At 32.9% G+C, this 114,854-nt stretch overlaps 7 protein-coding genes across 9 annotated transcripts; 4 read left to right on the top strand and 3 right to left on the bottom strand.

Annotated features, from left to right (window-relative positions):
* Positions 1-3,453: 3,453 nt before the first annotated feature.
* On the bottom strand, positions 3,454-21,527 carry LOC137919752 (putative helicase mov-10-B.1). 3 transcript variants are annotated; one of them, XM_068762929.1, is made up of 19 exons: positions 21,371-21,527; positions 19,022-19,142; positions 18,518-18,680; positions 17,867-17,994; positions 17,663-17,769; positions 16,358-16,495; positions 15,430-15,526; positions 12,692-12,791; positions 12,022-12,127; positions 10,828-10,998; positions 10,582-10,729; positions 10,193-10,341; positions 8,478-8,612; positions 7,197-7,390; positions 6,944-7,092; positions 5,535-5,653; positions 5,136-5,247; positions 4,754-4,930; positions 3,454-3,953 (listed from the first exon to the last, which is right to left on the bottom strand). In XM_068762929.1, the coding sequence occupies exons 1-19, from the start codon at positions 21,487-21,489 to the stop codon at positions 3,705-3,707; spliced, it is 2,682 nt and encodes an 893-aa protein (XP_068619030.1). In that variant the 5' UTR covers positions 21,490-21,527; the 3' UTR covers positions 3,454-3,704. The 3 variants fall into 3 exon arrangements, with proteins under 3 accessions (XP_068619030.1, XP_068619032.1, XP_068619033.1); XM_068762931.1 differs by lacking the exons at positions 17,867-17,994; positions 18,518-18,680; XM_068762932.1 differs by lacking the exons at positions 18,518-18,680; positions 19,022-19,142; positions 21,371-21,527 and adding an exon at positions 18,275-18,368.
* Positions 21,528-23,664: 2,137 nt separating this feature from the next.
* Positions 23,665-24,580, bottom strand: LOC137920050 (uncharacterized). The gene is made up of 3 exons (XM_068763281.1): positions 24,462-24,580; positions 24,174-24,324; positions 23,665-23,880 (listed from the first exon to the last, which is right to left on the bottom strand). The coding sequence occupies exons 1-3, from the start codon at positions 24,578-24,580 to the stop codon at positions 23,665-23,667; spliced, it is 486 nt and encodes a 161-aa protein (XP_068619382.1).
* A 3,895-nt stretch (positions 24,581-28,475) lies between these two features.
* On the top strand, positions 28,476-37,847 carry LOC137919899 (uncharacterized). The gene is made up of 4 exons (XM_068763119.1): positions 28,476-28,711; positions 28,991-29,167; positions 34,439-34,566; positions 36,719-37,847. The coding sequence occupies exons 1-4, from the start codon at positions 28,618-28,620 to the stop codon at positions 37,505-37,507; spliced, it is 1,188 nt and encodes a 395-aa protein (XP_068619220.1). The 5' UTR covers positions 28,476-28,617; the 3' UTR covers positions 37,508-37,847.
* A 644-nt stretch (positions 37,848-38,491) lies between these two features.
* Positions 38,492-55,633, top strand: LOC137919783 (uncharacterized). Its single transcript, XM_068762973.1, has 7 exons — positions 38,492-38,694; positions 45,918-46,010; positions 50,263-50,634; positions 50,722-50,884; positions 52,209-52,352; positions 53,304-53,508; positions 54,235-55,633. Exons 2-7 carry the CDS (start codon positions 45,941-45,943, stop codon positions 54,466-54,468), a joined length of 1,188 nt encoding a protein of 395 aa, XP_068619074.1. The 5' UTR covers positions 38,492-38,694; positions 45,918-45,940; the 3' UTR covers positions 54,469-55,633.
* Positions 55,634-56,238: 605 nt separating this feature from the next.
* Positions 56,239-58,159, top strand: LOC137919879 (putative transferase CAF17 homolog, mitochondrial). The gene is made up of 2 exons (XM_068763097.1): positions 56,239-57,380; positions 57,822-58,159. The coding sequence occupies exon 1, from the start codon at positions 56,330-56,332 to the stop codon at positions 57,341-57,343; it is 1,014 nt and encodes a 337-aa protein (XP_068619198.1). The 5' UTR covers positions 56,239-56,329; the 3' UTR covers positions 57,344-57,380; positions 57,822-58,159.
* A 3,609-nt stretch (positions 58,160-61,768) lies between these two features.
* On the bottom strand, positions 61,769-106,713 carry puf (ubiquitinyl hydrolase 1 puf). The gene is made up of 57 exons (XM_068763213.1): positions 106,595-106,713; positions 106,345-106,441; positions 105,423-106,168; positions 104,773-105,044; positions 104,474-104,692; positions 103,914-104,093; positions 103,678-103,756; positions 102,998-103,070; positions 102,552-102,670; positions 101,320-101,434; positions 99,788-99,950; positions 98,818-98,946; positions 98,363-98,490; positions 98,171-98,249; positions 97,026-97,210; positions 95,736-95,916; positions 95,103-95,253; positions 93,574-93,874; positions 92,666-92,852; positions 91,724-91,852; positions 91,173-91,352; positions 90,137-90,467; positions 89,339-89,463; positions 88,914-89,033; positions 87,961-88,083; positions 86,968-87,120; positions 86,419-86,530; positions 86,137-86,351; positions 85,877-86,045; positions 85,182-85,408; positions 84,286-84,489; positions 83,496-83,668; positions 82,572-82,738; positions 81,856-81,949; positions 81,099-81,276; positions 79,930-80,070; positions 79,385-79,551; positions 77,762-77,888; positions 77,110-77,220; positions 76,373-76,449; positions 76,156-76,264; positions 75,091-75,249; positions 74,120-74,314; positions 73,077-73,223; positions 72,368-72,532; positions 71,292-71,525; positions 70,921-71,055; positions 69,731-69,921; positions 68,930-69,127; positions 68,412-68,533; positions 67,476-67,591; positions 66,499-66,769; positions 65,741-65,944; positions 65,496-65,635; positions 64,342-64,476; positions 63,781-64,054; positions 61,769-63,364 (listed from the first exon to the last, which is right to left on the bottom strand). Exons 1-57 carry the CDS (start codon positions 106,635-106,637, stop codon positions 63,120-63,122), a joined length of 9,810 nt encoding a protein of 3,269 aa, XP_068619314.1. The 5' UTR covers positions 106,638-106,713; the 3' UTR covers positions 61,769-63,119.
* A 495-nt stretch (positions 106,714-107,208) lies between these two features.
* Positions 107,209-113,685, top strand: Alg12 (Alg12 alpha-1,6-mannosyltransferase). The gene is made up of 8 exons (XM_068762868.1): positions 107,209-107,387; positions 107,460-107,592; positions 108,038-108,211; positions 109,121-109,274; positions 110,203-110,347; positions 111,554-111,780; positions 111,955-112,095; positions 112,188-113,685. Exons 1-8 carry the CDS (start codon positions 107,262-107,264, stop codon positions 113,344-113,346), a joined length of 2,259 nt encoding a protein of 752 aa, XP_068618969.1. The 5' UTR covers positions 107,209-107,261; the 3' UTR covers positions 113,347-113,685.
* The last annotated feature ends 1,169 nt before the right edge of the window (positions 113,686-114,854 follow it).

Here is a 114,854-nt window from a genome sequence, read left to right as displayed (position 1 = left end):
TATAATACAAAAACACGAGAAAAAAATTAAAAAACGATAAGGTTTCTTTGTTTGTTCGAAATGACCGATTTTTCTGAAAGAAGTCTTAATATCAAGTTTTCATTCAGTGTTTATTAACATCTCTCAAATCTCTGACAATAATAGAAAAAATGGGCATTTCAAATGAATTTTCCAAACACCAACACTTCACAAACAATTGTTTATATGTAATAAAAACATGTATGACAGACTTTTTAGTGTTTTTTAAAATTAAAACTGACGAAAAGTAATGCGACTTCTGACCATTTCATTTTTTTACGAAAATCAGTCTTCGCAAATCTTTTAATAGTTAATTGCACAGGATATTTTGACTTCACGAATATGGCAATCTCTATCCGAGACTTTTCCTGTTCATTGAAGATCTTAATTTTAGTTTACAATGCTCTCGTTGTTTTGTCATTTTGCATACCTGTCTCTATTTCACAAATAACATATCTTATTATTTCCACGAGGAGTCAAAACACGACAGACAAACAAGCAGTATTAATTTTCCAAATTTTTGTGCCAGATATTTTATTTTATGGATTCCTAAAAATCTTTCGTCTAAAAATTATTTTATTATTTCCGCCGATTGTATTTTTAAAAAAATCAGTAATTTTCCTATTGCTTCTTGGGAGCACATGTTTTGGTCAGGGCTGTATTTAGGAGGCATCACAAAAAAAGTTTTTTATTTTATTTAGGCATGTATATATTTATGACACGAAACACAAGGACAATTACGTCTTAAAAATAAGTTGGTATTAAATGCTCATGTTACAGTACATTAAAGACTACATCTGAATAAAGGTCAAGTTATATACTTAACAGTCAAGCAAGAAACTACTATAATTTACAAAGTAAAACATGACAAAACTTATATTACCCAAAATAATCACAATTAAATTTTCAACGATGAAATTAATTGGGGAATTCTTTCTTGCTAACTTTACCGGAGTAAAGAACCCTGTGGAGTAATAAATGTTTTTACGAGTACATACAATCTGCAGCATCGCCAAATCAAATAAAAAAAGTTTATTCATTATAAACATTCAATATTATTTTGAATTACGATTGTGAAAACGCGTACGAAATAGTTCACAATAACGCAAATTGTCAGTTTTGTCGGTTCTTAATTGATATTGCATTCTTTTCATGTCGGTACTTGTAAATACTTACACAAACTACTATATACAGACGCACCAAAGTATTGAAAGTAAAAAGACAGCAATACTTTTGGAGCGAATATAGCAATAGTTCATACAAGCATCCTGTCTTTAGGGTTGTTGTTTAGTGGCAAATTTCATACAGGAACTTCACATTTTGCGTTATTATTCACTATCAAACTTATTGAAATTGTAAACACTTGCACCCGACAACGCACCTGATGTGCTTTAAGCACAGAAATATTCTACAAAATATATATTAATAATTTTATGGATATCTAATTAGATATCGTCAATTTTATGCAATTGCATTGCAATGGATTCTTTATCCCGATCACTTAATTTATTCCAAAGAAACTATTAACTAATATGTACTATATATTTAGGATAACTAAAAATAAATTCGTTTTATATAACCACATGGTTGTACTGGTGTGACTTTTGAGATTTTGTGTCGAAGATAAAAAAAAAACGTACGGTGAACGTAATCTTTTTCATAAAATATATTGAGAATGTTACAAGATATATTGATAGTCGTTAAACTTGTATCGCTATTTTGAAATGTGCGTGACCCTAAAAAGAATACCTGTACGTTGAACGCAATCTTTTTACCATATATATTGTAACATTTTACCTTTTTTATTATTTTCGCGAGTATGTTGTGCCGTATAATATGTTGCAATGTATAACTTTTAATATGCGAAATAGTTTTTAACAACGCAAAATTGTCAGTGTTGTAGGTTCTAATTAGTATTGCATTCTGTCGGTTCTTGGTAACGCATGTGTAAACTACTAAGTACATACGCAACAAAGTATGGAAGCAGAAAGACAGCAGATGATAGAAGTATTTGAAGCGTATATAGCAGTAGTTCATACAAGCATCCGGTGGTTACGGTTGTTGTCAAATGGCAAATTTTACAGGAACTTTACAAATTTGCGTTATCATTCACTATTTATATTGTGTGATTAAAATTGAAAACACTTATATAAGACACTACACACAATATGCCTCAAGCAACAAAATTAACGTATGTATTGTGTACGTAATTTTTGTGCTTACTTTATGATAATTTTAACGAAATCTAATTACATTACAACGGATTTTTTTATCCTGATCACTTAATTCAATCCCAGGTCAATTAAAAATATTTTTTTTCTTAAACTATCGACTTTTTCGAAACAGATGTCAAAAGTGAAAAAAATATATGTGTGCGGTGAACGCAATATTTTCTTTAAAATGTATTAATAATGTTACAAAACATATTGAAAGTAGTTAAACTCTTGTCACATTTCCGATATTTATATTCAACCTAAAAGAAAAACATATGCTATACAAAACAATCCATAAAATACGATATATCTTAAAATGCCTGGTTACTTTACAAGAAGCTCCTTATTCCAATTAAACTATTCTAGAATTCTATGTTTTACTTATCAGCTAATGTAATAACAAACTAGTTATTACATTAGCTGATATGTATAGTACAAGTTTTTGTTTCAATGTAGTAACGCTAAAATTATGGTAAAAAGTAATTCAATTCTTAATTTTAATCATGAGGACGAAATGTATCTGTAAAATTATTAGCTCGCAATAAATGATCGTTTATTACTTTTACATTATTGTAAAAATTAACCAAAGGTAATTGTTTAAAGGAATGTTTAAATAGTGGAAATATAACACTGCGTGTTTACAATATCTATTTATATGTATATATACATATATTTACACATACACACATATAAATGCAGATAACGCTGGGCTTGTGAGCACGTAGCATATTAAATAAGAGTCTTCGATAACATAACTTCCATATAATATAAAGTATTTTTAAATTACCTATTTATTTCTTAATCTCCAACAAATAGAAGAATACTGAGATATTATTGTGTGAACATTTGTTACGATCTATTTATTATTTCTGAATTATATGTCAAAATTTAAAAAAGAATCATGCCTGGATCCGGCACATCTATTAATATTTATATGCATTTTACGATCTGCACACACTCATACAGCATGGCTAAAACTTGTGTTAACAAAACCTATAAAATCCACCTATTCTTAAGAATATCAATATATATCTCAAAAACTAATAACAAAATAATAGAATTGGACTTTAACATAGATAAACTTATGACAAAAACAATAATATTAATAGATTATTTTTTAAATAAATGCAATAGCAATATTTTAAGTATTTATATTATAATACTCATTTCTATAATTTTACATACTACACACTAGATATAATAAATCTATTGAATAACTGACTTAGCCTGTAAATATTCAGTTATTAATTAATAAATATAGAGAGAGTATAGAAAAGATAGAGTACAAAGATAAAAAAGTATGAATATTAGAAAAGTGAGAAAATTAAATTAGGTTTCTAACAATAGGTATAGATAAAAAGATTTTATCAAAAATATTTTTAAACCATAAAGGGGGATTATAAATAAAAATTGTAGAAACACTTCTGGCTACAAATTGGTAAAAAAATCAGTTATTTATGTACCTAGTACCATTTAATTTAAAGTAGTATTATGTTTCCTTTTTAATTCGTCAGTGAGACGGCACTTGTCGAATCTTGTACGGGCAATATCAGTAAGCAGCTCGGACGTACGCTTCAGTTGCTCTGTGTCCTGTCCGTAGTAGGTGTTAAATTCGGTGCAAAGGCTCATGTACTTGCGCCATTTATAATCTCTTGAGAGACAGGCCGAATTTCCAATGATAATAAGCTTTGCCTTGGCTCGTGTCAGAGTAACGTTGTACCTCTGCAATGAAAATGATTTTTAACTGACAAATTATCTAGATCTCTACTCATGTGTGATGATATATGTTTTTTAACTTAAAATAAGGATGTCTTATTTTTAATATGGTCCTTTACAATTGGCCTAGAAGGCGCAGTTAGCCAGATAGTAATGGAGAGGGCTACACTTGCAACTTCGCTGAAAGATCGGATCAGAACTTAGGAGGTCCGAAGAACCAAGGTCAGCGACTGCTCCAAGAATTGCACGTCTTAAGTGGCAGTGAGCGGGGCACACTGTTCATACAACAAACTGCAGTTGAGGCGAAAAGCGTTCCGATTAGCGCTACGTGTAAATGCGATAAATACATAGTCAAGGCTGCGGGGCAGCAGAATACAAGTAATCTTGGCGATCTTTGAAGAAAATGTTATATTATTCATATTTAATTTATTTTCGTGTCTTTTTTTGACCACTTTACGCTTTAAATGTCCAGTTGTTGAAATTTAAAGTCGCTCAGACTACAACTTAGTATTTCATTTCTAGAAATCATTTGGTTTGCTTATTTTAAACTGAAATTTAGGTCAGTTTATGATGAGAATTCAGAATAATTACCACATTACATTGATTATAAGAAATGGCCGTAAAATTTCAAAGCCAAAAATAAAAAAATAACTAGCTTAGGAAACGTTTTCTCACACCCAGACCCCTCTGTCTTGGTTGTGAAAGGTTTTTTTTTGCTCCCAAAGGAAAGTGTCCACTTATTGTCTAGCAATATAAAACTTGCTTGTTGTATAACGTAGAAGATACATCACCAAGGACTACATTACCTTATCATCTACTAGGAAACCCAAGCCATATCTAGCATCAAAGTCTAATAACTGACAATTAGCTCTGACAGTAGACACAAGAATAACTCTCTTCTCTTTTCCTTGAAATGATTCCACAGTTCCGACTTCAATTTCTCCATATTGCGAACTGATGAGCCATGCTTTCATCTTATACACCTGTTTAGTTATAAAATTGATTATTGTTTCTATCTAATTAAAAAAGATGCAATTCAAGTTTGTTTGTAATTTATATAACAATTTGTAAGTGATGAATGATTTATTTTCATCATAACATAAAGTTTTGACAGTTAAACCAAAGTTTATTATCACAATATCTAGTCTTATATAAAGTAATAAATAATATAAATATTGTGAAACTTACCTGTCTTATATATGGCGCAATTACTCCTATATCCTTAGGAGACACCTTATGTTCGTTTACCAAAGCTTTGACATATTTTTTAAGCATATCCAACTCTTTTTCGTTGAAGAAGCTAAAAGCATAAATCATTGCCCTATATTTTATGGGAATTGTACAAACAGTACATAATGTTTTGCAATCTAAAATAACGAAGAAATTTTTTTTTTAAACATATTGATGAGGTAGGATATAGGAAATGTAATGCGCGTCAAACCCCGAGTATTTGTGATACTATCACAGTGTTTTTGTTAATGGCTTTCTGTTCGGCAATATATCTATATATCTCAAATACAACTGCTGTATTTCAAAAGATATTGTATTTTAAACAGCACATAAAACTAAATAAAAACTTCTACTCACCTAGGCGCATTGCCCATTCTCTGCTCTTTTGAATTAATAGCATGGAACACAATAGCACGCTCGCCGCCGGTCATATTTAAAATGCTTATTTTGCTCAATGGATCCGGTACTGCCAATGCCTATAATGATATTATAATTAGTTTTATGTCCAACTTTCTTCTTACTGCACCTGATGTTGGCTTTAATAATGGAAATAATTTATTCACCCTATAGACATGATTCATATTATACATACAGTGTTATGAATAAAGATAAAATATAATTATGTACATAGATAAAAAAATTAAAAGTCGTTTTAAAACTTTTATCAGAACTCTTATTGATTGTCAACTTTGTATCTATTTATTCTTTTTAACAATTTTATTTTTGACGCTGTTTCGAAAAATGTTATAGTTATGGAGAAGCAGTAAGAAACTACACAACAACACATCTTTTAATGAAGTTTAACACGGATTTATACATATACACTTTAACAGACATAGCCTAAATGAAATGAAAATAATCAGGCGACATCGCTGCCAAGGGTTCTTATTATTTAAATATTCGTTAATTGAATAATAAGCTTTTCCAGTCAATTTATGTTTAAAATGCGTTTTGAATTTTGTTAATGGTAGTCTGTCTGTCTGTTAATGTTTTGCGGCGTTTTATTAAAAAAAAAAACCTGATTCTGTTTATTACAAATGAATTAGAGACGTTTTGAGAATATATAAAAATTAAAATGGAAAATTAAAATAATCAAGATAAGAACGGAAAAACGTATATACTTGAAAATTCTAATGAGAAATTTGGCATCGTTTTACGTACGCAGCTTTCAAATCGTGCATCACTTTTTTTTCGTTTTGATCGGTGTTTACTAATATTTGCTTCGGTTTAGCATATACCACCATTTCATTATAATTAATTTTATAGTAAATACATTGATGAGAGATAGTCAACAAATTAAATAGAATTTTAGAAATGCTTGGCAGGCAGTAAAAACGTGTTTAGCGGGCCGCATGTTGCTCACCCCTGGTTTAGAGCATGGTGCGCCTCGCAATATTCATTACCCTGTATCGAAATTAGTAGTGGGGAACACCACTAAAATCGCTTATATTCTATTAATCGTTAACACTACTGAACTGCGAACTGTTATATTTACATTGGTCCTTAATAAGTCTGATTCGGGCTAAAATCAGCACTTTATTATAACTCAATTTTTTTTAAATTATGACAGTAGATATAAAATGACAATGCACTGGCTGAAAAAATAAACAAATTTTGAGCCAATAATACTTTCTATAAAGCATCAAAATGCAGAGATATTTACAATGGGAAATATGTACTTTAACCACAGAACACATCTGTTCATAGTCTGTCGACTGATCGCGTGATACAAAAACAAATTACAATTTTATTTTCTGATAACATACCTGTAAACAATTTTTATAAAATAATTCATTAGGTATTGCCAATATATCAGGATCTGAGCGAAAATTCTTTACAAGCATAGTAATGTAAGAAGGATCGCTACTGTAAAAGTTTTCATATGTGACCTTCAAACGCTCCATAAGTGATGTGCCTGTAAAGTAAATTATCGATTGATATTATTTAAGTTAGTTAAGTTAATAGTCAAGAAAAGTTAATGTGTTAGTTTCTAAATATCAGTGATTATGAAAGTAGTACCTAAGCCTCGCTCTTTCGCCTCTCTGGACACACAGACGGGACCTAATTGTTTTGGATCTCCAGCCAGTACGAGGTGACCGGTTGGGGAAAGAAGACCGGTTATTGGCACGAGGGTAGCTGGCTCAGAAGCTTGTGCCGCTTCGTCGATAAACAGGTGAGTCATTTGCAACTTATGTGATAACTGGCATTTTGTCCTGTAAAACAAGAATAGGTAGTTTCAATTGTCACCTTATTAATTTAATCATTATTATCATTTCAGCTAAAATACTTTCACAGTTATACATAGGTCTTCCGCAAAGATTTCCAATAAGACTGGTTAGAAACGGCCTGTGTTCATCGTCTTCCGACAACTTTATTAAGGTGGTTTTGTCCACCTAGTGGGCAGATCACAAAGCGTGCAGAACAGATGGTCACCACGGACCGGCAAGCGCAGCGCAGGTCGTCCAAGTATAAAATGGACAGACGACCTTGTTAAAGTTATCGGAAAATAAATTGGCGTTGAGAAATTTATGGCTCGGTCTTCGTTTACCAGTGGACAATACAACTGTAATAATGATGACGATGAAGCCATTTGTAAGATCTACAGTTTTGTGCGTGCGCCCGAGATTAGTGTGCAATTTCATCATCAAAGCCTTTATCAGTATTGTTGTCTTGACAGTGCATGGGTATCCACTTTTTTCTGTCTTCTAAAATGAAATTTCATTACATCGTTTCTTGGAGCGATTAACAAATTTTTGGGTTATGTTTAAATTTATAAGTAGTACGAAAATGTGATTTTATCATAAGCACCCCATATTTAAAAATACAAGAATTTTAAAACAGTGCGTATTTTTATTGTCTTAGAATATAATTAGAATTCAATAAGTAATTTTCTAGCCAGCATCATTATATGTGACCAAACTTATAACACGACTCGTCCAGACAATCTATTATAATTATGCTCAGTTTTAAAACGGTTTTGATGCTTTTTGTGTACGAAAATATTTAATGATGAATTCTTGACAGTGTTGCCATAAAATATAATGATTAAATATGCAACAATTATCATACATTAAATTACTATTATTAAATGTTTAATATTATTGATGGAACACATATGTTCGTCGCCCGCATTATTCGTGCGCATGAGAAAGGACAGATCTAAGAATAGAAAATTGAGCCTTCCATTTTAGTATCCTTAAAGTATACTTTTAATAAAGTGATTTGTAAAAATAGTCGGTTTAATGTTTACCCACTAATTTAACGTCACAATCTTTAAGATATATTAATATTGGTACTTACGCTCCGTACTTCGCAGCATGAAGTAACGTGGTGACAAACACTCTGTACTGGGAGACATAAGTGTTGCTCAACGAATAAAAAGTGTCATAACTTGTACCGTTGGACACGGGCGCAAGCTCAGGCGGCATTACAGTCCTGTAGAAGTAAAATTCAAAATCCATGATCTCAATACACTCTTGACTCAAACATAGTGCTACCAAAAGCGCCGTACGTCGCCTAAGTAAGCGCGCGGCGGGACGGGAGGGTGGAGGTTCCGTCTCTCCATGATCTCGACGGTATATACTGCCGATCGGACAGTATGTACAGCAATTTCGGTAGAACTTTAGCGTTAATATTTACAACTTAGCTGGGCGCAAGCAAATAATCGCCAACATATGTTATTTCACCGTAACCAATATTGGTTACAGTCTATGTGCTCTATAATCTGATTCCATTTAAAACCAAAAAAAATCTTAACAATTTATATTTGAAAAAAACTGTGTGTCCTTTTTTAATAGTATATTGGCAAAGAGAGCAAACATGAGAACAAAATGATTTAACTAGGTTAAAGGTTTGGAAGGAAACATTTAAGGTCTTTATTTATTACAAACAACGTGATTATAAATTAGGTATCAATTATAGATTCATCTGCATCGGTGCAGTGCAATCTATAACAACATTTTTAATCTGTTCCCTCGAGTGTCGTTATATTCTATTTTCTTTTATCTATATTTAGATGTGTCCATTGTAAGTTAAACTAAGTTCATATCTAGTTAAATACATTACATAACTTTGACTGAATGCTGGTATAAATATTTACAGGTTTTCGAAATAACTTTTTGCTGTATTAGATCGATGTCGTTGACATTCCGCTTTCACAAGTCCACCGAACATAAAGCTTTTGGCCAGAGAGAGTAGAGCTTTAGCATGTTTTATGTACACCCGTCCACCATTCTATGAAAGCTCAGCATACTAAGCTAAAACTAGCATATATGTTTTTGAAAAGTTAAGACAAACACCACGGCGACACACAACTGTATTTGTTAAAATATTATATAAATGATTTAATTTTATCATATTCTGTTTTAGTATAGGTTTTTGTCTTAAGTTAATTTGTTTTGTATGTGCAATTGTGTGTGTTTGTAGTGTGATAATTTTTTTTATCTAATCTTATAATTTATTCACTTTATTTTCATATTGAATCAATATATATATAACATATATCAACCAAATTTGATAGAAACTTGCATCATATTGATTCCTCTATCCTCTAATGAAATGTCATTTTCTTTTATCTCGTGGGGTAATCCTACATGGAATAACCTTACGTCCCGAGAGGAACGAAGGAGTTATGTCGGACTCATTCCGGCTAAGATCCCACGGTTTTAGGCACCCGTTAACCAAGTGCCTCAACGTCTTAATATAAAGCTTGCAGACCCGTTATCATAAAGATGTGAACAGAATTAATTCGCAGGCCATTGCGTGGCCGGGACATATGTGAGACAGATCATCCCGAATCCTTCCGACTTGTGAGCTGGAGGAGGATGTCGTATCACCTCCCTCGACGTCCAACTCTATTTTACGGTAGAGGAGCTCTGGTGTTTAAATAATGGCCCTGACTTAACAGAAGTTTTTTTATTACTCTAATAAACATCATTTATATTGCAAGTGGCAATTTTTCCCACGTTTTATCATCTAAGAGAGACATGCCTTAATAATAAATAATACATACGTACCATTCACGAGATTGTGAGTTGCCCCGCAAAAGGAAATTTTTAATGTTTAATGTCTTGCTATATTTAAGAAGCATGACAGCAATGTGATCTGCAGCCATGTTTGAGTCGGTGCAGACCATTATTCGGTTTCTTGGGTTAAGAACTACAAGCTGCCAAACAATTTATAATAGTTAATGAAAGCGACCATTGTTATGAAGAACAGCGATTATGAAAGAAAAAGGTTAAATATAACGTCATGTTATGACGCTTTAAGAAAATTAAAAACAAACATTTTACGTTATTAATGAAATTTAAAACTTGTTAGATAGTACTGTTAAAATTAACTAAAGTTATAGAAGACTAGTTAGATTAGTTTCCGTAACTTAAATAGGAATATTGCATAATTTTACCTGAACGATCGCTTCCACAATGGTCATGGTTTTGCCCGTACCTGGTGGCCCAAACACTAAGTAAGGAGCCTTTCCCGATGAACCTGAAATTATATGTTCAACGGCCGATTTTTGCTCTTCGTTGTGCTTTATAATAGCATTGTAAAACCTAAAAACACAAGAAATAAAAGTATTAATAACGAAATAATAATAAATAAATTAAAAGGTGTTAACTACATGTTTACGTTTTTTTTTAATTGGACGTACCGAGTGATGGGTTTGACAGCTATACGACGTTTAACTCTCTCGGGAAACACTCGGCATTGCTGATTGGAGATAAATAAAGAATTCACCGCTTCGTGCATACGTTCTCTTGGCACGCGGGACATTAAAAAGCGTATGTCAAAAAGCGCATCTTTCTTATAATACCTTTTAAACCTGTGAAGAAAAAATATTAACAGCAAACAGTTTATTACAATACAAGCCATTAATTTACTATATATCATATATTTTAGTATTCAAATTCACTAACAAAAAATTCAGTTCAATTTTTTTTTCAACAATGGTACTTTTTCGGACGCAAATGTTATTAGTCTTAAAACATATTATTATCGTTTATTGGGAAAAACTGTCTTTACTATTCATCTATAAGCAAATCTAATGATTCTGGTCAAATAACTGCATAGTTTTCAGTTCTTGGTATGCCATCGTCATTTCAGCCTTAGTGCAAGGCCCCTCTGATAGTTATACCCTAATCGCCATGTTTGGCAGGTGAGTTGGCGATCGCAATGTGGTAATATTACACAAAGGACTTGCTGCTATTCCTCAGGAAACTTGTTTGTAAGTTGTGACCATCCTATATAATTAATTCACAAAGTGTGAATTAAATAACCTTGTATCCCGAGGATCGAATCCGCGACCTATGATCGCACGTTCCAGTCCTTATAGCTGGACTATCACTGCTTGCTTTCTTTTATTATTGTAAGAAATTTGGAGGAGTTACATGTTATTTGGTGATCTTTTGCTAGCGCTCAGCTTTTATTTTGTTTACCTTAAAGCGGGAGAGTCATGCTATATTTTTTAGTCTTTTTCTTTTTTTTTAATTTTCTAGTTACTACATGAAATTACCTTATCTATAGCTCTATTTACCATTATATATTAGGGGGGCCGGAAATTAATGTCGCTTTCTTAAGTTAAATTCACACAACTAAATTTTTAACAAGTTTTTTTTATTTCTTAACAACAATATATTCACCTTCGTTATCAACAACCTTTTGCAATCTAGTATACAAATTTTCAATGCCGGAGCGGTTAAAACCAGTCGGTTTTTCTGTAGCATATGTCGACAGAAACGACATTACTTTCCGGTCCCCCTAATATAAATCATAATTTTTTTGTCTTAAATATTCACGCCTGCCATCTATTAGTTTAATAATAGTAATGAATGACTTTCATGCTTACGAGTCATCTAGATGTGATAATTGTACGTAACTGTCTTCCATGTCTCTGATACTACCCTCAAACACTAATTTAGGCTGATCGCGCGGTCTTACGTACACTTTGTCACCTATAAACATTTTCACATCAGCACAAAAGCAAATTATTCATATAAAAGATAAATACTATGCTCGGGATTTATTTACGAGGTCCAACGAAAGTAATTAACATAGCCCAGCGGTTTGGTTGGTTCAAGTGGCAGTGCATCCTGCCACGACCACATAGCACGCAGAACAAATAACTGGAGCTTTAAGGTTCTGAAGGGAAGACCGGCAAGCGCAGCCTAGGACGTACAACCACAAGACACAGATGATCTTGTCGTGGTCCAAGGTCCTTGGAAGACGTTGTGCAAGTCTTATCGGTTCCGTAGACCTATATCCAGCAGTGGATAATCAAACATTTATAATTTTCAAGATAAACTATTTGTTTCGTTATTTTTATCCATTAGTAGTGAACATGTATGTACATCTTGAGAAGAATGTCACAAGAGCCAAATTTGATGGGCAAACCACACGGTGTCTACCGGTTACATGAATCCAGAGACATAACATAGGAGTTTGTTATAATAACCGTACAAAGTCGCTTATAAGAGTTTAAGTTTAAAGCCTACGGAAAGGTACTACAGAAAAAGTACCTCTTAGTAAAGATGGTCTTTTTTCGGCCAAACCAGGTACCTCTAAATAATAAGTGTCATTATCCCTCAGTTCGATCGTTACTTCCGCCATGTTGTATTTCTGTAAATAATTAAGTTCAACATAAACACTCCAAAATCGGCTTTATTCGATTAAACATTATGGTAATTCTTTATTGTAGTCGAAATGTGAGTGGTCACCATCAGTGGAAATGAAAAAATAATAGAGACTATAACGTTTAGATTGGTGTTTAACACGTTCCGCGTCACGGCCATTTTCGAAGATTTTACATTCAGGCCGCGTGGAACGTATACGACCCACAATTTAGAAATTAAAAAAAAATCATTTAAGGCGAATGCTTTACACTTATTCAATACTGCAAAGCTATAATTAGCGGAAAAAACTTATAGATTTTAATATGCATTACGTACGCGCATACGTGATGTGAAGTTATCTACATTCGACCCTACAATTCATTTAAGAATCCTTTTTTTTTCAATGAGAACTGCAAATGGCCTGAACGGAAAGTTCAGCGGGGGTCGTATACGCCCCACATGGCACGGAATGTGTTGTGTGTCGGTCACATTGAGCTTCAGAAATATCTTTTGGAAGAAAAACAGACGCTTTGCTGCCATTTCGGAGACTGTAATTAGACCTACGATCGCTTTATCATTGACCTCAAACAGTTATCTTCACTTTTAACATGTTATTCCATGTGTTTGGGTTCTCCGGACGTGTACGGACACAGAAACATTTATGTTGGTGGTACGGATTTGGTCAGACCAACGCAAAGGACTACGCCTCTTTGGTCTCTTAACGTCGACTTTGTCGGTGTCAATAATTTTTTGGATGTCATCGCGTGGTTTTTGGGCAATATGTTCTTTACATACTAACATAGATTAGCAACGAGAAAGTGGACCCTAAATTATTTAATTTACTTATTTATTGAACAGTTTAAACAACTGCCGTCGTAAGATCTCTTGATCTTACGACGGCAGATGTTTTTAACCGTTCAACTCTTTAACGATTGTTTTTTTTTACGTAAACATCTACTTTTCGACGTAAAACTATAATCAGATGGGTCATATGTTCGTTTGTCTTAACACGTTCTTTGTTAACGCGGTCAGTGCTCACTGACAATGAAGTTTTCCTTTAAGCCTATAAAATATCATAAATCTGTTTAAAATTTACTAAAATAATTTTTACTTATACGCTTTTATATTTTACTCAATTATTACTTGGTTATAACATAAGTCAATTTGAGCCGTTATTTATGGATGGTTTTTTCATTAAATTTTTCAAAAACCAACTTGATATGGAAAAGCTAGTATCACGAGTATCAATTAATATGAGATTTAGTGTGACAGCACTTCCCAAAGAACGAAAACCCTCGTAAAATGCGGTCATCACTGACTGATGCGGCTTAAACTGAAAGTCTATATGTCAACCATCTCTGACCAACACGGCTTGGACAAGAAACTGCAGTTTTTTCCTCGGCATAGACGTGTTAATAAAGCGTGATTACTCGCAATTTTATAATTAGATTGGAGTTAATAAGCAGACCAGAAATGAGCCAGGGAAATGATGAGTGGGACATTTGATATCATTTACAGCGCCACTATTTATATGTGAGGATACTCATATATTCCGTTGTTCCTCGTAAACTCAAATAACAAGGATATATAGCAAGGAATTCATATTTTATTTTTTAAATATTTATGAATACTTTTTTTTTGAATACAATAGTTATAACAGATATAATACAGTACAATACAATAGAATGTTCGCTAATATTTACATCAGTTAAAACTGTATCACATATATCAACCCTTAACGGACGAGAGGCGATTCTTAGTCGAAACAATATTCCGCGCGGCATGACTAGTGGCAAGTGAGAGGCGACACTCGGTGTTTATGTTAGATTTTGTTATCTCCAAACAACAGGGTCGCAACTATTGGTTCTGGGAAAGCTTTCTTAGCTATCGATGGTGTCTTGTAGAATGTATGAAATTACATACCATAACAGAGATAATATACCTCCTCCAACTATAACTCCAAATATACCTCCGTTCAACTTATCAGACTTTCTCAAGAAAAAATCTACAGCAGAATCTTTTCATGAGTGGGCCCGGCACATTGTCCTAAATCTCAAGGCATTTAACGGTCTGTAGCGCTTGGTCAGCGACTTGAAGTACAATAATGTACCAACTAATATATAATTGAGTAAAACTTCGAAATTGTATTGTTAATATGTATAAATTTTAGCTGTATTTACCCATAGGAGAAAATTGTGCAAGAGAAATTGTAAAAAATTATAAAACGCTGTCGTGCCTTGCAACTGGGAGAAGAAAGATCCGTACCAAATAGCGGCAACCCTCTCCCAACTGTCTGCGTTTAGTAAAAGCGAAAAAAAATATTGTAAAAAAAACACTAGCGATACAAATTAAAAAAAAAAACAGCTAATGATTTTTGTAAAAATAAAATTTCAAAGAAGTAAGTATAGATAAACAATAGAAATATAACGATTTTATGAGATAATTTATTTGTAAGATCATTTTATTATATTATGCGAGTCACTCAAGGCATTTGCAAAAATCGCTTCGTCTTGCTACCTCACCCGGTCGAGACAGTTGTCGTCCGTTAAGAGTTAACACATACCCGTAATAGAGGAGACAGCGTTTATTCATATAGCGTAATTAGAATACAACACAATAAAAACGGCAATAAATTTGACACTTACCCGCAAATTAATCCTTGCTATAATTTCTTCCCACCACAATAAATGGTGAAAGAAAGCTATGTAATTGCTTGCTATATGACCATTATCGAATATATTCCTGTTAAAACATACATGAGAATTATTTTATCAAAATTTTTGTGTACAATTTTATGTATATACTCTTCGGGAAAATATATGGCATCACTTTTAGAAATACATTAAAATTGCCATCTATGAAAGGGTATCTGAGGATGGCTAGTAGGTGATTGTGCTTCTCATCACCCCTCACACCCTTGAAAAACAGAAAGAGGCACCCTAACGATGTGCTACAACCCAAGCCCCACACGACATCCAGCAAAGTCACCCATAACACTGCAAGCGCAGACCTCATTACAACACCAACCACTCCACGCATGACAAATCGCACGCACATGCGATACAGCAAGATCATATACAACACTTCTCATAAACCGCTTTGTTTCCAGGGACGGCCGCCCGCCGCCGCGACCGAGTACAGCCTATGCGATCCGAGGTAGGATCTGGATTCTACCTCCGATCGCCGATTAGTTCTCGTTGCCATCCAACTTACACATATTCAATATACTTTACACTCACACGTGTAGTCTTTTACCTTCGTACAATCGTCAGCTTGCATGTGGAATAATGAACCATTTAATTTCGTTAAGCTCCCGGACGTTTTAGTGCCGTGAACTCATTTCCTTTAAGCTGTAAAAGCTTACCGCGCTAACAGCAACTACATCTACAGAAGCAATGCTTTGCGCTTCTAGAGCTCTGCATAGAAGGTTACAAACAACAATTATCCTTGGTTAAATTGCAATTATTAAGCAAATTAAAATAATAATTATTTATTTGTGCGCATGGGACGGGGGACAGAGCTAAAATTAAACCGAGCCGAAGAATCTGCCTACATACACTAGAATTGAATTACCTTGTTGATATTACCAACAGCCGTAATTTATCTTTAACTTCCTTCGAGCAATTTATATTTTCCAGCGCTCTCTCTTCAATACCATGAGGCAAGAGTAGCTTTAATAACTTTGGTATTTTATACTTCACTGGGTAAGACCTACAAAAAATATAATATGATTTATATATAGAAACAATAGTAAATAAGGATTTTAGAAATTTCAAATAAAAATAAATATGTAAAACCAAAAGACAATATACTTTTATGAACTTTAAGTCATCATTATTAAAAAATTTCACATTAAGCAGAACCAGTTTAAATGTCCTTCAAAGTACATTACTTACCTTGAAGGATTGACTAGTAAAAAGTTTCCTTTATAGTAATGTACTTTGAGTGGAATAGCCAGCACTACCACAACTCCAATTTTTTTAGTTCTACAATAATTTTATTAGGTTTTTTTGTAAACTTGGATTACACTGCTGTGACATTTGCAGAGTTTGAGAGGGCAGGTCGCAAAAGGTGCTTTGCCTCTGTTAAAATAGCAAAGCTAGAGTAACCTTTATGCATTAGACGATATAAAGTTTATCAATAAAATTCTACTTTAGAAATACAAACTAAATAATATAAATTATTTATTTAATAAACCTCGATAACTATACAGATCTTTTAAAATTTATTAAATCTTACTCTACTACTAAGTAATTAATATTAATAAAAGATACACTCCTGGTCTTCGAAAATAGGATCCAACTTAATGTTCACAAGTCAGCACTGGCTGCGACTGGCCTTTTGTATAAAGTTTTAATTAAATAAGTAAAATAAAAATGTAAATATTAGTTTAATTATCCGAGTAGTTGATAATAGAATACACAAATGCCATCCTTTACAGCACACCAGCAAACGAGGTTTTAAAAGAAATGTAAATAGACGAAATAGACAATAAACAGCAATATAATAAGCAAGTTAGAAACAGATGAAGTGTAATCAAAGGCATTTGATAATAGACTTCTTGCACATTCAAATTACCATAAAAACAATAAGGAATTTGAAATATAATGTAATAGTAAATAGAAGGAAATAAAATTATAATAAAACAAACCAGAAATGTATGATTAAACTAGCTAAAATTAAAATGACAGTGAATAAAAGACTGGTCTAATTAGAAGTAATAAATAGAACAATAAGTATTACTATAAGAATAATAGATTTTTTTAATATAGGATGCTGAAAAACCTGTTTTCCTATATTATTAACCTATATAAAGGTGTCTGCCATTGGGGGCAGAAAATAAGAGAAGAATAAAAATAATAAGGTAAATATACTAACGAATTATGTGTGGACGAGATAATGCGATCCCCACGTTCCCATTCAACTTTTGTGTATGGATTTTTGGTCATTAAATGAATGTCATGTTCTTCATACACCGAGATAACCTGCAAAAACATAAAATTAGTATAAATTTCCTTAAATACAATTAAAAGACTTGTAGTTTAAAAATATAATACTAATAATAAAAGAAATAATTATCACCATTTCACGAATTATTATGATGTTTTTCTCATCACTTCTTCTATGAAATGTAAATATAATGGGCATTTCATATGTTCCAATCTCTGTACATGAAAACTTAACAAATATACGGTCCTTTATAGTGGTCTCTGTAATATAACATTTAAATTATAGAACAGTTAAACATTTACATTTTTTTCATTACCTTAGCCAATTATATTGACTAAATGACTAATTAAAAAAGCAATATAGTATTCATTTTAATATGCTATGACAACTAGCAATACTATATATGCTATAAAATATATTTCTATTAGCAATAACATCACCATACTGTAGCAGATTATATAAAATTTTTGGACTAAATAAGAACGAACTAATCTAAGGTTAAAAGCAAAATGGTATTTCACTCAAATTTATAACATGTACCAATGGGCTAGAAGAAATTAAACCAAACATCCATTTGACCCCAGCAAATACTACCACAGCACTTAACGTCAATGTTTTCTCATTTTTTATTTCAACTCAAATCCATGTAGTATCCCTTTCTTGCTGTTAAAAAAACACTACTAGTTAATCGAGTATTTATAAAATTAAATCAAGATGAATAACAATTTTTTATGTAGGAAACTTGTTATCTTTTCATATAAAAGCTGTATAAGTTTTACTCACTTTTTTCTAAGATATTTGGAGTTTCACCAAATATATATGGATGGTCACTCATGGTAAACTGTGGCTGTGGGTGTGCCAAGTGAACGCCAACAATAAGTAAATCTTCATTTCGCATATCATTAGTGATACTAAATGAAAATTTAACATTTTGACATGGCTTTGCCTGAAATTTATAATTTTGTATGTTATGTTGATTACAGAACATACAAGAGGTGTAATAAAATGTAGTGACAAAGTGCCAAAATAACTACTTATTACTTTATAGTTATAAGTTAAAATTAAAGATTTCTTGGAAAATTTTCAATTAACTTTTGCCATGTTGGTGCAAATTATACCACATTATAGAAATAGGTCCGGGTATGGTGTTCCGGACTGACAACCTGTTCAGAAAGGCCTCAATGCATTACAGCATTGATATTCACCATTAACTAGACTTATGTCCCTATTTAATCAAAATTTAGATTTTATATAAAATTAATTTAAACAAGAAATATGGCATATTACCATTATTCTAATTTTTTGATGATCTGTATTTTCAATTTTGTTTTCTTTCACACCAGTCATAGTTTCAGCTTCACCACAACCAAGTACAATAACTCCATCTCGATTTTTGCTAAACTTTGGCCTGAAGAATGACAAAAATATTTAAAAATATTTAACTGAATGTTTGTATATTTTACATACATGGATAAAATTATCAGTAATATAGTCATTGTATAAATCATAAAAACAAAAAATGTGCTTTTATTGCAGTGGCGTAGCTATGGTATTTGGGGCCTGGAGCAGATTGGGGGCTTGGTGCCCCCCCCCCCCCCAGAGTCTAAATATTTTCAAAATTCAGAACAGAATGTAGTTAATATATCACATTTTCAAAATCAATAGTGTTGACTAGTTCATGTTCTATTGACATTATTGCAAGATTATTTAATCTATTTATCATTAAATAATCTTGCAATAATGTAATAATTTATTATTTTGTCATTTAGGGCCCTTTTAAAAACACTATGTGTTTTACGAATGAAAGGCTTATTAAACACTGTGTATATTATATTTTTGTAACCGTTTACTTTTTTTTTATGTTCATATTATTTAACAACTTTTTTGCACAAAAATAGTAAAATTCGATATTCTTTTAACGTTATTTACTTTAAATTATGGTTTTCATTTTTCTTTTAACATTTCATTATTCATCATTCAAAAAAAAAAAATTAAAAAAATTATTTTCAACTTTGGTGCCCCCCTGCTTGTGGTGCCTGGTGCGGCTGCCCCGCTCGCCACCCCCTAGCTACGCCACTGTTTTATTGTAATTAGACCAATTATAATTTAATAATAAATATTCCTTAACAGCAACAAGACACATTTGAGAAGTTGGTAGTTATTCAAGAATACAGAAACAAAAAAAGGTTAAGGACTATTTATTGACTTAAAGGAAAGGTTCCCAGATTTTTATTCTCATAGACCTCTTAATAATTTAGCTTCTATTAGTGGACCCCTTGTAGTTACAGTTTTACCATATTCCTGAAACTTGACAAAAATGTGAAGATTAGAAGTCAAGTCATATTTCTTAATATCACATATGCAAGTAACAGCATGTAAGTAACAGTTGCAGAGTTTCTTAAAGTATTATCTGCCTACATTGATAGATGAAGTCAACATTTTAGTTCATCACTATCAAAAGCAAATAAATTTGTATTGGTACACCTATGTCACATCTCTCTTGGACCCTTGAGTCCATCTGGATTATAATGGTAGGCATTGACTTAAAAGAATAAATCATTTACATGTCTTCTATTACATATGCTTTAAACATTACATTAGAATTAATGGCCATTTTAATGTTCTAACAATTAATATTTAGAATAGTTATTAGATTTTAATATTTGTAAATAATTTAATATTAGGCTTTGAAACATATTTTTTACTTCATTAATTGCCTATAATGGTTATGTTTTCCTATAAAGCAATGAAAAAATATGTTTAATGCTACACTTAAAAGGGTATAAGTGATCCTCAAATTCGACTGTTTTGTTTGAAATTGTGATGATATTCTCTGAGAACTATTTCCTTATGTATCAATTAATTAATATATTCCTGAAATTAAGGGGCAAGTAGAAAGAGAAAATAGTAAATTTGGCATAAAAACACAACCTATTGTGTTATTCATCAAAACATTCTTAATAGAATAATAATATTCTGATCTCAGCCAGAACCTAAGATTTAAATTAATGCTTTATCAATGTCATGACTTTTAATGATGCTTATCTATGCCTATTGGAAAGATATTTTTTCTATTTTTTTACATCACTAATAAAAACTGTGTTACAAAAATGTACATAAAAATTTTTACTCATGTCTAAAAATAATATTTAAATACCCACTTCTTTCTCAAATTAAAAAACTAGTGTGTGGACAAAGAATAGCCAAGTTTCAAAATTCTTTGCCATATCAACACAAGTATATACTGTGCAAGTCTTAGTCGAACTTATAATATTTACACAAATTACACTCTGGGGTATGTGCACCTGTCAACTGCCACTTCCAATGTGCAGACCGTAGGGCAAAGAATAGCCACACAACGGTGGCCGCTAGGAACTTATTCCGGAGTGAAAACAATGAACCAGCAGAGGGTGTACAGACGACATTTATAAGGAAAGACACTGGATGCAAATCGCTACCAAATAGTTTTAATGGAAATATATAGAGTAGGTATATGTTTAGTTGCAGACATCCTGCGATTGAAATCATAATGATGGATACCTATAATATTTTTAGTGAGCCTACATTGATACTGCAGTTTGACTGAACAAATTCCTACTATTTATCATCTCATAAAAGATTACAAAAATTACTTACCTGTTTTGTTTAAACTTTTCCAAGATTTTATTACATACGTGTTTTGGGGTATCATAATGATTTAGTAAAGAATTTTCGTCGTAATTTTCGTCGACCATACCGCAGACGTTGCAATACATATTTTCTGTATAATTTTAAGTTATTGATCCAATCGTCATGAAAGCAAATTTCAGCAGATTAGACAAGAACGTTATCAGTACCTATAAGATAAGATTCATTGTCTTTGAACGGGATTTTTTTAAATGTATTGTTTTTAACTTTAATTGTTTATAACAGATTATATCTTTACTTATCTTTAATTTGAAAAAAAATATTATTATTAGTTATGCAATCTTATTTATTTAGAACATTGTTTTATTAAAAAAAAATAACCCACTTTTTACATTAAAAAATAGAACATTAAAATAGTACTTCGGTTCTATAAATGGCGAAAATAGTTTTTTCTTTAAGAAGCTATAGCCACTAAATATATGTATATATATATGCGTAAAGTATAATTATTTATAATTTTTAAAAAATATTTTACTTTATGGATTATCATTGATGACATAGTAATACCTTCAGGTTTTTCAATTTATAAGCTACAGATAATTAAAGCTCGAATGCGGAGCGAAATACTTTCAACCACGAGAGGTCGCAATAGCTAACTGTACGAATTAGTTTTAATTGATACACACATAAATCTAAATATTTTCAATTAATTTATAACAATCATTAAATATTATTGCGACTGTTCATAACAAAAGCACTGAATATTCTTTTCATGGATTTAGAAATATCACACGACTTTTTAGAATAATTTAGAAAAGAAAAATTAAAATACCATTTTGAATATATTAATTATGGGACCTAACATATAGACCTATAAAATAGATTTTTCAACGTTAATAACGCTTAAGAAAATATTTTCGATTACAACAAACAAAGTTGCAGAAAACATCAAAGTAAATAATAATAATTTTAACATTCAAAATTTTCTGTTTGAAAAAAATGGTGAAGTTACTACAATTTTTTCATTCCTTTTTTTTCTCTTCTTTGTTTTTCTGTTATGACATTATATAATAATATTTATTATAAAAGTGAAATTACCATTATGTACTTTATAATTAATAGCATACCCGTAGCATACCCTAGTGGTAAAATATTGTTTTGGACACCATTTTGGAACATCTGTTAATAATTATGTACCTAAATTGTGCTCATAATACACTGAAAATAATAATGTTCAAATGTTCACTACGATTAATTAAATAATCTGTGTTCTTTAAATTTGTTGAACTAACTGACAAATCGGGTTAACATTTAAAATCTTTTGTTAACGTATATTATAAAATATTTTTTATATGTAAATGCAATCTGTTTAGTAGAAAACTAGTAAAAACGAATGTAAATTGTTAAATCCTGTTAAAAATTTGTTTAGTTGGGCTCTCTTGATATTTCTAATTTAATATTATAATTATTAATCTTTAAAATTAATATTATTATATTACTAAGGTGATTTTCAAAATTACAAACTGCTGTTACCGGCCTTCAGAGGGTTAGATTTTCCTAGTTTTTTTTGGTTAGAAAATAATTATTATTAAGGAAAGGAACTATCACTGCCAGCGAACCAGCAGGCAGGGTTATCTCACACGCATATTCGCAAATACACTTTTATAAACACTAATTATATGAGAAATGCATTTGATCTGGCCGCTGTAACACATATAATGTATTATGTACATCCTATTAGCCCGGCAATAAGTTAGATCAATGTTTGCCTACCGGAGTTTACAGTTTTAACGGATAATGGTTTTGCGCTTAAATCTCTTTTTTACTAACTATCATAGAGGACTTCCTCGGCAATCTCCGTTTTAACAGGTAAATATAATATATAAACGGTTTAATCAGCCGTTGAGTTCTTAGATCGCTAATTGAACTAACACTGTAACATAAGTATTCACCGAAATGTTTAGCGCTAAGGATAGACGCCGCTGCTTCACCCACAGGTTCAAGCAAGAGAGGCCTATCAGGAAGGAAAACTTATTATAAATTAAAAAACATTAAACATAAAAAACAAATTATTAAAGTTGATAGTAACCTTTGCTATAATATTATTTCTAATAATCAGCCAGTGCTATGTGATTAGGTCTTTGATACTATCTATAAACTATGTCCAAAGGGATGTAGGTAAATAAAATAAAAGTTTGTGGCCAGTGAGAAAGCCGTTTATTAAAATTTTACATTTTCGTAATCTATTATTTCAGTCAGTTTATCGGTGGTACCAGTTACGTCGTCGTTGAAAATATCTATCTTTATACAATTATCATCAATGGTTTATGTTTATCCAAAGACTTTTCTTCGCGCAGCGGGTACAGGTAAGCGTGGTTCCACAACAATTGGACGTGGCTGTCGATGCTGTAGTCCAGTCCTGTGCAGACGTTAAATGTGTTGTCACAGTAGTATCCGTAGGCGCATTTCTGTCCGTATACATCGAACTTCATTTTCTCAGTGCATTGCTCTCCTGGGCCCTGGAATAATAATACTATTTACACCTCTTTACCGAATAATTTTTGCATTATTTATTCTACGTAAAAATATTACCTTTATATATTGTTCTAAAGGTGTAATAGTAAATCAATTAAGAAATGTATAAAAGTAAATATATTTCTAGCGTTTAACGATCATTATCGTCATTTATAGTATTGAAAGAATAGTGATGAAAAAGTTAAAGATATGCTTTATTAAATAAAAATCTTAAAAGGTCATTGTTTTCAGAAAATTCTAGGGTTTCCTCTGAAATAATTCAAAATTTAAAATATACCCTGTAGCAGTCACGTCGATTGCCGCAAACCTCATTGATGTAGGTTCCAAATTCACATTTTTTGTATTTCTTATTTTCTCTCACGATGCTGCAATTTTCTCGGCTTGGCAAAAGGCTAATATTTTCGCAAACAGGACACTCCACTAAGTCCCTATGGCATGAAATAAATTCAAATTATTTTTTTTAAATAACGTTTGAGCCATTTTTATAGCAATTTATGTGTAATACATAAAAAATAGGTACACTTAATATACATCATTTTTTTAATAGTTTTCTAAATGTGTTTACCCGTCCATGGTGGCAAGAGGCTCTTCGCGTTCAATCATATTGTGAGTCTCGTACCCTCCTCGGTAATGAGCCAGGCAAGTAGTGCCGGCGATAAGCAGGATGCAGGCTAGGATATGCATATTCCTAGGAGTTCTAAAAAGTAAAATTACTTTTATTAATAATCTTGAACTATATTATATACTTCTTAGCATAATTTTGGCATACTCTTTTTTGTCTATACTTATAATCATCATCGTTATATCAGCTAATATACAAGGCCTCTCCCGAAGATTGCTATGATGATTGCTCTTGACTCACGACTGTGTCGTTGATCCACTTAGTGGCGGGCCTACCCACCTGGCGCTGCCGACATGGGGTAGCGAGAACCTTTCAGTACCAAAAGCCGTGGATTGCATAAAAGATGTGCCCCACTCTGTCACTTCAAACAGAATTATAGTTTTCCGACAGCGCTACATAATTTTTCACAAAATATCCTGCATGTAAATATTTATTTATTAATATTCAATAGGGGGCAGGGCAGGGCAGGGCATCGCAGATTATTGTAGTACTATTTTGATATTTAAGTACATTAAAGTTCACGGACCGTGAATATATATTGATGAAGCCGTAAAAGCCCACGGGCTAACACACAAACAAAGCAAAGCAAATTCAATTTCATTTTTGTACAATGATGCATATTGTTTACACTGGAGAAATTTTAAGACTCAGAAAACGAACTTTAAAGAAGGCGACAAAGTCCAGTATTTAATATAGATACTGACGACTTGGCCGCAACCGCCAACACGACCAATTTCAAAAGATATTTACTCTCATCATCAAGATCAAGGTAAGACCTAAGAGTGGTTCATGAAGCGTTTGAACATTCTATTTTTGAAAAATGGTTTAATTTACTTTTTCTTTTATCGCTCTATTTAAAGTATAAAATTTTTGCTACAAATATATTAAATAATATAGATTATACACGTCCTATTTTATTTTTATTAATAAAGTCGTTTAATATTGTTTTTACGTTTTATCCATTATTTACATTTAGATATATGTTAGTATAATTATGGTGAGGGCCTGTGTACATATGCAATAGGCAAGTATAATTAATTTTAGTATTATTATACGAAACTAATGTTAGTTTTTGTTGTGCTTTTAGCGTGCCTAAAATGAAATATAAATAAGACGCATGCCCGTTTATAAGACGTGACCAGCAAATCAGGTCGGCTATCTAGATTTAGATTACGTTAGGTTTTACAGTGATAACCGTCAAAGGCGTGCTGCGTAGAATTTTTTAGTTCATAATTTACGGCTTCATTTTGATTTTGATAGCTTACATTCTACGAAGTAATTGTTAGAAGGTTTATTTTTCATTATGTAGACTTCAATGAGCGTAAAGATATTTTAAAATCATGAACACCAATTTAATAAATATCAATATCAGAATAAGCCGATAAAAATAGACACTGATTATATTTATCTCATCTAATCTGATAAGAGCATTAAGAAAATTGTTTAATATATAAGATTTTTACATAAAATTTTATATGGTACTCTTTATAAGTTTGCATGATTGCATATGTATTCGAGTACACAGTGATTATTATGGGTGTAAATATATAATGTAAATAAATAAAATAAAAAATATATAATGTTAAAAAGTGTCTTTGTCCATCTATGGTTTCAGAAATAATAAATAACGTTATGATAAAAGTGTAAGAGTTTTCAAAATTGATCACTACGTGTTAGAATTAATTCTTGTTTACAATCTGTTCCTGCCGATTTTGTACTGCCAGAAGTTATTCTATAGTTCTTATATATTATTGACCTGTCGCATTCTAACAGGAAAAAATAATATAACTTATTTCCGAGTGATCACTTTATTGATGATTGGATTATACATTCACATCCTTAAATCTTTTATTCCCATTAGCAATCTCCCATGCAGTGCGCAGGATATTGTACTGTATGCAATTGCCAGGAAAAGTTACCGAGTGAAAATGATCAATAATAAACGAAGGTAAAAAAATTATTTATACAGCGGTCATCGATCTGAATGCAGATTCGTCAATTGCTAAATTTAGAAAAGCACGGAGTTGGATGCATGCAACATGTACGTCAAAACGGACAAGTAAAGATATTAGACGCCACCGTCTGCGAAATTTCAGTTTGATTTTGCCTCCTATCAATTCATATCTAAATAAAGGATGAATGGTTATAGGTGTAAACGATTGAAAGTAGTATATTAGTTTGGTGTGTGTATTGCTCATTTATCAACAAAAAGCTTTTAATTTATTACACCACTTTACAATCACCTTGTACGTATTTATCACTCTGAAATATGTTACATTATTTTTTTTTCTGGAATGCGTCAGACCTGCAATTATATTAATTTTTTTTAAATTACTTCAAAAACCATTGATTTCTAGACGAGTGTACGATACATTAATTGACAGCCAATGTGCTATACATTCCCCCCTTTCAAGCACACACCTATAACCGATCTCCATGTGTATACTGTATAATCGTTTTTTAATATGTTTGTACATTCTGGAATATCATGTCATAAATACATTTCGACAGCAGTCTAATTCTCTTATAAATATAGTCGAGTTCAACAAAATTTTAAACATATAATAAAAATAAATTATAACATATGCGTATCATTTTGTGTAAAAATATTTCCGAAGTACTAAATCAAATGCTTGGTAATATACTTGTCTGTCTGTCGTTTTTTTTTTTTTGCATAAGCCTTTAGTAATAGTAATTTATTCCAAAACTTTGTTCAAAATATATATAGAATTACATATATATTTAATATATTAACTTTTACTGAGTACAAAAAGTAAGATTTACTGATTTTGATTTAATTATTTTTAATTAACATAAGTTTTGTTTAATGTTACACGCCAAGATTTACGTTTAAAAATTTTAACTTCCCTCTAAAAGACTTTTAACCTTTAGTGGAAGCATAATTTGATATTAAATCATATTTTATTTTTTAACACAAAATATGCTGGATATATATAGATATAATTGCTTGGTGTAAATAAATCAAAGTGCGATAGTACATTAGAAAAGACTGAGAAAACACACCTAAGTGTGCATAGATTCATATTCTAATAAATGACAAAAGTAATTTATCAAATAATGAGCAAATGGTTTCAGAGAATTTTTTTTTATTTTTAGAAAGTCTGATCAACTATAACCTTGTCTTAAGACCTTAGTGAGCAGACGTGCATATTCAAACGTTTACTATGAAGTTATTTACGAACAGCATGATTAATCTGATCCGATTTACAATAATTCATAGAATGCATTGAAATAGTTTCATCGTTACTCGTAACTTTAAAAACAAATCGAAATCGGAATAATCGAAACAAAGAGGTACCCTGTCATAGAAGAACAAACGCATCCAGTATTTATGATTGTTGGATTGAATGACGGTTATAAAATTATTAAGTACAGCTGTACTTAATATTGTTCTGACAAGGTGATTTCTTTAGCTAACGACATTATAAAAATGTTTATTAATACAACTACATTAATTAGGCTACTGTTAACTTCATTGTGGAATAATATATGTATATTACAATATTTGAGTGGGATTGCTTTTCGTTGTTTTGCGTTGGTGAGTCAAGTACAAGATTAATATAAATTGAAGAAATTTAAGCCGACGACGTTCGTTTGCGTAAACAGAATTAGGCCCACACGTTTATTTGGAAATAACATGGATATTAAAACTCAAGAGGCTGTTGTACCAGAAGTCACTGACACTATATTAATTTTAAAATATGACGTTGCAGGCTACAAGTTTTTCTTTATTTTATTTGTTACATGTGTAAATATTAGTATACATTGTTTTTACGGTCATTCAATATATTTTTAAAATATGGATTTGATGTTGACTATTGGAACGAAAATAAATTAGTTCAATTGGCACGTACAAAGAAAACATAAAATGCGTTCGCTTGCGCATGCGCCGTCCGTCCAAACGGAGATCGCATATTCGCATTCAAGTATCGGACTTCATATAATAAGGTGTATTCAAACACAATTTTGCGTTAAAAAGTTATAAGAATTATAAAGAATATTTCATATAAAATTTTAATATTACTTTTAAGTGTGTAGTGAAAACGAAAAGTTTACCATTTAAAATAAAATCTTAAAAATGGGCATGATTTCTCGTGTGCGCAGCCGAATTAGGAGTGATTCTTTCTCGAAGATTCACACCATGAAATCAGAAGACAAAATCGCCAATATAGGTATTTTATTAAAATTTATATTGCAATAATATATTTTAATATATTAATAAATATTATTTATGCTATAAACATAAATACGTCACAATGTTTGTTATTTCAATCATGCTACAATTTTTAATTTGGCGACTGCATTCATGTCAAAGGTTTAAAAATTTATATTTTAAAATATTAACAGATTTACTATACAGTTGTTAAAGGTTTGTTTTCTTCTTTTTCTGACTTAGATAAAACATGCATGTAAAAAGTTTAGTAGTTTGTTCATAGTATTTTCTTTTTCAGTGTGGTTATTGACCGTGGTGCTCCTGTTGCCATACTGGGCTCCTAGAGGTCTTTTGGTTGCTTTGGGAGGAGCATGGCTGATGGCAGCATACACCTGCCTGGTGGTCCCTATTCTTATATCAGCTAACTATCGCTACCCAGCGAGGTGGTATCCTGCTGTGGCAAGAATTTTACAAGGTACGTATATATTTATAAGATTGAGACCCTGACAGGTATTGTCATTGATTAAATAACTTTAAGTAATTAATAAGAAACCTAAACAAAGCATAGCTATTTCTAAAAAGTATTTCGTAATACATATTGGTACTAAAATACTGTTGTACTGGTGTGTAAATAATTATTTTTTATGCGGGAACGGGAACAGCTATGTGAAAAACATGAATTTTCAAGATCGATGCCACAAACACTCAGCGACTGTCCTTGTAATTCATTTATCGAGGGAAACGGTTGAAAATATTATTATTGTTCCACAAGAACCTTCTACAAAGTATTCAAAAAGTTATGACGTGACCAAGGGAAAAAGGGATAATTTTATATGTATACATATATCCATACAATTTTTTTGTTATTGATCTAGATGCATCAATAACAAAAAAATTGTTTATTTGGTTTGAAAAAAAAAACATAAATGTTGAAGCTATATCCGTAATACAAATCGAGTAGTTGATACATAATGCTTAATTGATGTTATATATACAATGCAAAATAAACAAATTTTAATATACAAAAGCAGTAAACAATAATCTGTGCCAAAATAATTTCTCTAGAGAGTTTATATCCAAACATCAAATTTTCAAAGTTTTTAAATATATGATTAAAAAATTATTATATGAACTAAATATCAAGTACACTTTCATGAAAATATTATTTGGCTTTATGTATTATTTATATAACAATTTATAAATACAATAATGATTGCATCATGATTTTTTACAAATAAATAGATAGAGGCGCAATTCATGATGATGCCAAGCATTTATTTCGTATGCGTTTAACTTTCTTTTGGATTCTTTTTAATATTTATTGTGACAATGGCGAATGGGCTACCAGATACAAATTAAAAATTTCAGTAAGACAACTATGTCATTTTAGGTGTAAAATCAAAAAGCAACAAGTTTTTATTATTATTTTTTTACTTCATCTAGTTTAATAATAAAATTACGGAGAGCTGCTCTACAATTTTCTTTATTCATGTGTACTGCCTGAATATCCATATCTAGATTAAAACTTTGTATCTATCTATTTCCCATAGTCACACACTGTATACCGTTTATTTCATTCAGCAGAAAAAAAAATTAAGACGAGACTTTTCTTATTCATTTTATATCACATCAATCAGAACAAAGTGTAAAAGTCGAACATAAATCGAATCGTCATAATGGAATTTGCACTAGTAATAAGCTTAGTCACGAGTTGTTGAAACATATTTTGAATAACAGTAGGCGTGTCTAGACTTTCTCATGTTTTTTCCTTTAATTTTTTTCTGAATTCTAAAATGGACTATAATTCCGCTGTATGATGGCAAAATAAATTTGCGTCAATAAACGTACAGAAATCTATGGATGGTAAAACGCACCCAATGTCGGTCTGTGTGATGTTTACATTGCTTCGTTAGTTATGTTTACCTACTAGCATTTTCGCAGTTTTCGGGTCATTGTCGGGTGGGAGTTGAATGAGGCAACGGAAGCTGGCCCGTGGCCAATGGGAGTGCGTCATTAAATCCGACTTATGCTTTTTGTATCTAAACAAAAACATGTGGCCGTAAAGATGATTTTTGGATATTTTCTTTAAGACCGATTAACTGCAGATATTCATGTCTGTTTTTCCATTTTAACGTAGTTATTCTATAATTTACTCGGGGTCCTTGTGTCTCGCATTAAATACAGTCGGGCTAAGCTGATTTATAATTTACTCCTTAGTACGACATTTTCCTTGGATAATCTGTTGAAACATATATTTGGATCAACAAAATTCCGTGACACAAGACATTGCGCATTAATATTGAAGAGTAAAAAATTAGAAATATTTTATTTTACACTATGAAAACCTTTATTGTCTTTTAAACACAATAAAACCTGCGTAATATGGTTACTGACAGAAATAAACACAGTGTTTACTCGACTAGGTCGCGTCTTTTATCGCGTTTTTTTAACTTTGCATGTCTCTGTAAAAATAACCGCAATGATTCTAGACTTCTACCCTTTAGAAATAAACATTTACACCAGCTACTACCTCCTTTGACTAACGTGTATTGATATTTACAGAAATATACACGTATGTACACAATGATTTTTGTATGTATTATATTTATTTGTAAATACATTCACTACCAGTTACACGTCAAAGGCGATTTTCGTAAAATTCGTCCTTAACCAAAGTTCAGTCTACTATGTAAAAGGAATATTTCTATCAATTTTTTTAGTCTCTAAGACTTATGGTTTCTGAGATATCATGTTGAGTCAGTAAATTGATGGAAAAACCTTGTACAGGTGATTCGTTATAGATTCAAAACTTTAAAGCAGTGAATGTATAATTCATTTGCTAAAAAAAACTTTTACATCTATTTCCAATAACCTTGTATGAAGTAGAGGTAATAATCACTTTAAAATAGGTTACATTAATTTTCTTTTATTGGAATGCGACAGGCCAATAGTTTCTGGGAGCACAATCTTCTGGGACAATAACTTTATATGATATAATCCGAATTTTAAAAACACATGTATTTTTGTTATAACTTGTATTTTCTGAAATTATTGATTTTTGGATGGGGTGTTTAATACATTATTTGAGAGTTATATCCACTCTTTTGAAGCATATATATCAATAACCATTCTTTCTATTTATGTACTTATTCTCCGATAATGTTAATGCTGTTAGCTCGAAGGCTTTTACACCTTCATCGGAGTTGAATTCACGGAGCGGAAGGGTCCGTGAACTTAAAGCTATTTATGTATATAGATAGTTAGATATATCAACACTTTGCGTTAAAGTTATAAAAATATATTCATAATTCTAGGTCTGAATTAAAAATGTACGGTAACTTTAAAATAAGTATAAACTTTTAATTAAATTTTAAACTTTTACTTATTTGGATTAAGAAAAATATTAAAGCATATGAAAAAAAAAACTAAAAATACTTACCAGAAATAAATGAAGAATTACTTGTTGTAGCTTGTAAGGAAGACTTGCTCTGAACTGATTTTTCTAAGACAAGGGTGGTTCTTTTATACTTAAAATTTCTCCTAAGAAAATCATCCACCGGACGCGAACAGTTGACCAGGACAGTTTTATGCAATATCTTTTTGTTATAATTTAAATAACAATTAATACAACGTTTTACCTATACTTTTATTTGAAATATTCTTCCTATTAAACGAATTTTTAATATTTGCAACTAAAACGATTTAGTCGATTTATTTTTGTTTCTGAGATATTTTTTTTTATTATCATCATTTCCATTGTGAGATGTCCACTATTGAACATGGGATATCCTTATATATTTCCAATAAGATTTGTAGCAGGCGGCCTGCATATTGCATTTTCTGACTACCTTGGCAATGTAACCTATTTCCAATCTCCTTTTATAAATAATGCGATCGCTCTGAACTACGTTACATTAATTTATATTTCTATTGAAATAAGGCAGGCCAATAACTTCTGGTAGTACAAAGTTTGCAGGGAAGAATAGTAAATAATAGTTAATTATAATATGTAGTAATCACAATTTTAAAAACCGTTGTTTTTGGATGCTTATACAATATATTAATTGACGGAAAATAGACTTTACATACATACATTCGCTTTTACACCTATAACCAATCATCCTATATATATTTTTCTCCAGAGAATAGTTTCTGAAATTAAAATGTAAAAATAATTTGTAAATACAAGTAATATCTTTACTGCTGTATTATTGTAAACTCTCGGCACAGTCCTTCAAAAGTATTAGAAAAATATCTTTCATGCAAAACAGTGAACAGTTCCATGAAACGGAAAAATAAGTAAACGAGTTATGACAGGTCTAGTCTGGCCACGGACACTGCCTTCAGGACTTGTTGCTAGGCGTCAATAATTTTATATCAATAAACAGTTTTACTTTTTTCGAAATTATTGTACCTTCTGCTGATCACGGTAGACGAGACCCTCAAGGTAGACAAAAGACCTTGTCAAGGTCTCAGTCAAGTTCACAGTTGCTTAAAAAGCCGTGGAGAGTGCTAAGCTCGGGATTTTTATACAAGACCGAATAAGCAGGAGATACGTACGAACGAAAAACACCGACAGTCTAATGAATTAAAATTCTAAAGTGACAATGGAAAAGCCACATGGAAAAGAACAAATGGCCTCCAGAGTCTTAAGGTTTTGGGGTGGAAGCCCAGTGCAAGAAGTCCTACCACAAGGTTGACAGACTACCTTATTAATTCCATCTTCCGCTGGATACAAGCCACTTACAACTAGTTTTAAATGAAATCTTTGGAGGAGCCTTGTGCCTAACCGCGGACTTCTTATGACTAAAATGTTGATGATCACTTTTGTAGGTTATTTAAATTGCGTATTTATGTGTAACTCTCTTGGCCATGGTATTAAAGTTTTTGATCATAATAAGGTAAACTTCTTTGACCCTAATAACTTCAAAAGCGATAGCCATTTGAAATTAGGGACCTAATGAAACGAACTACCCAATCCAGTGAAATAAATAATGTAACGACCCCATACGAAACTCCCGGGGGAAACTCCGTGCTTATTTACTGCCAAAAAATCTAGGCTAAGCGTATACGATGCACTGCAAATTCCGTAAAGTGGCACATGTATTCGGTAAAACGATGATTTGGTTCACGAGGTGATATCATGTCGAAAAGATTAAAGTGCGAGTAATAGATGGTCAATATTAATTGATACAGAGCTACCGAAATCGCTGTATTGCGTTTTAGGCATGTGCGCGGCATAAGGGGGAGGAATATTGATCGCTCCGTTACATCAGTACCCTGTCAACCATCGCGGCAGCAGCGGATGAAAGCCGGGAAAGAAAGAGCATGATCTTTCTTTCCCGGCTTCCATCTCCGCGTTTTTCTTGCGTTAAAGCAGTAGGGGTAGCACCATTATCGCTTTGTAGCTATAAATATAATCCTTATTATAAAGTTAACATAAAAATCCCTGAATGACGTGCCTTGATGGTATTGCAATTAGATATTAACTCTTAACTGTAATTCAATCAGAACCAGTTCTAGGTTTTTAAGCGGATCCTAGCCGCTACTATGTAATAAAAGTATTTTTTACAAAAATTATTGAATATTCATTTACAAATAATACAAATTAACAATGTATGAATATATTTTATTTATATATCGCCACCTCACAAAATTAGATGACCCGGGCAGTCACCCGCCTTTTTCGTCTCTATATTCGATGCTGTGATCAGTTGAGTGTTAACTTGGTTGTGCTCGGTTTCAGGAGTGGCACGAAGACTTCGAGCTCCTGGTGCATGTCTCTTGGGTGTGATGAAAACCGCATACGCGCCCCTCGCGCGAGCCGAGCGAATGTTTCTGCAGATGAACAATCTTTCCACTATGATCTGTCAAGTAAGTAATAAAATTATTTATTATAAATAGACAAGCCAAAAGCAATACATGCTTGCCTGTTACAGGCGTACTACTAGCCATAATCACACCTAGTTTGCATCTAAACATTAATAGCTGATTTAAACAAAACCAATACATAAAGTCTCTCTAAATAGTAATAAAACAAGACACGAATTGTCTATATAATATTTAAAATTAATTATAGCCAGGATTTTATACTTTCATTGCATATATTATAGTAAAAGTGAAAAATAAAGTAGATGATTTACGAAAACTGTTTAAGAATTCTTTTCCTAAAAGGATTTCTACAGTCAGATATTTAATCAAAATATATCTTTAATCAATTTGTAATAACCAGAAATCGATCTATAGTTAGAGATCGAAACGACGAGGTTTCAAGGCGGTAGAAATTAATTAATTTCTTTGTAGTAACTAAGCCAGAATGCTTCTCCATGTTCAAACCGCCGTTTATTTTTGATCTTCAAATTTAGAAGTCATCGATGTCTTAGGCTACTGGGACGAATATTCCGTTGACTGACAAGTCCAAGGGCAACTAAGATGGTCAAACCTGTATTTCTCCGTTTGCTAATACAGAATTAAAGAGTAAAAACGTATTAAGAGTTACATTGTTTGAGAGTACATAGCAGTTCATCACCATCATCAATGTCATCATTTCAGTCATAGAACGTCCACTGCTAAACAAAGTATCTTCTATATATGTTATAAGATCATCGGAAGATGCTGAATGCAAGTCGCCTACAACTAGTCCTATTGGAAATCAATAGCGCAAACCGTAGCTTGTTATCAATAACCAGATGATGAGATAAGTTGTGTATTCTCTGAGACTATTAAATGAATACAATAAAATTATTCGTTGGATATAGTGTAGGCGAAAGATTTTGAGCAAATCGTAATAAATGTGCAAAAATCTATTTTGTTTAAAATTATATGTTATTCAAATTTTTTGTCATTCTAGATCATTCTAAGAAAACGTGAGTAATCAAGTAACACAACGTTACTTGAAAGATAAGTGTTAAAGAGTCAGTAGCTAAGCTAGGGTTCAAGATGAAGACATTGCTTATTTTTTTCTAGTTTTACTTTTCTATGTTTTGAAATTTCCTATTGTCTGAGATTTTTAATAAATGCAGCACTGCTATGCAAAATTTTATATTATAAAGTTCAGGATAGCACCATATTGCAATAATTAAAATATAATAACACATGTAACGAAGTAAACTTACTACTCCCATTAAGTCATCGTTTTTATAATTGGTAATTTTTAGTGAATATTTTGTTTCAAAAATCCACGTGTTTATTTTTGCGTTTCGAAAATCAGCAGAGATAATATTAAAAAAAAAACATATTTTAACTCTGATGAGAATGGCGACGATCATTATACATTTCAAACTCCGGTATGCTAGCCACTACGGCCACTATACTTCTACATGAAATCATTCTTCGGACGCCATCAGTGATGTGGTCGCTGTCGTTGCGTCAGGGCTGTGTAAATTGTTAATAATCTATGTACATATGTGAATACAGTGTCTCGACCTATCTTGGTTATATTTTCACACGCTGAACGCGTATATGCGCATAAGATTTATCGATAAAAGTAAATTATTAGGAGGACCGGAACGTAGTGTCTCTTTCTTAACTTAAATGCATACGACTACATTTTTAACAAGTTTTTATTTCCAATCAACAATATATTCATTATGGTCATCAATAACCTTTGGCCATCTAGCATACAAATATTCAATGCCGGAGCGGTAAACATCAATCGGTTTTTCTATATAAAATGTCGACATAAATGACATTACTTTCCGGTCCCCCTAATATATTTGAATAAAGGTAAGAATGAAAAGACATGTTTTGTTTTTTATGTCTAACATTTTTTCAAATTAAATTTTTATGGCTACAACAAAGAGGACATTAGGTCATGAAGGAGGACGTTTATGTTAAAATTATATATTATTTTCACTGGATTATTTTTTGTTTTGTATTGTATTGTATTATTTACCTTTGTTGTAGAAAATAAATTTTGTATGTTGACGATACAAGATTTTAAAGTGCATTTCAAATTTTAAATTGCATAAATTTTATACATTATGTTTAGTTGTTAAATAGTTAAAAAAAATGTTGTCCTTTTCAGTTACTGGTGTTCACAGCGTGCGACTTGCTATTCGTATCTCAAGGCAGGCTGACCTGTCTCTACTCACTGATGTTCTATAACGTGATCACGTACTCCGTTAGTTACGTAAAAGAAATTTACAACAAGGAAGATTGGTCTCCCTATGTGAACGTGACTCGTCACTCCCGTGTAAAGCACCTCGCTATGTCGGCTACGAAAATCGTCCTGGAGTGGACTAAAGCCGTCACCTTCATCGTGACCATCACATTTATCCTTCTTACTTTAGGTCTTGAGCAAGGCTTAGAGCATTTCCGACCTACAGCCTTGTTCACAACAATAACTGGCACTTATTATTTATTAACGGAAAGAACCTTCTTAGAGCTCTGGCCTGTAGCTTTGTCGGCCCTAAAAATGGAGAGGTTTGAAGGTATGGAGGCGCTATATTGTGGTGTTTGGGCCAGAGGTGTGACGACGGCACTGGCCGTGCCTTTGGTGCCGGCGCTTGCGTGGTACGAGCGTTGGCGATTGTCTGTTCTTATTTTGTACGTATGCGTCTTTATGCATGGGAGGCATCGATTAGGAGAAGCGCTCGTCAAAATGAACGAAGCGTGTGATTCTTTAGCGAAATTTCGACGAGCGACGCCTGAAGAACTTTCTACTCTAGAGGACGTATGTGCTGTTTGCCTGGGCAGCATGAAGTCAGCTCGGGTGACACCCTGCGCGCATTTCTTCCACGCTGATTGTTTGAGACGCTGCTTAGCAACATCAGACAGATGTCCCATTTGCGTAAGACCGTACGTCTTCTGTTGATCAGCCTTGATGCCGTCTGAAAAAGACGGATTCATAATAAAGTTCCAGTGTGTACTGAATTATCTAATCGATCGAGTTTTTACGTGTTGTATTTAATGTGATTTAGATTAAGAGTAATGCACTTTATGTTTGTACTGTAACAATTATTTGTAAATGCTATAAAGAAAAGTTACTAATATTGGAAATGGGAATTTACAACATAGCTCGTAGAAAAATATGTACAGACGTGTTTGTTAAAATTATAACATTAAATATTTCGGTATTAATTCTAATGCTATTTACCTAAATGTAATATAAACCCTCCATGGGTCCAAGTATGTGTTAATTTTGTACGAATTTCATTAAGGGAATAAAAATTTTTGCTATATTGCCTTTTGTTTAACAATATATTTTACGTATTTACATTTCTATAATAACTGCACCTAAAAATTTTACTCGCAAGACAAATGATAACAATGTAATGAATAATAACAAAACAAACTACCCTCATCAAAAATAAATTTACCAATGTTTTGTTGACAAACACTGAATAAGACAAAAAATTTAATAAATGTGCTTATATAGCGTGCGAGTATATATATATATATATATATACTCGACCACAAATAATTTAATTCCAGCGATGTCATTTTCTTCACATTTACTACAATTTTTTATGCATTTTTTTTAGATGACGCTTGTCCTTGTTTTAGTAACTGTTCTTATTTCATCGTCTGCGTAAGTGCTATTTACAAAATCTAACACTATTTAGTAAGAGTTAGAGCAAAAAGAATATCTTTGTTAGTTACCAACGAAAACAGCGGTTAACCAGGTCCGTATCATAAATACGCAGCAACGGGATGACATCATGCGGTTACGTCATAAAAATTTAAGCTGAAGACTCCTACCCTTATCTATCCTTGTCCGATATATGCGTTAGTTATCATGCTGTCTCTATCTTATGCTGAATCCTCATGCCGACACCACAGTCAATTTAGAACTAAAAGGTCCAAAGAATGTTTCTGTTCGAATCAGTAAGCCGCGTGGTATGGTGTGAATGTATGTTTTCCGTGCCATCTATGTGACTTATTTTCAAATATCTTATTGTTGTACTTAAAAACCTTTGGAGATATAAGAAAATGTGAACATTTAGTTCATTGTGTTTTTTATTATGACCCTTCCTTCTAATTATAAACGAAATTCTTAAGGTAAGAATAAATTATGTTATGATAAACAATCGGGATGAGTTTAAACATTGATTTGTTATTATTTTTACTCAATTTAAACTAGCTATTCTAAAAATAACAACGGTTAACGCTCAATATATAATAACCTTAGTTATTTAATGTCTTCATTAATAATTTATTTATTTACAACAAGCTTACTATTTATTTATCACGTAACTATTCAATGAGCTATTGCCGAAAACTGCATGAATTCCGAAATCAACTCTATGTTTAGTTGTACATTTGATAAGAACTCTTCAGTATTAGTAATCATTAGTAGTAAATATGTGCAAAAAAATTAGTACTTCATATATTTTAAAGAAACCGTAATTACATCCAAAAAGGTATTTAAATCAATATGCGTATATATGAGACAAAAAGTAATCCTTAAAATGTATTTATCCTGTTCATACTTTTAGGTTTGAAGGATCTGTATTTGATAAATTAATTACATAACGTCTTTTTTATAAAGCCACCAATTATTTTGAGTGTAGACAGAAAAAAATCACCAAATAATTCTTTCTTAATCGAAATTATTTTTGGTACTATTTTGTTAGTAGTAGAATGCGTATTGTCAAAAATTTTTTTGGTACGGTTTTGTGCACGTTCTCACAGTTGAAGCGAAACCAAGTGCCATTCGTTATTATTCATTGTTTTTCATATTATTTTATTTTCGCTTATCGCAATTGTGTACTTCCATTGTGATGCACTAAATAGTCCGGTAATCAACGCTAAGAATATTGTTGTTATTATTTCGTCATTCATTCAACTGATATTAACAAGTTTAAAGAAGAGAAATACCCCTAAAAAAAGAAATACCTTTAGTCACCAATACTTTTTAGATAATTAATTAATTAATAACGACTAATTTAATTGAATGGAATACAGCATGAGTCCCAGTAACTATTTTATATTATTAAATATTACTTTACAGGTATTGCGTTCATAGCAATTTATTTAAAATTTCATATAAGGAATTAAAATTAGATAAACATAGATATATTTGATATGTGTCAAGGAGGTCGATTCTAATCGTTTTTTTTTTGGAAATCTACAGTTCCCCTGTAGATTTCAAAAAAAAAAACGATAAAAAAAACCTACATTCGCTAGTGGACATCTTACTATTCTAAATTAATTTTTATTCAAAAACTTTTTATACATTTTTGTATAACGGCAAACATAATGCCATAAAATTTAACATTGTACATCCAAATAGTTCCTTTCGGAGGAAACAGATAAAAAATAAACAAATACCTACAAAAAAATTTGCAGCTTTAGGCCAATGCTTGTCTGCGACCACATGTAAAGTGTGATGGAGTAGTGATGCAGTCTTCGTTAGTTAAACGCAACTGTAATAAAACTGTGAGGAATTTATCATCGTCATTTGAGCTGTAGGATGTCCACTGTTGGGCATAGGTCTCTCCCTACGTTTTTCTATAGAACTGGTCAAAAGTTACCAACATCCGGTGTCTTTCGAAAACTTTTACAAGCCTGCCTATAGTGCTTGCAGGTGGACGAAAGAACGAACCAGAACTATAGAACCCCAATGGTCATCTGTAAGGAAGTCTTCATCTTATTTTCAGACGGTAACTCGCTGCAAGACATATGCCTCTCCCAAAATTGGCCACGATGACCAAATAAAGCGACATAGAGTGGAGGAGGGTCGCTGGATATAGATATAGATACATTTTACAAACACTTTGTAATTATACTCGACAAATTATCAAACATATGTCGCTAATGCTAGCATAAACACTAGCTACTCCGATAAACTTAGAACTTATAAAAGTTATTGGCTTGTCTCAAACTTAAAAAAATAAAATATTTCACGTGTTTCAAAACGATATGTTTATTTATTGATTCGATGTCCTGATAATGAACAAAGATTCACACACGACTAACAAAAATGTGATGTCATTGCAATGTTTTAAATTTACACAATTTATTTTTGATTATTACATCATTTAATAATGGCTATGGTTTTAGATTAACGACAAAGAAGATACATTTGTCGTAAATTGTTCTATGAAAATCATGTATGGTAAAGATTTGTGTTGTTTTTCCATTTTTCCTCGCAGTTTTCCTATTTTTACCATAACTTTTTCCGTAAGATTCTTACTCGTGCCGAAAAATTATCCAAATTTATCGAGTCTTTCTCCAGTTTTGGTGTTATTAGCTCATTGGCAATTATTTTATGTATATATATCAGTTAAACCGAAAAGTAATGTCGTTTCTATCGACATATTTACAGGAAAATTCGTATACAAGATGGCAAAAAGTTGTTTATAACGAAGGTAAATATGTTGTTGATTAGAAATAAAAATGTGTTAAAAAGGTAGTCGTGTGAATTTAACTTAAGAAAGCGACGTTGCTTTCCGATCTCCCTAATATATATATATATATATATATATATATATATATATATATATATATATATATATATATATATATATATATATATATATATATTAACACATGCATATGTTTGCGTGTGTGTGTGTGTGTACAATAGTTACGAAATGTTATTAAATCAAAGATTAAGATTACATTCTTTATATATTTTGACTCATGTCTTTGTCCCCCGGTCCCCTTCGACGGACATGAAGATTGGCAGGCATATCCAAAGCGGTCCTATTGGAAATCTAAAGCGAACGCCTATATCCAGCAGTGAACGTCCTATGGCTGAATTGATGATGATGATATAAATTAAAATATAAATTGGTAACTATAATATTTATTGATATATAAGGACTTTTAGGGCAAAATCTTACCGCCGAACCGATATTTTTATATAGAATTTTTATGTAACTTTATTTCACATTTATTTTAGTTTGAAAAACATATCAAACCGTTATTGAACCCTTTCGAGCACCGACAAATCGAAATGTTTAATTTATTGAGTGCATATGTACTTTAAGCCGAGGTTCCAAGGGGCGCTTACACCTACACCATAGACATCGTTAACTTCCCTATCAGACGAAAATTTTCTTCATAAGCGTTATTTCACGTAGTTGTTCACGGTTGGTTCGTCGCATCAACATCTAGAAGTACAGTTTTTAATAAAATAAAAATAAACTTGACTAAAATTCACATTCTAAATTTAGCCCACGATAATAGAAGCCAATTATTAAATATCGAGTTACGTCACCCTCTGACAAGATAATGGGATGTTGCATGTAATTACACGCGCAGTCACCGACAAACAAAATAACAATGAACCTATAATCATGGCAACAACATAACACGTACATTTTTGTAAAGGAAACATTACTATAGTTAATGTAAATACATTATTTTCTCTCGGACATAAATAATGCTTATGATTTAACATACAACACGTATTGTTAACGATCTAGATAAATTTTTAAAATTTATCGGAGTTTGCGGACTTCGGATCAGCGGGCCCTGAGTCCGATGTAGCTGTAAAAGCCAAAATGGCTAACAGCGTTCAGCAACAATCGAATATAGCCTGGACGGATCCTGTGGCACTGGCATTAGATTTCCACTGTTGGAATAGTACGTATAAACTGTCGAACACTTTTATTTAATGAATGCCTTGTTCATCTCGACACTTTTATACTATAAAAAGATAAAACGATAAAAATTCTCTTTACTGATAAACTAATCGACTGTATATAACTGATTTTTAAAAAGCATATAATCATGTTTAACCCCTCGAGGGGAGCAACGAATTTTTCGATCCGGACGACGACTATTTTAACCGGGCTAGGTGACAAATATTTTTTTATATAAATATGTGTATAATGTAAATGATCAACAAAAATTATTATATTTCGATACTTTTATTACAGCCTGTAGGCGCCCACTGCAAGCTATTGGCTATTTTTCGATTGTTTATTTATATTTAGATCTTAAAAACATCATTACTTTAAATCTTTAAAAAAATTTCTAAATATTTAAGGTATGTAATGAAGATGTGTAAAGTATGTAGTTTTCCTGATTTTACGAGATTTTAGATTACCTTCTATTACATCTTCATCGCTCGTGCCACTTTTCCACAGTAATTTCATTACAAATAAATATATAAATATGGCTTTCGCCATAAACCATATGAAATTGACTTTACTAGAACCGAGTTCCTTTGTGAAGACCATTTTTGTAGGAATTACACAAAATCACGTTAGTTATTTCTTTTGATGCTTTTACCATTCTTGCCAAGATTATAATTGCTATGTCGAATACAGCTTTATCTGTGTTATAATATATTATTGTTTAAGAGATTTGACTCATTGTATACTACTAATGGCTATGGAAGTTTTTTAAGAAACAATAACGCGATCCTATAGTTTAGGGATAACGAGATCTAACATAAACGACGCGTGTCACCTCATTCAGAATACACACTGGCGACTGAGATTCCCTTTTGTCGGTTATGAGCTAAAACATAATTTATCTGATATCTGATTATTTTAAACTAAAACAGAGTTGTAAGAAACGATTCGTTACTATAAAGAATTAATTAACATTTATCAGCGGGCTGGCGGGCGATGCACTTTATTGCACGATTACCACTGCGTGTGCGGAAGTGGCTATATATTGGTCCTTGTCTTACTTGTAAAGAATATCAACACTTTTTCAAGATAACAATTACCTCTTTTAGAATGACTTTCAAAGAGGAAAAAACGTTTAAGGAACAAAAAAGGTTTAAGGAACGTTTTTTAAAAACCTCAATGCTCCTTGTATAAAAAATATTTTATATATTCCAAACCCAATGTTATTTTAGCTGAAAATTAATACACCAGTGAGTTTGGCTGACAGCCAGGCTAATGCATGAATAATATTTATAATGTTCGTTTTTATGTGTAATAAATGTTTAAAACAAAAATGCTTGTTCTCACTTTACTTCAAATTATGATTTAAAATGACATTCGTGTAACTATAAAAAAACAATCATCATTATATTTCAGCTGTAGGTAGTTTGGTGCTAAACACGAGTCTCCCCATAGAAATCCACTAGGATCGTTTGAAATCGGGCCGCATCCAGCGTCTTTCGATGTCCTTAAGGAGGTAGACATACGACCACAAAACATTACGCAAAAGCTAATTTCTTTCGTTAATTTTTTTTTATTTCAATCATGATTTGTTCTTCATTATGATTTTTATTACCCTGTTTGAAATAATAACAATTATAGGTTATGGTAGCGATGTTTGGGAAGACTTATGCCTTGCAATGGGCATTTACCAGATGACGACTGGTGGTTTGCAAGACAAAAAATTATGTATTATTTTTCCTTTGGTATTTTAAACGTATTGTAGATGTACCTAAAGCAATAATTACTATGGCATAAAGATTAAACAGTATTAACCCCAACCAATATTTAAATATCATTGTTTAGCAAAATAATTTATTACTATTTGTAAGTAATATAACTCTTCTCAGGTTAATTATATAACCTTACGGGCGATGGCGTAAGCAGTACCTTCTTTTCGTATTAAATAAGAATAAATCACGTGTGTATAGTTATTTTTTATATAATTTATTGCTTAAATCCGTTTAACATATTAATTGCTTTTCTGATACATGATTTTAATATCTGTAAGTAAATATACACACAAAAATGTATTTATATTAAATCTATTAGATTTCCTAAAACTAATTGTTGTAACTGAACTTTTTGATCTCTCTCTCATTATTTTTATTAATTTACCTATAATGAATTTAGTTTTGACCCTTTCTAAAAAAAAGATACAAAACACTTAATTATTAAAAAGAAATGTTTTAAAGTTTTAAATACTCGTATTTATTAACGTTTTTCATTTGTTTCTTATATTTTTCAATCGGTAAAAATTGAACTTAGAAATATATTTATTAGCTCTCATGTGTATTACTATTCCCAGATCGCATAATTATTATATACAACTTAATTTGTTACGAAAACATTACACATCGCTAACAAACAGGGACTCGCCCACAGCCAAGGGATATAGACATGTGTCAATTGACATTAGTTAATTAGAAGTCATAAAAATTCTTATCTTCACTTCTAAACGATGGTTTAAATGTTGTTTCTGTACACATATAATTTTGTTAATATATTAAACTTTTAAATTTTCTTTTACAATATTTATAAATTTACCCTTGGATATTGGTCAAATTTATTCATAGTTTTATTACTATCATTATGTTTGTAATATGATTTCAATATTTATTTTTCTTAGCAAAGTTAAGCATAGTCTAGATTTGATTAATAATTTCTTTTAATAACACAACATTTCAGCCATAGGACATCCGTTGCTGAACACAAGCTTCTAACACTAAAACAGTTGGAAGCGGCCTGCATCCATCGGCTTCCGACGAGCTAAATGTCGCATGTCCACCGTGTACTCTATTCCGGAACCTAAAATCCCTAACGGTTAATAGTTCTACACATTATGTAACCTGACACTGGCATTTCAACTTGTGAATCCGCTGGAATATATTAGTTACTTTAGTTCGTCTACGGATTTCCTCATTCCTAATTCGAGCTCATAGATACACCCCGAGCATAGCCCGCTCCATGGCTCGTGGAGTGACTGTAAGCTTAACGATGAAGCCCGTGGTGAGACACCACGTTATAATGCCGTCAGCCCTACCTGATACACTGGTCTATTACCTGATACACTGGTCATAGACCTTAGTCTTTAGGCACTTTCCGGCCGAGCTGCTTTCTACGATTCACCTTTGTCTCAGTTTGACTGTTTGCAACAGATACGTGTACAAGTCAACAGTTTCTAGAATCGAACCTACAACTGATAAAGGGTGGACACGACATGGGTGTTTGACATAATTTATGTTCTTATCTCCGTTCATTTTAAAGCTCGCTTGTTGCGAAATAATACACACTTTATATGTATATTGTTTTATTTATAATCATATGAATTTTAAAGATTTTTTTGGTATATAATTTTTGATATAGTTCCATCGTTACCGTTGTACCGCGTATTCTGACGATTATAAATGATTGTAATGAAATCATATCTTAAAATTATTTCGATTTAGATCTAGACAAAGTTACGGTTACTACCAGAAAACAATACATTCTTTAATGTTCAAGTACTTAAGAAACGCATAATTTTTTTACACTATTAACAATTTCCCTTTTAATAACTTACCCGGAGACATTTGTAACACATTATATATTTTTTAAAAAACAACGAAATGTATAGTTATCCATACATATTGTAGACGTATCACTTTGTTTCAGGACTGAGTGACTTGGCACCAAAGATGACTATATTAATCTTCGACCACTGCGATTTGGAAGAACGTGCCTCTCGACATCTCAACGCGTGGAAAGGTTTAATATATTTACTTTACTTAATTAAACTTATTATTTTTATAAATATATGTACTTAAAAACGTAATATTTTTCACTCGCTTGTCGTTCCAAATTGAAAACCGTACTAAGATATATGTATATACAAATTGTTTTATGTTTTTATTATCAATCCACGCGACCTTGGACATACGTTCTAAATGATCCTTTGAAGGCCATCGCTTAAATTCAAATGTAAGTTGTACGTACATACGTAAATCGCTAAAAAAACCTTACATTGTGCCACTATTTTAACAATAAATTAAATAAACATATAAATAACCTTTTAAATTATATATGAGATTTATTATACATGTTCTGATTCTATAATCTTTTCACATATTATTAATACGGTGTAAAATATTTCAGAGTGTAATGTTAAGGAAGGTTATAGATAAACACATAAAATTTACTAAAAACAGGTACGGACGGGACATATTTGGCTATAAAAATGCAGGGATTATTACTATAACAAGCATTAAGAAAGAGCCCCTTCTACAATTTTTTTTTTTTGGAACATTACACACAGTGAAACAACAAATATAAATTATAAAATAAGTACGGGATTCTCTAAAAGTCCGTGTTTTAGTTTTGACTAGTATAAGAATATCGAATAATGTTTTCAGTATATAAAGAATCATTGGTTATAGGTGTGAAAGTTTTAAAGACACGAAAGCTGCCAATTTATGTATGGTACACCCATTTCGGTAGACCAGCGCTATAGAACTGGGACTTACGTAGGAAGGTCCCGGGTTCGCTTTCCGGAATAAAATCTTATATAATTCACAATTTGCATTAATTATAAAGTATTGCCAATGCTCATAAACAAGTTTCCAAAGGATGAACAGTAGCGTCGTCTGCGTACTATAACACCACACTGCGATCTGCATTGTAGAGGGCGTCTATGGGCTGTAAAGACAATGATGAACGACGACGTCCTATTCAAAAAACAATAAGTAACGTAATGATAATAAAAGAAATTCGGATTACTACATATTACAATTAATTGTTGTTAACTATCTGACCCCGCAGATTTTGTACTGTCAAAACATATTAAAATGTCGCATTCCAATAGAACAATTATTAATGAATGTAGCATATTTCAAAGAGATCACTTTAAGGGTAATGTGGAATAGGTGTAAAAGCTTTTTGATGACAAATCAGCTATACGTTTTTCATCTTAAATCTTTTACTGCTAATATGCATGGATTTATTACCAACGTAAATACGGTAGTTAAGATAGTGTGCGTCATACTTTTCCGAGATAGTTTGCAATTTAAAGTGTGCAACCAAATGAAGGTTGCATACGAAATTAAGAGAAACCGTTGTCCTATAACAATATGTTCAAACGGATATCTTGTGACCTTAGTATTTAAAACTTTTGATTTGTTTATTATACTACATCCTTTATGTATTAACAATTGTCAGAATGGAAACTAGATTAAAATATATATGGTAAAAAAATCCTACGGAAAAAAAAGACATTTGTGTACTTTTTAAATTTAGACTTTTATTTAGTATATCATGACCCGATTCCTATAGATTAATACGTAAAAACATTCAAGATAAGATTAGTATCAACTTTACTATATAAGCACTGTTTAAACCTACTGAGTATTTGCAATCAATATTCGATGACAGAAATAGCACTGCTGATTTTTGCAATTATATATCAAGAGTAATCAATTATACAAATTTTTTAAAATATCTATACAAAACACTTATAAACCTTGATTGTTGTTTGGTTATTAGGTGTGACAATAAATGAAAAAAAAATTTACAGAGTTGAATTAATGGTGTGATTGCTCATTTGCTAATTTATAGCTTTAAACATATTACCTTGTATATTATTTCGTACAAGCATTTCTATGTGAAATATAATAACGTAGGTGAATTTGTAAATATATATTTCTATTATACACCATATCTTTACGCGTTTGCCCATGAACAGTCCGTAAGCGCTTCATATATTAGTCGTGACACAGATGACCTACTGAGATAAGAAACTGCACTAAATATCGGTGTAAAGGTTTCTCCGAAAGTGAATTCTGCTATCCTTGACTGTATAAAATATGTAATGTCATTTTCCACTGAACGACAATTAAAGATATAATCAATATTTTACGTGGTAGTTGAAGATTTATAACATAAATTTCTATTATATACTATTTAAAACTTACTAATATACAAACGTAAATCCTCATTTACACACTCAAAATACTACAATGTCTTAACACGAAGGTCTTTGACAAACGTTTGTTGCCAGTGATAAGTTACGGATCCGAGACGCGGTTACGTTGAACGTTATAAGAGAGCTCAAGGCAATTCAAAAAGCAATAGAGAGAACTATGTTCAAAGTTCCACTGAGAGACTGAATCAGTAATGAGGATATCCGCAGAAGAATCAAGGTCACTCAAGCAGGACACATGGTTTGTGTTATCGAAGGCCGTTGGGGCTGGAAGGTTCCCGAGTGGCGACCAAGAGCTGGTGGGACGTGGGTAGGCCCCCACTAGTTGAACCGACGAAATAGTTAAAGTGACGTGTAGTCGATGGATGCGGGCAGCGCAAGATCTGCCATAGTGGCGATCTTTGCGTGAGGCCTGTCTTGCTGTGGGAAAGAAGAAACCCACTTTTAGGTAGTTATAACCTAGGTATGCATACTTTTAGACAAGATACTACTCTCTTCGGAACCTATGAACCTATCTGCCAGTTGAAGACAGTAGGCAAAGTTCAAAAACTCTCCAATGTAAACACAATCACAGAGTTGAAAAAATCAAATGAAGGTTTGATTTTCGAAAGATCAAACATATAAAACCTTCATTGTAATTATCTATACATTTTACCTTTTTTCTTTAACTACCTTATATATGTAATATAACTTTAACGAAGATTAATTTACCCCAGCGTAATACATAGAAACATATAATTTAAATTGAGCCATCAACAAAATACAAAAGTTGGTGTAACCACAACAATCACGAACAGAAATTTATAAATACGGCTGACTGTACCAGCGGTGTATTACTTATCGAATGAGGTCGGCACAATGTGTACTCGAAAATAGTCCGCGCAGAAACAATAAAACTATAAACGTAATCATTCCTAGTTTTTAAACAACACACTTCTATACAGAGGTTTATGTATTGCAGAGTGAACATGCTTATTACTGGAACAAACTTCCAAGGAAGTAATGGTCCCACGATTTAAATTTTGGTTTGATAAGACAGGGAGGCTAATCGGTGAATGAATTGCCAATGCATTACAAGTAGGCATCAGAATATTTGCTCAAGCCGTCTCCCGCGATGGACCCGGCGCACGTGCGGTGAAGCGATGGAAAGCTATTATGTTTTTTTATTCTGGTTTCTTGATTTATTTTGAAACAAACCTTAACTTAGTGATAAAAAGTAAAAATAAGCAGCTTCTTAATCATTTGATTCGGTAATCCTTCATATTCCTAATAACTATATTATGATGATGTAATTATTTCTGATTTTGTCAGGACGTGCAAACCTAAGTCGAACAGACGGTTTTTATTAGGTCGTAAAACTAACTAAATACGATCTACGGCTAAAATGATGATGGTGATCTTTTTTAAGATTAAGGTAAGGGCACTAGTAGTTGACCATGTACTAGTAGTTGACCGTTTTGTATGAAATTTTAAATAATAAGCGTTGTGTTTATCGTATCTAATTAAAAAATTAATTTATAAGTAGCTGCTCTCATCTATTTACTACTGCGGAAAGCTCAGAACTAAAGCGCATTGTGTGTAGCAGGAGCCGATAGTTGTTTTTGACAGGGTTCAACTATGAGGCACGTTTCTTGATTTCGTGACTGAATATTATATTTTTTCTATGTGAAAATTAAAATTTTAAGTTTTGACATATGTGTGGTCTGATTTACCATAAAAGTAGGTTTTTATTCATATGGTCAACTACTGGTGCTAAATACGGTCAATTACTAATTTTTTTCAGATTTTGATTGGTCAACTACTGAAGCAAAAACTTAATATGAATCAAATAAAAATTTAAGTGTTTACGATTTGTTAAATTGAAAGACTTCTTAGCAAAACTTAAGAATTTCCTTTAAGCACCCACTGATATTCTAAAATTTGAATGTATGTGGTCAATAAAAAAAACATTTTAGCAGCGCTCTTAAGTGGTCAACTACTGGTGCTGTTACCTTAATTCGTTGTATATATTTTTTTAAAACGAATGTTTTTTGTTCTTCTTTACAGCATGGCACTTAATATTGTATTCAGTTGCTGGAATATTTGGTATCCTAAATTATGTATTCCTTCAGAAAACCATGCAATTGGTTGACGACAACTGTGTATTGACTCCAAGGGAACTGGCCTTCCGTACTTTCGAACTGCCGAATAACACGGTAGAAATCGACTACCACAAAATCAACGCTACGTATTACAACTCCAGGGAACCGCCGATAAGTCACAAACCTATCGCAAATGGAATTGAAATTGGAAACAAAATGAACGACTCCGTCCAGGCTGACAATAGAGCAAACGAAATTATTGAAAGTAAAAGACAAGTGGCTGATAATGACAATCGTCCTTATGTTATGGATGAGGAGAATGTTACAGTTTTATCAGGTAAACTTACAATACTATTTTTCAATATTCAGTATTAAACTGACTGACTTCATTAGGAGAAAATATACTAAAATTATTGTTTTTCAGGAAACGAAACCCACCGCTTAGTTTTAGACACGTCTCGAACGCTGTTCGCACGTGACACGACCTGCCAGTTCGTAGAATACACCTCAATTATGTCGACGGTGTTTGCCATTGTTTGGATAACATTTTTCACTATGTGCCCTGGAGGCGGGCACTCGAGATCCGGGTATGAAAAATATATTTTCGCTCTTTTTCGGACTAAAACAGTTCCAAAGCAAATATCTAATAATAAAGTAAGTCTTCGATAGTAAAATGGCAATAATTTTATATTTCGTTAACATCCGAAATTACAATAAAACTCACCGACTGCCGGTTAACAAAACACGTGAGTGAATTTCATTTGAATTTACATTTTGGCCAGTCCAAAGTGTAAATTCAAATGTATTGCACTGCACTTGCAGCGTTAGACAGTGCTGAAAGTTTCGGGAAAAGAATTGCACCTAACTCATCACTATGTATATGTTTTCTGGTAACAGTGAACTGACAAGTCACCATAAGAATAATAGATTTCAAAAAAAGTTTTCAAAATATAAGATTAATTCATGAACGGTGCTGAAATCTTTGTTCAATATTTTGGTACGGCATTTGTTAATGTCATATTTTGTTAAGATAAATAACTATCACGTAATAAGAATGAAGCTGTTGATATTATAGAAGCATAAATAATATACACATAGCATCATTATCCACTATACATCTATACATTAAATAAATAGCTAACCGCTGGTGACATCTGAATTTCGCCTTCAAAAATTTAATGAATTTTTCATGGGTCCCAGTGAACATATATACTAAAGTCTCACAAGATATCTTAACCCTTCCTTTTATTAGTTTTATATCTGATATTAAAATTATGTTATTAAATAAATCTTATCAAGTAGCATTCAAGGGCTAATGATCGATATGCATGGAACTTGGTTTAATGATTCCTTTACACGGTGATATTATAAAGTTACAACTGAAAATTGTTAAATATCATTTAAAAAGAGTAACTGTTAAGTTTCTGGTCGGATCTTTTCAGCAGGTCAGAAATCTGAGCTTGCTACTTATAATGTTAAAATAATCGATTATTGAAAAGTGCATGCCTGTTTAAAGGGATCCGAAAAGTCGCTTACGGTAAGTCTTATAAGATTCAAAACACTACATAGCTCTGTAGCTTTGCTAGGAGTACCAAGGTTACAGATGTGGTACTGTGGTAGGGGGCGGAACACATTGCTCGTGCAATCAATGGCTGTTGGGTCCGAAAGGTTCTCTAGTTGCCACTACGAGTCGGTAGACGCGGGATTGGTGGACCGACCAATGGGTTAATGTCGTGAGAAATCGCTAGATGCGGCGCAAGACCGCTCATAGTGGAGATCTTTGAGGGAGACCTATGCCTTGCAGGGGGCGTCCATCAGCAGAAAAGAAGTATCAGATAGACAGACTAAATCTTGTAGTTTATCACAAACATAATTTTATTTCTCGGTAACATTACCTTCATTTGTTCCCAGTTTACAACGGCCTTGGCGCATCGTCGCTCCTGCACTTGTCTTCTCATTGATATTAGTGGGAATAACAGGACATAGCTTCGTTAAAACCAACGGTGGCATCCAAGACTTTTGTGCAGCTTTCTACAACGTCACAAATACTACAACGTAATAACAGCATAGCTTATATTATTTTTCTTAGATTTACAAGATTATTACTTATGAATTAGAATATTTTTTTTTTAAATTATTCAGTTTAATTTAAATTCATTTACTTCATTTTATATTACCATCAGCAATTATTAACAAGTTTAAAGATACCTAGGAAGAACGAACATAAAAACAGAAGACATTTAAGCATTTATTTACACCTCAGTTCTACTCATCGATCATAACTAGCGACCAAAACGTCAGGAATTTAAAATAAAACCACAAATTGTAAATAAATATTTAATTTTTTATATAATGTTTAATTACCAATGATCACGAAAGCTATGTGGGCTGTGTCCCTACGGATTGGCAGTTTGAAATGGCACGGAGTTGACCACATGGCGCGCAAGGCTGATAGCCGCTGAGTCTTTAAGTTTTTATAGTGAAGGCAACGGACCGTAGGACGTCCAAAGTGGACAGTACATGTAGGTTCATGTCCAGCAGTGGACGTGTTAACGCCTATAACGATGAAGACGATAATCTCTCATCTATGAATGCTCGATTATCAGGTCAGGCTTGTACTTTAGTACTATAAAAAAACTTTATTAATAATTGAAATAAACCGTTCTGTACTATAATATACTAATTCATATATAGAAAAGTTTTAATGGCGACTACGTGTCGTTAGACGCTGCGTGGAAATGCCACCCACCTGGTGAGCCGGCGACGTAGCCAAAGTCGCGGGAAGTTGATGGATGTGAGTAAGGCAAGACTTCTCAAAGTAGCGGTATATGGAGGCCTATATGCCTTGCAGTGGACGTCTAAAAGCTGACATGACGGTGATGATGATAAAAGATATATCATTTATATTTAATTTTGTGCCTTCTTTATGATTTATTTCATGTAAAGCATGTTAATAGCTTTGTTAAAATTAATTGCTTTATTTATTAATTTACGGCTTTGTTACAGTTGTTCTGGTGCGAACGCGTATCTGGAGCACGGTGTATCTGCGCTGTGGGGGTTCGGAGGCAGAGTTGCTGCGGCTCGGGCCGCGAGCGCCGGCCTGTGGGCGAGCTGGGCGTGCGGCGCCACGCTGCTACTGGCGCGCTGCCTCACCGCGCAGGACTTCGTCGTTCGACGCACCAAAGTGTGCATCGCACGAGACCCTCAAATGGTACATACATAAACACATCATTATCAAATCAGTCAATACGCCCGCTGTAAAACATTAGCCTCGCTAGAGATCGTCACGATGACCGGTTTTGCACTACCCTCATCTAAAGGCTTCCCGCGTCTTTAACGTCGCCGTAGGTCCACCAGCCACTGCTGCTGCCACTACAGACGAGCAACTCTTAGAGCTACGTTGGTGACCTACATTCTGCTGCGGATCTCCTAATGAGGAGTTTAGCTGCCAGGCCGAATCAGAAATGTCTGATTGCTCTTTGAGTGTCCCTGTGTCTGCCTCTATGTTCATCCTTTTTACATATCGTCGCTGTCGAAACAATATGTATTATGTTATTTTTTCATATATTTGGAAATTGGGAAATTTTCACTGTCATCACCAATTTGAAAACCAAATGTTTCACATAAATTTTTTTTGTGATTAATCATAGTCTTCTAATGTGGTAACAATATCATTTTTTCAAATTGCACAGCAGAATTTATTCATTCAATATCTCAGTTTTAGTTTTCTCAAACTTTTTGCACGTGTCCTCGATGATATGTCGGTAAAAGGCTAGATGTTCATATCTCTTAGAAGAGACTAAATCACTAGCTAACTGTTATTTAACATATACCATTATTTTATTAAAATAAGAAACCGTTAAATTAATTAATATTTGTTAAGAATAATAGTGTAAATATTTATAAATGGGGTCAGTGATATTATATGTATTTACAGATAGTTACTCCTTACTTAAAGAAGACGGGGAAGCGGCGAAAATCTTCCCCACACTCCCCGATTGTTCGAGACAACGTATCGATCAGATCGGAACCGACGGCCACGACGGAATTAGTGACAGCATCAATTGAACCAGGCCAAGAGACTGCACTCAACACCCCGGAGATTACACCTGTCAAGAAAGCTCTGAAAGAAGTGATAGAGATGACAAACGCGCCACAACTGACGAAATAAAAATGAAAATATTTAATCCATAAAAAATTTTCAATTTAGTTTTCGTTAAGAATTCGTTAAGAATTAATAAGAATATTTGTCTCTAATAATTTTAATCTTGTGTATATTTTTAACAGCTGCTCCAAAAAAAACTTTAAATTGCTTCATCTATCCCTATTAGTGTTATAAATCTTTTTATGACATAATTTTGATATGCAGAAAAATTTAAATATATTAATATATTTAACTTTTACAGAAGTCGTGTATATATTATGACGAATAAACAACATTGAAACGATTTGCTACAATAATTTGCTCAAGATTAATAAAAAGTATTCATTTTTAAAATAAGAACAGAAAGTCTTAAAACCTCTCTAGTGATATATTTAAGCAGACGGCTAAAACGATGTTTTTAAACAAAATTTTTTACGCTTACAATTTGAAAATATAAATAAATGTATAGTTCAAGGCCAAATTGTATGTATTTATAAACTTAATATTTGCTATATTTCCATGCTTACTTGGATCAATTTTTTTCTACTTAAGTATTTCTGTTAATAATTCTAATTACATTATATTTTAATGTCGTTAAATAAGAATAATGTAACATATTTTTTTTGTAATAAATTAATATTTTAAAATAGATAACATAGAACAGTTAGTAATTGTTCCATACTATTTGTTTATATAACTGAAAAGTTTCTTTGTGTATTGGCATGGAAAATTTTATAATTTCCTTTTAATGTGGGCTTTACATACACACATATATAAAACTAAACACACACACACACACATATATATATGCGTGTGTGTGTGGGTGTCAGTGAAATTTTTGCATGGAAATTCTTTTTACAAGAGCCCAGTGTTAGTACGAATAGTCTATTTAAAAATATTATAGTACATAATTGCTTAGAAATACGAAGTATATATATTGGAAGTTGATGATTCTGGTTGATAACCATAATTTTATGCATGTGTCTTGTATAGGACTTATGCAATATATATATATATATATATATATATATATATATTTATGATGTGTTGTTATAAAGACTTTATAAATGATGGTGATCTTATGCAAAAATTACCAGGCCATTCAAATAATATAACTATTATATATATCAGCTAAAGATATCACATTTAAATATTTCAATTTTCTTTTCAAAAATGTTTACTAATTTTTCAATGAGTCGATTAAATTTTTGTATTTGATTTGTTATTAAATTATTACATGACATCTTGATTATATTGATGACGTTTCCTTTAATACCTCGTCCCTTTACTATTTCTAACTTGATATTTTTTATTTATATTTCTTGATGATTTAAACAAAAGTTGTCTATTGATAATTATGTTTTCAGAATTATCTAATATTCAGAAATTTCTATACGTAAAGTAGAAGTTTCGTGTCTTTTTTTATTATAGAAAACTTAGTAAGGTTTCGAAAACCAATAAATTTTCGGGAGCTCTGCTTTGGAAGTGTAAACTATTAATTTTTGTCACGCCAATGTAGACCTTCTTTTGAGCGTCCCATGCATCACTAAAAGTTCACCTGGTATACTTCAGACACCACTGCTCTCATAGAAATAAAAGTACAAAATATACTACCAATAAATTCTAAATTTTTATTATATAAAAAGCTCAATGGTAATATAGCCTCTAAATAAAGAATTTAAATTTTATGTATGGTATTTAAATTCGTGATTTGTGTGATCTGGCAAAAGGTCAATATCTATTGTTGCAACCACTATTTTCATTTGACATTGACATTTGACAGAAACAAAGAACGGTATTAATAACAAATTTATAGTGGTCGGATCAAGTCAAACGTAATCGAAAGATTATGAATTAGAGAAATTTAAAAATATTATAGATTTATATAATGAAATTACAACAGGTAAAAACTCTATTATGCCAGAAAAATATTATAACCCAGATTCAACGCTATACACACCAAGAGCAAATAGCGAAATCGGTCTTATATCCTCTAAAAAATCGAAAGTTATTAAATATAAAAGGCAGTGATGCTTCAACGTTTCTACAAGGGTTGATTACAAACGACATGCGTCATTTTGAGGAAGGCGCCAAGTCTATGTATGCTATGTTCCTTAACAATAAAGGTCGAGTTCTATACGATACTTTAATACATAAGTGGCAAGAGGATGATTCTTTTCTTATTGAATGCGATTCTTCAACAATTATTCCTATACAGAAACATTTAAAAATGTTTAAATTGAAAAGGCAGTTAGAAATTAAAGATGTTAATAATGAATTTATGCTGTGGGTGCTAATATCACCAAAGATACCTGATACTGTAGTAAATAATGTGCATATATACAAAGATCCTCGTCTTGTTGATTTAGGTTTTAGGATTATTTCACCTGTCCCACATAAAGAAGCTCAACTAATAGATATTTTAGGTGAAAATGTTACAATGGAAAATAATGAAAATGGCTATAAATATTTAAGATACCAGTTAGGTGTTAGTGAAGGGGCAGAAGATCTGCCCCCGGCATCCAGCTTTCCCTTAGAAGCTAACTGTGATTATCTTCACGGTGTTAGTTTTCATAAAGGTTGTTATATTGGCCAGGAAGTGACAGCACGAGTCCATCACACTGGTGTTGTTAGAAAAAGATTGATGCCTTTAAAGTTTTCAGAAGATATAAAAGAATCCTTGAAAAGAGATATTGTTATAACAGCCATAGACAACCCTAAATCAAATTTAGGAAAGCTAAAAGGAATAGAACAGGATTATGGATTAGGTTTATTGAGAATTAAAGAGACTCTTGAAGCCAAAAAGTTGAAAATTGGTGATTATGAGGCTGAAGCAGTGAAACCATCTTGGTGGCCTGTTGAAGCCCCTAAAGAAATAGCTGCTAAAAAAGAACAAAACTAAAAATTTGATACACTTCTCTATCTAAAAATATATATATGTATGTATAATTTTCTTATATCTTCCATTTATATCCATTATGTTGTTTGATTAAAATAATTACTCATGAACATTAGCTGTTTTTGGCATAGCATGTGAAAAAGAATTACTATGATTAAAGCGACAAATACTGTAACAGAACAGGTTAACTATGCAGGATGATCAAACGGAAATATGTTACATTAATTTATTATTTATGTTGGAAGATGTCAGGCCAAAAACTTGGCAGTACCAAGTTTGCAGGGGCAGACAGTAAGCAATAATTAATTTTAATTCACAGCAATTTGAATTTGAAAAATGATTTTGGTTGGTATCTTATTATTACATTACCTATTATTTCATAGGTTTACTATGTACTATGCATTAATTGACTGTAAACAAGTCTTTTTTTTAAGCTTTTACACCAGTAACCAATACGTGATGTTAAACTGTTTTGTTACAGAAAATGGAGGACCCAAAATCTAATGCAGATTGTAAAGAAGTAGTTGACTATGAATTTTTATGTGTATCATGTAATCTAAGTGAAAAAACAGACTACAAAGGAACAAAGCCTCCTTTCTCTCGTAATATTGTCCTGAAATACCCGAGTTATGTTATGAAAGATCCATTTAGCCCACCAGGAAAAGGAGAAATCCTTATGATAGGAGGAGATTGTGCAATATGTGATAAATCAGTTTGCATAAGCAAAGAATGTAGTATATTTTATAAAAAGTTATTCTGTTTAAACTGTGCAAGTAAATCATTAGAAAAGTTTCCTGTAGAAATTCAAACTAAAATAAACCAGAATAAGAAATAAAACAAACTTTTTTTTATCATAAAACTAAAATTTCAACAAAAATCTATTGTTATTTATATACATGTATATATAATATTTATATACTTTCACTCCACAGGCCTGAGCTTAGGTCTTCGCACTTTTGGACCTTAGTGTCAATTTTTCTTTAATTTTTAAACATTGAATATGAAGAAAATAAACCGATGGGGTTTATTTTCTTCATTATATAGTTTTTTGCCTACTTCTTTTGATGTAATTTGCATTTATTCCTTTAGTAAAAATGAAAAAAACCTAACGATACGAACTTTAACATTTAGGAAATTATTGTTTTTAAACCATAAATGCAATTGGTATTTTATTTATACAGTTTCAAATTTTACCGAAACAGTAGAATTCATTTACATTTCAGTAAAAAACAGTATTGCAAATTAATACGAAATGAATTAATTGTTCTTAAACACAAAACTGGTTATATCAAATCAAAAGGCGCAGCTGCTTCAAATCATTAAACAACATGGCGGCTCGCTGTGCTGCCAAATGTCAAATGGGCGTGCCAAAACTGGCTACGAGCAAAACTTCAAATTACTAACGAATGAATAAACGCTGACTAACGGGCAAATTTAATTGCCGAGTCACAGTACGCGTACTTTCTCGAACTTCTGTCACTGGGGTTCTCGGTGTTTTGTTTTAAATAAATCGATATAATGTTACACACACATATATATATATGTGTATGTATGTATATAATATGTTACTAATCTTGGTGTGCCTTTTGGTAGAGGTCTGCATTAACGACCGCTTCACAAGGTTTAAACTGTCACTTGAATATTATTTGTCCATCTGTTCTGCTGCCTCCCTAGACTTCTATGAACGTCTCTTGTACACCACAAGAGATGGTCGTAGTGGTTTAGGTCTAGTTCAGTCACTACGGAGGAAGTGGCCTCTCTCCATTTTCCCTGGGTAACGCATCATATGGCCCGATCACCTCAATATCTACTTGTCTAACTGCTTAGGATATTATCATCATTTAATATTTCAAAGCAAGCTGCATCTCCTCGATAACCACTGCGGTGTGAATAATCAGTCCAATCAAATGGATATTATTAAGGCTGCCATACCAGTAATTTATTGAATGGTGAATGGTGAATAAAAAAAAACATATTTATAAAATACCGTTTACTTTGGCTTCTCATCCGATTTACAGTATTTATCAATTTTCACAAATCAATTTCAATAACACAGTTATATCCAACTGAAACTCAAGTTTCAGCAATATAAATGTAATTATTATAAATCGTAAATTGAAATGGTTTAAGTTTACAAGCGAACTGACGCAGGCCCCCCGATTGTGATAGTGTCAGATGGCTTGGTCACATTGTGGTGCGCGGCGACGATAAACATAAGATAAAACCTTAAAATTAATAAAAGGATAATTACAGCGTAGCTAAATTTAAAGTATATATATTAATAAGCTCTAAAATCAGGACAAATTAAATACACATTCTCTCGTTTGCCAGTCGATCCATACAGCTCGATAGCACCACATTAAATACAAACCCCCGCGATTGATCAACCACCGTCTACAGCCGTAAATACTACAACACATCGCACCGCATCCTCCGTAATAATAACTATTCATATTAGTACAAATTATTATGAAAAACATTATTGCTCTGTGAATTCTATAACATATCTATGGACCTCTACCGAAGTGTACAAATTTATGATTCGAGAAATATTCACATCAACCTTCATTAGATACAAGTTATCTACCGCTATGAGTAGTTGTGATGGTGAAACGCCAAGTGAAACAAATGCAATTACGTGTGTATAATTACTTTATATATGTACATCTAAAAGTAGTGTGATTGAGTACGTACATACGTCGTGATGAATATACTGAAGAAGATGTTAATTAGGCAGTGTATAATGCTTACGTACAAACTATTTTGCAAAATAATCATTTCAATCATGTTATATTGCTTAGTAAATAGAGAAAAATCTCGTTTTTAATTCCACCTTATTTCCATTACGAAAATGTTTAAGATTTATTTCTCTATAGATTACTTTATGGTTGTAATTTTGATTACACATGACTACAGATTAAATATAGAACAAGACGATTTCATACATTTAAATAGTAACACCAACAACATCTAAAAATTACGAAAACCGTTATGAAAAAAGTTATTTTATTCATAATGAGATTTTTTTTCTATACAATAATATTATATACTGGCCTAGCAGACAAGAGGCCCTAAAACACGGTTGATTATTCGGTTTTGTGATGATCAGAAAACGCAAAATAATGTTTGGAATGAAGTTAAAATTGTCAAGTTATGTTTGTTAACTGTTTAAACAAAATAGATTATGTTTACTCATTTATCCTAAGATAATGTTATTTAAAAATACAACAGAGATATCTATAATAATTATAAACCCTGCCATGTCACGTCAGCCGTGTACTAGGGCTTTAAAATTTCGAAAAGGAAATAATGACGTTGGACGGGTGATTCATTAAAGTAGGTACAAAATTGTGATACAGTTATGGCGAATACTGGGATCGTTGAGGGTTCTTTCATTACTTAAGATACACATCACATATCTTACACTAAAGAAACTTTCACAGCCGAAAAGTAATAACAATTTTGAATACATCTCAATGTCGGTGAAATTCCCGACATATTCACGAAAAAAATAAGATATCTGGCATCAGCTACAAACGCCAACGAACACAATACACTCGCTTTGTAATTAAAGAAATACATCGAAAATACCCACGAGACTCCTGAATGCATTATACGAATACGTGTTATACTCTATAAACACAAATTTTTTCACAAGAACCTTAAACAAATAGTAAAAAAATCACTTTTAATATTAAGCCAAACAGTCTCAAATATAACAATTTAAATATAAAATACAAACGTATAATTTAGATGCCTAATGAACATTTGCAAAGCGTATTTAAAAGCTATAATAACTTTAATAAGTACACTACAATTAATTTATTAATAAAACAAAGCGAAGATCTGCCCAATTCTACTTTTGTACGTGGCAAGCCTCGCTTACGAATATCCTAGACGACAAAAAAAAACTTGGTTGAGATAATCATGCAACTAATATATTATGGTTGTGATTATTATGTCCTTACGCTGCCCTGGAATATTACAAGGATAATAAAAAGAAAATAGATAAAACTACACTACGATTTGAGCCAGCCGTGTAGAACTTGTGTAACGAAAATCTGTTTCGTTTGTCTTCTCGGCGCTTTACTTACAAAATAGAAATGTTACGTAGTAACAAAATTCTCCAAGACATCACACCGAATCCCAAATGTATATATCGGCTTACTAAAATTAATACAATTTTTATTGCAACCCTTATATAATACACTTACATATCAGGCAATTTTAAAACTTGTTTACGATGAATCCCATTTTATCGAGAGTATTCATTTTTTCGAAGTTCCTCTTTCGTGATATGAAAAATAAACAAATCATTTTCGGAGTAAGTCATTTTCTCATAGTTAAAATATTTAAGCAGGAAATAATAAAATATAGAAATAATTTGTAAAAAATAAATAAAAAAAAACACAATATTACATAATATACTACATGCAATTTGTAATGCTTTGTATTTAGGGTTTTGGAGCTGTATAGAAAATATGAAAGAAATATATAATAGTAAATATTAATTTCAATCTAATTTTAATTGTATTGGAATAATACCTTTAATGTCAAACAATAAATATAAAAAATAAAGAGTTTTTATATTTTATTACATCATGTCAATATTTTCGAAATTTTGTTAGTTTGTATTCGTTATTGTTCATATCTAAAAAAATTATTGATATACATAATTGTACATAATTAGTTAAAGATTATGTCAAAGGGATGGATTGAAAGAGAAAGGGCCAGTTTAACTTTTCATTTGATAATAAACGCAAATTATTGACGTGGCAGCTATATCTGGAATAAAACTGAGACTTCCTCTACATCCATACATGCACATATCATTGCGCAGGAGGTTTTTCAACAGTCGGAAGAATCTCTAACGCAATAATATAAAATAACTTCACATAGTGCAGATTTTTGTCGGTCTATTATACCAAAGTTTATTGAGCCGGGATAACAAACTCGAGTTTTTTCATCGATTTTTTTCAAATCACACAAAATATTGAGCCGTTTATTAAAAACAATTCGTTTAATATTACATCTAAATGTGTCCCTTTTTAATGTCCTATAAAGTCAAGTTAACTATCCCGGTTAGAGGTGCTATGACGAGTATACATATTCGGTTCATATCGCACCATACACCACAACTAAATGTATAATTAAGAAATTCCCAAAAAAATGCAGGGTAAGAAAATATTGCAAACGTGTCTAATTTTTCACTACCCCTCTTACGCAATCATGAAGTATTGAAGTAGTCTATAATTATTATGGCACAAAATATTTGTGATGGTGCAAACGAGTGTAAAATAATTTTCAATATTTGCATTCAAGATAAAATTAACGCCTAAAGAAAAAAGTCCATGTCAAATTGTTCAAATTGTCCAGGAATTATATCATAAACTTTTTCTTAAACCGAGAAACATATATCTCGCTTTATATTTTATAAAAAGTTATTTAAAATAAGATCTAATTTGTTGTTAAAACATGCTGAAGAGAATCCTGAAACAAATGGGAGTGTCAAAGTGCGATAGGAATCAATAAGTGTGACTCGCTCTAAATTTAGCAAACACATGTATACAACAGTGCACAGACATCCGTTACCGTGTGAATCAATCCTGTAACTTATCGATTCAACAACATATGGTTAACGGTGGAGCGGCTCTAATGGAGCATGGATATTAATTAGTCTATCGCTGATGCGCCTAACGCTGGGCCGACACAAAGAACAATTGGTCCATTGCCGAGGTGCCTAGCGGCGGGAGTTGCGCAGGCGCAAGTCAAGGGGGCACTAGGGCTCGGCGTCGCAGTCCGGGGGGCGGTTGGCTGCGGCCAGCGCCCGCACGGCCAGGGTCAGGCGCGCCAGTCGGTCGCGCTCGCGCTGCGGCGGCGGCTCCTCGTCGGGTGACTCGTCCGCGTCGGCCGCGATTTCTTCTCCCGCCTCGTCCGCTTCCTCCGCCTCGCTGCCTTCCCGCGACGGACAGCGCGCGGGCTCAGTCGCCTCGGCGCTCGTCTCCGGCTCTGACGTTTCTTCGTCTAAACATTGAGACAAAATTATCAATTCTCGCAACATATTACATATATCACAATGTTGTTACGCTATCGTTTGACACCGGGTAAAAACCTAAAGAGAAAATATATGATAGTGACGCAAGCCGCGTGTACGTTGAACAAGTTCTTCACGTGTTGCAACAATTTTAAAAACACAAAATGTTATGTTTATTGTAACTTAATTGTCACATTAACAGATTAAGCTCACAAGAAAGTTGTGTGTGTTACCTTGTTAATAAAACTTTGTTGAGAGCTTATGGGATTTTCATTTTTAGGACAACACTATTTTGTCGAACCAGTTTTGTGGGGTGCACAGAGAACGCATATATAATCGCAAAACTGATTTGGATACACCAATTGATTGAACAATTTGATGCAAATATTTGTAAAGGATTACTGACCGGGCGCGCGGAGGAGACGCTGCTGCAGCGCGGCGGTGGCCCGCTGAAGCGCACGCGACACGGCGGCGGTGCGGTGCGCTTGCGGTGCCAGCAGAGCGAGCGCGCGCGTGGGCCCCAGCAGGCCGGGCAGCGGCGCGCGCACCGCCGCCGCCGCCAGCTCCTCGGCCAGCGCCTCGGCCGCGCACGCCGCGCCCGTGCCGCTCGTCGCGCCGCCCGCCGCGCCTGACGCGCCCGACACACCCGGAACACCTGATGGACTCGACAGCGCGCACAGCTACGGAAAATTAACAACACCTTTCATTGCTACCCACATGGCATTTGCAGACGTCGCGAGCTCCTAAAACTAAGATTCTCTTTTAAATAATATGATGCTATTAGGATGATATTATGCTATTATGATGCTATTAGGATAGTTAAGGTTGTCACTGATTGCAGTGCAAGACCAGCCATTGTGCCGATCTTTGTGTCTATAGAATCATATGATGATTATTTGAAACAAGTGTGTGAATATATATAGATAAATATGTGAAAAATGTTTTATTATAATTTTTGTTCGTGTACCTTAGGATAATAATGCTGCATAAATTCATAAATGGCTGGATCCTCAAGCGAATCCCTTTCGTCCAGTAGCACCGCGTCCACGTACTCCGTCACCACGCTGCATTCTAATAACATTTCTTCTAACTTCGCGTCCGCCTGTAAGGATTATTTATATCAAGTACAATATATCATAATTTGTAAAAAAAATTATATATCAATTTTTAAGACAAATTAAAAACAATCCTATTAAATTATGATCAGTTTTTATCCGCGTGCTCGTATAGAGTTGTATTGTTGTCAAATCAATCGTTCGAATCATGCACAGTCACAGCTTTTTTGACTAACAAAATCTGTAATCACTATATAATAAAGAATTGTAGACGGATCTTAATAACTAGAAGAAAATTCGAAATTGCATCAAGTGGATGCTTTTAAATTTTTGGGTAAATATTTTTACCTTTTCTTATTTTAATTCACTCTGATTTGACTAGAATCCGCTTCACGGTCTTACAATAAGTGTATGCTCAAAGAACTTCACAATAATTATATTACGATAAATAAAAATTGGAGATGTACAAAATTTCGGCTGAAAAAATCTCTATTTCGATCCTAATGAACGGATTTGGATCTTAAAATTCCGCAAAACGTAAATAAATTCAAAACACATTTTACAAATAAATTAACAAAAAAGGCATATTATTCAATAAACGAATATTTGAATGACTAGACTATGAGAGACAGACTATGAGAAACCTTGACAATAATGTCGCTTAATTCTTTTCATTTAGGCTATCTCTGACCGAAAATGTATGTACATAAATAGGTGTTTTGATTTTTTTTTAAAAATATGCTGTTATAGAATTTCTTTAATACCTTGCAGATCAGAGCAGAATCAAATGGAAAATAGATAAAAAAATTGACAATCAACAAGAGTCCTGTTAAATGTTTCAAGATTGAAACAAATGATTTATTTATGTTTAAAAAAAACTTAACTACTCCAAATCATCCAGTCAGCCTTCCCGAAAGTCAGTCTGCGCGATATATGGAGATCCGTCCATAAGCGTTCTGTGGGTCTGTAGTTAGTTTTGACGTTCAGATGGCTCACATAACGATGACAAGTTATTACTCATATGAGATGAGAGGAGGTTGTTCTTGCTGGCTTATAAGTGGCTTACCGGTGTATTTGCAACGTCCCGCCAGAACGCCGCGAAGTAGTTGAATTTAAGCGACACAGCCTCTAGCGCACACAACGCCGATAACAGTACCAGCTGTTCAGACATGCAGCGCTGGCTCCTTGCCACTCGACAGCACGTGTCTGTAGGAAATTTAATATTAATTTATATTAATTTCATATAAATCTAATTTAAAGTATATTTATACATTTATAGTACAAGTTTAAAAATAATAATGTTCACCTTACCTATAAATTTGTGATAGGGACGGTAGGCGGGCGCTAGGGGAGCATGCTGTGGAGGGGCCTGGCGCTGCGTGCAATGCGCGGCGTGCGGAGTACGCGTGCGCGGACGTGCGGCACCGCGAGCGGCCGCGTGTGCTCCAGCCGCCAGCGGCACCAGTGCTCCCAGCGCTGCTCCACCACCAATTAGCACCAGCTCACGAAGTACACCTTCACATAGAGCATTCAGTATTACTACACATCATTTAAGCTATACGTACATAAACAATATCTAAAACTTTCAAAATTTAGCTGGTTCTGGTGGACCACTGCAGCTATATATAATATGAAGATTGAATCTTACTATGGAAATTTGCATTACGACTGAGTTCAAAAAAAAATTATAGGTTTGGATGAAAAGTGAGAATAGATTGTGCTTTGAATATCAAAAAAGTATAGCTGGCCAATCTAAATAGTGAGTTCATCGTTAGAAAGGTAATTAGCTTTTTCATCAGCTGTAAGCACAAGGAGCCAACCACCCGATTCTCATCCCTTTTCATATCTGAACAAGCGTTATAGTCGGCGATGACGTTTTTGCAGATAACTTTAGAAGTCAAGCCAACATTTTAGTTCTTAACAATCGAAAATAGACAAATTTTCATTTAATCATATGTATTGTGTACCTACATTTTTTGTCAAGACCCAGACGTCTTCTGTGGATCCCTAGGGGTCCACCTGAAATACTTTAGGAAATAAGGATCTAAAAGAACTAGGACGAAAAATACCAAGCGCAGCGAGACGTAGATGACTCAGTCGCTGGTGCAGGTTGAGCATGGTGAGCAGCCTGCGAGCGCATTCGGGCCAGTCTTTGCAGGCGAGGAGTAGTGCCCGTGCCTCCTTCGCGTCACGACGCGTGCGTAACGTCCTGCAGAGCGCACGCGCCCATCGCAGCGCCGCTGTCAGCTCCGCACGCACGGCCCCGCCACCTCCACTGCTGCCCACGCCCACTCCTACACCGCCCCCTTCCACGTACACTGCATGTAGACTGTGTAGCGCCTGAAATTATCACATTAATAATAGGCGAACTTACATATTGATTCTTGCAAAACTAGATTTTTTAAGGGAACATTCAGTGATAAAAATAAAGTACAAAAACTGTATATTACATAACAAAATAAAGTACAAAAACTGTATATTACATGTTCCTGTTTGTATAAAATCGTAGTTAAATATATGACCATACGTCTACAATATGTTTTATTTATATTGTTTCGCATAAGTTATGTATTATACATACATATGTTACTATATATGTTATTTAGTCTTTTACCATTTTTACAATTATTGCCATCTACCCTATGCAAATACTTAAACTAACTTATTTGTCCTATTTATTTTATTTTTTCTTGTACATCATACAATTATTTTTTACTTCAAATTGCTTAAGTATAATTAACAATGAACCTCTACATTCACTTTATTCAAATTTTTTTTATTTAGTCTAGAGAACCATGACACAAGTCAAGATATAATATATATAATAATATAATGTAACGAATAAGCAAAATTGAGCATCCTGTATATAGGCGAGTTAAAATTGTTCGGCGAATTAATGATTAGATATTTTGCGCTTTTAGGTGCGATACGAGTTAATATCTAAAATAAGAACTAGAATAATAACTAAAGTTAAATATTAAAAGATGAAGGAATGGAATAAAGAACTTAAATTCAAATAAAAATTAACCGTGAAATATGTACTAACCTCAAAAGTCATCTGCAAGCCCCCATTGTATACAACGTATAATCTATCGTCTTCGTTTTCTACTAAGGTGCAGAAGGCCGATATTAAAGTTGTCCAACAGGTCCTACCATTTAAACCTAAAACAGACGAGAACCCAATCAAAAATTTTATTTAGTTTTAGTTTTTCAATACATTTATACAATGTGTCTGTTAAAATTCAATATAGTATAATACTCTTTATTTATTATAGAAAATTTACAAAAGGAAGAAAAAAAATACTATGGGCGGTAGAAAGAAAATAGAAGAAGGATAAGTCGCCCCCACGCTGACGTCCACTGCAGGGCATAAGCCTCATCAAAACATCTATAGGGGGAAATATACCATAATAATACCATAAAATACCAATAAATAATACCATAACTACAACGCTTGGCTGGTATGTGATATTATGGTACACAGGATACAGCTGCTTATCCTCTGGAAACTTGTTTGTGAGCAGTGGCAATCCTATATGATTCAAGCACAAATTGTGAATTATATACAAAACCATATATTACATAGTTGATTTTAAAATCTATTAATTTTTAGTACATTTAATTACAAAATATTACAACGTTACAAAAGAAGCAGCACCAAAAAATAAAACGGGTCGGGTAAGCATGTAAAAATAGGAGGAAATGAAAATAAAAGTAAAACAAGAATTGTAAACAAAATATAAAGATAATATATATATATATATATATATATATATATATATATATATATATATATATATATATATATATATATATATATATAAGATAATATAGAAGAACATTTGATGTTTTTTCATTGTTTGAAATGTGATAACGGTTATAAAATAAGAACTACTAACTTAGAAATCTACTACTGTGGGTGGGAGACATTGTCCAGCAGTGGACGAATGTAGTCTGAGGATAAAGGACGTTGAAACGTTACCTTGTAAGTAGGCGGAGAGCGTGCTTCGTCGAAACGCGGCGGCTTCTCTGCAGTCGACGCCGTCGTTGCTGCTGCTGCTGCTACCCGAGCCTCCGCCGCGCGACGCCAGGATACGCGCCAGCCTGCGATCATATCACCCTATTTCTTATCACACCAAAACATTTCCACCATCTTACATTACTCATACGATGGATTACATCTCTTGTTGGCGTCAAGTTGAGTCTATCATATGTTAGGATGAAACAGATTAGACCTGAGAAGAACTAATGAAAGAAACTTAGCAGGACTACGTAATAAACATTGAAATAGTCTAGGGGCGAACACTCCATTACTAAGGCGTAATTCTATGATGACATTTATAGTGTAGTAATCCTTAGCACTAAACGTTCAGAAACAATTAATTTTCTAGTCTATTTTGTCTATTAAATATTAATATTAAAGTCTATTTTGTCTATTAAATATTAATATTAAAGTCTATTTTGTCGTATAAAAGTGAGGGGTAGGAGATGGAGATGTACCTCAAGAGCTCGTCGGCAGCGCCGGGGTAGAGGTGCGCGTGTGGTGCGATGTTGCGGAAGGCCCAGTGGATGTTCTGGTGCTGCGCGAGGGCGCGTGCGAAGGCACCAGAGCGCCTGCAGCACAGCCGCAGCAGCGCGTAGTACGGCGGCAGCATCGCGCGGTTGTACGCCACCACCTCGCCGTCCTCGTGGTCGGCACTGCACATAACCAAAATCATTTTTCAATACGCAAATCATACATTAGTTTAAATCAATATATTTAAAGTTCATAACTATCATTACTTAAGCCGTTGGACGTACACAAATGCCGGATGTACCAGCGACCTGCAGCCAGTGACATCTAGCGTAAACGAACGATAGTAACTTTATATCGTTTATATTTGTAATCGCAATAAATGGTTCTAGAGAGAAGAACACGGACTGAGAAGCGCTGCGTGGTACAATGATCTACCCATAAAGTGTATTGCAAAAAATTTTAGGAGAGGCCATGTCCAGCGGTGGGATTCTTACAGTTGTTGATGATGATAATGATAAAACTCTGATTGCAGATAAGCGAATGGTCCATGTATCATTCGGGTACAAGAGCCTCCCAGGAGTATCTTGGTTGACATTTATTATCTCTTAGAATTTCTAGCCAAGGACGCCCGAGAGGAATAAATCGCTTTTCCATCATTTGCTAATATTGGATTATATATTTTTATAGCAACGTTCTGATTAGTATGCAACTTGGCATGTAAATATTTGGTTCTATAAGGTGTATCATAGAGAGGTAATGGATAGTCAGGGGATTAAAACGCTTACAGTATGTAATTGAAGGCGATGTGCTTGGTGAGGCGCGGGTTGGCGACGGCCAGCTGCACGTTTTCGGGGCAATCGACGCACACTGCGTGCCAGAAGGTGAGCAGCGCCTGCTTGTTGGGGTGCACGGCCACCGATGGCTCGCTGATCGCCGGGTGGTACAGCTCCCAGAGGTCCGTAAAGTACTGCCCAAACTGCAAAATATCCTTACAATGTCTTTATTTGTCAAATTTATTGGAATATTAATGATTTTAATTATGTCGCTAAATAAAGTTGAACTTTTGATGACAGAGTGACTTCTAGCGGGAGAAGTTGAAATACAACCTGATCTGCCCTCCTTGATTCCCAAACCACTGATATACATAATTAAAGGCAAGAGATGAGCAACTCGTACATTACGTATTTATTCCTCAAATTCAACTCAAATGCTATGGTAGTGACCACATCATCATCATGGTGTTCGAATTCAAATCGGGTAATATGATTAACCATAAAAGTATTGTGGCCATAGTTGCCAGCAATACGGAGCGTGAACGCTACATGTGTTTATAATTATTGGATCTTATCTTACTTTTTCTACTCATAGACCAGGGGTCGGCAACCTGTGGCTCTTCAGTTCCATACGCAAATATTATTTATTTCATAAAAAAAACACTCAAAAATTGTTCTGAGCGACGAACAAGGAATAGGCATAATTTCTCTCCTCCATGACACACGTCGTCAGTAAGTCAGAAGCTTTTAAATGACGCTGTCATTAGCTTATAAGTGATTATCTAATAATACCATAATTAAATAATCTAATTCAAAAAAAACTCTACTTATATAAGAATAAATAGACATTGTTGTTGTGAATAAATATATATTCGTATTATATATCACAAAAAAATATTTATGTACTTTTTATTGTTGAGAAGAAAAATTTGTGTGGCTCTTTAAAAACTTTAAAATTTGTAAATTGTAATTTTTGGCTTTTCCGACTCCTGTCATAGGCCCATTGTATATCATAAATATTGTGCATGTTGTACATTCATTAAATAAATAGGTGCAATAAAATTTTAAATTATTATAACACTTTTCTAAATAAAGTACAGTTTAGAATTTGACATACAAAATTCCAAGAGATATAATATCTACATGAATAAATTTATTGTGAATTCTGTAAGGTTCAAATTGTTTGAAATGTGTACACGAACCATAAGTTTCTCCACTCGGCTGACGACGCAGTAGGACATCACACCGAAGTAGGCTGTCAGCTTCATTGTGCCATGCACAGCGATGTCCGTATATTTCCTAGCCGCTTTTAATTTTCCCAGTAGCATAGTGTAGACCTGTTTAGCAAAAACCAAAAATATTATCCAGTTATCTACCACAAACAAGTGAGAGGAACTGAATAACACTGCTTGTTGCAGTGTCATTACTATTTCTCGCTAATTTTTATTAAGGTTAAAAAGTAAGAAAATTTTTAAATCTTCTGTTCAGATATGATTTAAGCTAATAAAAATAACGTTAAAGATTATAAAAACATCGTTAAATAAAGTCGATAAATGAAAGTGCGTGCGCTCACTTGATGCAGAGTATGGTGAGCAGTGTCGGGCAGCTTAGCGAGGTGATGCTGTGGCGCCGGTTGTGGACGAGTGCGCGCGTAGCCTGCGCGGAAGTGCTGCGACGGCACCAACGCTACGAGCAGCAACGCTGCAGCAGCACGCACACGCGCTGCGGATGCTGCCAGCAGCTGCGCCTCTACCCACCGCTCCGCCGTGCGCAGTGCCCAAGCGTGGGCCGCCTTGTTACGTGGCACCTGAAAACAATTTAATAATGTACACGATTTCGATCACGATCGTTGGATAAAACACGGCGACTATAAGGCCGCAGCCTCATACGCTGATTCGACCAGGTTCGAACCGCGCTCGATACCACACTAGTTAGAGTAATAGACACCGCCCTTGACCTTTACAGATAGCGCAACGTATTGTACACAACAAAGTTTTCAAAACGGATCATGACCCGTTGTATTAAGAGATACAATGCAAGGTGGAGAAGTAGGTGATGAAATAAGCAAATTATATTTCCCGATCAAACACAATTAAGGTTTTTGTTGGTGTTTTTTTCAGTGGTTACCACTATTTGCTCATTGAGATCGCAAGTTCACTAGGTGAGGTTACGCTGGATGCGCTTAGTCTAGACCACTACAGTTATCTTAGCCTTGGCTCGGGTTGTTGCTTTAAACGGGATGATTGTAAATAGGTGTATAAAAACTAGAAGGTTGGATGTATAGCTTATTTCCTATTGATTTATGTCAATGATATTATAGTCAAAATTCACATTACTACGTATTATAAATCCTTATGTATAATTAATCCTTGTTTATACTGTATTCTTGCATACTTTGTATTGACAGAAGTTATTGGCCATTTACATTGCAATAGAAAATAGATATTTGCGAAAGATTTTACAAATATAACCAATTACCCTATAGACCGGCGAAGAAATTTTCTCTTGTTAAAGACAGTTTTGAAGTGCGAGGTAGGGGTCAAGTGATTTATAGCGTGTCTTGAAGAAATATTCCTAATTACACCTATTTCCAATCAACCTGCATACCTCACCGAATTTTACTCTCCACTGGATTGAATAGATACTTGCCTGCAGCGCAAGCCACTCGAGTGCAGCGTGTGGGCAGACGTCGGCGGCGTCCCACAGCCGCGCTAACACCAGCTGAGTGAAGCAGGGCAAACCACCTGCCGCGCCAGCACCGCCACCGCTGCCTTCCACCAGCAGAGTCAGTAACTTGAACAACGCGCCGCAACTCTAAACGCAAAAACATATCAATGTAGTACAAAAATTTTTTTACAAATTATTGAAATAAGGAATCAAAGCCTGAAATTAATTGCATGTTTAGATTTTTATGAATTAATACCATTTCGTTATAGTAACCCGTACCATGTATGTATTTCCATCACTGTACTATGTTATTTCCAGGGTTAGCACTATAGTGCTACCGGAACTACTGTACCGCTCCTTGAGTATGCAAGTGAGACGGAAGGGTATCGACCCCAATGTTCCGTCTATCAGCCGGCAGCGCTCATGCTCATTTCATCAACCCACACTTCGCCGTGACCACCTTAGGCGCGGTATAGCGGTTTCAATAGCATTATAATAATTTACTGTAATCCCGTTACAGTTTCTCACATAGAAATCATATTTAGAGTTTAAAAAAATTATACGAAGTGTTTTCTTTTTAAATACTTATTATTTTTGCTCATAAGGGGAATGCAACATTTAGCACAGTTATATCTTACATTGACAGACAAATTTTATTTACAAAAGTGATAACGTAAAACACTGTACTTACTTCGGAATGTTTAGCGATTGCTTGAAAAATCATGTTGACTATTTTTTGCGCTAACGCTTCGTTCCACCGACAGAGAGCGAAGATAAGAGACCGTGTCTGTTGCAAGTTTAAACAGTCCCGAGTCTGCTGGTAAATAAATGGAAACCCCTGCAAAAGAAAACGTCAAAAATATTATTCCATTTTCAATATTAAACAAGTTTAATTATATAATTTTAAATAAGTACGTTTGTGTGTTTTGTACACGTTAACCACCCATTATTTATACTTCTACTGTTTCCATACTGTGGTTGTTTATAAGAGATTTTGAGATTTGCCACATGATAAGACTGTCCATTGTACTTTTTTTGTTTATTATTATGAAACTATTTAAATGTAACCAAAGGCGTAGGTAGAGTAAAGAATATTAAATTAAATTAAGAAATGATATTGATTATTTAAGACTTGTTGATTGAAATGTGTGTAATTTGGTTTGTTGGCACGCTAATTATGGCTGATATTATAAAATATACATAAAACGTTGTAGAGGAACCGGATTCTGTGTAACAGAAAGCCAATGCCTCACTGTCTAATAACCGCATGTGGTTTCTATTCATCACATTGGCAATCCAAAAGCGTGCGGATTTGGGTGATGGCTGAGATAATAAATGCTTGACTAAAAAGATTTTGAATTTGAATATTGAATTAATTATGCAATTATCTGTTAAATGAACAATAAAGTGTTTCTACTTTATTAACAGCGATTTACTAATCAATAGCTCCTAACACCATAAATATTTTATATACAATTAATTTAAATCATTTAACCACATTATTATCTCCATGGGATCATTTAAAATGACCACTTGTAACCATCATGAGAAGAATTCCATCCTTCAAGTTAAAGCAACGACAGTTCCAAATTGCGCCTTAACAGAGCCGACAACACACTAAGACAGGTTTTTTGTGGTCTCTTTTCGCAATAGCATCCTTCAACTTAAAGCCACGACGGTCTTAAAGCTAACACTGCAATGAAAAATGAAAAGAAAATCGCCTCATAGAAGTACCTTGGCATGGAGTAAAGCACGTGCATCTGGTTCGGGTAGCGCCAGGTGGCCGCTGGCGTCACGAGAGCGCTCCACCAGACCGGCCACAAGCGCTACCATTTTATCCAAGGCGCCTGGCCGCAACTTGTCACCACTCTCTGCGCCGCCGCCCCCACTCCCTCCACTACCACTGGCTTCCTCTGATGGAGACTCCACCTGAGAAACAACATCATCATTTCAACCATAGGACATCCACTGAATACGGGCATCTGCCATTGTTTTACATATTCCGAAATTAAAATGTTTCCGAAAAAAAAATGTATCACTCTATCAAAGTTACCTTTGCATTGTCAAAACTACTACAGTGATAAAAGGTGGAACGGCGTCTGACGCTGATAGATAAGGAATACCATGAGTATACAGAAACTAGAGGTCCAAACATCATCATCATTATTTTAGCCGTGGGACGTCCACCACTGAACATAAGACTCCCTCATAGATTTACAAAAGGACCTTCGTACAGCGATGGCAGCTTTGGTTTAACGTCCTTCCTTAATGAGGTCATCGATCCACCCGGTGACTAGATATCTTAAGCTGCGCTTGACAAACATAAGAACTACGTAAATCTTACTTTTTATGTTTATTTACGATTCTGAAAATAAACACATTATCCCTCTATCGAACTCAACATTCTTTAATTATTTTACTTCATACAAATAATTAATGTTAATCTTTTTTGTAATATATCTTAAATTATTAAACTTTACTTATTACTTTGACCATTACATGACATTAAAAATATTTTTCTTATTTTTAATCTATTAAACATCTAAAAATTTAAATTTAAAAATGAATGTTTTTTGGAAATTCAATTCATACATTGGCAATCGTGAGGTATACTTCATTCGTATGGTTGCTGTACCATGCCATGCAATGTTCTTATAAAATAAAATATGACCTAAGAATTTTCATTTACAAACAATTGAACTAACCGTTGTAGTATTCTGTCCAAGATAAAAGCTGACCATGCTCGATATCGCATTGATCCTTAACATAAACTTCCCCTCTTCCTCGCCCATCTTGCTGAACTCATACAAGAGGCTAAAGTATTCCGTCAAGTGGCGAAGATGCGACCTTGCACCGTTTTCCATCTGTCAACAATTACATAATCAGTACAGACAAGACTGTCAGTGTTATATAATTAAGGGTGACAGCTAATAGCTTTAAAGGACTGAATGTATGGCTCATTTGTTGCTAGTGTATGATACATCTTATTTAATATAATATATATGGTTTCCTGTTAATAAATAACGTTATGGTAATTTAATAAGAAAAACCGTTTCCAAACTTGGTTTATTACACCTCTTTATTGTTTATTATGTCTCTTAGCGATGCCAGAAGCTATTGGCCTGACGCATTCCAATAAAGTTACAGAGTAATCATTTTATACAGAGTTATTGGAAATAAGTTTAAAAATGTTAAGACTTTATTGGGAAAAATGAGCTATATATTTACTCTTTTAAAGCCATCTACTTTTAAACACCCTGTATCAATTAATAATTCTGTAGTACGACTTATAAATTATTTTTTTCAAACTTGCGTCTCTATCTTGCCTATCGCATACAAATAGAAAAAATATTAAATAAATCATCAAATATTAAAGAAGCGAATGTATAACTTGTCTGCCACTTTTTATGAAGCGATCACCGAAATATGTTATACTAATTATTATTTTTCTATTAGAATGAGACAGGCCAATAACTTCTGGCAGTACAGTCTGCCGGGACAGATTGCAAATAATAATTAATTTTATATATATATATATATATATATATATATATATATTACTATAAATTGAAAATACGCTGTTCTTATTATATTGTCATTATGTTATTGGTTCTTTCTAAAACCATTGATATTTGGATAAAGTGTACCATAGATTACTTGGCACGTGACTGTATAGTCACCTATTTAAAGCCTTTGCAAATATTACCAATCACCTTGTACACATATGACAAAACTATTTAAAGATATCTTAACAGTACAAATACACTTACCAACGACAATAACATCCTTATAAACCTAGTAACACAACTCGCTTCACCCAATTTACTATTATCTTCACCTTCCTCCATACCTTGAAGATACAAGGCACAATGACTAGATCTGAAACAAGTAATCAAAATTAATCTAATAATACATAAACGAATTATTATAGTATTGGTACGTGAATAGTGATTATTAAGAATATATTTGAAAAAAATTAATGCATACCTCAGCCTTTGAATTACATGCATACACAGCCTCTGGAACATCTGACGTACCATTTGATTCGGACATTTTATTAACACCTGAAATAAAAAGGTTATATTTGATTTTTATACATATTTGGACATATCAATATTATTATGAACATCATAAAAATTAGTAATAACATTTAAAAAAGACGCCAATCGTTTAGCCGCTTCCGGCTTAGATTTCGACAATATAGATTAACTCACCATTTTAAACATGTTTATACTAACATTACAAAGTAAGAAAAGGAATAATAAATAGCTTCTTTCGCTATGTAGCAGTAGTCGTGCAATAAAGTGCACTGCCCGCCAGCCCGTTGATAAATGCGCATGCGGCACACAATGCGAATTACACAATTACCACCGTTAAATCACTCAACACGTGTTTCACCCCTCCACGGGGCATCCTCATTAGTACCAAAGTGCTCCTTTTAATCATTTCTGTATTAGGATACTGGGCTATTCTATAATATAAGACTATATCTTTTAAACTACTTATATAATAATTATAATTATACTCGCATATACAAACACACGTGTGGGGGTTTGACATATATAATTAAAAAAATATAAATTTAGAACAATTTCCCAGTTTAATACAATTAATAAGAATAATTTCAATCGTAAAAATAATTAGATATAAATTTTGTTGATTTGTGCACACGAATGTTTAGCCTTAAATAGATATTTTAATAATAAATTAAAAGTTTAATATACCTGCATAGGCCACCAAGTATCGTCCGCCATGTGACCAAGGAACCATTCGGATGCGGCTGCTGACGCATTGAATTGTTTTGTTACCAACTCCACCCACGACACCATCGTCGGCTAGAAATAATTAAAATTATGCTAGGAAAAAAAAATCATAAACATCGTACATAAACTTACGCGATATATGCCGAAAGTAATGAATGATAATTGGAGATTTTTAGTGTATAGAACATAAAATAATTATATCAATAATCTATTTTCTTTATTTCTAATTAGTATTGCTAGGGTGTTTTGTTTGCATTTTTATTTTCTGTTTATTTAGATGGTGACTCAATTTCATCAAATCTTGCATAACACAATACATACAATTTTTAATTAATTTTATACAGAGGTCAAGAGATAAGTACACCCCCCGTTATACTACAATGGATTAGGGGCTCATGAACACTGCTTTTTCCACTTATCAGCCGGTATCGGTCCGTGGGGTCATAATTGAAAATCAGTGTTCTGTGCAGTGTAAGTTTTGGACTTCACTTTATTTTTTTTTAACTGTTGTGTGAAGTAAATATTAACCTTATCTTATTATAATGTAAATATATATATTTATAAGTTAATTTCGTAATTTAGAAATAAAAAATAAATGTTGTAATCAAGTTACCTTTTCTTTTGCATGTATGAAGGTTTCAATGAAGAATGATGTTGACAGTCGCGCTGCCACCTCTGTGATTTCAGGCCGGAGCGTCAGGAGCGACTGAGGTACCGAGCTGCACATCTGACCCATGAACCTGTCGGATATGAAGTGTCATTATAGGAATTTTGTTTCTTCAATTTCTTGTCATTGAAGAAACAACAGGCAAAGATTAAGTGACAGATGAAATTGTAATAAATTTGTAGAATATTTTAAAATTTATCATTAAAATTATGAACAAAAACCTCTTTTCCAGCGGACGATAGATCTATCCATCAAGGAACATATTAGCACTAAGATCCTTTGTATGATGTAAAAGTTTTAGGAAAAATTTGAATATATTAAACCATTTAAAGATAAGTTAAACGACCTAAATAAAGAATATAAGGAATATTTTAGAAATCGCTGAAACAAAAAGTGTGTAAGACGATGCTAATTATTAATTGGGAACCATTACGAAACACGAGATCGGGGGACATCACTACGATATGACGTTGTTGCGTCCGGAATATACAGATGTATTTTAAAACAACTGAAAATCAAAATCACACCTGAAATGGCATGGATCTTTAAACATTTTAAATTATTTTTAATTAAAATCACAACCTATTTACAGTTGTAACTTATAACTTTTTTATCGTAGCGGCTATTTTCTACTTGTAATTAAATGACTATTATTATAACTAGTAAAACTTCGTAAATGGCTTAAATCCTTATTTCCATTAATTTTCTTTTCTTTGTTAAATTACGAAGTATCTAATTACAGTACCCCGCGATAAATATTACACATTGAGCTTTGGAAAAAGCACTATCTCCGTCCCACACTATCTATGTGTCATTTTGTCAATCGTTATATTTCGTGCGACAGAGACAACGAAGCCGAAATTATCCGGTTGTCTCTTTCCAAAGGTCGATGTGCAATATTTATCGCCGGGTAACCGTCAAGCCATCCGTAAACTTCTCTTGAGAGGAAGTAATGTGGGGGCATATTACTTCAACGGCGTATCGAAAAAAGGGAAATTCCATAGAAATAAATTTCTTTATTTACATCGGTATAAATAAGGGCGAAGCTCGAATGAATATTCACATTTCTACTTTGGACTTCTTGTTGTTACTTCAAGAACTACCGGTCCTAGGAATGATCCCACAGTTTAATTAATTTAATATCAGTAGTTATTATAAATATAAATTGTTGTGAGTAGTTTAGTTCTTACGTGGAGTATAGGATTATGAATGCCGACCCCCAAAAAAAAGGTAATTCCACCAGCATTGGAAATAAATAATTATATTATATAAACGATACTCTGTGTTTGGCACTAATCGGTGTAACATAACTCCTGAAGATGCCCCGTGGAGGGGTGAATCACATGTTGAGTGATTTGACGGTGGTAGTTGTGTAATTCGCATTGTTTGCCGCATGTGCATTTATCAGCGGGCTGGCGGGCGGTGCACTTTGTTGCACGACTACCACTGCATGTACGGAAGTGGCTAAATATTGGTCCTTCTCTTACTTAGGATGGACTTCCGCAAAATACGCTTGATTGCATTAAATATATAAACGATATACTTATATAGTGAGTGAAAGGGACTTACGTAAAATAGGCGTGTTGAAATATATTCTTGTCGTGTAAGAACTGCATGTTGTCGTCCCAGATCCACTTAAGAAGCTCCGGCGGTAGGGCGACTTGGTCGGCGAGCGAACTCTCGCTGCAGCGACGTTCCAGCGTCGAACTAGCACTTGATTCTTCCGCAGTCGAAGACTGTAAAGTGTACAATGAGATAAAATGTTAACTAACATATAAACAGAGAATTTTATGTGTTATTGCTTATAGGCTCATTTGTTAGCTAAATGCTTTAAAGTTTTTGCCTCTGTTTTCAATCATCCTGTGTAAAATCATTTTTAAACTCTATTGGAATGCTACAGCCTAACAACCTATAGCAGTACGAAGTCTGCGAGGACATAGTAAACAATAATTAGAAACCTCTTGAATCTTTAGATAAGATGTGCTGATCCCATAAATTAATTGATAATAAATGAGGTATATGTTCACCACTTTAAAGCTTTTACACCTATAATCAATCATCCTGTATATATTGTATTTTGGTTATGTAAATTATATTTCTGGTCCGTGTCTTACCTGTGCCTCGTCCTGTGGGCCACTGTCAGACGCCCTCTGCGGCCGCGGTGGGCTCAGTTCATAGAACAACATATAAGCGCTGTTTGTCTTTTCAAACGAGAAGTCCATGAACTTATCTGTCACTGAGTCATAGGTTTTGCTCTAGAAAAAAAAATATTATTGACTCTATTTGCATCTGTTCATGCTAAACAATATATATTCATTCTGTATTAGTATGAAGTCAAATTTGTACAATAATGATCAAAATCAAAAGTCAATATCTAATACTTTTAAAAATTAAATAAGTTTTTAATGACTTTTTTTAAAATTATTTTTTGTTGGTATGAAGTATTTCCTTATATCAACCTGCAATAACATTTTTGGACGTAAATATAGAATCTCTATGCTACACACTTAGACAGCCTATAGCTATAGTGCCTAATAATAAAATACTAATTTACTAATGAAAGGTTAAAACTCAATATTATACATAATTAAATTATTTATGTGGTGCTGTAATTTTAATCTATTTTTATATAAGTATGTCAATTATTTTAAACAACATTGATAAACTCATTTTGCTCGATTTATACCAAAAGACTGTTTACCTTTGCATAACTAATCAATTTTGAAGAAGGGTACGTCAAAATAGCACAGATGACATTGTTTAGGCTAACAGATGTCGGGTAATGATTGCAAGTCTTACTCAGCTAATATACCATGAACCTAATTTTAACTGCCATACACCAACATTCTAGATTTTGTCTATTGTAAAACGGCTATTTCAAATACATTTTGTTTTTACATTATCGTTTTGGTGTTTAATTTATTTAATTAGAAAACCATTGGAGACTACAGATAGAAAATCACAGTATTGAAAATTTTAAAAAGTTAATAAATTGTTCATGTGACCGTACACATATATTAAAATCCAGACGAAATTACTTAGACCTTTTTTCTTTTAAAAATTTAAATTAAAGATACACAATTTAATGAATCTCCGTATGTAAGTGAGTGATATTATAATATACGCTATTGTTAAATTTGAATTATGAAGAGCAATGTAAAGCTTATGGCTGGCTCTTCTCAGCAGATCGGCATTCCGAGCTAATGATGACTTACTACTAAATTATATAATAATAATAATAAATTTTAATTCAAATTAAAAAAAAAACGAGACAGATACATACAGTCATCTCGCCACCGAAACATTCCGCAGCGATGTGGGCGGGGTCGAAAGGCTTCACTTCCGCATCGTTAAAAAGCAACCACCGGTCCGCATGCTCACGTTCCCGCTCGCGGATAAACGAATAGTAATGGCCGCCGTCCGCCGTGCCCGTGTGTACAGTCACGCCGATAAGTTCATATCTGAATATTTAAACGAATAATTAAGACATTAAAAATATTACCTACGATATTAAACCATCATTAGTCATTTTTTTAAACAAAATACGCATTTACTTAACAACGATTCGAATTGGTGAAGTCTGCTGTTGCAACGAGACTCACACGACACAATTTTTAAAATTTTTAATTATTTACGTAAATTTAGGTGTCTGTATGTCTAGGTGGTAGGACTCTCGATTCGTTATACTTTATTGAATTAACTATGTGTGTGTCTACAAATGGAACTGCTACAGTATCGTGCAGTTGGTTTGGCAGATTGAATTTTTTTTGGATGTATAAATCTTTATATTATCTACCTACTGTATATTTTTCAAACAATCGAATACAAAAACTCACATGTATTTTTAGTAATTAAATTCAATTGTTTATAAAATATTATCATTAAATACGAAAGATAATCCCCACATGCCGAAATAATTTCAACAATTAATATTATATGCAGTACGTATATAATGTTAATTGTTGAAATTTTTGTATTATTTTTTTGGGTTCTTAATAACAAATTTGGATATGTAAAATCAATCATATAATTGTACTTACTCATAATGTTCTTCGAATTCCGAATTATCTTCACTCTCCATAGTAGGACTACCTTCACAGTCCTTTTTAAGTTCCTCTGATTTTCGTTTCTCTTCTGTAATTGAATTATTATATTTAAAAATAAATACAGAAACATCTAACTTTTGATCATCTTTAGAGCTTAATTAAAGATATTTTGTAATAAAAAAATATAAAAGCTCTAGGATAAATTTCAATACCACCATTAGGCAAATAATGAACAATGGTAGCACAGCGGTAAAGGACTGAACCTTGCGATCGGAGGTCGCGGGTTCTATTTCCTAGAAAAACTCGACCAAAAATGTGAAGATTAGAACTAACCATAGAAATCAGTGTTTCAACCTAATTTTACAAGTTGTATTTCGTTCCCTTGGCACATCTGAATAAGCGTTACTTACGACGGCCGCGCTTCGCAAGTCTCAATACGTTTTATAGAATATGGAATATGCGAGTTTTTATAAGAAACAGTCGCTGAGTTAATATCTATTTACATGGATAAGTGAAGTCAAGCCAACATTTTAATTCTTCATTTCCAAAAGCAGTTTCAAATCCCCGCTTAACAATTGTGGACTCCATTTTTGGGTCTTGTCAATATAAACCCTTTAAAGTTTCCTTTACACCCCTGGGTTCCACCAGGACCACTTTGGGCACAAAGGGTCTAAAGTATAATAACAATATTTTATTTAAATTTTAATTACCTTGATATTGAGCAGGCATAAGATGTTTTTCAACATATCCGGACATGTCTAACCGCATTGGAAACGAGAAGTGTGTGTTGACCTTCTCCTTCAGCATTGTTAGCATGTTGAAGGTGTACCGCATAGTGTTGAAACACAGGATCCGTGGCAATTTCTTGAAACATGCTCTATAAGAAAGTTTTTGTTTATGAATATTTACAAATTAGAAATCAATCAATATTAGGTGGTATTAATTTAAATTATTCAAAGAGAAAAAATTTAATATCGTATTTTTATTAAAAAGTTATTACTCGAAAATATATATTAACATTATTTAAGAAAATTTCATAAAATTCTACATTAAAAAGGAAGGAATAGTAGCTTCATAAATGTTTTTCAAAAAGAGTGACGTAAGCAATCGTCAAAATTGTTGTTTTTCTGATAATCCCGATTTTGGATTTTTTTTTAAAAAAAAAAAAACTTCAAGGGTATGTGCTTTTCATCAGGAAAGGTAAGAAGTCCGTATAATGTAATGGTTCGAACATGAATTATTATTATTATGAGACAGTTTTCTTTTATTTCATCACTTGATATTTACTACTGACCAAATAGCATTTATAGTTTTCGTGGGTTTAGGGAGAAAGGGCAAAGATAGCGCTTAGCCTTACTCTTTTTTACAGATAATTAAACAGAAAGGCTTCCTAGAGAGCCTCGACTTGAAACGTTATTACACGTCATATGACGACATAGATATGAGATACGTCAATTGTGTATTCATAAAATTTTAAACAATTTAATAATCATTTTAGTATAATTTAATCAATATTAAATATAGATATTACTAAAATTACTTGCTACATAATTAATAAAATATTAATTAAAATATCTTCAATTAATTAGTCCGAGCGGCCTATGTACCATTTTTACAAAAAAAGAAATAATTACCTCTTTTCAGCCCGAACTTTAGAGGCGCATTGCGAGCAGGTGTAGCAATTGTCTCCCTCGAGCGTATCTTTGACGGTGACTTCATCAAGGCTCTGGTGCAAATTGCGCATATCCGCAACTTGGCAACGGACGGTGTAAAACTCTTCTAGTGTTCGCGATACATGTGGACAGTCCTATGGTCACAGAAATTAGGATTTAATAAATATTCAGATGTATACTACACGTAATAACTATATTTTACTTTAAAAAATAACATAATGTTAACAAAATCCATTAAAATAATATGGTTTTACCTATTTAATTTAATTTTCTTATTTTCGTTAAGGTATAAAAAACGTTCATATTCAAGAACAGTCAGAAAAATGGTAAAAATCAAGACATTTCATTTTCCATACACAACCCAAAGAGAAAATCAACACTGTGTCTGAATGAAAACAAACCAAAAATATCATGGACCTATGTGGATCCACAACATGTTTTGTTTATGTGGCATTAAAAAGAAAATGTAATCACATTATTGTTAGTCTTGCAGTCATAGAATATATATTACACATAAAATTTTTTTTGTAAATTCTTTTCTTATTTTGCCAGAAAATATATAAATAAAATAATCTTAACACTTACTACTACAATTACAATTACTACTTTTAATGTATGTATGTAAATATATATACCCTCAGCCCACAAACACTGACAAATTTATATATATAGTCAAAAATTGCCGAGGATATATATACATATATAAATATAAACACATATGAACATAATATATAAAACAATTATACAGTACCAATGAAACAACGTTGTTGCTTAGCACGCCACAGAATAAAGTTTTGACTAATTTCTTTAGCTCCGGCGTCATTTCCTCAAGTTTAGAAACAAGGTCGATGAAGAACTCCGCCATGTCCTTCTGTTCGCCTGTGTTCAGCGGCTGGTGGTCCATTTGATATACTTTGCAGAAGCTACGAGGGTTATAGGCTTTTCTTTCACTTTCCTTAAAAGAAATTTCAATGCTCAATTTATACTGAATTCATATTAATTTGATGTCAATGATACCAAATAGAAAATTATTAAGTAATAAATTCTATATGTATTATTCAAGTTGAATACTGTAGTTACATTTGCTTATTTCTCTATTTTAGCATCACCTATAATAAGTTAAATTAAGAATAGGGTACATTTCTTCTAGATACAAACATAACTATGATAATGTATTTATAATGAGACTAAACCTGTAGTATAATAAAATTTACAAAACACGAAGCAATTATATGCAACAAAATAGATTTATGTAACTCTAATGACTAGTGTAAAGTAATATATAAGTAATAATAGTGTAATACAAAAATATTTTATCAGCTACTTGTTATGTATAAGGTATTGTATCATTAATCGTGAATTAAATATAAATAGGTTTAAATGCACTCTTTCTAATCATATTTCATCGAGAACACTGACTTATTGTTTCAATGAGGTTAACAAAATTTCTTTTGAATATTTGTCATATTTATTTTTAAGATTCGTATCACCGGAAGACTATGTCCAGCACTGGACATACTCTATGGCTAAATTGATAATGATTAATTATTCATTATAAACAGCTTTACTTGAGGCACACAGATTACGTGTGAGAATAAAATACAAAAAAAACTGACTATCTGGAAGGAAGTAATTTTAACAGCTTACCATAAGGTACGCGAACATTCTTTGCATTTCGTGCAGCGTCGCTGCGTGGCGGCTCTGCGCCGGGTCGGCGAGCAGGACAGCTGCCCGCGCTTGCGGCATCATATACAAGTGCTGCATACACGACGCCATGTAGCACGTCGCGCCGAGATTCGTCAGCCCCACATAACCACATTCGGACCTGGACTCTTCTGCTGGCCAATAATCCCACGGGTAGCCAGACTGAGGCCCTGGTAGAAAAATAAATCATAAGATTACTGGGTGCTTGCTTGTTAAGTCCACAGGGTTAATTGTGACAATCTGTAACAATATCCAACTGTCCTTAAATCTAGACAGAGATTTGAAACCTTTTCTCTTCTGTGAGTGTCTATTTCGAAATACGACGATACATTAAGATCAAGTTTAAACAAGTTTAAAAACATGGAAACGGTGGAGGGAGAAAACAGTTTGCATACATTTTACACAGATAAATAAGTTGCAATATATATTACGGTATATTATTAAAACATTTGAAGATATGGATGTAAATGTTTTTAAGGTATTAATTAATTCCTTTATTAACTTCACTATTATATACTAAACATTGTTAAAAAAATTGTTTGTATGATAGTATTAAAAAATCAAACAGATTTGAAAGTCCATTTTGACATGCGTAAAAACTACTAATTTATAGATGAATACAAAGAAGTGTCATCCACCTGGTTTATGGTGATCCATGAGTTTATCGTGCAGCACCATATAATTGTCGGGCGCACCGCGCACAAGTTCCACGAGCAAATCGTATGCGGCCGCTCGGGACTTCTGTGATTTGCATTTAGGAAGGTTGCGCTGCTCTGGGTTTGGTACGTCGAACAGAAACGCAAATACCTGTGGGTTTTTATTGTGTATTAATGTAAAATTTAATGAACAAAAATAACTAACTTTTCAAGTTCTAATTAATATGTTTATTAATTGTTACCATTTCTAATGTCCTTGTGCCTTGTTCCGACATCTTAAACCTCAGAGGATGCTTTAGTAGGTGTGTTAATAAACTCAGCTGGCCATATAGTCCATCGTCAGGAGTACAAGGTTCCATTCGCTTCTCTATTATTTCTCGTTTCTCGAGAGATGAGCGAATTTGTTCGCAGAGTTCATTCAGATCCGGTGCACCGCTGTCTTCAGCAGTGGCGCCATCTATACATTAATATGCTTTATAATTGTACACGTATGAAAAGTAATATAAATGAACTGATATATTTACCTTTAAAAAAGTCCTCGGGTAGTCCGTCAATAAGTCTACAAACGAGCCAAAAGTAATCGCGACAGGCGGGTCCGTAAGGCTCTTTACCTTCTTCTGCGTGATGATGTACAACCTGTTATTTAAATATGATTGATTATGATTTCAATAAAAAAATAAAGACATAATTACACTAATATAATTAGGTCGAGAAAAAATCTTTTCGCCAGTATTATGTATAAATTTGTAATTAGATCTCTTTCCCTTTCCTATTAGTAACCGACTGACTTTCAGACAAAATGAGAAGGTAATGAAGAAACAACACATTTCAAAATTTTACTTCAAAAAGGTAAAATTGCTACGTAAACTGCGAAAACAAATTGTGACCTTTATGGATATAATGCGATTAATAAACACTTTGGACAAATATAACTCGAATTTTCATATAAAAGGTGAAAAAACCGTTCCTTCACCTATATTATTTACAGCAAGGTTTTAATTTAAAGGACTAAAAAGTCCCATTACGACTGTCAAATTGTTAATATAATATAGAAAACAAAGGCAATGAAATACCTCATGGTGGTGGTGTGTGTGGTGAGTATGGTGCGGACGCATGTCTGCAGCGCGCGGCAGATGCTCCAGCAAGAGTTGCAGCAGCGGCGCCAGCACTGCCACCTCGCCGCCGGCGCAAAGCCTGTACAACGCACTGCCCGCCTCTCGACGAACCTAAATACAGCAAATATTACAACTTCATGTAATAAAAATTATAATCTATATACTATTTACAGCGCCATCTATTGTAATATTCTTTAATTACTGTTATGGCTCCTCTATGCACATCTCGAAGTAAGTAACTGCAAAAGCCAAGGTCCCTCTAATGGGCTTTTCACCTAGTCACTCCAAGACTAATCCGCCCAATCAATCGAAGAGTTCGGCGATATCCCCTTCCGGAATATTTAATATAGCGAACTAAGCTGTAGTTTCCTTATGTGTATTTGGTTAATTATTAAAACAAACATTGATGATAGACGCCCTTTTACCACTAATATGTTAAAACCAGAATGTCTATAAACCGAACGGTTTTGATATATTATTTTAGGACTTAAGCTGATGAACACACCTCGTTGATTAGTAACTTAAATATGTTTTCCTATAGTTGGAATTGATTTCACGCTCACGTGCTATTATTGTAACAGATATTGGTACCACTGACCATTGCTCTTGTAAATGACCTATCGACTACTTATTTACAGGCTTCTGGTAAAGCGATCGTGATTATGGGAGTTTTTGCATGGCCCTTCGCAAGTCTCCATTTTCATCTCCATGAGGCATTTCTAACACATAGATTCAGGGGACAATCCGTGAGGGTCTTCTTCTGATCCGTCCACAATAAAGCTGGATGAACTCTGATTACCCACAATAATTTACTGTATCCTGGAGAAGAAGTTTCTTACCGTCTTTGTTTCACATAGGTAGGCGAAAATGTTTTAAAATTATAGTGTAAGATAACCTAAGCATTACTCTATTTTGAACTCCTGGTGGATTAAGAATACAAACAAAACTCACAGCTGGCTCTGCGTCGTCTAGAAGGAGGCGTGGCGCGGCGCGTCGCAGTGACCAGGCGAGCGCAACAGCGTCCCCTCCACCGCGTGCCCACCACACGCACATGCGCATAGCGTGCTGGACCACCTATAAGGCATACCTCATTAAATTTGTTAACCCAAATTCCTCTCATCATCATTTCAGCCATAGGACGTCCACTGTCAGACACAGGGCTCACCCATAGTTTTTAATAAGACTGGTTCAATGTTGTCAAGGTTCCGTGTCCTACCTACTTGTGGCATTCTACGTGGCGCTTACCGGTCTGTGACTTCCCCAGCAGTCATCGGTTCTGCTGACTATGTGACCTGCCACTTCAACATGCCAACCATTTAAGGCATATTTGTTACTTAAGTTCTTCTACAAAGACTTTTATTCCTGATTCAAACCATAGCACTTTGGCTATACTCGGCATTTCTCCACGAGCTGTGTTCTGTATGGCTCATTGAGAAACCGACTGTGAGGCGAGCGAATTGCCAATAAGGCCCGAAGTAAGAGAAAACCTTTTAATCCTGCAAATTTATAATTAAACTCTACTGGTATTTTTTATAGTCACAATGAATAGGTTAAACATCAATGTTATGATGTAAGATTCATATTTAAGTAACATTTATGTTTATGTAAATAGATTGTATTATATACTTTCAAGTAACTTTATATCAATAAAACTAAGTATTAATATATTGATACATGGCACAAAAACCTACCTACCGCACTTAATACCTTTTTTTTAATGATTTTTTATACGATTTATCAATCTACCTATTTTTGTGTATAGTGTTAAACAATGACTATTATGACATATACATTATTAATTGTAAAAATTTAACGAATGTAATTAGTAAAGGTAAAAATCAATGAACCTTTCCTTTTCTTCAAAATTAACAACTATCAAAGGTAGTACATAGATATAAACAAACCTGAGCCCTCCCCCAGAATCCTGTTTTATATGTAGTCGGTTCTTTTACCGTGGCTGCTTCGCACAATATTGATATCAATCTTTCAGTTGTTTCTTCTACACTCATCAGCGATAACAAAGCCTAAAAACACATAATTAGTTGATAAATTTTGATGTATAATTGACATATCATTTCATAATTTTAAAATTAAAATTTAAATAGCTCGTAGTCTGATCCTTCCACATTATGCCTTTTTAACCTTTTGTTTGTTATATAAATATTTGCTTCGTGTTGTCATTTTTTTTATTCAAGCAAGGAGTCATTTAGTTTCCTAATTAATTAAATTATTTAATAAATGCGTTTATAACAAGACTTGACAGGATTTAGTGATTTAAAAATAAAATGTTTGGGAAACAACAATATATTTTTGGTATTAAAATACTTACGGGATGTAATTTCGGAGTCTGAGCGGGATCTGAAATGGGCAATGTTCCTATACGGCACAGTAACTGAAGCAATAACGCAAGACAGTCCTGCCTCCATTCACTGTCGTCGTTACGTTGTAGTACTCCTGAAAATAAACAAAATAAGATTCATTTTATTAAAATTAAATTAACACATTTTTACTTGTATTTTTACAGACAAACGGACTTGCTTAAGTCGTCGGTAGAAGTCGAAAACAGACCGCTTCCAACTGGTCTTATCAGAAATTTATGAAGAGGATAATGTTTACAAGTTTAGTTTGTGCAGTTAAAATGTGTATTAACTTAACAAACAATTCTCCATGTTAATTAACATCATGCCATCCATTTCAAATATACAGTATAAAAAAATGATCACAGAATGATGAACATGTAACATCACAGAAGTAAACTCCGAACTAGATAGTAGAAGATTTAGGAAGAGTTACACCAACCAAATTACGAATAATGAGAAGATCTAAAAGATTTGACAACATCAAACATGTAATAGCAATTACTCAGTTTTATTGATTAATATATTTCAAATACTAACGCTAATCTTAATACGAAATATTCATATATACACAAAATTAATGAATGTCTCTGAACCGCACTTGGTTTGGGTTTGGGTATAATTTCATAAAATACATTCTTAGCAACCTCAACTTGACGATAGGAATATTTCTATCAAATTACAAGTTACTTAGTTCTGTGGTTCCACGGACATTGTGATAAATCAGTATAAATGTTAAAATCTCTTATATATAATGCTATATTACTTACCAGACATCATTATATCATACAATATTCGAAGTCCTCCCTTCTTAATGAAAACATCGTTCCAGTTTTCCGCAGCAACCTTTTCTTCTTCAGTTTTTTCAACGCTTACTAGCGAATCTTTTACAGTAGGGCTGTTGGTGTTTGAACTCAGTTTATCGATTATATGAAGGGAATACATGAGCTTCTGTGGACTTGTTGGATCAAGGAGCTCGGGTAGTTTGCTCTCTATTGGGTTCTGGAATGCTTCTAGAAGAGTCGGATTTAAAGGCACCGCTTGAAGAATGTCCCATACACGTCTCGATAATAATTGCGCTTTTGTGTGAGCCACAAGTTCCTGTAATTTGAAACAGTTTTAATGTTAATTTCAATACATGGTTAATATATAATACATGTGATTTACTAGTTGCCCCAAGAAACTTCGCACTGACAATTGTTATTGGCATGCTACATACATAATAAAATCTTTTTTCCATCTTGTTCACTTCAGGGATTACAATTTCATTCTGGTGATTTACAGTAAACAATTTTTTTTATTCATTTACATCCTAACACCACCTATTTTGATTTTGACATTTAACGACAGGTTCGACTTCCTTAGGTTCAAACGAAAATTTGAAAAAAAATAATTGCCAAATTGGTTAAGAAATTCTCGAGTTTTGCATTATAAGCAGAATAGTTTAAATCTGCGACTAACCACTCGGATTCAATATCCGAGACGTAGCACACTTCTTGCGATTTACACAATACCATAGGAAAATAATTTTAGCGACTGGCTGGAACATTTAAAACCTCTTTGTATTTTAATTTGGTTTTTATACTTTTTATATTGACGTTTGTGTCGCGATACATTTTTGGTTGTTTGTTTGTTCTGTCAGTCTATTGTTATGTATTATTTTACCGTAACTAAGTTTTGTAAAATTATAATTAAATTATCACCATCATTTATTTATATATTTATATACTTTATTGTACCCGTTTATACAGTCCACACGCTCGCCAAATATAAAAGTAAAAAAATAGCGAATCTTAGCCAACATACCCCATTAGTGCCAGGTTCTTTCATTTGCCCAAGTGCTTGCATGAGAGTGAAAAGTTGATGAAAGTAGGTCGGGTCCAGCAGAAGTAAAGTCGGGAGGCGCGCACGTGCCGGCGCGGGCTGCGCGGAGGGCCACTCAGCCCAAGTTCCGCGACCTCCCACGCCCACCGATACGAACACCAACTGTAAATATGATAGATTGTTAATAGCTTCTCGACGGTAACAAATATTATTTACCACAAAACACTTCATATAGTTTCGGAAGACGTTAGTTAACCTAGGCGGCTTAAATAGTTTAGGCTAAAAGATATTTTGCTAGAGACACCATAGCATTGAACTAATGTCTAAGTTATACATTTGAAATAAGATTTTTTGGGTTAAAATATACTTTCTCAATGTATTCGTAATCACATATATCTTTTTAATTAAAAATATTTTTTTGGAACAATATTCACAAATCAATCAACTTTTATCCAGTTTTAAATCAAGTTACAGTAACATTACATTATTAATTTTTAACATAGCCATATTTAAATAATTAAAAATAAATTTACCTGATTATCTTTAAACCCCATGTCATAAAGAGTTCGTTCATCATAGTCAATAGTCAGTTCTTGTCCCTGAGTTATCATCCGTAAAGGGCCATCTGTTGAGAGAGCTGTTACACCATCTTCACCTTGAATCTATATTGAAAACAAAGTTTTTAAATAAAACATTGTTTGTCAAAACAAGCATGAATTGGCAAGTTTATATATAACTAATAGCTATTAATGTTAATTGTCATTATAAATATTGTTTGTTGAGTAAATCAAATATTATACTTCTAAATCTTATTTAACTTTATCTTTCAAATTTAGAAGATTCCAAAATTGTTCCTTTTATTTAAATTATAACTGAATTATTTTTGTTTAACACATTACCAAATAATTAGGAGGATTTTGAGAAACTAAAAATAAAATTCAGCAGTTGTAAAGATAAACTTTAACAAATCTGATAAATCTTCAAATTGTGATGTGATCAAGTGTTTGTGTTTCAGGTGAGGATCATGATGCCCGTCGTCCAGTTTCCATTTTTGCTTTTATGTATTGTCTCATATATATAATTTTTGGGTCCGGACTTTTACTGCTACCCAAGTGGCATTTGCGGATTTATGGTGCAGAAAACACCTAGAGTAAAGGCGGACAACTCTTCTAGTATAGTATTATTATTATTATTAGATATTTTGTAACAATATAAATACTGGATTCGAGCAGCACAAGCCCGATCATGGCGTGGAAGCTTGATGTAAGTTTTTAAATTAACTATTTATAGGTTTTAATATTGATATATTTTATATTACTCATTACGTTATAGGTTAAAAGTTAGTACCGGCTTTTAACAGACCAACATTCCGAGTTGGTGAAAGCTTACTACTTATAATGTTAAAATAATTGATGATTCATAAGTGTGTGTAAATACCTATTTGAATAAAGATTTTTTAATTTGAATTGAATTACCTGTTTCTCCCACCAGACGTGAACATGTGCTCGTAGGTGTGCGACCAGATCCGCGTGATGCAGTGCAAGCGTGGCACGAGGCCCAGCACCCGCGGGCTGCAGTGTGAGACGCACGCTCCCCGCGCCCCCTGCGCCCTCCCACGCACCAGACTCAGCCAACGCCCAGCGACGTAAGTGATATGCATATCTGTGACATAGTGATTTATTAGAATAATTATTAAAGAAAACTATTTAATATACAAAAAATGAACATTAGGAAGTTCATTATTATAGATAAAAATAATAAATAAAAATAAACTCGTACCGCCTAAATTTGGTCTTCAAAAAGTTAATTTATTTGAATTATATAAAATTTCTATGTAACATAGGGGTAAATCTTTTCATACTATATATACTAATAATTTGCATGATTCCAAAGACTATGTATATATAAAACAATGTTAAATTTCATTTAAGAGTAACTATTCAGTTTCTGACGGCTTTTCTCAGCAGATTGGCATTCCAAGCTAGTGATAAGTAAAGTAGTAAATACCAATTTTAAAAAAAATTGTTATTAAAAGATTGCAAAACCAATAATAAACGTATCATGAAGTTATTCTTCAGTTATACCATTACATCACTCCTGAAATCAGTCCTCTTAACTCTACGTCTCTTCTCTGAGTATCTTTTTCATCTCTTATTTCAGAGTGAAGAGAATGAAGAAAGAGATTATTAATTGATGATTATCTGGGAGAATTCGCATTTTGCACTAAGACCGCCATTTTTACTTCTTTTTTTTCTTTCGGACGGTTACAAGTAGTTTCATTCTAAGTTTATTGATGTACAATAAATAGATATAGTAAATAAATATAAATTAAATAGAATTTTAAAAAATTACATTATTATATGATAAAAATAGATATAACTACCGTCTTTTAAACGTATCCAAATGAGTTTTTAGCAACAATAGAGCTCTCTGTATACATTGTAATGCCGCCTCTTCAGTCATATGCTCATAAATATTTTGTTTGTCTGTTGTCTTTTCTATGTCTTTCTTTTCTTCTTCGGTTTGAGCCAATGAAGCTTCATCATTGTCTTGGCTCTTTGATATTAATCTCTCTGCCGCTGATGAAAGATGGAACATGCACTTTGATACAAAGTCATCTTCTTGTTGCAATTGTTGACCCATGTAATAACTGTTCAAATATTGTATAGCTCCCATTGAAACATCTGAAATAATTATACAGGTTATTTAGAGGTAAAAGTTTTAAAAAAGATGAATGAATAGCTTATTTATTGTAAATTAAGGTGTAACATACCCTACCCCAAAATTAATGATTTCAAAAATAATAAGTACATAAAGCGTCCAAATCGTTTTCAAAATTCGTGTGACTATGTATAAAAATTATTTATTGTCGGTTTGTTGGGCTATCACATTCCAATAGAAATTATGAATTAATGTAACACATTTCAATGTGATCACTTTATACAGGTATACTGGTATGGTATTTACTCTTTTATATGTTTAATTTATTTTAACTAAGTGATAAATTTATTTATTGATTCGATATATAATTAATACAGCAAGAATAGTAACAATCACTTTTCTATTACATCTTAATTAACTTTTTTCTTTTTAACTAACTGTATTTTTTGATGTTGTTTGTATAGAAAAAGAATAATGTAAAAAATATAAAGATTAACCTTTATTACATACAATTACAATCATTAACCTTTATTACATAACAATTAAAATCATCATAACAAACGATAGACACCCACTGCAAGGCATTTTCGCTTCTCCTAAAAAACGTCACGATGTTCGGTCGTGCGCTGCCCCGATTCAGCGACTTTACGCGACCTTAACTATATCGACAGTGGGTACCCACTTAGTGGGTAGCTACCTACCACGTTTTAAAATAAACTCTTAAAATTAATACATGTGTCATAGTACAGTACCCGGTGATAAATATTGCACGACCTTTGGATCTATTAGGAGCTGTTAAAACAAGTATCATTTGCTTAGTTTGATAATTATTTTTATCCTTTGTATAAAATACACCATTTTTTCTACAAGTGCTGGCTTTAAATTGTTGTAAAATTAAAACAAAAACATGTCCACATTATGTATTTAATTTAATTTAATTTAATAATGTATTTAATTACTTAGGAAAATTACAACGGTACATAAAAAAGTTCCTAATAGATACCGATAGTTTGTATTTGGTGCGACAGAGATAACGCTCTATGAAGCCGAAATTAGCCGATTGTCTTTGCAAAGGTTTATGTGCAATATTTATCGCCCGGTTTTGTAGTATAAATTGGGCATAATTCAATGACCAGATTCACCCAGTGGGCGATACTATTATTTTGAATCGAGGCCCAACATGTCTTATTTTATGTAACTTTGTATGTTTTGGTTGTGATGTAATAATGTCAACCATAGTACGTTATTTACCTGTGCTATTAGCCCTGAGCGCGATCTTCCATAGGTGGTCCATGGCCAGTGTGTGCGGATGTCCCGCATCACGCGAATCTCCGGAGCCCAGCGCCATGCGTGCCAGATTGCATAGTTGCTGGTACAGGCTCAACCCCATGATGCTTATAGTCTAATTAAAAAAAAATGATACAATAAATTATGTAAACACTCAATGAGCTATATATATGGAGGACCATATAATGCTTGGTGATTTTTAAGCGAACTCTGGTTTTATTTTAATTAAATCATTAACACAACAAGCTTCTTTTTGACAGCTCGACTCACTCAGTGGAAAATAGTACATTGCAACTATATTTGTAGGACAGAGTTAATAATGCATTTTTTTAACACACGAAAGGGGCAATTGGCTATCTCGTGTGTCATATTTAACTAAGTTTCATAGCATTGTTTTAGGATTTTTCCGCAGTGTAGACACTTCTTTAATATGTTAACGTAGCGCTATCAAAACCCCTGTACAGCGTCCTATATAAGAATTAAGGCTGAGTGTAAAAGGTTATGAGCGCCGCTGCAGCAAGCGTTAACGGCGTACTGAGGTTACTAATGACAAATTAAGGGACGGCATGTCAAAACAGCATAATAAACCATACATACCTCGGGATCCAATGTAGGCATCTTTTCGACATACAAAAAACGCAAAGCGTCGAGTCCGAGTGCGTGCTGGTCTGGTGACTTTGTATGAGACAGCAACCATGAGTAGAGGCAATCTGCACACTCGCTGCTCCCGCGGACAACCAGACACTGCCACAACTCCTCCACTTGTTCTACTGTTAATCTGTAAATTTTAAAAATATTCTAATTCAGTTCACATAAATATTATAATGGAAATGCTTAGCAATTTTTGTGTGTGTATACATTTTACAGCATTTAAATTTTACAACAGACTGTTAATACGGTCGTCTAGCAACTCAAGTGTTCTGCTAAGACAACATGGCTAAGAAGTTATGTAGTTTATTTATCATGATATATAGATATTTACAAAAAATCGTTTTAAAACAATAAAAAATTGAATTAAGAAATTTATAAAAACCAGAAATAAACATGAAGCATAAAATAAATGTAAAAGAAGAAAAAATTAAAGAAATTGTGAAAGTGAATGAAAAAAATAGTAAATGAAAAAATTATTGGAATATATATTTCTGTCCCAAAAATAAGACAAGCGAGGAAACGTGGTAAAAAAATGTAGAAATATGCATGTATATTATTAATACTATGTATTTTATAATATTTTTGTACATCAAATTTCCAACCAAATTTCTTTAATATTTTTATTATTTTAATAATGTCTATTATCAATTTATGACCGCCTGCTCTATTAGTTCTTGGTAACTAAGTCCTTAGTCCATTAGAGATTGTCTGAAAAAATTCACGTTTGAACATCAAAGATCTGTACTTCATTTCGGTATTACATATTATACTCTTAATTTTTCCTATTTCTAGCGCCTTGATTTACAATAAAGATTTAATCACGGTCGGAACATATTCTTGGTCGTGGATGGCAGATGACCACTGGGCATAATGTTATCATGGTCATTTAACCATATCACCATACTGATTTGCTGTGATCACCCTGTAACGTATCTTATGAACGCTGACACTATTCTACACAACAACAGTAATGGAATAAAGAAAAAGCAAAGAAAAATATACTATGAACATATAGTAAATATGCACTCAAACACAATAAAAAGTGAAACTATAATTATTTGCTGCTTGGAATTTGGAATTAAGACGCCTACCGCAAAGCATACGCGTTTTTGGTCGACGCAATGATTAGTGCTGCGCTGTACGCAAAATGCACAGCATATAAAACGTTAAAAAGAAATTACTAGTAAAATATTTTTTTTTTTTTGGCAATCAATAAATGTTATTTTTTTAGATTACTTGAAATGTTGCGGCGAGCCGACCGGCGAGAAAATGGCGGTGAGGAAGTGAAGCCGGACGGTGAGCTCCGTAATGTGCGCGTAGTGCGCGGCGTCGCCGGGCGCGCGCGGCTGCTGCGTGTAGTGGCGCAGGTCCTCCAGGAACAGCCGCATCATGCCACGCTCTCGCTCAGCCCACATCACCACCTGAAAAAATCAACATCATCATTACAACGGTAGGACGTTCACTATTATGGTTTACTAAATATGCCCCATGCATATTTCCAATAGCTTTGGTTAGAAATCGTCTGCATCCAGCGTCAGCCGGCGACCTTGTAAAAATCATGTTCACGATAAGGTTGAAGGGGCTACGTTAGTCTGTCCCCGTGGAAACCACTATCTAGAAATAGTTTTCTATTCCACACACAGCGAAACTTAATTACTCGATAAATTAGTATTTTCATAATGATCTATTATTTAAAATACATATTAGTTGATTACAATAAAATCTACCTTTTTGTTTTTGATTGACGTCAATGTTTGAGTCCTACAGACATGTTTTTATTCCACTGTGTGATTTTTTATGGGATAAGAAAAGTGTTGTTTTAACTATTTATTTTGTCTTGCGATATTACTCTTACAGTGATATAAATTTTATAACCAGTAAAATAAAATAGATGGTTGTTATCTTTCCTGAGGAACCAAAAAGTTTATTAAAGCTGTTTTTTGTTAAATTGTTGACTTAATCAAATAAAGTGACAACTAAGATGTACATTCGATATGAACAAGACGAATGCTTTGTCAAAAAGAATTCATTGTGTTTTCAATTTAGAAATATTAAGTCATGTTATATATATTTGTTGCAGCACCGGTAGCTCAGCGGTAGAGGACTTTGACTTGCGATCGTAAGTCGCGGGTTCGATTCCTGGAATACAATCTTATATAATTCACTTTGTGCATTAATTATATAGGACTGTCCCTGCTCACATACAAGTTTCCAGAGGAAGGACAGTAACAACCTCTGTGTATCATAATAACACAATGCGATCGCCAGCCTGTCTGAAAAGAGAGGGATTATGGTATGTGATTATATGTATATGAGGACTATTCCTTGCAGTTGGTATCATTTCAACAAAAATATCAAAATTAAATTTTTAAAGCACATACCTGATGCATATCCATTCCCCGCAACTGTTGAAATGACGAAAATAATTTCGGCAACAATCTTAACGAAACAGCAACAGATCTGCAATAGATAGATAGAAATATATTTACACAAGCTTCAATTTATACATATAATATTTAATAATATTGCATATAAAATAAAACTAAATTTCATATTGTAAAAAAATATCTCACCTATGATTGGCTAAATTATCAAGACAACCTTCAATGAACTTGATACGAATAAATTTGTCTGTGCTGAAACATAGCAAAGCGCACAGAGCTTTCTCTGCTTCGAGTGCAAGGCCCTCGCCTAGTTGTTCCTGAAATTATATTATCGTACGTTTTAAACTGAAACATAAAAATACAATTAATGCTATTTATTTAAAATATAAAAAAAAACAATTAAAGCTGCATTTATAAAAGCAAGATCAGTGTACACGTAATGTAATGGCCTTTCAATTCATATAATCAAATTCAACTTTAACTGGCCGAAACACTTGACGTGTTACGTGTTATTTGATTGAAATTAAATGAACTTGTTTAAGCTGACTACAACTGTATGAAATATTCTAATTTTCAAATATGGAATGTATATTCAAAAATGAAATGAATAACGAAGAGATAAACAGTGAGTTCATACGACTCACAATAGCCCCGTCCTGCAGCAAATCCCAGAGGAGAGTATTCCCCGGTCGGCACACGTCGTCCACGCTGAATGGCAACGGAGCTGCAGGCGAAGGCGGCCTAGCGCCGCGATATTCCGTTAAACACTGCGCCTAAAAGAAAGAGACAGAAAGATAGAAGATTTATTGATGGCTTAATTTAAAATTACTACAAATAGGATATCGGCAACAGTAATAACAATGGAAACCCTTGCTAAGCTACATACTACAGTATAGCATCACCCATACTACTGCGATGATTTTCAATAAAAACTCAGTTAATTTATTTGGAAATTTTCATAGCCGATCGTCACTGCTCGCAACCGTAAAGGCATAATTTTGAAAAAAATACATAAAAATATAAATTAGCAATAAAACAATATATATAAATAGAAACAAAAGTATATATACAATTTTTTTCCCATTCATCGCGGTTAAAACAATTGTCATAAAGGGAGTATTAATAGAATAACTAACTGCATGGTAAGTTGAAGTTAATATTATTGCTTCTAAAGTTGTAACCTAAAATGTATAAGAAAACCCAAAATCTAACATAAGTAAAAACTACCACTGCATTGAGAACTATATGTCCCCAGTATTATAATAAATATATATTTCATTCTGACAGAAACTGAATTTACTATTCATAATATCTTAATACAGTTTTATATACCAACTAACCCATGGCCTGCTTCGGTAAAATAATGAACACTCTCTTAAGCCTTCTTGCAGGTAAAATTTCGTAAAGTCCGATCATAGCTGACCCTTACTTGACAAAACGAATATTCCTACCAAATATCAAGTCTAAGCCTTACAGTTCCAGAAATATCGTGGTAGCGGAACTTCATAGATAAAGATAATGGTCGATGCCCGACCTTCTCCTGGTCTCCAAACTGCTCTAGCAAACACCGATGTCTATTATACATATATAAACTTAATAGGAAATTAAGAATACCTGCGCAGCCAGCCTTGCAAGTTCTTCCTCACAAGCAGAGTCGTCTTCGTCCAGGTCAGGTAAGTGGCGATGAGAGTGCGGCGAGATGACGGAGGACGCGCTACCCTCCTCCTCCTCACCGCGCCTCTTGTAACTCTCCATCAAGCGCAGCTCCATTAACCTTCTGAAATATATGACAATAATGAAAACTTCTTTATTCAAATTTAATATGTCTCGTTGCAAATAGGCATTTTTATAATGTCCATTATTTTAACATTATAGGTGGTGAGCTACCAGAAGCTCCACACAGTAACTAAACAGATGCTTTTTTTTAATTAAATTCAAAAATGTTTGAAGTATTCTTTATAATACCAACCATTAAATTAACAAACCAAGTTCCACACATTTCAATCAACTAAAAACTCTTGAATAAAAAAATAACTAGATTCATTTAACAATATGATTTCAATGTTAGATTTAAAACTTAGAAAAGAAAGGTGAAAATATATTGTGGACACTAACCAGTCCTTCAAATAACTTATTTCACTTAAGAATTATTGTAGTTAATATTTTGTTAATACTTGATTGTTAGTTTGCAGTATAGACGACATAGCAGTGATATAAAATACCTTTTTCAAACAATGTTATGAAATTCAAAACAAACATGTATATCATGGGTGACAGAAATCATTTTTCTGAATTCAGGAAATTTATTTTCCGACGACGAGGTCACTTTTTATACAATTTTTTGAAACTTTTGCATGAACAGGTTAAAGCTACTGTAAAGTAAATTAATCTAATTAAATAAAAAAGAAACAAAATGAAATTATACAATGCCAAAATTATACCTAAATACAATTTTCATATTATTTTTCAATTTTTTTCTGAATGTCAACATAATATTGACATCTCCTAAGTTTTTGACTGACTATGTAAATCTTCTTATAATACGCGATATTTGATTTTACATACCGGGCAAAAGTGTAAGGTAATTTTTTAATGGAATCAAGAGTTACCTCGCGGAAGTCCATCCTAAGTAAGAAAAGGACCAATATTTAGCCACTTCCACACATGCAGTGGTAGTCGTGCAATGAAATGCACCGCCCGCCAGCCCGCTGATGAATACGCATGCGGCAAACAATGCGAATCACAGTCCTCACACACTCTGTGTTTGGCACTAATCGGTTTAACATAACTCCTGAAGATGCCCCGTGGAGGGGTGAAACACGTGTTGAGTGATTTGGTGGTGGCGGTTGTGTGATTCGCATTGTTTGCCGCATGCGCATTCATCAGCGGGCTGGTAGGCGGTGCATTTCATTGCACGACTACCACTGCATGTGCGGAAGTGGCTAAATATTGGTCCTTTTCTTACTTAGTGTAAGGTAAGACTAATGCAAAACAGGTACAGCGGTGAAGAATGTTATCATCATATATATACCATTTATAATATTTTCAAAATGCCTAATCAAATGCCGAATACTTTTGCAACATTACATGAGTCATTATTGTCTTAAATTATAGAAAACATAGTAATATTACAGTATTATATTTACCTTGCATCAACATTATCACATAGAAGCTGACAGTGAGCTGTGTCACTGCCCGATGATTCTTCTTCTACTTCAGATACTGACTCGGCCAAGTCAGCGGTTTTCAATTGTGTAGCTACTGAACAGTAATAGTTTTACATTTTTTTTGAATATGAATGAATTATTTGTTAGATCAAACAAAGCTAACAAACCATATTTAACTGAGATGTACAGGGAATAACTTTTTGAGTATTTCCATATAAGGACATTTTTTTGTTTTGACGTATCATCGCAGCCTTTGCTTAATACCTAATATTAACAGTGAAAATCTTTAACATCTTTAACCAAGATGAATTTAATTACTTTCACCATTAGTATATCACCTTGATATAGAAAACATTGAACACTGCTTGTGTCGCAAACATTGTATAACTGCAGGTGTCTATGAAATCTAAATTGGTTTTTAATTTAAAGTAAAGTATGTATGTAAGGTATTCCTGAAGCAAAAGTACATTATAACTTGGCAAAAGTGTTTTGACTAGCATGGCAGGTAAAAATATTTATTGCTTTACTGCCAACTTATATTGGTCAGATATTAATAACAAGCTATTTAAGATATGAACAAAAAAATGTTAACCTAATAAATATAACAAAAATGCACAGCTTTAATGCAGTGTATCATATTGTTGACTTGTTGAGCATTTATTAAAATTTATACTACGGGTGATAAAAATAATGTTTATAATCTCATTTCCACCTAGGAATTTGGCTAATGCAAGGGCTCAAGTCAAGGATAACAAGGGAACCTCCCAGCTTATTCATGACAAAGAGGTTTAGACCAAACAGCGCTTTGCTACTTCCCCATAAACATGTAAATTTCTAATTTCGAATAATAAGAGAAATGTCCTTGTTAAAAGGTGTGTTTTTTATTTATGTATATATATGAGGGTCATCAGCACCGAGCATAGTCGCCGGCTGCTCTACCTACAACGCGTTCAACCAGGTGTCACTATATTGATTCTATGGTATGCTGAGAAGTTACGTCTCTACGTTTCGAACTTTTTTTATGGCCCTATCTATTGAGGTCATACTTCCCTATCGTATTTATGCGACAGGGCATAACATTTTTTTTAAATAATCTTTTATTTTGTTTGCTCATCTGTAAAGAGGCGTTTACATGGTGACTAAAAAATTGTATTAGTCAGTTTGTAAATTATTAAAATGAAGTGATTGTGTAAGCGTGTGACCGCACTCACGGAAATGCCTCGCCTTGCCGGGCTTGTGACGTTTCTTGTACAATTTCTTCTTACGCGGTCGCAGAAGCTCCTCTGCTCCACTACTGGCGCTACCGCTGCTGCCCGCGCGTTTATTTCGTCTATAATAGAAATCACTTTTGAAAAAACAATAAAAAAATAATGATACAACCTAATTGAATTTTGTTCTTCCAACGATGATAATACTAAGCTTTAATCATAACAATTCAAATAATTTCTTTAGATTTCAATGATTCATTTAGAAAATTCTTCAAACACATTTTAAATGATTTCATCAGCTTTTTTTTTGGAAATTAATATGCATTTTTGATGCCTTAATCAAAAAGAAAACATATTGGTAAAATACCCAGAAAATTATCACAGGATTAAAAAGTTTATTCAAAAAATATAAGTTTTTTTATAGTTGCTTCATAGCTGAAAATACTTACTTTTGACAAGATTTGAGTGCAGAACATTCCTTTTTAGTTAATTCTTCTCCCTCTCGAAGCCATTCTTGCTCAGCTGCAAAAATAGTAATTTTAATAAATTTTCTAATGTTCAAATAGCTTCAACACAATTTTTCTCTTAATATGAGTGCAGGGTCTATAATCCACAATGCAGATACATCGTAAATTAAAAAAACATACAAAAATAAATAAATGGTATAACACCTATTGTAATAAGACATAGTTATATTCTAGATTGTCACCGAATCATTTTGCTGTTTTTTAGGTGATGTAATTTACACAAATTATAACAATTATGTTTAGTTTTGTAATACAAAATTAAGTTTGTATGATGCAATACTTAAAAATATTGTATTTTTGTAATAATTAAGTAAAATTACATGTAATAACCGAGTGCAAGACTGGTTATCATGAAGATTTTTGGGAGAGGTCTGTACCTCGCAATAGGCGTCTATCGACTGACTTAACAATAATGATGAAATAAATAAAAAAGCATGTTTAGAATTTTGGAACTACAATATGCGTACCAGTTCTTCTTGACCTTTTTTCGGGAAGTCAACATACAACCTAACAGCCTACCAAGTCATCTGGGCTCATAAAAAAACATTGTGTATTTACATTTTTAAAATCCAATGTATTCACAAAAATAATAATAGAATTACCAGTTAATTCACGCTGATGTTTGCTCTGTTTACGCGGCGTGGGACCAGCCTCTTCACCTGATGTGCTAAGTTCTTCACACTGGAAACAAGAACAAAAATTTAAAACATTAATTATATTAACATTAAGTTAAAAAGATTCAGCAAGAACATATTGTGAGCACAGCACAATATTTAATTATATTATTGTCGTATTTGACTTGATACTTTGTTATCAAATAAAGATTCACAAAAATTACCGGATCATCATCAGAATTTGTCTGATCCATGCTAACACTGGCCTCAGAAGAAGAGTTGTGGTGTGGCTTGCAAACTGGAGGTGGTTGTCGCGGCTCATCAGGTGGCGGAGGGGATCCTAATGCTCCCCCACCACCACGAGCCCACATTGCTCGCATTAGGGCTGATGCAAGGTATAAGCTCTGAAAATAATAATATATGCAAAAATCTAGAATATTTACTAAATAAAAGGATTCACTGTCATGTCATAACTTATTAAGCAAACCTGATTTTTCCCTTAAAATGAATAACATTTCATTACATTTGTCATTTCTAGAAGCAACTATAATCACCTTCGAAAAAGCACATAGCCAACCAAATGAATGGTAAGATATCACCATGAACAAATATCACTGCTTTAGTTTGAATGAGACTATTGAAAAAATTATTAAGATATTCATAATCTCATATCTCAATGTAAGAAACACCTTACCAGCTGAAATTTGTAGTACAAAAACTTTTACATATAATGTTTTCATTTGTCACTGATAAGATGCAGGAGATAAACAGTAATGTTTCTTACTTGTTCAGTATGTTCCTTTGGTGGTAAAGAGCAGAGCAGACTATATAAATGTGTACATGGCTTTGGTGCCAGAGCCCTTATGAAACCGGGCAAAAGATCATATACTTGACGACCACAATGTTTAAGTTGTGCTGCTGCCCAAACTAACTCTACATGCTCAGGTGTAACACGCCCTTCCACTGCGAGAAACTTCAGGATCATATGAGATTGTTTAATCACCTATTAAAAAAATTTTCATTCATTAGTGTGAAATATTTTTTAATAAACAAAAGTAAATTACTTTATACAGATTTGCTTACCTCTACATGTAAATTTGGTCCAAAAAGATGTTCAATTATATTATTATTAGTCAGCCAAGTGGCAAGTTGCTGGCCAGCTAATTCGGCATCAGCAGCTGGTTCACCTGCGCATAACTCATTATGAGCTGCAATATGAGCATTGATTTGAGCAACACCAGCTAGACGCATTGTTAGTGTACTACTGTTAAAATATTTAAATGCCAGGGCTAATCCATCACCGTCAAAGGCTAAAGGAGCATCCAGAGGCTCTTTTGCAGCTCCCCACATGAAATCTAAAAAAAAAATACATACATATTTTATACATGAATTTCTGTCATCATTAAGAAAATAGCAGATTAAAGTGAAATCTACAAGCATTATAATGTTGCTGAGAGCAGAATAAAACCAAGAAGTATGTAAAATTAACATTTCTGATTTTTATGTGAATGTGAGATATGGTTTTATCTAAATTGACAGCTACAATTTTTAAAATACATTAGTCATTATTAATATTAAGAATATCAGATAAATATATCCTTAATTTTAATATTACACATACAATTTTAATAATACATCTACCGTGTTTTATTTTGATGTACATTTACAATTACTTAGGTTTTTTCATTCTTTCTTTATTAAAGATTCATTAGACTGAGGAAAAAGTTATTTACCTGCCATAGACTTAACAGCCGGCACACGCAGATCTTTATCCTCTAAACTGCACATATACTTTAATATTTTACTCCTTAATGGCATGAATAATTGTGCTACTGCTCTAAAATTAAGCCAAAGCTTTAAATTTCCCACAGCAGCAACAATTGCATGTGCCATTGACAATGGAAGAGAGCCTGGTGTAGCATGTTCAAAGACAGATGTCATAGCACATACACCACCTAGCTTGCAAAATAAGCTAACATTACGCAGAAGGTATGCAGGAATTTCAGTATCATGAAGATCACAGTAGGAACTCAAGTTTGATATTTCTTGAGCTGATAGATCATCTAAACGGCTTAGTGCTGAATGTTTGCAGGCCAAGTACAATGGAAAGTTGAGTAAGAAAATCTTGGAAACAATGTGCATAAGTTTTTCTTTCTGTTGCATTGACCAAGTTTCAGCTTCACTTGAAGGGGAACTGTCATTGTTTGAGGTATTTTCAATGCAATTCTCATGTTTAATCTCTGCTTTACTACCATCTTCTTCAACTTCTGTATCTTTTAATTCTTGATTGTTTTCTAGTTTAGAAGCTTCGGGATGCTTCTCTGGTCCTTTTGTTTCATCAGATGGAGAGGTTTTAGAAGCTTCTATCAATTCGTCTTTTAATAACTTCAGTTGACACACAGATAAACACAAAACACTTTGTACAACTAAATAAAACCTCTCAAAGTTTTTTACATCTCGGTAACAGCACATACATTGCCTGCAATAACGTAACAAATCAATAGCTATTATTACACGTTTTAAATCATTACAAAAGTTTCTAAATTGTTGTAAAAAAGACATAACTAGGAATACTTTAGAACAAATATGCTTGACGAAAAATTGGGATAAAATGGTTGTAAGTGGTTAAGCTTAGTGTTATATTAGAATTATTACCTTTGCGGCCAGGAAAGAATATAATTTAATATTACTTCCAGTTCAGATTGACTTATACTTGGATATTGGGACACATCATCGGTTAATCTCGTTTCACCTAAAATTACAAATCAAACATAGACAAACATCGTAAGATATAAATGTAACTTGAATACAGTGTTATTTAAAAAACCATTTAAACAAGTTTTTCGGAAACAAACTGATTGTATGGTTTAAAAGGGCCACAAATCTTTGAAACAATGTAACTTACAATTCACTAAAAGATGTGAAAACTCGGCACAAACATCACACATCCTCAAGGTTTTATGTTAAGATGAAGCGAAATATTATATTAATATTATCGCCGCTGCTATTTCACTTGAAATATTGATCATTATTGATATTTTCGTATCAGAAAACGAACACTGCCTGGGAAATGTCACAGAATCCGTTCCACCATTGTTGACGATTGTTGTCAAAAGTGCGTTAAGTTATTACATCTCTGCTAGATTTTAGAATGCTACGCGACATTGAAAGTTAAATTTATTTTCAAATTTTTGGGTCAATAATAAAAAAATTCTGGTTAAACAAAGTTATATATTTTTAGTTACAAGAATTTTATCCACCGTAATTTGTTACTTAATAAATGGGGTATAAATATGAAATTGTTAACATACATATTTTGATATCATAGTAATTCACCAGTAATAATCAATTAACTTTATTATATAACAATTGTTATTAGAATAATTAAATGAATTTTATATACTCTTCAATGGCCAGGTCGCATTTATTGCCGATTGATGTTTTTTTATTTTTAGAGAATATTAAAGTATACGCATTGCTTAGTTTTGGTTTGACACTTGACAGCTGTTTTGTCTCATTTGTGAGACATGGGTTGATAACATACTTTCGCGGCTTTTTGTTTTGATAATATAATGGTTCAGTTACTTTATATAGTAGCGAGCTTGCATATATTATTATGCCCTTTTACCAAAGTGGAGGAAAGTTTTAATATTCAAGCTACTCACGATATTTTATATCATCGGCTTAACCTCTCACAGGTATACACGATAGTCTAATTTTGGAATTCATAAGTTGCATGCTCAGACGTGTATATTAATAAATTTTTCCAGTATGATCATAATGAATTCCCGGGAGTTGTGCCACGCACTTTTATCGGCCCTGTTATTATATCAGCTTTATCCTCCCCTGTAGTGGCAATATTACATTTATTTGGAATTAATAAATTCTGGATGCAATATGTAGGTAAGCTATTGAGGTCGTAATTTTGAATAAGAAAGCAAAAAATCTTTAAACTTATTTTTCCTGCGTGTTAAATATAAAATGTCATCAATTATATGTAGTTTAATTTAATTATTCTCTGCTATCTTGTATAGTTGTTTTATACAAGTTTGATTAATTAAAACTGTTATATACACACCAAGTAAATACAGAAAGAACAATGTTTTGTTCTGTTTTATATTCTTAAAAGACCAAACTTTTACAAGATAAACACATACTGTTTATTAAGAAAACAATTATTTAAATCTATGTAAAGGTGATTGATTTGATAAATATATTGATTCCGTTGTGCATTCTTTGTGATTTAATTTTCTATGGAAATAGAGTAGTAAGTTAATTGCATGTAAAAATACTGACATCTTTACTGTTGTGCCACAAATTAACAATTTTTTTCTTTGGTAATTTTCAGTCCGGCTAACTCTTGCTTTAACTGTAATAGTGACATGGAGCCGATTCAGAGAAGCCTTGCAAAAGCAATTTGGTAATACTTTTGCTTGGTGGTTCACTTTAATTAGTGTCACTCAGTACCATTTTATGTTTTATATGAGTCGCCCCTTACCCAACATTATGGCATTACCATTTGGTGAGTATATATTGATAATTGCAAGTGTTTAGCAATGAATAGATAAAATTTTACCACATTGATTACAGCAATGTAAAAGAAGAGCATATTCGGTGAAAAATATTGGCAAAATTTTAGGCAAAACTATTTGTTTACCATAAAATGTTTAATGGCTTAAAATAACTCTTTTACAATGAATCTTTTTTTGAATATCATTTTTAAAGACAAGCTCATTTTACAATAATGAAGTTGTTCATATCTACTTGGTATCCTATACATACAATTTTTAGGTAAAATCAAATATAACTCTGCAATTAAAATTGTTTGATCCGAAAACAATTTTTCAATTAAGTAGTTAATATAAAATATGATGGGATTTTCTCAATCATTGAAATGTATGAACAAAAATCTCAAAAGCTTTTCAATTATGGTTAAGTGTGTCAAAAACCAAAATGGTGCCACCTGAACAGATAAATACTCAATAAAAAAATTCCAAACAAAGAGTCTTTTTGATAAAAGTTGCAAAAAAATGGTAGGGATAATAAAAAAAGAGAAACAAAAGATTTTATTATTTGGTTTAATGCAGTATTTCTTGCTAAATGTATTTTGTTAAAAAAATTTGGTGAAATTTTGTTTTTGTATAACTACTACTTAAAATCTGTTTAAACATTCACACACAGATAGTAGATGTTCAGCAAAATTTGCCATCCTATTGGCTTAATTATTATCTACAGATAATTCTGTGTTATTTAGTTACAATGAGTTGTTTATATTTTATTCATGACATATTCATTTAATTGTTCATTTTCAGCCATGAAAACAAGAATTTAATAAATTTTGTGCCAGCAATAAAAGACATTCAATTTATTTTATTAGACATTGGACGCAAGTTATATTTACTTTATTTTTAATTACATATCTTTTTTACAGTGTTACTTGCTTTTGAAGGATGGTTGTCAGGAAAGCATAAACAATTTATAATTTCAGCAGGATCTTCAATTATTATATTTAGATCTGAGTTGGCAATGCTATTTGGATTGTTTCTTTTAATAGATTTATATTTTAAGAAAATTGACATGATACGGTAAGTTTAGCATTGCACAAAACTTAATTATACTTACAAACAACAAATAATTGTTATAATTTTGACAGTATGTGACTTCTAGGTTCTACCATTATTGTAAGGATATAAAAATATTCAACAACTTTAAGAATATTTCACTATGTTAAAGCATACAATTATCTGATATAAGTTCTGTTTAAGTTGATGTAATTCACGTAAGACTAGACAAGCTACAAGCCTCTGCTCTCCATTTTGAAATATTTTTCTTCTTAAATAAAGAGAATAATTATAAAATTGTGTAATTATATCATATTATAATGTCAATAAATAAATAATGACATATCATTATATTATTTTCAAATATTTTTAACTAATTAAATTGACAATATAAAACAATCTGGAAACTAGTATGGAGCATAACTGTAGGAACTTCCACGTCCCCAACCTTAACATTATTCAAAGGCATTCAAATTGTATCCTTGGAACCATTCCAAATGTGCAATGATTTATTACCAATACAGAGATCCAGGTAGCACTAAACTCAAGAATTGTTTGGGAGGAGTTTAAAATAGAAATAAATAAATAAATCTACTTGTAGTCTGAGTCTCATTGCATATATGCATAGAGAGAAAAAAATGACTAACTACTATAAGATTTTACTATAACTTTTATATTTACCTTGAACGATATAGTTGCTTTACTTATTTAATAATGTTATAAGAGTTATCTTTTGCCCTAAAATAGATTAACTAAAATTTTAAATCTTTATCCTTATGAAATTGTATAATGTTCAAAATAATATAATATCTCTCTGTGCTGTGTATATATAATTAACAATCAGCATCCTTGATTCAATCCTTATTGTAAAAAAATCTAAGTGATATTGTACTTTGGCAGTATACTGGTGAGTGTACCCTGTAATATTATTATTATTTTATCTCTGTTACAGATTTTTTAAAATAGTAATACCTGCCGGTATAGGATTATTAGCATTAACAATAGTGGTGGATTCAATTTTCTGGGGGCGGTTATTATGGCCTGAGGCTGAAGTGTTTTGGTATAACACCATATTGAATAAAAGTTCAAACTGGGGTGTATCCTTTTAATTATGATAAGTAATTAACACAACAAAAAATGTGTTATTGGTTTTTATGAAAAAAAAATTGTAATTAATAAATTCATATTTTGATTCTAGATACTGGCGATAATATTGTGTTAAAGTCAAAAATATATTCTATTGAATTTCTCCACCTAGCCTTAGCCTTAAAATTATGATGTTTCTGAATTACACAGGGTGATTAGTCATAGGTGTAAATCTTAAAAGAGATGAATTGGTAGCTCATTTATTAACAAAAAGTTTATAAACCTTTCACCTATTTCCAATGACCTTATATAAAATTGTCACTCTAAAATATGTTACATTCATTTATATTTCTGTTGAAATTGAAGAGGCCAATAACTTCTGGCGGTACAAAGTCCACAAAAATAAATAGTAAAAATTAATTAATTTTAAAATGAAGTAATCCGCATTTTTAAAACACCTCTCCATACTATATTATCATTACGTTATTCAATATTCCTGAAACCTTTGATTTATGAAAAGAGTGTATTGTAAAAAAACATCCTGATAACAGGGATGGATTATTTGGATGTATTTTTACTTAGCTGTAATAGCTAAATTTTATTTCAAATTTTGTACAAAATAATACGCAGCTATTTAATGATTCACCGGCCACGTCGGTAAGATCGACACGTGTATGGCATAGAACGCCAACCACCGATCATATTAGAAAGAAGCAGTGCTTGTAACTTCTGCCACTTCTCCAAGCGCTAACGCTTTCCTATGTGGTAGCAATGTTAACAAGGCAATAACCACCAATAAAATCGTGGTTCTCCCCTGTCGAGAGCTCTGAATTCTAAATGGGTATTAAGTGACAGCTTAAGCGTAGGTCTGCTCTTGAGGATTCTTGCGCCAGGCTACGCCATAGGGTGTCCACTTATGCAATCAGTGATCTCTGTGATCTTCCAATCCGACAATACAGTAGAAACCAGCGACCCGAGGTACTAGCACTTTGCTGTCTATGAAAGAAGAGTTTTAGGCTAAGCGATATTTGTATTCCTTAATTATCTTGATACTAAAGTGCTTTCCGTAGTAAGCATACAATCTAATTTCAGGTAAATATGCATCTAAATATCGTATTTCTTATTGCACCGGAAACAAATTTCTATATATATCATTAATATATTAAATCTTTTCAACAGCCGTTTTAATTTTATTGGATTTACTCAGATAAATACAGACATCACCATTTTTGTGGTATTTTTACTCTGCCCTTCCTCGTGGGCTAGGTCCAAGTATGGTTCTTCTTCCAGTGGGTTTATACCTAGACCGCCGGCTTGTGCCCATCGTGGTTCCTGCTGTGGTTTATGTAATTCTATTCTCCTTTTTACCCCACAAAGAACTTAGATTTATTATTTATATATTTCCTTTGCTCAATACGGCATCAGCTGCGGTTTGCTCATATGTGTAAGTATTATTTAATTTTCTATAATATTTTATTGTAATGCTACCAAAACAGCTTTACTACACCAAGAGTTCCGTTCCGTTCTTTCACGTTGTCAACGCTTATTGCGGAGGCGCTCATGCTCTTATTATTTCAGCAAAACAAACATCACATTTATAATGTATTATTTTTTTCAGATATGTTCGAAGAACGAAATCGCCTATATACGAATTATTATTCTGGGCAATTTGCCTGATCATGCTAGCTAATGTAGTATTTTCTATAGCCTTAGTTTTTGTAGCAATGTCAAATTATCCTGGTGGATTGGCAATAACAAAGTATGTACCTATCAAATCAAAGCTGATACAAAATTCTTTTCTGTCTTGAATTATTATATGTTTATACCACTGACAAAAACTGTTAATTTCAGATTCCACAAACTTTTAAGAAACGAACCGTTCGTTCATCTACATATCAGTAATCTAGCAGCACAAACAGGTGTTACCAGATTCACGCAAATTCATGATCACTGGGCATACAGTAAGAACGAATCTTTACAACCTGAACAATTACAGGAATTTACACATCTTTTGGTCGAAGCGAAGAGCAAATATTCCCCGAGTCTTAAATCTTTTACAGATACGCATGTTATTCTAGATAGTGTTGAGACATTTTCTCATGTTGCTGTAAATTATAAATTGATGCCTCCTGTAAAAATTAAAACGCGCCCAGCGCTCTTTATTCTAGAAAAAATGGACTTCAGGGATAATCCAAGAAAACTTTTCACTCCTGAAAATCAATTTAATCAAGAAATCACAGAATCGTTATCGAACGAGATTTCTAAAGAAGATGCTGCCTTTGAAGTTTTTACTTCGGAAAGTGACGTTGAAACAGAAAAGTTAGCTGAAGTAAACGTTGAGGTTGTTAAATTTGATGAATTAGTAATTAATCAAAATGTAGATAGTAAGAATGAAGTATCCAACAAAGTTACAGAAGAAGGAATACAGGAGGAGGGAGTAAGAGAAAATAAATCCGAAGAAAGAGTAGAGGATCTTTCGCAAAAATCTAGAATAATAAATATGGGTTCAAAATCCGACAGACAAGAAAGAAAAAAGAAAGCAATCGCTAAAATTAAATCTGAAACTCGTAAGGAAGTTATAGCATCGGCTAAAGAAAAATTAAGGGAAATAATGAAAAGACATAAACATATCGCTGAAGAACTTTCTGAAAACCTAATGGCTGATGCAGTTGAAAGTGAAGAAAAAGATGGAAGAGGGGATATTCCAGAAATTGAAACAATTTTGGACTTGGAACCTTTGAATGTTGATGAAAGAAACTTATCCCAATCCGAGCAAGAAATTACACCAAGCCTTGATGAAACTTTAACTAAATCAATCAACAGTAATCAAACAAATGAAAATTTAGATGCCATAGTAGAAGAAGTAATTGCTAGACTAATTGACAGAAAAATATACGATGATAAAACTAAACCGGAAGACATCAAACCTGAAGATAGACAAATCATCCAAAAAATTGTGGAAGAGGTACTTGCTGAAAAAGTTAACTATAAATCTAATAAAGAGGAATAAAGTTAAGTTGAATTCTTGATAGTTTAAGTATATTAATGGTAAATGTGATCTCTACACCATACCAAATTTGTGCCAATATCTTGACTTAATTTTGTTAAAAAAATTCACTCTAAAAAGGACAAATAAATGGACTGATGTCTTTTAAGAAATAAGTCAATGTTTTTCTTTATGTTGTTTCTAATATTCAATTGCTTTTGTCGCACAACCATTCCGGTAAATTTGCTTTATCATTTCTGTGCTGCTTGAATGTTGTTATAAGAATTTTGTTAATTTATTTTAAAATATCTTTTGTTTATGTACTTACAAAATGAAATTTTTTAGTCATTGTTACTTCTATCACTACTTGTTGTTGACAAAAAAAATGGAAAATAACCATTTGTTTTTATTTTTCATACGACAAACCCTGCATTTTTCTCTTCTTGTGTTGGTTGGTGTATTTTAATAGTAATCTTTATAACAAGGAAATTTTAATCAACTTTATAGAAACTATCATTGTAAAAATTGTCATATAGACAAGAAAAAACTTTAAAATGACAGAATTAACTTTAAAAAAATACTCAACTTCTCTTGCTTTGACATTTATTGTAAGTTTCTCTTGTATAACTGGGCGGGTTTTTAGGATTAATTTTTAAAGAATTTGATGTGGCTCTATTTTGCATCGAATCGTAGTATTATAATTAATGTGTTAACGTGTTCTTTGAACTACGGTGATACATTAGAAAATGGCTACAAAGATATTAGGAGGGATTTTTTGTTAATCAGTTTTGAGATGTAGATGTGTTATAAATTACCTTCAAGTCGAAGTATGATTATACATAGAGCAGGGGTGACCAACCAACTGGATTGTCATAACATTTAAGTACATAGAAATATTAAAGTGTTGATATTTTTTCTGAAATTATATTTATTGGAACCATATAAAAATGTACAACATACGCGTATCGAATTTAAATAGTACAATAATTTTAGACATTTTTGAAAACATACGGAATGGTTATGATTTTTTAATCCTTCAGAGCTGCAGGTTGCAGCTACTTAATAACAGCCAACCCTATTACTCGATTTTAGCTTCACATTGATATATGTATGTAATTGACAAACTAAGCTAAGCTGCCAAGTTACAAAATGGTTAAAGATATGCTCGAATTTCACAGGCATGTCTCTTTTAACCCGGAACGCCAATGTTTAGGTTCGAAAGAAAACAAAAAGAAATATAAAATTTTTATATATTTTATTACGAAAACATTGCTGAATCTTATAAGTTACAGTTCACATTTATTTAAAATCAAGTAATTGTAATTAAAAAATAGCCGAAGCGACAGCGAAATTGACGTGTCAAAATTGATGCTTTTTCAGCTCTATAAATTTAAACTGACCCGTTCAAAATAGCACCTGAAGTCATTTATGACGAGATAAAAATAAAACAGTATCTTTATGCCTTAAAAATGGACAGTTATTTAATGTGTTAAACGCGAAAACAATAGATAAACACTATTTTCATGCATTAA

Source organism: Battus philenor, unplaced genomic scaffold (genome assembly GCF_028537555.1).
Source record: "Battus philenor isolate CCGP_79_NKW_IND1 unplaced genomic scaffold, ilBatPhil1.0.hap1 SCAF_17, whole genome shotgun sequence".
Classification (NCBI taxonomy): Eukaryota; Metazoa; Arthropoda; class Insecta; order Lepidoptera; family Papilionidae; genus Battus; species Battus philenor.
The sequence above is the reverse complement of the archived record's forward strand: the minus strand, read 5'-3'. Positions and strand labels throughout refer to the sequence as shown.

Coding starts and splice junctions, on each gene's coding strand:
- LOC137919783 (XM_068762973.1), top strand. CDS start 45,941: ATGACTATATTAATCTTCGACCACTGCGATTTGGAAGAACGTGCCTCT. Junction 46,011..50,262: donor ACATCTCAACGCGTGGAAAG/GTTTAATATATT, acceptor TCTTCTTTACAG/CATGGCACTTAATATTGTAT. Junction 50,635..50,721: donor GAATGTTACAGTTTTATCAG/GTAAACTTACAA, acceptor ATTGTTTTTCAG/GAAACGAAACCCACCGCTTA.
- LOC137919899 (XM_068763119.1), top strand. CDS start 28,618: ATGGGCATGATTTCTCGTGTGCGCAGCCGAATTAGGAGTGATTCTTTC. Junction 28,712..28,990: donor AGACAAAATCGCCAATATAG/GTATTTTATTAA, acceptor TTTCTTTTTCAG/TGTGGTTATTGACCGTGGTG. Junction 34,567..36,718: donor TTTCCACTATGATCTGTCAA/GTAAGTAATAAA, acceptor TGTCCTTTTCAG/TTACTGGTGTTCACAGCGTG.
- Alg12 (XM_068762868.1), top strand. CDS start 107,262: ATGGTTCAGTTACTTTATATAGTAGCGAGCTTGCATATATTATTATGC. Junction 107,593..108,037: donor ATTCTGGATGCAATATGTAG/GTAAGCTATTGA, acceptor GGTAATTTTCAG/TCCGGCTAACTCTTGCTTTA. Junction 112,096..112,187: donor GGTGGATTGGCAATAACAAA/GTATGTACCTAT, acceptor TGTTAATTTCAG/ATTCCACAAACTTTTAAGAA.
- LOC137919752 (XM_068762929.1), bottom strand. CDS start 21,489: ATGTATTGCAACGTCTGCGGTATGGTCGACGAAAATTACGACGAAAAT. Junction 12,128..12,691: donor AAGACCATCTTTACTAAGAG/GTACTTTTTCTG, acceptor AAATGTTTATAG/GTGACAAAGTGTACGTAAGA. Junction 10,342..10,581: donor TTGTGGAAGCGATCGTTCAG/GTAAAATTATGC, acceptor ATTGTTTGGCAG/CTTGTAGTTCTTAACCCAAG.
- LOC137920050 (XM_068763281.1), bottom strand. CDS start 24,580: ATGCATATCCTAGCCTGCATCCTGCTTATCGCCGGCACTACTTGCCTG. Junction 24,325..24,461: donor CCTCTTGCCACCATGGACGG/GTAAACACATTT, acceptor TTCATGCCATAG/GGACTTAGTGGAGTGTCCTG. Junction 23,881..24,173: donor ATCGACGTGACTGCTACAGG/GTATATTTTAAA, acceptor TTATTATTCCAG/GGCCCAGGAGAGCAATGCAC.
- LOC137919879 (XM_068763097.1), top strand. CDS start 56,330: ATGAAATTACAACAGGTAAAAACTCTATTATGCCAGAAAAATATTATA.
- puf (XM_068763213.1), bottom strand. CDS start 106,637: ATGTGTGATGTTTGTGCCGAGTTTTCACATCTTTTAGTGAATT. Junction 71,056..71,291: donor CTCACCATACTCTGCATCAA/GTGAGCGCACGC, acceptor TTTGCTAAACAG/GTCTACACTATGCTACTGGG. Junction 64,477..65,495: donor GGGACGTTGCAAATACACCG/GTAAGCCACTTA, acceptor TAATCCTTACAG/GCGGACGCGAAGTTAGAAGA.